The sequence below is a fragment of the Gymnoscopelus microlampas genome, assembly GCF_963454915.1.
Source record: "Gymnoscopelus microlampas genome assembly, chromosome: 9".
Taxonomy (NCBI): Eukaryota; Metazoa; Chordata; class Actinopteri; order Myctophiformes; family Myctophidae; genus Gymnoscopelus; species Gymnoscopelus microlampas.
Genome location: NC_139946.1, coordinates 10,607,305 through 10,751,483, shown reverse-complemented (window position 1 = coordinate 10,751,483; position 144,179 = coordinate 10,607,305). Strand labels below are relative to the sequence as shown.

At 40.9% G+C, this 144,179-nt stretch overlaps 5 protein-coding genes, 1 long non-coding RNA gene and 1 pseudogene across 9 annotated transcripts in view; 1 reads left to right on the top strand and 6 right to left on the bottom strand.

Moving 5' to 3' along the window:
- yjefn3 (YjeF N-terminal domain containing 3) overlaps nt 1-26,921 on the bottom strand; it is a 75,596-nt gene extending 48,675 nt beyond the window's left edge. The window contains exons 1-2 of one of the 2 annotated variants that reach the window (XM_084066302.1): nt 26,804-26,921; nt 18,264-18,345 (exon numbers count right to left, since the gene is read on the bottom strand). In XM_084066302.1, the coding sequence (XP_083922428.1) occupies nt 18,264-18,322 (59 nt within the window). In that variant the 5' untranslated portion in view covers nt 18,323-18,345; nt 26,804-26,921. Of the gene's footprint in view, nt 1-18,263; nt 18,729-26,803 lie in introns of those variants that run through there. The other variant, XM_084066301.1, reaches the window with a different exon arrangement.
- Nucleotides 26,922-35,645: 8,724 nt separating this feature from the next.
- LOC311051393 lies at nt 35,646-41,932 on the bottom strand (annotated as a pseudogene). Its single transcript has 10 exons — nt 41,885-41,932; nt 40,547-40,672; nt 40,046-40,363; nt 39,109-39,309; nt 38,406-38,564; nt 38,058-38,303; nt 37,370-37,510; nt 37,110-37,220; nt 36,618-36,684; nt 35,646-36,579 (listed from the first exon to the last, which is right to left on the bottom strand). The product of its transcript is annotated as an uncharacterized misc_RNA (transcript).
- A 10,121-nt stretch (nt 41,933-52,053) lies between these two features.
- Nucleotides 52,054-53,073, bottom strand: LOC311052654. Its single transcript, XR_014601538.1, has 3 exons — nt 52,983-53,073; nt 52,719-52,836; nt 52,054-52,498 (listed from the first exon to the last, which is right to left on the bottom strand). It is a non-coding gene; the product is annotated as an uncharacterized lncRNA (long non-coding RNA).
- Nucleotides 53,074-54,129: 1,056 nt separating this feature from the next.
- On the bottom strand, nt 54,130-59,275 carry LOC311051392 (inactive Rho GTPase-activating protein 11B-like; the record flags this gene model as incomplete). The annotated part of the gene is made up of 5 exons (XM_084065955.1): nt 54,130-54,322; nt 55,183-55,439; nt 55,905-56,001; nt 56,458-56,525; nt 59,198-59,275. The coding sequence occupies 5 exons, from the start codon at nt 59,273-59,275 to the stop codon at nt 54,130-54,132; spliced, it is 693 nt and encodes a 230-aa protein (XP_083922081.1).
- A 2,611-nt stretch (nt 59,276-61,886) lies between these two features.
- On the bottom strand, nt 61,887-102,622 carry gatad2ab (GATA zinc finger domain containing 2Ab). Of its 2 annotated transcripts, XM_084067273.1 has the most exons (11): nt 102,436-102,622; nt 79,024-79,332; nt 70,969-71,092; nt 69,929-70,060; nt 69,504-69,575; nt 69,072-69,188; nt 68,642-68,842; nt 67,600-67,843; nt 66,578-67,017; nt 65,893-66,127; nt 61,887-64,749 (listed from the first exon to the last, which is right to left on the bottom strand). In XM_084067273.1, exons 1-11 carry the CDS (start codon nt 102,600-102,602, stop codon nt 64,616-64,618), a joined length of 2,175 nt encoding a protein of 724 aa, XP_083923399.1. In that variant the 5' UTR covers nt 102,603-102,622; the 3' UTR covers nt 61,887-64,615. The 2 variants fall into 2 exon arrangements, with proteins under 2 accessions (XP_083923399.1, XP_083923400.1); XM_084067274.1 differs by lacking the exon at nt 102,436-102,622 and having other exon boundaries at nt 79,024-79,325.
- Nucleotides 102,623-106,710: 4,088 nt separating this feature from the next.
- LOC311052077 (MAU2 chromatid cohesion factor homolog) lies at nt 106,711-117,160 on the bottom strand. Its single transcript, XM_084066882.1, has 18 exons — nt 116,892-117,160; nt 115,530-115,613; nt 115,310-115,405; nt 114,795-114,889; nt 113,399-113,426; nt 113,049-113,204; nt 112,589-112,735; nt 112,102-112,192; nt 111,840-111,943; nt 111,488-111,565; nt 111,195-111,260; nt 110,987-111,070; nt 109,878-109,927; nt 109,238-109,315; nt 108,924-109,035; nt 108,542-108,632; nt 108,171-108,298; nt 106,711-108,064 (listed from the first exon to the last, which is right to left on the bottom strand). The coding sequence occupies exons 1-18, from the start codon at nt 117,123-117,125 to the stop codon at nt 107,990-107,992; spliced, it is 1,797 nt and encodes a 598-aa protein (XP_083923008.1). The 5' UTR covers nt 117,126-117,160; the 3' UTR covers nt 106,711-107,989.
- A 1,486-nt stretch (nt 117,161-118,646) lies between these two features.
- LOC311052310 (mitochondrial coenzyme A transporter SLC25A42-like) lies at nt 118,647-126,987 on the top strand. The gene is made up of 8 exons (XM_084067203.1): nt 118,647-119,006; nt 119,580-119,729; nt 122,941-123,052; nt 123,281-123,306; nt 123,988-124,154; nt 124,418-124,534; nt 124,984-125,135; nt 125,306-126,987. The coding sequence occupies exons 2-8, from the start codon at nt 119,607-119,609 to the stop codon at nt 125,629-125,631; spliced, it is 1,023 nt and encodes a 340-aa protein (XP_083923329.1). The 5' UTR covers nt 118,647-119,006; nt 119,580-119,606; the 3' UTR covers nt 125,632-126,987.
- Nucleotides 126,988-144,179: the final 17,192 nt, after the last annotated feature.

Below are 144,179 nucleotides of genomic sequence, written 5' to 3'. Positions count from 1 at the left end.
GAAAGAGAGAGAGGGAGAAAAGTGTCATGCCAGTAACTTGTGAGATACTGTATCCAGTGTTTTGTGTCTGGTATGACACACCAATAACATTGCTACCCGTGATTTATACTTGGTTGCGTGATAAGACTATTTCTGGTGTGCGACTGATAAGACTATTTCTGGTGTGCGACAACATGTATAAATCCGGATAGAGAGACGGTCAAAAAGTTTGGGATGGAGACTGTGAAGAATTCATTTAAGGGGACGCATTTAATCAGCCTTTACAAGTAACCTTGTAAAGCTCTTGTAAAAGCCTCAGGACTGTCTACAAAAAATGATATTGAAATGCCAATGAGCTGTGCAACACCTCAGCACCACTTTCCAATGACAAGCGTTTGTTTGTTGAAGATGTGGTTAACCTTAACTTCAGGCTACCACCGACCTTTACACACATTGCTTTTCCTCCCCCTAACAGAGCACTGCGTGTATTCACAGAAGCAGCCTGATAACTTTAGCTATAATGTATGCACATGGCATTTCCCATGCAATAATGTCAAAACCTTAAATACTCAGACAGCCAGGTGTGTGTCGAGTGTGTGTGTGTGTGTGTGTGTGTGTGTGTGTGTGTGTGTGTGTGTGTGTGTGTGTGTGTGTGTGTGTGTGTGTGTGTGTATATATAAGTATTTTCCAAAAATAGCAAGCTCACAAGCTCACACGCGTCACATTCAGCACATTGTGAGCTTGTAGATGGGCTATTTCCGAAATGCCAAAAATAAAATAGGGCTAAGTGTTTAAAATCTTCCTCATTTTGCAGGGGACACCCTGGAACCCCCTCAAGGACCCCAGGGGGGCCTCGGACCCCACTTTGAGAACCATAGAGAATGGACGTTTAATTGACCAAGGCTTTAATGCAAGCATTTTTAATACAAAGTTTGTATCCAATACTCATTGAAAGTAACAAGTCTCTGAAGATATCAAAAGTGTTATCCATCACTATCCAGGTGCAATGCGATGCGAAAATGCGGACTAGCCAACACCAAGTCTGGACTCCTGGATCGCTGCCCTCCACACCCTCCTGTCTAGCATCAGGGTCTTGAGCTCTGTAGTGTTGTTAGCTCCACTGTCGTGCCGCAGTGTGTCTACAAAAACCCACCTCTTCAGGAAACACTACCCTTCCTCTTTGCCTGGCTTACTTGTTGTCAATTAGTTGTACGAGCTCTTGTCTTATTGGATCTTGTTTATTCGAAACACTTATTTGTTTTAGCTCTTGCTCATTTGATTTTCCTATTTGTCTCATCTGTTTAAAGGACAACTTTGTTTTTTTACAACCAAGGTTTATATTTTAGCTTGTAATTAAAGTAAATAAAAGATGAGTGTTATTTTTTTTCATTTACTGCTTTCTATAGTTTTGGCAATTTTCGCGATATTTTTTACAGTGGGCGGGGGCATTCTGTCCGGTGGCTAAATATGCCTTTTTTTACACAATAAAAAAGGTCCTGTGGTCTATGATGGCCAGATGTGAGTTATTGGAGGCTAGAAGAGCTACTGTAAATAATAATAAAGAAAACGCCGGGTTATTATGTAAAGAAATACATATTTAGCCACCGGACAGAATGCCCCCGCCCACTGTAAAAAATATCACGAAAATTGCTAAAACTATAGAAAGCAGTACATTTTAAAATTTTAACACTCATATTTTATTTACTTTAATTACAATCTAAAACATAAACATTGGTTGTAAAAAACTAAAGTTGTCCTTTAAGAAAGTAGGTAGCGCTAGGTATACTCTTAATTGCTTGTTTTAGAAGAGAATGCACTTAATACTGGTGATCTTAGTAGTTTCCTTGCCTACCTATGTTGAATTGCTTTGGATAAAAGCGTCTGCTAAATGACTGTAATGTAATGTAAGTGGTGCACCTCTTCCCCTTCCTGGCTGTGCCTTGGATTTGCTCCCAAAGTGTCAGTTTGATTGCCACCGGTTCAGGGTGGGCAGTGCCCAGCCAGCCTCGTCCTTCTCTCTCTGCCTAGTCTTCCTCTGGACCAGCGTGTACCCCAAAGTCTCCTCCCTGCCACTGATGGCAAGTCTCAGGGCATGGTCCAACGCTACAACAGGAAGGGGACCAGGGTGTCACCCTGTAGTACGCCCGTGAAGATCTCCAACTCTTTAGTGTTCTCTCTCGATTGTGACCTTGACCCTTGACCTCTTTTTTTGTGACACTTTTTTTTTTTTTTTTATATATTCAAGGGAAGAGACATTACATTGTATCGCTATGCATGGAACAGTTCTCACAAAGTCCCACAATAACTTACAGAAGTGTATCTTTTCAGACCTCTTCAAACCAAAACATAATCTCTAGTCTACAGGGTAGCCTACTGATCATAAACTTCAACTTTCAAGAAAATCTTGAATCCATCCATTTTCGTACATTTCTTGCATCTGATGGTGTGAAACGGTGCATTTGACATATTATGTCAGGTCAGTTTTTCGCAGAGAAATACACAGAAAACATACACAGAGATAGGCCATTTGTTTTGCCACACTACATATTGATCTCTCCTCAGAACAATGTCAGAACAATGGGATTTAGGTTGAAAAATCGGCAACGTTTTCCTTTAAGCTCTTTCTATTTGTCCATTTGTGCAACACTGACATTATGGTTAGGGTAGCACTACTTTCTGTTGAAAAGCTGTTATTTTTGGCTAGTGAAACGTTGCAAGGACACTTTGCTGCCGGAATAAATAAATCAGACTTTAATGTTACTGGACATGTACTATCCAGAGACCGGTGCGCAGCAGAGAGGCTGATGGATGTAGTCATAGCGACAGGAGGAGGAAGCAGAAGCCAGATTTCTACAGTACCAGAGATAGCTTCTGGCAGTCAATCGATCAGTTCACTCAAGGTTAAGGGAAGTCGGTGTCCACACACACACACACACACACACACACACACACACACACGCACACACAGCTGCGTAGAGTAAGTAATCCATTTCAACTTGTGGAGGAGAGGAACATCAAACCTGACGTTTGATGCGCTGGCACGCCCTCCCGTTAGTCAATTTTAATATAAGGATAGGATGAGAAAACAAAGATTTATGGCTTCTTCACTGTGAATTAGGGGCTATTGTGTTGTTAAATCAATGAACAGGAATAACAAACTGATAACATATTGTTTTACTATATAAAAATTATCCCTCGCCATTTTCAACTGCCCCCGCAGTCATTTCATCCTGGCGCTGGGCCTGTTGCCGCTACTCATGACCTATAGGCCACATGGCTGGCTCCTTATAGTACTTGTGCTTATTTATTCCGCCCTCTTCTGCTCTGTGTCTGACCCTTACACTGTCCATGGTGTTGACTGGTACATTTCAGAGCAAGGTCAAATATTGATTCATATATTGTGAAGCCCACACGGAGGATGACACTGAATTTGAAGCCCATAGATATCACCATTGTTATTATTATTATTATTATAGAGGACATGAATTATGACCTTTATCTGCTTGACCCAGTACACTCGTGGTGAATCACATACAGTACTGTAAGCATAATTGATACCCGTGATACGATGACCATCAACTAAGAACTACTAATAGAACATGCATCTCATATCATTGAGATGCATGTTCTATTCCTAACCATTCTGTTCTTGTCCTTGTCCATGTCTTCTGGTCACATCATGTGTCCACTGTCCAATACTGTGTATATAGATTTCCCTATGTGTGTATTAAACTTCAGAGCTTGCTGTGTGATACTGCCTGGTGTCATCTTGTTCTCCGCACACGGACTCAGCTGAAACATCACTCACCACCCATAGTTAGAGGGAGACACTTAACTCTTTCACTGCCAAGGACGACTTTTACAACTTTTTCGTTTTCAGTGGTTTGCCACCAGTTGGCGCTGTTCTCTAACACACGAGTGACCATTTTCATCCTCAAGTCACACAGATCCAGGAGATCACGTGATCGAAATATCCCCACCACCATTCCCTACCTGGTTAGCGTATTTGGGGGAAACGGCTGTAACTTTTTTTCTTTTTCTCTTCCTGCATTTTTGACGAGATGAGCTATATTCAATGGCCTGTAACAAGCGACCGGGGGGTCGCAATGACGTTTTTTTTTCCCTTGCGGAAGCACAGTGAAACTCTCCGCGATTACCAACCATCAGGGGATCGATCATAGCCTCGCGTAGCCAGACTATATCACTGCGTGGCTATGAGTCTGGTGCCTCTATGAGGACGTTTTTTTTCCAAGGGGGCGTGATCAAAACAATGGCTCTGGACGCAATTGATTAGACCTACAACTAACTACCAATCACAGTCTCCCATATTTGAATACTGGGCCCTGATTGGTCACCCCAGACTTCTGGAGCAGGAAATGGATTCACAATGGAGCGGTGCCAGACCCAAATCGCTGAGGGCAATTTTTTTTTGCACAGGCAGATTCGTCTGGTCCCAGGCTAGATCAATCATACTAAAGATAAATGTTCTGTGACTACTTGAAAAGGTAAGAAAATCGCTGGCACTGGGTGATTTATTTATTAATTTATTCTGGCAGTTAAGTGACCATATGGTTGGTCAACCGAAATCACAACAATAGATACCACCAAGGCAATTGGGAAGCTTTGCAAGAGAAGTAATAGGTGCTCATTAGTCACTGACAAACAAAACTGTTCACTCGTTCTCTCTGTCTGGACACATTTGACTCGCGTTGTTCATATTCACAGTGCGTTGATGGCTTGTTAACAACCGTCATTGATATTGAATAGACCAAAAAGGTGTTAGCTTGAATCCTACAATGGCATTTTTTACCTGATGAGAAGAGTCCATGTAATGTTTATGTTGTTTCAGCTAAGCTATTTGTGCTAAGTAATAACACGACAACAACGTTGCACATGTCATCTGGGTGAGAGTGCTATGGAAAATGATATCCAAAGAGGATCTCCGCTGTGTGTGTGTGTGTGTGTGTGTGTGTGTGTGTGTGTGTGTGTGTGTGTGTGTGTGTGTGTGTGGACGCGGCTTCTCAATAAAAGTCCTCAACTCCTTAATAACTTTGTGAGCCAGCTTGTGCTGCCATTGCCACAGCAGCTTCTGATCCCAATCCCACAGCCTGCGGGTACACCGTAACCATGACAACAGATCCCATAGCCCAAACTCAGAATCTCCGGTGTTTACACATAAATGCTAATAAACAGCTTGCATTTTGAGGAAAGTGAAAAACAGGCGTCGAGGTTGTCTGCATATGCTAATGGTCAATGGCCGTGAGTTCAGATCAGTTCAGCCAATCTATTTTTCTTTTAAATGTGGCTTGTCTGCCCACCGAACATGTTTTCCGTTGTGTGACAACATATAAACTAAGCTTTCTAAACTGATTCTTTGTCTATTTTGGTTACTTTCATTTCACCTCTACCTCTTTCTTCTTTCTACAGCTTTTTCTATATCCCCTTTTCTGTCCAACCATCATCACCACCTCTCTTCTACTCCTTGCCAGCTAGTGCGTGATTGTTTGTCTTTTCCAAAATAAGTGGGTTGATTGGAATCCTAACTAAGTGACTAGATTGTGTTGTGTCTCTTGTCTCTCTGTCTGTCTTACCACATCACCATCACTCCAGCCTCATTGGCCAGTGGGGGTCTCTGACCTCAGAAACTGTCAATCAAAGCATCCAGGAGATTAGAATTCCCCCGCACTACCACATTTAATTCCTTGGTATGGGTTTAAATGAGTCTGTACTGTGGCAATGTGAATATATCTCTGCAGACACATTAGCATAGAAAACAAATAACTTTTATCCACTTTAATCTACCTGTGAAAAGAGCATAGCGGCATTTAACAGTGACGCCATACAACCAGAGTGATCTTGGGAATAAGAATGCGATATGAAAGACAGGGCATTCATTTACATAATCATTCATTGTTCTGTTGCATAATTCAACAATGGTATTCCTTGGACAGGAACCAAACAGACAATCAGTGCTCAGTGGAGCAAGAGAGTGAACCCAATTACCAGGGAAAGCCTTTCTGTTTTGCACTTGCACAGACACCCACAAACACAGTAACAAACAAATGATAATGCCCAAGGGTACACACCCTGCCTCATATAAACCCCCTTGCAAATTACATGCACAAATGGGCATTCATGCATGCACAAGCATTGTAGGCAGGCAATTAAATAAACTTAAATACATGCACCTATAGCATCTAGTGTAATTTCCCATAGATATTATAGAGCATGCACCTATATATGGACCTGTATATGGATCAAGTCTGGCACAAATGGCCACAGCCTAAATGAGGAGTTGTGTCATGATCCAAGAAATCCATGGAAAAAAACCTTTTGATTGTAAGACCTAGGGTTCAAGAGGTATAGGCCACAACGCGAAGCACGCGGTTATAGCGCCACCATGAGGCCGATTTGCAAGGATTGTTGTACTGTTGCTTTCATCAGCATAATACGCGAAATGAGAGCAAATTCAAATCAGTGATGAACCCCTACATATTAAAATCCTCAGTGTTAATGCATCCATTTGTAATTCTAAGAATGTACAAATGTATCCAAATGGACCCGTAAGGGTACACTCACTTGACACAGTCAAATTAACAGGAGGATTTTACTGTGTACTAAGGTTAAACAAGCAGAAGTACAGCATATCTACAGTCATTACACTTGAGTGGGTTGATATTCCTAGTTCCCCGGGTAACAGACCTATATGTTTGGTTTCCATGGTGACTCATCTTGACAGTTGACAAAAGAGTAATAGAAGCTCACATATCACCCTTTCTTACTATCCACTACTTCCCAGCATCCTCTGCATTTCTCTGCCCCCACATACGTTTTTCATTTTCGTACAGAGCAGATGTGCTGAGAGGAGAGGCCGGCGTTCCCATTCTGTCAACCTTCACATTTCATTTGAGCCTCAGGTCCTCATGACCCCTGTGTATGAGTCATGTTTTGTGGCAATCCTAATACAGCACCAGGGTACCCAAGAAAATAAAAGAAAAAAGGGAAAAAAACTTTTTTTATCAGGTCACCAATTTTCTAGGATGTTTCAAAAGTCAACTTTGTTTACAATTGAAGCTGTACAGTATGTCAAAGCCAGCATGGAGATCATACTTTAGTTTTTCTTGCAATAAATGCCACATTATTAACACAACATCCAATCTACCCCAAATTGGAATGGCATGTTGAGGGGCACTCTATAGAGCGCACCTCCAAAAGTGATTTCACTATGGCACATAGGGGGCACTACAAATGAGAAAAGTTGATCAATATGTCATAAAAACGTTATATCCCCCTGCAGCTTCCTCGGGTCCTGAGGGCCACAACCCACAACTTACACAGCCCTGGGTAGGCCACCCAGCCTGGCGGAGATATACGCTCCGTGGAACACCCCTTTATAGTTTGTAAAGCATAAAAATATCCCCCAATTATTTTACTTTTAAGGTTTATAAGAGTTTGCTGTGCATTCAGCCTCACTGCTCAGTCAATTCTGTCACACATGCACGCACACACACACACACACACACAAACACACACATATAAGGTGTATGTCTGTGGTAGAGTCACAACGGTGCAAGATGCAGTCACAAAACTTTACAGGTAGTTGAGATGAGAAAAGGGTTTCCAACTATCAAAAAAATTTCCAGTAAAGGTTCACCATACTCCACTGTCATTTCACCATACACACTGATCTAGCATTATGGCTGATGTGATAGCATGGCAAGACGGTCTATAGTTGTAGTTATTTGTGTTACTGTAATTTTTATATATTGTTCACCTTAATTGTTGGGTCTTGTGTAATCTTGGTTACTGTCGGTGTTAGTATTGTTATTGTGTAGTTGTCTGATGATTGTCACAATTTCTAAAAGGAAAATACCTTTAATCTTTTTTTTTTTTTAAAGTTGCACAATAACGATGTAATTGGCAGAAGATTACGCTACAGATTTTGGTGATCCCTTGGCCTTTCCTCTAGTACCACTCTTCAGCCAACATTTTCAGTTGGGTGTAAAGAGTAGCATGGGGCTGTTAGTGGCACTGGCGCCTCTACTCTATGCGCCCTATTTTTGGAAAACAGGCAATAGGCTCTATGCACAGCAGCCTTATTGGAAAGAAATTGGGCCTCTTCCTTACTTCCTTCACAGGTCTTATCAATTATTATACTAATTAAAGCTCTGTTTCATTTAGTGAAACACAGTGGTTCTCAAACTATTTAATTTCAAGGACCCCCATAACCCCATTAGTGTACAAATGGAACCAAATGGAATTGGTTCCATTTGTACACTCTGAGTTACACGCCTCTTATTTGGAACCCCCTCATGGAACCATGAGGGTACCTGGACCATACTGTGTTTCCAGTGAGCCAACTTGCACAATATCAGCACCCTGACTCTGTTTGACCAGAAAAGTGCCAAGGTGGATTGGATTTTAGGCTGAATATATTATCATCAGTGAAGTGTCGCAGGGGGATTCTATCATCATGACCAATCAAATAAATGCTTTTCATTACCTTTATGTAGTTGGAGTAATGTATGTTCAGGATCTAAGCCCACACCTGCTAACAATATCTCATGTGATAACATTTCCTCCCCTCCTAACCTTATTAATCTCACCTAATAACTCCTCTCCCACTCATCTTTCTTTCTTTCTTTCTTTTTCCTTTATTTATTCAGGGAACCCCATTGAGATCAAGCTCTCTTTTTCAAGGACGCCCTGATAACAAACATTTGAATCACATTACAATGTCACAATGAATTTAACAATAAAGCAAAAAAGAAAAGCAAAAGCATAAAACAACACATCTGAGGCTGACACTAATCTATCTGATATCTCTTACCCATCACCTGACATCATTCTATCTGCTCATCACTTCATTCATTTTCCCCATCCCTTCACTCTCTCTCCATTTCACTGTATTCAAGTCATCACCACATAAAGCTTTTAATTTTAAATAAATAAAAAACTTGAATCAATGTCAATGAATCATTGTTTGAAGGTGTGGTCTTTACAAGTGAAGTATTGCACTGTGCTCAGTGCAACTGTGTACTGGTAAGTGTCATGGAAGAAAAGCCTCTGAAACATAATTTCTCCCAAGAGCAAACAGATGTCTTTGCGCAGGAGGCGCAGAATTGTCAACAACAAATCTACGGCACCTCTAACAGACAGCCAAGAGTAAGATGTTGCAATAAAATTGTTGCAACAAATTTGTTCTCATATTACATTACAGTCATTTAGCAGACGCTTTTATCCAAAGCGACTTACAGTAAGTGCATTCAACATAGGTAGGCAAGGAAACCACTAATCAACAGAAGTATTAAGTGCATTCTCTTCTAAAACAAGCCGCCAAAAGTATACCTAGCGCTAAGGTAAAAGTGCTATATATCAGCTACCTATTTTCTTAAACAGATGAGACAAAAAGGAAAATCCAATGAGCAAGAGCTAAAACAAATAAGTGTATCGAATAAACAAGATCCAATAAGACAAGAGCTCGTACAACTAATTGACATAATTCACCACTTCAGACTCCACCTCAGCTCTTATCCAATCCAATCCACTTTATTGATATAGCACATTTTACAACTCAAGGTTACTAAAGTGCTGCACAGAAAATCTAAAAAAGGTAAATAGGCTAAAACATAAAAACACAGTAAAATAAGAAACAAAAATAAACAACAACAACAAGAGACTTGAGGCAAGATCGACGGTGGGGCCCAGTTTGATATGGGAGGGGAGCTCATTCCATAATTTGGGGGCTACTACTGAAAAGACTCGTTCACCTCTGGTCTTTAAACTGTCATTGGGACGATAAGTTTCAACTGATCTGCAGACCGCAATGACCTTGGGGGAGTATAGACTTCTATAAGTTCCGAGAAATACAGAGATGCCAGACCATTCAGTGATTTAAAAACAAACAATACAATCTTAAGATCAATTCTGAAACAAACAGGGAACACTTAACTCTCCCCGTACCCCTTCCTGTCACCTTCTGTTTGATTGATGCTAGCGACTGACCTTGATATGACAATTTTTGTTTAAGCTTGTTTTTCTTGACCACCATGTTAAAAAATATATATTTACATAGCAACATGCTACAGTATGTTTATCATTTACCTGGTATCCTATATAGTTTCATATTATTTTGACAGTATATTGTTTAGATGATGCTAGATTCCTGGCTTACCTGCAATCCTAGTTTACTGAGGCACTACTGTCTCTGCATTTTATGTATGTGATTACCTTGCTTATTGTAAGTCGCTCTGGATAAGAGCGTCTGGTAAATGCCTAAATTGTAAATGCAGTGATAATGTCTGGCACATGGTCCAATGAGAATGGCGGGTAGTGCAAATTGTGATCCTTGTTGACACCAAAATTGCATTGCGATTCTTATTTGTAATGGACACAGGCCCTACTGTGCCTCTCCTCCTACACACGGCAAGTCTTGCAAATACCAAACACATGCAGGCAGGGAAGAACACACCACATTGTCCGTCCACTGCACACCCTCACCCGCAAAAATAGGTCCCTCAGTCTTGCTTTTTGTTTGTTTGTTTGTTTGTTAAAGGAACCTTCAAAGGACGTAAGAGTCCAGAGAGGATCCTTCCATTATAGATGTATTCCTCTTTCCTTCTCTATACTAAACAGAATGGAGAATGAAGAGAGCCCGGTGAGTTGAAGAGGGAGTGGGTTGTAAAGGAAGTGGTGTGCTAACAATGGAACAGAGAATGGTGAAGATGAATAGAGAGGAGAGAGTAGGTACAGTATATTCTCTGAAGTTCATCTCAATCACATTCATTTTCTGAGGATGTGAAGTGCAGTGTACACAAAAGCTAGCCTGGTTCCATACCATAGACCCCGCCCACTCTCTGAGTGGACTGCCTCTTGGTCTGGTGTTGTAATTGTGAACCTAGGATTTCTCCGGTACAAAATGTACCGGAGAAATGAGAGTCGGAGGTGGGGGTGGGGATCCCTTAGGATTGGTTTAGGGAAATACTTGTCCCCTCCCCCTTGTAATCGCCTACACTGGAGCCAATGTCAGACTGAAGCTCCACACAGCTTCAGTCTGATAATCAGGCTACACAAAAGCTGCTGGTTTATTCACTAAATAACTTAATAATAAATACAAAATAAAAAATACATAAAAACAGCAACAGCCAGGGTTCAACAGTCTTCAGTTCACACACACACACACACACACACACACACACACACACACACACACACACACAGAAACATGCATGCACGCACGCACACACACACATGCTCGTCTTCATCATTATCCAGGTCTCTGTGAAGCACACACAAATAACTTAATAATAAATACAAAATAAAAAATACATAAAAAACAGCAACAGCCAGGGTTCAACACTCTTCATTTCACACACACACACACACACACACACACACACACACACACACACACACAGCTGTGGTGGTTTGTTTGGGGGCGGGGGGAGTGCAACATCAACACAAAGCCATCCAACTGAATAAAATGGTGAGGAAGGCTAGCTAGTAGTAGTTGGAGTTAAAATGGACAGCCTAGAGGTGGTTACAGAGGGAAGGATGAGGAGGAAGCTAGACACTATCCTGATGAACTCCTCTTCTCCCCTCTATGACGTGCAAGTAGGGATGAGGCTAATACCCCACGGCACACCACAAAGCAACTTGGTCAGTCCTTTGTGTCAGTAGCCATCAGGCTCCACAACCCAAGCTTGACCCGGATACAGCATGTTCCTTTCTTTGGATTACTGACTCTGGGATCCTTGCAGACTACTGGGATGTACAGAACAGTACAGAACCACCACCACAGAAGTGAAATGAATCAGCAATTACATCAGCAAAGCGGGAGATTTTGTCATCATTCTCTCAGACGCACAAACACAACACACAGGGTTAATACTAATGAATTAATCAATCAACCAAAATATCAAATTACATTTTTGTAATCATATTCTTTTTTCTTTTATTTTCTTTTTTTTTTGTATTATGTCAAATATATGTATATGTGCTATTTATAAATGAAAGGTTATTCTTGACTACTGGGTAAACACGTTGTTTTGTTTGTTAATCATCTTGATTCAGAGTTATGGGAAAGCAAAACTAGTCTTGAGAAGCTCTTCTAAAATGTACCACGCCTAGTATAAATATTGCAAATCTACAACATCACGACTGGGAATATAATGAGGATATAACTCTCTATACAATGGTCTCTAATCCTTTCTCAAATTGGCCTCAAGAAACAAAGCACGGACAAGCTCCTTGTGGAAGGCTAATTTAATCATGAGTCAGCAGAGCTGTGTCAGAGTGAGAATAAAAACAAGAGCTATCAAAGACTACCATGCAATAAAGAGTAAAGCTCGCAGCTCAGCAGAAAGACAGCCAAAAAAACTAGGGCCACTGCCTTGGATAACTACATGTACAGTACGTGTGTGTGTGTGTGTGTGTGTGTGTGTGTGTGTGTGTGTGTGTGTGTGTGTGTGTGTGTGTGTGTGTGTGTGTGTGTGTGTGTGTGTGTGTGTGTGTGTGTGTGTGTGTGTGTGTGTGTGTGTGTTCCATCGGCTCTCTTATTGGAACCCACCCATACACACGTAATGTGCCTGCATGTGTGCTTTTACGCATGGGCGTGTTATCACTGTTTGTCTGTATCCTCCTCATCACATCCATGTAAAGCGGCATAAAATAATATAAAAGATGTCGAGCTGAGAGCCCATAATTCAATTGAGCCCACCTCACTTCAGACTCTTTGCCCCTCTGTCACCCACACACACACACACCCACTCCAAACATGGCAAATTAAGAGCTCTCATGGCTAATCGGACTTTGATAGCGGAGTAACTGTGAGGATCGAACCATTGCCTGGGAACAAATCTTCTCTGTGTTCGTGTTCACTCTCCGCCCTTCTCCTTTTCTGCTTTCATCATTATAGATGGCCTATATACAAGTGTCTCTGCTGTCACACGGCTAAATGGAGGTGCCAGAGTGGGAAGGGTGGCAGGGATCTGGGTTGAAGGAGGCAAGCCAGAGGAATAGCAATAAGCCAAGGGTATTACAGCCAGGGAAGGACAAGAAGTTAGGGCAGCCGTGGGGACAGACTGCCAAAAGAATGGATGATGAACAGACAGACAATGGATGATGAACAGACAGACCGACAAACAGAGAGTCAGATGGTCAGACAGAGAGGCAAGCAGAAACATTTATGAGACAGACAATAGACAAAGACAACAGACAAAAACAACAGACGGAAAGAGCCAATGGTAGGCAGAAAGGAGTTGTGTATGAAGGGGTGATGGTGGGTGGAGAACAGAAACTGTGCCAGAGACGACGGAGGGAGTGAGGGGAAAAGCCAGGAAATGAGATAAAGACATGAGAATGGCATGTCGCTTAGGTTAATTCAATTTAACATGCTAGATATAATCAATCCCTGGAAAAATACCATTCTCTTATATAAAGCCTTGTTTCTTTTTTGTATAGGGTATGTTGTGGCTCCGCCTGATGTCCTATAATGGTATCCTTTTATTTTGTTTGTTCATAAAGTATATGCTTTTGTAAGTTAATGTGTGATTTTAACCCATGTCTAGACACCAAATGTCCATCTTGGGACAGTAAAGAGTTGCATTTCCAATGTTCTGCAGGAATGGTTAGTCGGGGGTAAGAAACCGATACAAGACAAAAATACGTTATTGTGAGATAGGAAAAGTCCAAACAGATGAAACGCAGTAACGCTCACCTGTAGTGATGCAGTGCCAGCCAACAAAGAAGTATAACAATATATAAAAGTAGCCACAACCTCATAGCTCCAATGCAATCATTTATTAGGACATTAATGAAAGAAGAGGGAAAAAAGGGAAGAAATACGTTTCAGCAGCTACTGTAAGTTGCCTTCATCTCACATCTACATTGTGAGTTGGGACAAATCTCTGGTCAAACTGTATTAACAGCTGGTTGACTAAAGAGCACTGACCTTTAGCTCAGAAGTACTGCTGACATTTATGGCTATCTACTTTCCGTTCACAAATTCAGACACTACAGCTAGTGTGGCTGAACAATGACTGCACTTAAAATACTAGAGGCTATCTGCATTGTATGCTCCATAATGCCACACAGAGTTCAGCATTGGGGTTTGGAAAGTACCCCATAATGCTAACTGCTAATAATAATTTCAAATTTTCCTCTTTTTTCATTTGTAGCCCCACTAGGGAGCATGGGGCTCTAAGGATGACAATGTCACCTTAAATACAGCTAGGCATAAAAAGGCAAAGAAAAAATAATAGAAGAAAAGAAGTCAAAGTGCAATTATAGTTGTTCTTGCTCAACTACTCAGACAAGTCGTATACTATCAGCAATAAGTGTAAATAAATATATTCGTCAGAATTATTGCAGAACATTTACATTGACTCAGCCACCACTTACCAAGATGTCATTACTTGTTTTGTGTTCAACACTAACATGTTCCCAGAACATTATTTGGAGTCCCAGACCCCAAGGTTTTTACAAACCCACTCTGAAGAGAGCTTGTGGATGACTAGAATATTACTTGAATGTTCTAGTGTCCCCTGGGCACTTTACACTGACCCTGAATGTATTGATGGCCCAAAGTCCTTTACTATGCATGTTTCTTTATTTCCTTTCTTCCTACATTCAATTCACAACCCTAGATTTCACCATTTTGTACTCACAACTTTAATCTCACCATTTTGCATAGCAATATATTGTCAAAAGGTTTTTTTTATTTTTATAAAAGCAAATGGAGAACATTCAGGCCGAATTTAAAAGTTGTCAGAGTTGGCGCAAGTTTGTTCCAATTGTGTCATATAATAACTAAATGCTGCACCATGTTTTGCTTTAACTCTGGGAACAGTATGTAGGCCGGGTCTGTGTGATTTAATGTGTTTTAAATCAATTCAATTCAGCCCCACATCTAGCATGTTTTATTACACTGCTCTGGGTAAGAGCCCCAGAATGAGATGAGAGAAAAGAGATAGAGACAGTGAGAGATCAAATCTGATCCATTTGTGGTTTCTCCATGGCACAGGAAGAAATACTCTGACCTACAGTACCTGTTACTGCAGCTAGAGAACTCAATTCTTTCAACACTTTCTTTTTTGTCTCCGCCAGGCCAAAGGCATGGCCGAAACTATGTTTTCGCCCCTGTCTGTCTGTCCGTCGGCCTTTCATAGCGCCAACAGGAGGCCGATATTTGCAACCATTTTTTTTTATCACTCCTACAGATTCTGTCCAAATATCACGGAAATCGGTACACTTTATCTGTATAGTTATTTGATCAAGACGGATCTGTATGTTTTTTCATATTCCATCCTATTTATACATCAAGAAGGTCTACAAGCTCACAATGCGTCAGATACGCCATTTTCAATATATTTGAAATACGGCTTAAGTGGTTAATTCATAATGTACCTTATTAGGTACAATATTTGTCTTTGAAATGTAGGTGAGCGAAAGTCTTAAGTATCTAAAAATACTAACTCAAAGAATTTACTTAAGTACAGTACTCCAGTAAATGTACTTTGTTACTGTCCACCACTGGAAATGGCATCTACTTAAAATCACCAAAACAAGGACATTTCCCTACAAACATACAGTACATTGTATTGTGGCCAAAGTTACCAATGGAGGGTGGCGGGTCAGAACACGAGCGGGGTGGATACAGTATATCGTAAACAAGACTCAAACCCGTAATGTCAAACGTACAGTACAGTTGGTCCAACCTTCCATTTATACTGTCCAATCGATCCAATGTACTTATCATTTATTCACAAGCTCTTGTTAATGCTTTTCATTGGTTCAATATTTATAAAAACCAACAGACAGACCATTTTCACTGCAACATTTTTGAAGAAACATTTTCTTCAAGCAATGTTTGAAGAAAGAAGAAAACAGCAAGTATAGCCGATCTACAAGCTCACAACACATCCCGATGCAACGCATCGTGATGTGTTGGGAAATATGGAGATACAAGGTTTCCAACTTTCCACCCCACAGCAAGGTTTCCACCCCTGGCCACAGCAACGATGTGTCCGTGCATGCTAATGGAGAGCAAGAGCTGTGCTATATTTGGAGTGAAATACATGATGTGATCTGTGAACCTATTGTTGTCATAAGTACACAGACTGCGTGTGAGCATGCAACTTCAGCCAGCCATGGGGGATGTCCCATTTATGGAGGATGAATTACAATAACTTATAACATTCTGTTTCCTTAAGCCATATGCATTACCCAGAGGTTCTGTATAATCCAATCAAGTCATTATGGAAATTTTCAATGTGGATGACTTAGGTGATTTAATCTCATGTTTATTATCACAATTTCATTGTACATAAATAAGTGTGCTTTATATGATCCGTTACTATTACTGAGCAAGATTAGATATGATCTCATCTAATCTTTCCAGGTTCACATATTGCCAAGCCTTGTTGCCAAGCCTTGCTTACAGTAAACCAGCCGGATGGAAAGATGAAAGTTGACTGACATTTAACAGAGATGAGCATGTACTATTATGTTACAGTAACCGTGGAAAATGTATATGTACTGTAACTGTATATATATTTAAATATATGCTGTATTTTACAAATATTTGCATTTTTAATGTCAAATGTATACACATTTTCCACATTTAACCTGAAAGTGTGTACTGCAAAGGCAATGAAATAAAGGGGCTTAGGGAATTGTTTACCTATTGAAAGATCCAAACAAATAATACAAAGTTATGGTGTGGTCCAACACTATCTATAAATTCACAGAATCTCTGTCTGTCTGTATATTCTGTGGTATGTCTGTCTGCCTGACTCTCCCGGACATACCCTGGGTACCATCCTAACAAATGACTTAAAAGTTGGTGAGTATGGAAGCATGTACAATGGAACTCCATTCACGTATGCTCATGTATGTCAGCAACATGACGTCAGCAGTTTCTGACGACATAAGGGATCCCCCCATCTCCATATTTAGTCGATCGGTCGTATGGTAGTGCATGGGTATCGCACTGGGTACTCAGAGAACGGGTACAACAGGTTCTCAACAAGGACAACTGCATTGCATAAACAGGTGGGGCATGCATTCCCAACTTTCCAGAGTAGGCTGATGCCCGTGGGTACTGCACTGGGTACTCTAACAACGGGCACAGAGAGTACTTTGATAACGGGTACAATGGGTGTTGTATAACCGTGTGGGACATACATTCCCAACTTGCATCATTCCCCACTTACATCATTCTGGACTTGTGTGGTCCCCGAGTAGTTTCACCGGTCTGGAAATTAAAATGCAAGATACAGAGGACCACAATCCTGCCAGCATCCGTACATTATGCCTGGATGATGATGAGTGAGTTCAGCTCGCACTATGTGCATGGTGTGTACTCTGTGTGCATTGGTGTTTGTACCTGTGTCCAAGAGAGAGAAGTGCACCTTTTCGTATAGTACGCAATCTACGCATACTGTACATGCCAAACACCCAGTGAAATTATCTCTCTCTCTCTCTCTGTCTGTCTCTCTCCCTCTCTCTCTCTCTCTCTGGCACGGTGAAATCCGGAGATTCATTCATTTATTATTGATCTTGCCGTCTGTCTCTCTGAAAATAACATCTAATGCTGTAGGTCTCCTAAGACAGGTTCCCGGCGGAACAAACCTCTGATGAAGCCTCCAATATACAGTGCAACACTCACACACAATGTCTGCAGCAGCCGTCAACCTGGGTCCTGATAACATCAAATTACACTTCAAATAACATAGACGAATCATATATGTAATTAAAATCTCTCTTCGCAGAGAAAAGACCACAGAAAGACACTGAAAGCATGGATAAGAATCCCAACAATTACTTAGGGTCAATTATGCCCATATCATCTCCATCACCATAATAACAGAAAGCACCATCATCATCGCCACTCACATGGTGTCTGGCGTTTTATTATAACCACCTGATTTTAAACCACTTTCTGCCCCCTCTTTCATAACTCTTTTTCTGTGTCTCTCTCTGGCTCTCGCTCCCTCGCTCTCTCTCTACACAAATACTCAGATGCAATCAGATACATGGAGAGTGGAGCGGATAATGCACATTGAGTTGCATCCTACAGGTCACAGAACAGAACAGAACAGAACAGAACAGAACAGAACAGAACAGAACAGAACAGAACAGAACAGAACAGCACAGAGAAGACCAACTCAAAGCAGGGCAGAGGATAACAGAACAACCTGATTGAATATAGACCAACAAGAGGTCTGAGTGCAACAGCACAGTACAACACATCAGAATTCAACAGTTTCAAACTGTGAGTTTACCTGAGGTAACGCAGCGGTTCAGCAGTCTCTGCTTCTGCTTCAGTGGAGCTGTGGTTCATCTTGGTCGTCTGTTTTCAGGGCACTGGATTCAGCAAACGGGAGAAGGATGAGCTGTACTGTCTCTCTGCAAAAACACTCGTTTCCTCTCTGACTGAAGGCACACTGTCTCTGTCTGCTCTAGAATGTACTGTGAATAATAATGACCTTTCTCTCTCTCTCTCTCGCTCTCTCTCTCTCTCTCTCTCTCTCTATTGATGCAAACCCTAGGTGGTGGCTATTGACTGTTTCCCACTCAGAGTTTTTCCTCAATATTTCCCTTTCTCTATCTCTCTCTCCCCGTGGCTCTGGCTCATTCCCTGATAAAACCGTCTGGCTCTGTGTATCAGCAGCCCTCGCCAGGAAAACCAGCCAATTAAGGAGCAGGGAGCCATGGTGCTAGCCAGCTGATTGGCTCAGCCATGATCACAACAACTCAGTCAGCAGGGGTGCGCCCCACTCCTCAAACACTCACACAGACCCAGACATACAGTGCGTGCGTGCGTACACACACACACACACACACACACACACACACACACACACACACACACACACACACACACACACACACACACACACACACACACACACACACACACACACACACACACACACACACACACACACACACACACACACACACACACACACACACACACACACACACCCTTGTTGCTTCAACAAATCACAGAGTAGAAAGACCAAACAGCAACACCTTTGATCGTCAGGAGAGGTAAATGACAGATATTAACACTACAAACAAATCTTGGGCACAAAATACGTGCCCAAGATTTGTTTTTTTATGAAATTATTAAGGATATGCACGGTGCTGTAACATAAATGGGATTGGAATTATTGGAATTTAGTAAGAATAATTAGGATCTATATAATGTACTGTACATTGGGAACAGCTGAGGAAAAGATGAAAGGAAAGAAGGCTCCTGCATAATCATGAATGCACAATGAGTCATAAATCCACATCCACACACACTTACGCACACACACACACACACACACACACACTTACGCACACACACACACACACACACGCGCGCGCGCGCGCGCGCACACGCATGCACACACAAAATGATATCACAGGCACAGCTAGATGCTGCCAAGGAATTCTTAAATGAGTCGTGCTGACAAACAATAGCTCACATTCTTCTATAAAGGTCAGTTTCTTATTCAGGTTTTCCCCCTCTACTCTCTCAATCCATATTCCAGGATACTCAGCAGTGTATTCAAGTATGAGTAGCCAGAATCAAAGGTTCCATCATGACAACTCATTACAATTCTCTGTTTTGTATTTATGGCAGCAGGGTAATGGCTTAATGCACACCACGGCATCGCTGATAATATTAACATATTTTGCATTATTTCTAACCATTGCTGGGCTGTGTGAACCAACATGTTTGGTAGCTGAATTCCTATATTATGGACAGACAATCAGACGTATTGCACATAAAGACAAAGCATACAGTTAAGTACTGTTGGTCCAATATGCCACCTAGAGGTCGTACAGAATCATTGCCACTGACAGCTAGTGAATGTAAAACTGGTCCTACACAAGAGAAATTGAAAGATTCTGAATGGAAACCATTTACTATTAAGAGATACAAACAAAGGCTCAGTTTGATGTAAGTTGATTTAAAATAGTAAAGTTAACATCAAAATAACATTCAACTTAACTAGTAAGACAGTTACCTTTATTACTTAAAAAACTAAGAGTGCATTTACAAATCATTAGCTAATTAAGCGTTAATTAGGAAGATAAGTAGGCCTGAACAATGGCACCCACAAACCAGAAATAACGTTGAATTACAAATCTGACATATTTAGCAAGCACTTAAAGGACGACTTCACCGATTTTCAACCTGTCTTCATATAATTGGTCCTCACTAATACTCATGATAAAATGGTACCATTTTTTCTACTTGGTCTGTGTCTTATAGGAGGGCTGTGGACAATCCAGAAACCCGTCTACCAGTGACATCATCGTTAGGCATGATTTTTTTGTTTTGTTTTTATTAACACGAGAACAATGGCTTCTTTTATTGCATTGCAACTTTCCAGGAATAGAAAGCCTGCAGTTTCTATTAGCGTGGATTCCCCATTGATGATGTCACTGGTAGACGGGACTCTGAACTGTCCACAGCCCTCCTCTGAGACACAGACCGAGTAGAAAAAAAGTGTACCATTTTATCATGAGTATTAGTGAGGACCAATTATATGAAGATACGCTGAAAATCGGTGAAGTCGTCCTTTAACATTTTACCACGTGGCCCCTAGGGGCTGAGCCATCTCAGACAGACTCAGCTGTGAGCATGTCTGTCTAGTCGGGGCTAATTTCTGGACCGATTAGTGCCACATTTCCTTGTGCATGCTGCCACTGCCAGTAGGCAAAGGAAGGAACTTCTTTTAAATGTTTTTGTTTTTATGTATACACAGTATATATTTAACTTTTTTTTTACTTAAATCTTATGCATGGCAATCAATTGCAGTCATACCGGGCTCCAAATATGGAGACGACTGACATCATAGATCACTGAGGTTATGGACTGGTCACATGAAGTCATTCCATTATTAAAGTCTTGTTTATAGACGTTTTGCAGACTCATGAGAGAGCTCTTTGTGTGTGTACTGTACAGTGTCTGTGACTCTGTGTTTATATTCGGGAGTGTCACAGCCGGTTTGACCGCAGGATCTTCTCCAATTCTAAGGAACTTTCCCTGAAATGTATAATTTTCTTTCTTTTCAACAGCAGGAATCAAACTCACTTTTGGTTTAAGGGGCATAGTTTCTGCATGGGGCATAACAAGTCTGCTCTCGAGGTAGGAATAACCCCCCTTTAGACAATGTTTCCAGAACTAGGACTTATTTGACAAGAAACCTTAACACATGCACGTACCATGTTTAGATGGACAAACAGAAGATTAAAAGGGACATTTTAAAATGTGTCTTAAAATGTACCAAAACAATAACCTATGACCACCAATGTATGACCAGTAAGGAGGAATCAGAGAAAATGTGTGTTCCTACAGTAGGCCATTGATTTAGTCCTGTTAAGCCACGATAAGCTGTTTCTTTACAACACGTTTCTATGGAGAGGAAACACTCCAGGTTTCTATCGAGAGGAAACCATAGAAACCTGTGGTTTGCCTTTGGATTAGGCCCATTAGGGTTTTTGTGGCAGTAGATAGTTGACCAGTAAGGTGTGAGAGAAAATGTTTTATAATTTCCCACCCGGAAAACAGCAGCTGCAAATCATGCAACTTAATTGCGTTTTATCCCTTTGACAGATACAAATATGTTCATGTACAGTACAGTATATGCATTTTTCCAATCGCTACTTTGCATTGGAGGACACGAGATAGAAATGAGGAATTGTGTCAAAAGATATCTGAATCCTGGGTAGTGCAGGGGAACATTTCTTGCCCTTCACCACGGATACTAGGGATCTTAATCCTCTGTGGTGCATCCGGCTTGGCCGGGCGCTTCATTGAACACAATTGAGCATGTCTGTGGGTGGAAAGCCAGCAGGGGAGAGTGATTTCTGTTGCTGCACTAGCACCTACCTACAGTGTGGTCAGGGTAACTGTTCAGCAGAGAGAAGAACTAGGTTGTGTTTCTCAGCATGCATAAAGCCCTACTGGCGAAACTCCTCACTGTCAGGTGAAAACCGCACACATTCATGTGTATCAGAGGATTGCAGTTTGTTCATAAGGAAAAATAAACCTTTTATAAACCTTGATAAACCTTTTTTCAAAGTATTGTGGTGTGGTTAAATTAATCTGCTCAGAAGGTACAGTACAATATGTCCATTTATGCAACAAGCCATGCCTACTAATACTTTTGGCCAATCAACATGATTCATTGGACCACAACCAAACTTTCCACCAAAGTGGAACAAATCTGTTCATAACGGCTTGAGATATCCTGCAAACAGACAGATGGACCAACAGATTGGAGCAAAAACATGACATCCTTGGCAGAGGCAATAAATGTTTGAAGTGTACTTCTATTATTCAATATTGTACATCTCCTGGAGGGGACAAATGTGAATATAAATTGTGTGTAATATACAAATTACATTTCATTTAAGTTTAGGACACTAATAAAAAACAAGCAATCATTCACACTGCAGGCAAGCACTGAATGTGCTGTATTACATTTCGCTAAGTAGGATATGTATAAATTATGGAAGCGCATAATGGATAACCTAGCAATGGAGATTATTCAAATATCACAGTCACGCAACAGTAAATAAACACTTTTTTAAAAAAATCTCAAGCCTGACTATTGCAAATTTATGAGTTACTTAAACCTTTCTTCACAGCTCTTGAACTGCAGTCGAAAGGCAACACAAACAAAATACAGGAATAAAGAAATTCAAGAACCCTGCAGTCCCTAGGTAAAAGTTCCTTGAGTTCCTTGAAGTTTTTAGTTGAAAAGGCACTTGCAGTGAGATTGTTACCTGGTAAATGCCCAGAGAACTCAGTGGTTTTGGAGAAAGCTATGGCTTTTTGCTGGCAAACTCATTTGTGTGTCGTGTGAAAAAGGAATAGGTCATTAATTTTTGGCTGAACCATCCCTTTAACTTGGCAGGACCCACTCTTTCTCTTGACATTGAGCAACACCCAATATCTTGTATTCCTAAAACTCATGAATTATTTCCACTTCTGTGGCAGGCGCGCCTGCCAGGTTTTGTAAAAATCACAGTGATGGGGGACTGGTTATGTAAAGGCCTTTACAGACAGGGTGCGATTTTTCGCACGGAATAAACGGACAATATAATTTTTTAAAAGAACACATGGTTCTCTATGACCTCATGCACACCGGCTCCGAATTTGGCGTGCCGATTTTTTTCAATCGAACCCAGTTTGATTTGTGCGTCTTTTCGCATGCAGTTAAAACTGCTGGTTAAATCGTACCCTGTCTGCAAAGGCCTTAACTGGGGAACATACAGTAGGACCCTAGGATCATAGGACCCTTTGTCAGAACTGGGGAACATAGGGCCCTGGAAACATAGGGATGACCCCATTGCGGTCAACCCCCATACTGTTTTAGCCTAGAAAAGATAAAGTAACATGTGCCTCCTCCAATACAGTTACAAACCATGCCCAGTTCTCCTCTCTGCTGAAAAGAAACTTCAACCAAACAGTATAGGGCTAGTGCAGCAAAAGAGACATGATCACATGATCCCTCACCACTTCCCACCCACAAACACTACCAATTGTGTGGGTTGGTATGCCCGGGCAAGCCGGGGGCACCACTGCTGGGTAATTTATCCGGTGTAACAGCCCAAAGTTTATCCCCGGCCAAACCATATCCAGGTTTAAAGTGGGCTAGTCCAGTTTATACCCCGGGGTATAAAATAGGCTAGCCCCAAATATACCCCTATAGCCCAAACCATACCACCCTTGTGTTCATTATTTTAGTAACACGTTAAACACAATCTCTAGTCTACATTATACCCCTTGTGTTTTTCATAAATAAATCTGTATTAATATGTCGTGAGTACTGTACTAGAGGGGTATTACTTTACTTGAAATCCAGTATATTATTAATTCCAGTTACATTCCAGCTACTGTACCTTATTTAGTCTGGACTAAAGGGTTATTACATGATAGTATATTATACTTGATAGTATATCATAATTATATTACAGTACTCTGGACATTGAAATACAGATGTATTTATGAAAAACACGAGGGGGGGGTCTGGACTAGAGAGATGTAACCTATTAATGCATTGCTTAAATAATTATGAAGTGTAGAAAAATTATTAAAAACACAAGGAGGTATAACCTGGTAGTAATTCAGCACATTATTCACTCGAATGACCTTATTCATGAAACACACAAGGAGGTATAAACTGGACAGGAGAGATATCTGGTTTAAACCTAAAATATATATTTTGATGGGGTACCTCTGGACATTGAAACACAGATCTATTTATGACAAAAAACAAGGGGGGAATGATATGGACAAGAAATCTAGTGTATTATTCACCTAAGTCAACAAAAAGGGTTGGAGTGGGGAAGCTGGATATGTTCTGATCTGGACTAAAGGGGTATTGCTTAACTCTAAATCCAGTATATTATTAATTCCAGTACTGCACCTTATTTATGAAGAACACAAGGGGGTATAGTCTGGGTTATAGAGATTTGACTTAATAATGCATTACTAAAATAATTATGATGTAAACATAATTAATGAAAAACACAAGGGGGGTATAGTTTAGGCTAGAGGGGTATATTTTGGGCTAGCCTGTTTATACCCCAGGTATAAACTGGACTAGCCCAGAAGAATATACCCTTATAAAACATATAAAACGTATAAAACAGGCTAGCCCACTTTAACCCCGGGTATAGTTTGGCCGAGGCGTATACTTTGGGCTGTTACACCTGGTCTCTGCAGTGGAGTGTTTTATGTTTATGCCACCCAGATGATTTTTTTTTTTACCTCTTTTTTTTAACATCCCTTACATTTATTACATAGTGTCCTTACTGTCCTATATTTCCCAGTTCAACAAAACATGCCCCCATCACTTCTGATATTTACATCACTTGACAACAAGGCGGGTGCATGCCACAGCGAGCCCCTAGGTGAGCGAGTGCCCGTGCTGAGCTGTTCGGCATAGTTAATGGGTACAAACAGCTGACCCATTAATTGTATGAATTAGCAAGTTTCATGATTACATAATTATGCAACCTAGAATCATGATTTTCAATTACTTTCAATTAGCCTAAAGGGCCGCCAACAACAAGCACTATCTATAACTTTAACATGAATGTATAGTATTAAAAATCGCTCCAAGTCAAGTGGATGGCAGAGTCCACACCACTACGATAATGGTGACATGGTGTCATTATAGTAGGCCCTTAGTTATGCAGCCCTATTTAAACCATGAGGAGTAATAGTGTTAAGAAAATAAATCCAGTTGTCTTCCCTTCTCAGTAACAATTATGCCCATCCCCTGTCTCCTCAGGAGACCTACCTGTACCTTCTCAATGCCTAAACCATAGACAAATGTGTACAATAAACATTGTAATCCATTCATAGCAACATTGTGCTTCCGTGACAAACAGAATAATTAATCAGTCCATGGAGGCCTCAAACAGGTTTGTGTTTGTTTTGAAGTAGGTGGCAGTGAAGGGTGCTTATGACCTATTTATTCTTTTAAATCTAAGAGAACTGTAAATAATACAGTAGTCTATATCTTTTGAGATCATTTAGAGTATGCAGTTGTAAGATAAAATGAGGTTCATTTTTATCTAGTTACATTACTGTGAAGAATATTTTATCTGCACTTTCTTGAAATAATTTCTCTAGTAGAATAGATTTTATTCAGTTTAGAAACACTCTTCAGTTTACAGGCCTGGTTGTTGGGGATATTATTTTATGAAGGCAGAAGGAGGCAGCTGTCGGCTCTTAATAGTTTATTTTGATCTGTTGGTTCTATACTGTATAGATCAGTGTACAAATAATCACCATCACCGATGATTAATTGCAAGCAATCCAATGATGATGATTAATTGCAAGCAATCCAATCATCCAAGAAATCGAATCACACACTCCATCTCCCATACATGCTGATAAATATAAATGTGACGTGTGCGCACAGAGAAATAGAACACTATGTTCAACACAAACATCCTCAGAATTTGAGGCTTGAGCATGTCTAAATATTGAACATACACGTGCATTTATGTGTATAGGTAAAAAACCTCACAAACATTATAGCCATCAATTCATGTTCCACACAAAGTGGTATATTTGAGCTACACAAGAGTCATCCGGTCCACCCTACTCTGCACTTTTAACAGAATGAATCATTCACACTCCCTAAACGTAAAAGTTTATGAAATGTGTCTACCCATATCACCTTGCAGTCAAGCTGTCGTGACGAGGGTTCTGCTGCTTTTCACCTACCTCCTTCCCAATGTGTCTTTATGCACATGGGGCAATGATGGCACATTAGGTTTTGATCTGATGTGCAGCAGCAAGTGATCAAAGTACATCCAAACCTATTGTCATGATGACATTACAATAAATACATATTGGAAGATAAAATAAAAAAATACTGCCTGAAATCAGGAAGAGAATGGCAACACTACTGTAGTGTGTACTGTTAAACCTGTTCCTGCTCATTTTATAGAAGCTTAATTTTATGATAGACATGAAGGAAGTCCCAAGGAGGGTGGCAAACAGTAGATATTCTGTCACTGAGAACACATGCATGCCCACTGGATTCATAATCTTGAAACTTTTACTCCTTGTGGCTTAATGTGACATTTTGCATCCCTATTCTGGGTCAAACATTTGGCGAAAATAGATGCTACGCGTTGTGAGCTTGTAGATTGTTTATTTTTGGTGAAGAAATTTGGTGTAGATAGAAAAAACAACTGGCCCAAGTATAGACCCCTAGGGGAGCCCACTCGATAGGGTTTAAGAGATTAAATGTTGAATTTTGTTCAACTGATGTCTAATGAGTCTTACCATGCACAGAGTCCTGAATTTGATTCCTGGAAGCGATGCCTCGGGCTCAGCCAGGTGCACCAACAAACACAGTTGGTGTGGTTTGGATGGGAAGCCATGGAATTCTGTCCTTGTCAGAGTGTCTGTTCTCCTGGTGAAACTCCTCGCTGTCAGGAGAAAAGTGATTCCTCAGGCCCACAGTGATTCCCCAGACCTACAGTGCAAACAAAATGGATGGTTACTTATGTGTAAATTGTGACAGTGGCATGTGGAAAATAGTGCTTCTTTGATGGATACTGAATGATGATGTAATTGATGGGTGTGAACGCTAATTCACAGCTGATTGAGAACACCTGAATGAACTTAATAAGTCTTGTGCTTGTGTGAATTGTATGCCACAAACCCTGATGAAAACGTTGGCTATTAAAGTCGAGCTAAAATGAAAAATGTGTTATTAACCCCTTTAGATCACATTAGATCATATTGTACACTTTAACAATATATGCATTATATGGCAATTTCTTTTATCCTTTTTTCGTGTATTTTTGAAGTCCCTGTCTATAATGCATAAACATACTTTATGCATGCATTATAATCTGCTTATTCAGACTCCATCAGGGTGGCATGAGCGCCTGACGTCCTCTAGTGGGACCTGTACAGAATTGGCAGGTTCGCCATTGGCACCGTTCTCTTCACGGCAGCGGGGTGTGTTGGCCCGTTCTCCTCACAGATGAGAGCACATGTGACAGGCATGATAAAAAGTCTGGAGAACCCATCGGCTGCCTGTAAAATCATCCAGTATGGCTGGTTTGGTAGTGGGTCAGCGGTGGTCTGAGAAGGCATATCCTTGTTATGTTACAACGAGCATGAAACAGGTCTTAATTCATATTCCATGAGGGGTGATCCTAGGCCTAGAGTGTGTGGGGGCTTTGGTGTGGCGTTTCCATAATGTTCTCTATTGTCTTCATTGTGAAAGTGCATGCCAGTCCATGCTTTATTTTGTATACAGGACATTACTGTTGCAAGGCTTTCTTTCACAAGGTACTATGTCTTTGTGACAGGTGCGTAGGAGGTGAAGCACACAATGGAAGAACAATAAAGGCACCCGCACACTGCCCGACTTACACAGCACAAGAGAACGTTTTGGGTCACCAAGGCCTTCTTCAAGGGGGTGGAACGATGACAGTATTGTGCTAGAATTACTTTTGAAGCATTTCAAGCATCACAAACTATAGGCATTTAACCAACTGAACCCTAGTGTCCCTATTTTGGGTGAACATTCGCTGAAAAAAGCAGATCTATAAGTTGTTGCAATATGTTGCCCAAAATAATCATATTTGAACTGGGGACCCCCCGCCCTAACAAGCACTTGGAATCGTAGGAGTTGAGGCATTACATTTAGTCTGATTAAGTTCCACAGATAAATATTTGAAAATAGCCGATCTACAAGCTCACAACGTAAGGCGTTGTGCACTTGTAGATCAGCTATTTTCTTTTTTTACTTTTTGCCTCTTTGACCAAAGTTTTATCAGTTTTTATAGTCGTTTGTTGATTACTTTTGATGTAGTAATCGTCTTTTTTCATTTCATTTATTTTTCTTTCAGGTATTAAAAAGGTCTTAAAAGTCCTTAAATTGTCACTTTACTGTCATGTGCCGACCCACAGGTTGAGAACCACTATAGTAGAGGGGGGTAAGTGGTAAGTGGTTTGTCTTTTATATGCCCGTCTGACATAAAATAAAAAAGTTAAATAAAAATGCCACCTCTATTGAATAGAAAAGGGTTTTTTTTCTTACTGGGAGACTCAAATTATTCTATGCCATCATTATAAGCCCTTTTACTAATGAATGCACAGCAATTAAATGGAGAAATTGATTGCCTGTGTGAGTTATCTCCGTATCAGAAAATCCTCCGGAGGGCAGCAGTGGTCTTTAGGAGGTAGAGCAGCAACTTCAATCCCTGACTCCCCCTGTGTTAGTGTTGAAGTGTCCTTGAGCAAGGCACTAAATCTAAACTACTCAAGGTCCATTTAGATTAATCATAAAATATATTTTTTAATTGTCATTTGTATTACTGTAAATTATTCCATTTTATTACAAAATACAACGATAATGCACAGATTGAGCATTGAGTAGTAGAACAATGGTTCCCAAACTGGGGGTCAGGACCCCCTTATGTATTTTGGGGGTCCCCAGATGATAAGCTTCATGTGCAACATTATTTTCTCATTCAACAGTAAACAAACCAACATACAATATAAGTGTATACAGGGTATTTGCACATTTATAAAGTAACAATTTAAGAACTTTTAAGACCTTTTTAATACCGTACAGTGCAAGGCGTTGTGAGCTTGTAGATCGGCTATTTTCATAATATTTATCTGTGGAACCGAGTAAAAAAATAAAATAAACAAAAGTCAAACTAAACAAAGTTCAAATATGATTATGTTGGGGGGTCCCCAGTTCAAATATGATTTGGGGGGGGGTTCCCCAGTTCAAATATGATTATTTTGGGGGGTTACGGTCTGAAAAGTTTGGGAACCCTTAGACATACACACTTTGTCCTTCAACGGTCCAGTGACAGGGGTTTGTACAATCATGTTTCTTCCAGCTCAGGAATGTTGCTAGCCCCTTTCGGGACCCTGTTTACCTTTTTTGTATTTGGGAAGGCGGTATCCAGGGTCCCTTGACGCTCAAAGCACCCTCTCTTAAAGTCGCGAGTACCACTGTCTCGTCTCGGGCTAATAGCTCGTCGCTTGGAAGTTGCAGAGATTTCTCAAAGGTACCAAAAAGAGCAATACTAAACCGCGGTTAATCTGCATTAATGCGCTCGGATCGGCGCGTTGTGATTGTCATGCAAGCATGTAGGAGCTCGCCAATCAGAGGCAGTACCGTAGGACCATAGAGGTATGCGTAGGACGCACAACTTGTCAGTCACCGCGGGGAGGCGGGCCATGGGAAGTGGAGCATTGTTTGAGAGAGGAAATTAAGCTTTACTAAATGATTAAAAATGTTAAACGGCAGCGCCGATCCGAGCGCATTAATGCAGATTAACCGCGGTTTAGTATTGCTCTTTTTGGTACCTTTGAGAAATCTCTGCAACTTCCAAGCGACGAGCTATTAGCCCGAGACGAGACAGTGGTACTCGCGACTTTAAGAGAGGGTGCTTTGAGCGTCAAGGGACCCTGGATACCGCCTTCCCAAATAGACAGGTTTCCTGTTAGTAAACATTGAGAGGAATATGACCGCGCAGCTGCGGGGGGAAGCCTATGGGTGCGTTTGGAAATTACGCACCGGAGCACACTCGCCTATTAGTTTGTATTGGCCAGTGCGCTCACTGCCGCTCAGGGCTGTATTTTCGAACGCGCCTTCCACCCCCAGGCATGCGCAGATTGCGCATTCTGCTCTGTGATGACGTCGCTCGGAAACCCGTCTATACAAAAAAGGTAAACAGGGTCCCGAAAGGGGCTATACCCTACTACTACATGGGTCCTCCAGATAGGATAGAAAACCAGCAGTACTAGTGGTCCACTTTGGCAGATTTCTTAAAAACTCAACATAAAAAAAAGAGTATGCTGTGATCATCATTGTTCAGCAACTAGTCTTACTCACAGTTTGTAATGTAAACGTCGAGTAAAAATGACATGCTAACAAATTAACCCCGGTTGCTAAACAAACCCATATGCTAATGTTATCCAACCCAACATAACCGTTGGATCCGTTGATTCAGAGTCTTGACACAACGTCAACGTTAGCTCTGGTCCCCTAACACGACATGACAAAATGACACATTTAAGTAAACGACAACTGTGTTCCAGTCACTCACCTTGTTGGAAGATTTAGACTTGGTCCGTTTGGTTAATTTCTTCCAATTGACATTAATACCATAGACGGTGTGGAGCTGCTGTGCTGTGTAGCGAGCGACTTGGACAGGTTTCCAAGAGCATGCAGCTTTGGCCTTAATCCCGATGTGTGCAGGGTTCTCCACCTTCATCCACTAGGACCCCTGGGTCCCCAGACCACACCTTTGAGAACCTTTTTTGCTCTAAAGATATGATAAAAATATTATTGTAATTTAAATCCTATATTATACAACTGTAGAATTGAAGAAACTTCGAGAATTAATTATTTTTGCACAAACATATCACACTTAAGAACTCAAAGGCCACCCTAAGAGTGCTCTCTAGTATGCGTAGATTTCTTCTTAACTTAAGAACAAATCACAGCTAAGAAAACATTTGTGAATGCCAAAATCTCTTAAAAAACTTCTTAAGTGGGTCTAAGAACAAATTTGTTCGTAAGTACGGTTCATGAATCGGGCCCAATGAGCTGTAACCTACAGCAATGGTTACCATTGCCAGGCCCCCCTAAAATAATCACATTTGAACTGGGGACCACCAACCCCAACAAGCACTTGAAATTGTAGTCATTACATTTAGTTTGACTCAGTTCCACAGATAACTATTGTGAAAATAGTCGATCTACACGCTCGTAGAAAGAAAAAGTCATAAAAGTAATTAAATTGTAACTTTAGAAATGTGCAGACACCCTGTATACACTAACACTTATACTGTATGTTGGTTTGTTTATTGTTTTGTGAGAAAACTGGGGGGTCCCGACCCACAGTTTGGGAACCACTGACCTACAGTACACACAATGCCTTCTGTCTGGTAGGAAAATATAGTAATGAATAGTTGTTTAATGATATGCCAAAATATGTCTTAACTGTTCAACCTTTTTGCCCTCTGAACTTGGGAAAACTGGGACATACTACAGTACATGATTGACCCTAAATCTGAGTAGTAGGTCTCACTGTATACGTTTTTGCTATTGATAAATTATAAATGATTATGCTATTGATAAATAAATATATATATATATATATATATATATATATATATATATATATATATATATATATATATATATATATATATATATATATATATATATATATATATATATATACACACACACACACACACACACACACACACACACACACACACACACACACACACACACACTACACTTAAGAAAGAAGGGAAATTCCCAAATGTTCATGCTTGAAACAGTTGTCATTATAGCTAAGCTGTTATTATCTTCTCGTGTTTTTAAAAGGTATTCAATGTCTTTGCCTTTGAACCAGGTAGCCAAAACCCTGCTCCATCACGTCTGATGGAGTGTCGTGTCCGCGATGCCAGCATCCAGCAAGGTGTCACTCTGTAAAAGAAGGAGGGCATGTGCAACAGAGCTGACTGCAGCTTCCTGTTCTGCACAGACTGCCTGTGTGAACTCCACCCGTCCAGAGAGTGCGACAGCAGATCCGCCGGTTGAAGCAAAAAGGACAGACTCCTTCCAGGAAGCGCTCAGAGCAAGAAGAGTGTCAGGAGGCTTTAAACATTCAGATGATGATGATAATGATGGTAATCATAAAAGAAAACACAATGATGATAGTGATGATATGTTTCTGAAGTGGTGAAGAAGGTTTAATGATTTATTCCCCCCCCCCCCCCCCCCACACACACACACACACACACACACACACACACACACACACACACAAATACCATACCATGTTAATATGAATGTATAATATGAACTCCATGCTGTAAATTGTAAATAGTTTTAAGGTTGACATAATTATATTCTTAATAAGAATAACAATATGCTGTACATTGTAAATAGTTAGAAACAAACCCTTTAGTATAGAAGATAGGTATTTATGTAAATACATAAATGTAGCCTGTACATAATTGATTTCAGTTGTCTTTGATTTTTATAAAACTATTGAATCTACCTTTGTGGAGGCTCACATAATATTGTTGAATTCTTTACTTTCATAGTCCTCATTGTTTCACTGAATATTTAAAAAAAATCTAATGGCAACTCAGGTGTTCATTTTGGCATTTGTATTATTTTATACATTTGACACATCTTATCACATCATCTTTGACACACTCTTATATTTTGGCACCTAAATACAAACACATGCACACATTTGATTTAGCAAATTGCCTGAGAGGGAGGGTAAGAGACACTAGAGAGATGCACAGGAAGGCAAGACTCACTTTTCTACAATTTATTCATAAGTCTACAATCATCACAACTAAGAGATGTCCTTCAGGTTCCAGTGGAGATTGAAGCTGTTTGCAGAACAACATGGGCAAAGATTCCATGTCCTGGACCTGGAACAGGGCTCAAGAGTCAAATGCTCCTACAATCTGCATTTTGTAATCACATACATTAGGTAGAAAACTTCCCAAGGTTATCAAGAGTTGATCGATTTATCAGTGACAATTATTTTTAGTCTGCAAGTGTTGCTTTGGAGGCTGTTTGTTCAAAAGCAGATCGCTGATATGACTCTGAACCTTGCTTTCCTCAACCATGTTTGGCTTAAGTGAGTTTGTCTGATGGTGTGAACTTTTACAAACAATAACTTAACATGTCAAAGAGGAGATCCGAGCACTCAAAAAAGTGGAGGAGAGGATATGGAGTTAAAATGCCAACATGTGTGCTCGGATCTGTTCTCTTTAAGCCTGCATTCCTCCTGATCCTAGAAGCACCTTCAGCATGCTTTTTTAGACATTTAATCTCCTTTGTGCACACGGTTGGATTCTGTGTTTTTTCTCAACATGTCACTTAATGAATCTAAATAATATTGAGGCCATTTATGTACTCTGTATTTGCAGTAGAAGTTGTACCAGGGCGCCATTGCAGCAGCAACATTTAGTGACCCCTTTGTGATGGAATTTGCGTCTTTTACTTTTAGACCCACACAAGATGAAGCATCTGAATAGAGGAGTCATCGTTGTACTGGTCAAAATTTGCAGTGAAAAGCAAGTGTCAAAACTGATGATTTATGTTCAGGATTTGTTGAAGGAATATTTAGGAGATATGTACAAATATAGAGGCATGATCTACTGATGATCATGATGTCATCTTTCTAACAACTTGATTTGAAAATTGTGTTTTTCAATGTATTTTTGTATTATTCAAAAGAAAACACTCTTTCCGATCATTCAGTGAGATTTGAAGAACAGGAATTAGATACAAATATTAAGCTTTGTAACTAACATCAACATGTACAGTAGCACTGACTTCTGTACTGTTTGTTATGATAATAGTTATTGTAACTACAAGGTGGTGTATTTTGGACACCAGGTGGCAGTGTACTACCACTACGCATGGGATTGCCCACATAAGAAAATGTTTACATTTAGGAATGGTTTTGGTGAAAAGATAAAGGAACTGTACACTGAATGTGGTCATTAAGACACCTAAATTCCCCTGAGGAGCAGTCTGCTGTCTTGCCTTCAAACTTTGCACTAAAACCAATGGGGTTTCTTGCAGATTATGGCAGATATTCTATTAAGGCCCTTGAAATCCTGAAAGTATATCTATGCCAATATTTGGTCTTTCAAGGTTTCTGTCAGTTCTAATTTAGTGCTGCTACATGCTCAACAGAGCTGCATCCATCCTTGGAGGAGTGTGAGTTCAACCACCACTGATTCTCAACCTTTTTCATTTCAAGGACCTCCAGTTTTATATGCATTTGGCCGCAGACCCCCATTGATACAGTTTGTCATCTCTGGGACCCCAATCTATACATTCCATTCATGCACTTTAGTAAGGGTTCATTTATTGGAACCCTGGTGGGCTCAGAACCCAACGTTGAGAACCAGTGTTAGCCTACTACTATACAGTACAGTGGTATAGACAGTTTACCACAAATTTGGTTCCCCACTGCCGTCTATTCCAAAGCTTTTCACACTTTTTGTGCCCAACACAACACCAACAGACAAGTCAAAATCTCAAGGCACACCTGTATTCATAGCAAAAATAGCCGATCTACAAGCTCAGTATGGCACAATATGAAATTGTAGATCTTTTGTCTGGGAAAAAATATCATATAGCTTATATAGAGCATATAAAGAAATGCCTTAATAAGGAGGCCAGGTTGAAAGTGGTTAAAATATTCTTTGTGGGTATATAATTTGCCTCTGTATTGGGAAATGGGTGCGCACAAAATAATTATAAAAAAATATATAGTTGTATATTATACTGTATATTTGAAATAATGTGTGTGTCAAACAATCCCAAGGCACACCAAGAGGAACCACTTGTCTATTCAATTCATTTCTTATACAAATGAAAAAAGTACATTAGTAAACCGGGTGGTTTCATGGGCGTGTGAATTATACCTAGTGCCACAACTTTCTTTTAATTTTCAACATAACCATTACCACACTACTGAAAAGAGATTAGAACCAACAATTCTCATGGTTCAAACGGATCATTTTATTATATAAATATTTACATGGATCTATACTGTACAAACATTTACACATAAATATTTACATATTTACACACACACACACACACACACTATAACAGTAATATATATGCACACACACACACACACACACACTCTCAAAAACAAAACTGTTAGGGATTATTGATTCCTAACAGTTATTATCAAAACTGTTATCGATTTATATATATATATATATATATAACTCAGAGTGATAGAATTGACCCAAGTCGTAGTCTGTCATAACTTGATAAATAGTCAACAAAACAAAAAACAAAACAATGGGGGAATAAAAATAAAGATAAGTAAAAACAACAACAGCATTGCTTATGGAATATATAAGCATGGGTCTTCTGACACATTTTTTTTTTTTTTTTTCATTGTGAAATATTTTAATATGTTATCTGAGATAGAAGACTGTGGGATCAATCTCTCTGTACAGTGGAAATGAACATGGAGTGTGTCTGACAGTCCCAGTCAGACTCATCCTCTTCACAGTGGACATGAACGACCATGATCAGAAAAAGAAACCAGACAAACAAACACTAGAATCAGGGTTCCATGTTGTCCATCATGGCCAACAGGTCATCTCCTTTGTTGCTGGTAGTGACCTCCTCTTGCAGCACTCCCTGGTCTGAAAACTCTCCAGCAATTCGAGCCAGCTCAGTGGTGGCCTGCTCATCCTGCATGGCTTGGATATTTATGACTTCATATAGGGGCTCATCACGTCCATTCAACGCTCCCACTTCCTCTCCAGTAGGAAACAGGTTTATACGAAAGCCTGTCTCAGCACTTTGCACATTTCCAGCATTCATGCCTCCCATCAAACGTGCCAAAAAGTTGAGCTCTTCTTTGGCCAGCAGGTTAGGGGTGTCATTTGTCTTGTTGGAAGGGCTCTTAGTCTCAGATGTGTGTGTCTCTTCCAGATATGTCGCAGAGTACATGTTTGTTCCAAGTCCAATAACTCTGTTGCCATGTAGTTCAAAAGAACCCTCTCTGATGGGGCTCGTGTAGCTGCCTCCTGTGGGGAACAGGCTTCGCTTCACTTCTTTCCCCTTACTATCAAACGTCCTGATTAGTCCTGGGACTTCCATCCTATGGGGCACTGGACCTGAAGTTGACAGGGCAAAGCGTCCATTGGGATTCTGTATTTTATGCCTGAGGAAATGTGACACGCGAACATGCATGTCTTGAAAGAATATATGAGCAGTGTTTGCCTTAGAAGTTGGAATTCAGCTTCAGGTAAAGGTGTGTACACCTCAATGATCTTCCGATGGGTCTCGTCCACTTGGTTCAAAACCATGGGAGTGTCTTTAACAAACTCCCTGATGATGTCTATGTGGTTGTAAGAAATGAGCAGCAAGTCTTTGGGCCTTGGACAAAGGAAGATCTGATACTTGAAGGCCATCACCATTAGTTCATAAAGCTTATCCATGCTGGCTGGGCTGAGCCTCATGATTGAGGCGTGTGCTAGCCGTGTTAACACTGTTACAGCAGGGGAGCAGCCAGGCTCTTCACAATACAGGACTGCAGCTCAGAAAGCAGAGTGACGTTCAGCAGCTTGCTCTCAGCAAACTTAGTCTTGACGGCCTAGTGGAGAGGGAAAACTAGCATTAGTTTTAATATATGTAAACATCCCTATCTCACTCCATTATATTATACTACATTATACTAACCCTAACCCTAGTGGAGAGGGAACATTTATATTAGTATTCACTATTCATCTATGCAAACACTAAGCCAAGGTAAACACATACTGTACAACACATCACATGCAGAGAGACAGTGTAGTGTCTCAGTAATCTAGGATCATAGGAAAACTAAGAACCTAGCATCAGTCTGAATAATATAATATCAAAACGTAAATAATCTGTACATTGAAACTATAGGATGCCAGATAAACACATGAACCTAGCATCTGTCTAAATAACTTCTAAATAAGCATTAGTATTCATCTATTCAAACATCCACATCTTACTCCATCAACTTCTGAATACTTTTGTTTGCCCACTCACCTGGAACTTTGTTTCCCCCTCGTCGCAAAGAACAACATTCTTTGCCAGGTGCTGCATTATTGGCTTCAGGTGAGCCTCGTCATACCTGGTGTAATGCCGCTCTGTAGGAGTCTGCAACACATGAAAAACAATCATTAGGATCATCATATGAGGTGCAATACTGCTCTGGAGGGGGAACAAAAACTAGAATCAAAGACAAAATGTAAAGCTAGCCATTTGTACTAATAAGCCAACATATACATTGATTCTATAGAACTCACCCATGGCAGGCCACCCTGCAGCAGCTGAGAGAGGCACAGTGAAGCAGCAGCAATCTCAGAGGGCCGGTAGTGAACCATGTCGTAGTCGAGGAGTGTCAACTCCATGAGATACATGGCCAGCATGTGTCTCTCCACAGTACACTAGAACAAACAAACAACACTATTAAAAGCCTGCTTGCATATACAATTCAAAATACCCTTCTACATGCTTTATTTTAACCACCATTTGACCAGTCACCACCTATGTTCATTTTTAGACTATGTTCACACCGTCAGCCCAAATCTGATAATTGTCCAAACCAGATTGGAAATCAGAGTTGTTTCATCAAGTCTGAACAGCATAAAACCTCATGGAAATCTAATCAGAGTTGAACCACATTCCTAGGTGGATTGAAATGTCATTCAAATCTGTTTTCTAAATGTGTGTTTCAGTCTGAACACTGACACTGCGAACGACCTTGGAGCTCGTGGGAAATAGACGATCCACAAGCTTACATGTCAAATTGTGCCATGTAGATCTGCTATTTTATACACAAATCCAAACTAACCACTTGCAAATAACAGTGTTGACAGTCAGTCCTAAAGATCAGATTTTGCCTGCAGTCTGGACAAAGCCTTGGTGCAGAGAGTCAAGTCTGATCACTACACCTTGTATGTTAGTTAGTGAACCATGTGAACAGTGACTCACGTTTGCAGCCTTGGATGCTCTCCTGAGGAAGTGCAAGGGCAGCGGAAACCCCAGCTCATAGTTGAGGTACCTCAGCATTACACGCTCCATCTGTTTAATCTGAGTGGTTGTGAAGGCGTTGTCTGTGATGTCGGCAAAGTCCTGGATCCCTGGGGCACCTACTTGTCTCAACTCCTCGTACTTTGAGGCCACCAGCATGGCAGTGACACCAACAAGCTGGAGCTTCTTTGGTGAAACTGACCGAACCTGTAATACATCACAACAGCTCATTAGAAAAAGGAAAGGAAAAGAAAAGAAAGAAAGACAAGAGCAGATCAAATGGCAAACTCATTTGTAAGTTGCCCTTACTTGCAGAAAACGATCCAAGATGGCAACTGTGAGATAGAGTGTCTCCTGCCGCAGATACAAACTTAAATGAACCTGGATCAGCCAGTCGATTAGCTTAGCTCGCATCTGTGCCGTTATGTCGTAGCCCTTCAAGAACCCAGGTCGCACAGCCTGCTTTACCTGTAAAGACAAAAGACTTCATTACATTGCTGCATGACACCAGGTCACATCTAGGCCTGTCACAATTATTACATAATCGCAATTATTTTGCATTATCGCCATAATATCTTTCATGTTCAAAAATGTTCAAAAATAGTGTAAATAGGTCTACAAGCTCACAATGCGTCGCACCGCGTTGTAAGCTTGTAGATTGGGTATTGTTTTACATTTATTTTACACATTTTCAGTATAAAATTACGAAATGTGGCCTATTATGGCCATAGCACATTATTTATTTTAATCATTGGTAGAGGTACTTGTCAGTCATTTCTTTGCATATTTAAGTTACAGTATTTGTCAAATCTGCCCAGTGCATTTTTTGTTTACATGGCCTAAAAGCCAAATAGAAATTACATTTTTATGTTCCAATGTTCAATGGAAAAACATAATTAAATCGTTATTCACAATTATTTGTATGACAATTAATCGTCAAGTAAAGTGATGATTGTATGACAACCCTAGTCACATCATGTAGTAAAGAAAACATGCCTCTGGCATCACATACCTCTAGATCCATTAGATGTGCATATATGTCTTTGACATATTCAGAACATAGGAGGGACATCTGTGAGTCTCCTGCATCAATGTCCTCTACTGTGAGGAGCGGGTCAGGGAAGGCCTCCTTCATGGAAACATCTGCAGCTTGTTCTGGACCAGTGGAGGGAGACACTTGAGGAGGTGCCTGAACTCTGGCAACTCCAGCCCTCTGAGAAGGAGAAAAGAATACAAATACATTCAAAACACATTCTTCTTTGAAGTCAAACTGTAGGTAATTTGTTTCTTGTACATAGTTTAAATCAATGGTTCTGAATATCGGGTCCAGAGACCACCAGGGGTCCAAATGTAACTCAGTAACTCTGAGTGTATGAGTGTACATCGTCACTGTCGGGTGGAAACCATGAATGTCCATAACTGTTACTTTTGAGGAAATGGAAAAAAGAACCAATTCCAATGCAATGTAGTTATTATTTAGTCACAAGCTCTTGTTAATACTGGTCATTGGTTCAAAATGTATAAACCCCCACACGCACTTAACCTATTTAGACTTGGAAAGCCTATACACTGTTATGCCTTTCAATCTGGGGAAGCATCTGTCATTTAAGATGTTGCTATGTATATAGCAACATTATTTTAGTTTTAGGTTTTTTTTTTATAAAAAAAAAAAAAAAAAAACTATAAAGAATTGAGGTTTTTCAGAAGGTTAGCATTTAGAGGCTGTTTAAAAAAAGAAAATCTTCCTCAGGGCTAAATGGATTTGACTATCTTCAAAAATAGCAAATCTACATGCTCGTGTCGTGACTAGTCGAGTAGCTACTTTTGAATGACACGACAACGTAGGGTATTCACTTATATAAAAACATAAAAAGTTGAAATATGGAGAGAATGTTTCCACCCAACAACGATGATATGCAATGCTACTGTGCAGACTAGCAAAAACTTACTCGGGATTCCAGGATGGATGCTCTCCACAACTTCCTATCCCCCATCAGGAGCTCTGCAGTGTTGTTAGCTCTGCTGCCACGCTGCAGTGTGTCTACATAGGTGGTGCGCCTCTCTACCCTCCTAGCTGTGCCTTGCAGGTGTCTGCCACAGTGCCCAGCCACTGTTCTCTCCCTGACCTTGTCTGCGACTCTCGGGAGGCCTCTGCAGAGGTCCACATTTCTGATGTGGTCCACGTTCACCAATGGTACATCAGGGATCCTCTGTAGGATTCTTGTGTAGACAGCATCCAGGGCCTTGTCCTGTTGTACTGTCTTGAACTGAGAGTGTACAAAGGGAACCTTACATTAGAGGTATACAAATTAAATGTAAACAACGTCATTGTCTAAATTAACAGTCAGTTTAAATTAACAAAAGGATTTCAGTGTAGGGATCTGGAAAAAAAGTATCAAATTGGGGACTGTGAAATTGTAAAGGTTGAGAATCAGGAGTTTAAATATTACCTTGGTGTTAGAAGCCTTGTTGGCAAAGTTGGAAAGGTCTCCAAGAGCAGCTCTCTTTGGAGCACCGTTGGTCTTCCTCTTCCCCATGTATGCAGCTGGGTTCTGCACGTTCATCCACTGTTGAAACTGTAACATTCAAAAACAGAAACAAAAAACGTTACAAAAAGCGATGTTAGAAATGCACTTGAGGTTTAAAAGATTCATCAAAAACAAATGCACAACCAAAACTGGATCAAATGAACACCCAAAAGAGAAAAAGACTCGATCTCAATTCATGTCGCTTGCCGACCAGAACAGACATTAAAAACAACGTGTTTAGTTAAAAAGAAACACACTTCACCAACGTTCACAACATTCAAAAGTCACTCAACAACCAACGTGTAAAAGCCGTTGAACCAGCAAACAGCAACCAAAACAGACATTCAAGCTGACAAAGCGTCCGTTATAAGCTTGGAAGATCAGTTCTGCGAGCGACACCAACACCATAACGTCAACGTTTAGCCTAACGGGAGAATAACAGGCTTAACTCTAGTTATTTTTCACATTTTACTCACCATAACGCTGAACTCACCGAAGATACGATAAAACCGTTCAATTCTGAATTTAGTTAAAAAGCAACGATCAAACTATAGGTACTTTACGTTTAGAAGGTTCAAAACACTTCACCAACGTTCACAACATTCAAAATTCTCTCAACAACCAACGTTTTAAAGCCGTTGAACCAGCAAACATCACCAAACAGCAACCAAAACAGCACAGACACAACCAAATAACGTTACTTAAATAAGCCAGAAACACCACAAAACAAAAGACTGAAACTCAATGCACATCGCTTGTCGACCAGCAGAGAACAGATCTTCAAGCTGACAAAGCGTCGGTTATAAGCTTGGAAGATAAGTTCGGCGAGCGACACCAACACCATAACGTTAACGTTTAGCTAGCCCTGAAACATGACTGTCATACAAGCGTCATGTGAACCATGGCTAACGTTTAGCCTAACGGGAGAACAAGCTTAACTGTAGTTGTTTTTCATAACTGTTCAGTAACATTCAAAAACAGAAACCGCACAAGCAAAACCACAAACGACACCAAAAAGACTCGCTTGCCGACCAGAACAGATATTAAAGCTGGCAAAGCGTCGGTTCGGCGAGCGACGACAGCGAAGCTCCATCTTGTTGACGTTAAACCGGGCACGAACAGGATGGATGGAGGCTCGCTGTCGTCGCTCACCGAACCGACGCCTTGTCAGCTTTAATATCTGTTAAACCTGCCATGCTAACGGCCCGGGAGAACGTTACAACAAGCTAACTGTAGTTATTTTAAAATTAGTTTACTCACCGCATCGCTGGATTCCCTCTTGGACACGACGAAAACAGCGTTTTCCATGTTGTGATGATAATGTAATAATGTGTAATAATGATAACAACAATTCACCGAAGTAAAAAGTTAGTAACTACTGCAGTAGCGAGTCAAACAGACAGTTAACCGTTAGTCTTAACTAAACTACAGCAGTAGCGAGTCGAATGCTCTCCGTTGTGACAGTAAACACCGACTGACGCTTTGCCGCCGGTGCTTCCCATATTAACGTTCTCAAACGCCCGCGCCTCCTCCTATTGGCCGGCCGCCCGCGGAATGCACGCCGCTCATTGGTTGTTGAAGGATGCACATTGCGTCATTCGAAGTTGAGTGTAGCTTGTGGGGAAAATAGCCAATCTACAAGCTCACAAAGCGCAGCATCAGCATCATGTCATGAGCTTGTAGATCAGCTACCCACCCGCACACGGGAAAACCGTGGCATTTTAGAGGTTTTAACTTTATTTAACAATGTTATACACACAATACAGTAGGTTTAAACGTCAAAAATAAAATACAAACAAGAATTTATATTATATTAAATTAATATTATAAAACTACTAAATTGAAATGAGTTTTTGGCAACTTTATGAATACAATTCGGTCATTGATGTGACATCAGTTGATAAGTACCGCTCTGTGCATTATGGGAAACGTCAGAGCTTGCATTTTGAAAATAAACATTGCGTCAACGGCAGATCTACAAACTCACAGCTCGTTGCAGGCGCGACGCACTGCGAGTTTGTAGATCTTCTCTCGTCTGTTCTCGCGGCACGTGAGAGGGCGGTTACCGTTTTGACTGGCCAATCACAGCGGGTCTTCAGCTGTGACTGTGACGTATGACAGCAGGTGTCTGAGATGATCTCGTGATGCTCTAACGTCTATTTTTCAGTCTGTCACATCTTCTCTGAGAGCTGGACGTTTGTTGAGAGAGACCTTCTGATACAAGCAGACAGTTGACTGACTACTAACTTCTAACTTCTAACTTTTTCTTCACTTCAACACCAACGACGTTACTTGAGACCATGGAGACGGTATGTTAACATCTTTATTAATACAATATGGAGGCTGTGAATGTGTTATAATGTTCTTTAGAGCACGTCGTTTAAGACGGTTTGTTTAGAGTCCCTATCTGGTAAAGGCTAATTTAACGTTAGTTAGCATTAGTTAGCCTAGTTAGCATGTTTTCGTTCGATGTCGTATGTTGGCTACCAGTGGTTCTCAAACTTTTTCATGTGAAGGAAGGACCCCCAAATTCACACTTATTAGCCTGCGGACCCCCATTTGAAAAGATGTGCCAGGGAGCCCCATAAGAGAAGTTTTTTTACGGCTCTAGCAGTGATTCTCAACCGTTTTAATTTCAAGGACCCCCAGTTTGAAATGCATCATTAGGCTACGGTCCTACGGACGGACCCCATGTAATGACATTTATATCTCTGGGATCCCAATTTATATTGTAAAATCAATGTTAATTTAACTCTGAGAGTGTACAAATGGAGCCGTTAGGGTCCATTTGGTTCAATTTGTACACTGTCTGAGGTTACAGAACCTTAAGGGTTCATTTGGTTACTATCTATCATTTAGCTGGGGACCCCCTGGAACTCCCTCAAGGACCCCTGGCCCTGGGTGTCCCCGGACCCCACTTTGAGAACCACTGGACTATCTATAGGATTCATTTACTTTGCACTTTTTTCGAGTCGCTGTGCCCGTGGATACATTATGAGCATCTGCTAAATGCCTTCATGTTCATGTACGTACATTGTAATAATGGGAGTCGTTTTATATTGTCCTGCATCTTTCAAACGAGTTGCTGTTCGTTCCATAGGCCTATATTACTCGGTGTTAATGTAACTCTGATATTGTACGGTATTTTCATAAACGTAGCTTTTTATATGCGTTTTGGGGGGTTCGTCCACACGCAAACGCGTTTTTGCTCCATGTAAACGCATCTTTTGGAAAACTCCTGCCACAGTGTAGATTTTTTTTAAACTCCGGCTATGTGTTCCCGTGTGGACACGGTAAACGGAGTTTTTGCATGGGTCGTGACAGACTTAGCCGTTGTCGTGTGGACAGAGAGATTTTTTTAAACAGGGCCGTGTAGACGCGGAGGTTTTCAAAAACGAAAACGAAATATCTACGTTTATGAAAATACCCGTGTACGTGTGGACGAAGCCGCAAATGGACTGGTTCAAATATTATGTACCCAAATGTTAACGGTTACATTCGCTTACAAACGGCCATTTAACACTGAGGATGTTACTGTTTAAATCAGTGCTTCTCAAACTTTCTTTTTGTCAACGACCCCCAAATAAATGTCTTTGGCTACGGACCCCCCATCTGAAAATGTTTTGTGACAAGGAGGGATCCTCAATTCCCCATACAAGATTTGTGTTGTTAAAATAGTTTTTTTTAAATAGTTGATCTACATGCTCACCACGCGTTGCACCGTGACACATTGTGAGCTTGTACATCGGCTATTTTAATAAGCTGATGTAATGTATATAGGGTTAAAGTGGTTAAACTGATTTTGATACTATATTGTGCTGGGGACCATAAACAGTATAATCATTCACTAAATGAACACTGAGGATTTTACTGTGTAAATATGAAATGAATAACTGTATTATCTTCCATCCATACATCTTCAACCACTTATCTGGAGTCTGGTTGAGGGGGCAACAGCTCCAGCAGCAGAGAGTTCCAGACTTTCCTTCCCCTACTAGCAACATTAGCCACTTCATCCTGGGGTTTCCTAAGGCGTTCCAAGGCCAGCGTGGGGATATCTAGTTCTCGGCCTCCTCCCAGTGGGACGTTCCCATAGGAGCACCCTAGGGAGAGAGGAAGCGTCTGTACGAGATGCCTGAACCTTTTCCACGTTAAGGAGCAGTGGCTCCTGGCTAAGTTTCATTTATCAATTTTTCAAATCAATTGTTTAAAAAAAAATATATAGTTGCTGTTGGGCAGAAACCTCATCTCCATATTTTATTTTTTTGTGTTTTTTTGTAAATTAATACCCTACTTGATCATTACACAGAAGTATCTAAAATAGCAGATCCGCAATCGAGCTTGTCGATCTGCTATTTTTGATACTTTTGAATTCTAATATTCAAACAAGTATCAGTTTTAGAGGTTTCCACCCGACAGAGACGATATATGCAATGGCCTTCTATTTCTTGCACTTCAATGTATGAAGGAAATAAGTTTAATTTACAAATGTCTACATTTTCTCCCACAGAATGCTGCAGCTGCCAGCTTCACCTGGACTTCTGTCCTGATCCAGGACCCCAACAACCCCCAGAACACCAGGGTGGTTCTGAAGAGGGTTCGGACCGAGCGCCTTCAAGTAAGTACATCCTTACTACCAGTGGTGGAAAGTAACTAAGTACATTTATTCAAGTAGGCTACTGTACTTGAGCACAATTTAGAGGAATCTTTTTTACTTTACTTGAGTATGTCCATTTTTTAATACTTCTACTCCACCATGTTTCACAGCCAAATAATATTTACTCTACTACAATTATTACATTTTAGTTACTACTTTGTAGATTTAGATTATTACAAAATGTATACATTAACCCTATTCTATATTTTGTACATTGAAAAATAGCCGACTTACAAGCTCACAGTGAGTTTGAGCTTGTAGACTGTCTACAAGTCTATAAGCAGAGACTTGAAGAAAGCATCCACGAGTTTGTCTGTAGAAAGAAACATTAGACAAAAAACGCTATTTAAAAACAATTTCCTGCAGTTACATTTACTGAAGGAAATTAGCTCAAGTTACTAATGTATGCATTTCCTCACACAGGACGCTCCATACAACTGGACGTGCACCGTGGTCGACGACCAGAATCCCAGGGCGATACTGAGGAGGTTGCCAGTGAAGGATGCCTCACCGGGAGAAGCACCCACTCAGCCACAGGTGAGTTGGTTTCCGTGTTTGACCGACGATTCAGACACGGAAACCGACTCCTCTGTTTCTCCTCCCCAACAGGTCACCACCAGGAAGAGGGTTACCGTTGCCAAGAAGAAGCAAGGAACTGGATCTGGTTGGTTCAAGTATGTAGATACATTTTGGTCACTTGTTCTCATGGTTTTGTTATTTTATTTCAATACATTTGTTTTTCTTGACCACAAATGTTTAAGAATGTTATCTAGATACTATAGCATGTTGTATAGACCAGTGGTTACCAAACTGGGGGTCGGGACCCCGATTATCTTAATGTGCAACATTGTTTTCTCACTTAACAGTTAACAAACCAACATGCAGTATAAGTGTATACAGGGTTTCTGCACTTTTCTATTTAATGACGTTTAAGACCTTTCTAATACGAAATTGGCCAAATTGTCAAATATTACTTAAGAAAGAGGCAAGAGGTTCTTGTCAGGGTGGGGTGGGCTGTTCAAATATGATTATTTTGGGGGGGTCGTGGCCTGAAAGGTTTGGGAACCCTTGGTATACACAGATGCTAGGTTCATTGTTTACCTGGAATCCTAGTTTCTTTGAGGCACTACATTGTTCTCTCTGCATTCTTATTTATGTGACCTTGTTGTTTATTGACGGGAGATTCTTACTCTGCTTATTCCCATCTCACACTTTTTGCAGGAGCATGCAAAGCTTCCTCCGGCAGAAACACAGCTCTCAGAACACGGGCAACAACACCAGGCCAGAAGGGATTTGCAAAGGAAGAGGAGACTGCAAAGGAGACTGCGGCCAAGGAGTAGCCTGCAGAGGCAAGAGGCCACTAGCCAGACACCACCTTCTGGTAAGTACACCTTTACTACAGATCTCTACAATAGAGTAATTAATTAATTGATAAATACATCAGTTACATGGTTTAGTCTAGTTAGACCAGTCATCCATCTTTGAAGAAAATTAAAGGGATAGTTACACACCCCATGGAGACTTGAATTCATGGAGATTTAGGAGACTCAAAGTGTCAACTACCGAGACATTAGCATCTTTCCGCCAGTCATCAAATGAGTAGCTTAGGAATGCGACAAAAACAAAAAAATCTTCATGAATTCAAGGCTTCATGGGGTGTGTACTGTGTGAACTATCCCTTTAAGGTTGCATTTTCTTACTATTGATTGGAGTTGGTTTTTGATCTCAAGTCCAAGAGTTGAGCTAAACAAGGCTAAGCTCACATTCAACAAACATTTAACCAACCGTACGTTGTTGACTGGAGTTAGGGGTCTGTACTCCCCCCCCCCCCCCCCTCCTTTTTCCCCTCTGCACTAAATCTCTTTGCCAAAAATAGCCAATCTACAAGTTCCCAACACGACGTGTTGTGAGCATGTACAATTTCTATTTTTGCCGAATGCTTGCCCAGTTGCCCCACACGCTATTTGTTTCTGAATTTAGTTCATGTGGTTAAGCGGCAAGCAGAGACATGGAAAAAAGCATCCATGAGTTTGTCTGTAATTGTGGAATAGTTAAAAACAGTGTTGCCTGTTGAATTAAAGCGATTGACCAGTGATGTGGCATGCGTGTACATTTACCTCCACTTAAAACTATGTCTGAAGTTTATTTAGTTTAATTTATGAAGCAAATCAGCTCAAGTTACAAATCACTACATTTTCTCCAACAGATCGATGAAGATTACATCTCCAGCAGAAGGAGGTGCATCGTCATCGATGCTCCCACCAACCGCAGGATGATCCGGAGGAAGGTGAGTTGGCAAAAGTTCATATAGTAACGTCACCTTAAGTGACATAGTTACTAGTTATATTGTACACAAATTATGTGTTCAAACAATGTGTAAATCACCAAATGTTCTAATTTGTTATTCACTACAACTCAAGTTTAAATAGCAAAATATTTATTTTTATATATAGCTTACTGACGTATACAAGCACCAAAAAGAGCTTAATTTGAACTCCCCCCAAATCATTATGTGATAGCCATGAGTATCATAGTTGGGTATTGTATCTTGTATCTGCACAAGTCTTATGTACAATATGTACATATTGGTAAGCTCCCACCTTGATGAAATGAAAATAAATAAAAACAAGGATACAATGTTGTGAAATAAATGTTGTGTTGCAGTTATCAAATGAATAATTATCTATTTATTTTGTGACTTATATTGTTTGAATACATAATATGTAACTAGTAACTATCTTAGTTATGGCGATGTATGCTTTATTCTTGTGGTTTTGATTAGCAAGATATTTAAGTATTGCATTCGAGAAAGGGCTGGACATTGACACTAACACCTGTGTTTCTTCTCCATGCACAGAGACCATCACGCATCGCCAGATCCGCCACCAAGAGACCTGGACCCGGCCAACGGTGTAGGTAGCCTCCAGAATGTGCCTCCAGAATCTCCAACTACCTACCGTTTCTACGAACCTCAGGACTTTTCAGCCACACTGGCATTGATGGACAGTACCAAAGGACTATTTTACTTGAGTAGTGTACTCAAGAACATTTTTTTTGTTTTAGTTTTTATTTGCCAGCACTTAACTTTCACTCCACTACATTTCAATTAGACATTTTGCAATACCTTTACATTTTTAGGGTTAGGTATTTCAGTTAAGCTCTTATCGGACACCACTGCGAGATGGGTCCTAGTCTTAGACAACCAGTTACCCTTTCCTTTGAGTAGTTTTATTTTACAGTAATGCTTTCAACAGTATAGTCATGTTATCTTGTACAGAAAATGCTTTCATGATCTTTTGTTTGTAAATAGTAGTGTTGTTTTGCAAATTGAGTATTATTAAATATTTTTGTTTGAACATTTATGTAAATAATATTGTTATATTGTACATTGACTATGGTTTGAGCTTTTATTTCTTACATTAAGTGTTTTATTGTTTTATACATCAATGTTTTCTTTAAAATAACATAACAGTTGTAGAGTAAGTTTGTTAAGTTTAGTTGTAGTTTTTTACCTATGTTTTTAAGTAGCAGTTTAAGTTTGTTCTAGCTTGTGTAATAAATAATGCATTTTATATGATAATCATATATCAAGCTTCATCTCTTTATTTTCTTCTCTTTGGCTTTAGTGTTGAAATATAAGCTATGCAAAGCTGTTCATTTCTGTAACTGAAGATTGGCGATATCAAGTGTAGAAAATATCTGTCTGAGATTTAGAAAGGTTTTATTTCAGGCTTGAGGTTTGACTGATGACACAAAACAACTATTAACCATACTGCCTCCATGGGAGTGAAATAGTAGACTAGTGGAATAGACTACATGTTACAAATTAAATTAATATGTTAATGTGAGGTTTTGAAGCAGAAGTGTGAAGGTCAAGATTGATGTCAGTGTCAGCTGACTACCATATACTCCCTTTGACATCCGAATAACTGAAGTGTTAAGATGGTTTATTAAGAAAGAGATAGAATGTGAAGTTGTGTTGACTGTGAAGGAATATAAATATCAAGCAAAGACAGCTTGTGGAAGAAAGTGGCCTAACCAACACTGCCGCCTGGTGGTCATAATGATAAATAATCTAAACGTGTGCTTAAAAGGTTTCCAAAGACATACAATACATCTGTCATCCATTATTATTACTCACAACATAAATAGAAATCACACATATAGGCCTACTGCTATTGTATATAGCACTGATGCCCCCTGCTAACTATTTATGTGAAAATATGCAGTACAAACATACAATAGCAGGCTATGTGAAACATACACTAATGTGTGAGTATGCATGTCTGTCTGGGTACTGGACAGTAGTTTGGGGCCAGTCTATGTCAGTCAGCTATGACGTCATTACTGCGATGGTAGTGCTGTTTTGTAATACTATTCAAAATCTTCAAAGTAACTCAAGTTTTCAAATAATTGTAGTGGAGTAAAACTACAATATTTGCCAGAGGGAGTGAAATCCAGTCCCAACTGAGCGGTGCCAGACCAAATCGACAGGGCAATTCTTATTTTTGCAATTTGAGATTCGTCTGGTTTCCAGGCTAGACACAGACATGATACTGAGTGACCATGGCACTGGTCATGATACTAACATGATAGGACCCCCATAACTCTGAGAGTGTACAAATGGAACCAAATGGACCCGTAAGAGGCCATTTGTAACCCCCTCAGGAACCATGAGGTCCCTGGACCACACTTTTGAGACCAAGTTAACCGATGTAGCAGAGTGTTTCCAGTGAGCCAACATGCACAATATCAGCACCCTGACTCTGTTTGACCAGAATGGGACAGAGTCCTCCTCAATTGTATCGGAAAAGGCCCTATTTCTGTACAATATGGCTGCTGAGTTAACTTAAAGTCTAGACTGGATGTGGAAAGTTGTTGAACACAGACACACAGTGTTCTGACCAACGACACCATGATAAGGTTTTCTTGCCTTATTTATTCTTAATACTTGGTAAGTTAATTATGTGTTAACAAACTTACATTTAACATTTGGACATATGACATAGTCTTTGCAAAGCCTCAGAGTGTTGAGTGGGAGGAGAGCAAAACAATGGTATCTGGACCCAAATCTATTAAAACAATCTAGATAAATAATAAAAAACTTAAATAAAACTCAAGATGGCAACAATTAGCTCTTCTGATCGTTGGTACATGTAATGTCAGAGTATTGTGAGGCCAGTCCATGACATACAGTAAGTTGGCTACTATGATGCAATGAAAGTGAAACATTTAATTCCAGCTGTCTCATATTAAATTAAAATTAAATTAAATTAAATTAAATTAAATTAAATTAAATTAAATTAAATTAAATTAAATTAAATTAATTAACTTGTCTGTCACCTCTAATAAATGTAGATTATGCTGAAACCTTCATATCATAACATGCATTTCTCACTTGTGGTACTACAGTGAATCATAACTTGATGTTTTTAATACAAGAAGTTAAGGCTGGTAGACCCTAGTTAATACTTGCACTACTAAAATAACAGCACAGTGATTGCTTGTATCTTATTATATATTAATTATGTTGGGATATATTAATGTGAATAAATTCACTATGACTCCAAAATATTAGTTCTATATTTAATGAAAGAGAAAACTATATACAACAATACAATAATAGATAATATATATATACACAACAATATATACATACAACTGATTAGAAATGGACTGATTTCTTTTTGGAAAGGAAAATATGACAGCAATAACAATATGTGGGGGAGGGATGGGGAAGGGGAGAAAAAGAAAAAATGTGATACGTGATACGAAATAAAGATATTTATAAGAAAAAATAAATGGACTGATTTATATGACTGTAAATCAGTCAAGACGAGCATGAAGAAGGGTAACCGGAAGAGTGGGCATCTAAACATTGTGGGCACCTCAATGTTAAATTGACTATCTTTTTCCAAAATGTAAAAAATGAAGAATTTGGAAAATGGTCTGAAAGTAATGTGAAGTATACATGATTTGAACATGCACGGTACATCATTATCAGACCTAAAGTCTTCTGGTTTTTGCCCATGTGATTGGCTGGTCACAGGTTTTTTTTGCAATTATAGAAGTATTAGGCCTTAAATGTCAAATGTTGAAGCATGTTCAGATCCTCTATACTTTACATCACTTCAGACCATTTTCCAAAATCTTTATTTTAACATTTAGCAAAAAAAGGCCAATTTAACATTAAGGTGCCCACAATGTTTCAGTACCCACTCTCCCTGTATCCTGGTGCTCGTAATGAGTTGATTCTCTGATGAAACATCGTCATGCACTGAGAGTTGTCCTGTAGCACTAGTTTCTACTGAGGATCGTTCAGCAAGTGTTTGGTAATCCTTCAGACAGAGGCCTTCAGACAGGGCATCATCTTGTTGAGCATCATGGCAGACAGCAGTCTCATTTGACTGAGAGGGTTCAGAGGAGAAGGCGTGGCACGGTCATCGTCGAGTTCCGGGCCCGGCCTGCATGGAGTGGACTGGCCTGACCGAGACGGCCAGTATGAAGTGAGCAGGACTCTGGATATCCAAGGCATCGATCAGTCTGCTGCAGTTCACATTCTCAATCTCATCCCCCGTCTGTCCGGCTACAGAGTTATTATCATTATGGCTGCTGACAACAACAGCGCAGAGGGAGGATTCATCGCCATTTGTAAACGTACTGCAAAAATCACCCATGTCAAATAGTGCACTGTCCATATGCAAAGGGGACAACTGGGCAATTTCAATCTGGTCACATGTGATGTTTAGGTATTTGCCTCTGTCGTGTAGAGACAGCAGACGTCTCTGTGTCTACAGACTGAACTGTACTCTATAGGAGTCTCTGGCGGTGGCATTAATACAGTCTCAGAGGGTTTGGTATGTTTCCTTCCACAGCGGCCGTTGTGGTCCTGTGTGACAGCTCGCAGGTCACCAGCGGGTTGTGTCAAGGCCACCTTGATCTTTAGAAGAGTCGGACCGTTCCGGGGGTGCACTGCGGTGATGGAGGCCTTGCTGCTCTGGAGGCACAGCACAGCGTTTTGGGAAGGAAGGCTGACCCCCAACGGAGGCTTGGACACTATGATGGCAGGCTCAGAGGAGTAGTAGATGCTCTGGAGGATCCTCCGCTGAACTCCTGGGCTCCATCGGACGTCGCGCCGCTCCATGAGGTCCGGAGGGCGCTTATGTCACACTGCGGCATCAGCAGGTTCTCTTCAGACGTACTGAAGTACTTTGAGCCTACAGAGATGAGTGGGACCCCAGCAAAACTTGTTAATATAGCATAAAATCTGTTCAACCACTTTAAATCTAATACATTTGAAAATAGCCGATCTACAAGGTCACAACACGCCGCGATGTGAACCGCTGTGAGCTTGTAGATTGTCTATTATTTATTTTTTTAACTTCAAAAGATGTGAAAAATGTGGAATAGTCGATTGAGTGTTTTATGGATACTCACTCTTGGACTCGCTTCCCTTGCGCAGGAAAGCCGGGCTGAAGACTTAATCTTGTTGGCGCTGAAACTGGAGCCACTGCTCATACTGTTCAGACCAAGGGTGAGCAGAATGGGCAATCTCCTGAATGGCATAAAAATGACAAATGAAAGATGAAGTACAATAGATCCAGAGATTACACTTTTGTTAGTTGTGTTAGTTGTGTAAAAAGAGCCCTGCAGATGTTATACAAGTGCAATATCATGTTAATTCTGTGCATTTTTCAGTACCTGGTGGCTCACACAGCTAGAGCATGCTTTGTGAATCCCAAGGATTCTAGCTTGAATCCAACTTGCAATTCTCGCAAGTCTCTTCTTGCAAGTTCTCTCCTCTCTCTGTAGAAGATGTTCCGTCTCCTTACACTTTCCACTCTAAATAAAGGATATAAATGCCAAAAATAAACCCTAACAGCTCATGCAACCTAAGTAGGCAAGTTCAGTTAAGTCCATCTGGTGTCAAATATATTACATTCTTTCATTTAGAATTTTATAACATTGTAAAATCGAAACAATTAGGATTGAGAAAGTAAATGTGTCATGACTTTGATGTTTTTCAGGCAACCACACTTACGTCTTTAGCTGGCAACAGATTGCTGGCCTCACTGCCCAACGCGGCTGGAACTTTCTTCATGAGGAACAGTGGCAACACACCTATTACACAAACCAGCACAAAAGGTCATTGATTAGTTGATCGACACATACTAATCAAACAACATTTTTTAAATCAAATGCGTTCTCCACCACAGCTTGGTGGAGACAACAGTAACAGGTGATTATCGTTAAATTACAAGCTGTGGCCTTACTGTCCTCGCCCTAGTCTGGGAGGGTTAGCGTCGGAGCTTGGACAGCAGGGGCGCGGCCACTGCGTTGTGATTCAAATCAACAGCCAATAAAGAAAAGGGGGCGCGATCCACATGCAGTGGGTGTTGCATCTAAATAGGATCGACGGGAAGCAATTTCCCCTTGAGAAATTTCGGCCGCCATTGTTGTGTACTGCTGTTTGCCTCTCGTCGGACTTTTTAGACGAGTTGCACAGCTCTCAGACCGGTAAGAGGCGTGTCCGCTCAGATTCAGAGCGTAAGGTACATCCTGCCCACAAATACCAGGGCTCTGGCCCAGAAGTTCCTCGCCGAGCCGGCGAAAACTTCTGGGAACTCAGATTATCCTCGCCCTAATAGCATATACATTCAATAATACGCTGCGACGATCTGCAAGCTCACAACTGTGAGCTTGTAGATCAGCTATTTTTTTGTGACGAGATTTGGTGTAGAGGGAAAAAAGGAGGTGGCCAAGTACAGATCCCTGGGGTACCCTGTTCAATGAAGTATAGGGTTTAAGTGGTTAACTGTCATTCTGTTGTCTAAATTGATGGCATAGATTAGAAACGAACAGTGACGTCTAGAGTCTTACCAAAGTCCTGAGAGTTCTCTATGTAACACTGGATGACTGCTGTCTGCAGCTTGAGGCGTTGTTCTGTGGTGTCCATGTTCTCACTTGCCTCTCCAGAGGGAAGGATGTTGGGAGTCAAGACCACAGACAGGTTAAAGCTGTCCATCAAGTTCTCTGCACTCCTAGGGTAGGCACAAACAACAACACAGAGTACAACAATTACAATCTGAATCCATTTATTTATTGGCTAGGGAATTTGACTTGGTGTATTGATCTCACATGAAAAAAAGAAGCAAAATCTGGAAGAATATGAAGTTATACAAAAGTAAATAATATGCATAAAAGCAACGCTGACAATTGGGTCAGACCAAGTGTGAGCACTGCAGTATAGGCAATGTTAAAAGGGACATATAAATATAAAAATGATATACAAGTCATGTATAGGCCTATCACGATTACAAAGTTAAGTAGACGATTAATTGTCATAAAAATAATTGCGATTAACGATTTAATTGTGTGTGGTTTTGGAATTGAACTTTGGAACATTATGAATAAAAACAATAATTAGGCTTCATAATCAAAAATTGCACAGGGCAGATATGACAAATAACTTAAATAGACAAAGAAACTGACACTAACACATATTACTGTTTTTTAAATTAGTTAAAATAGGAAAATGTTTGAAAATGTATGAACCTTTTTCAACATGGAAATTAATTTGACGATTATTCAAAATAATTGCGATTATCTCAAATAATTGCAATTAGGCGATAAGACAGGCCTAGTCATGTAAGAATGAGTTCAGTTCTATATACATTCGTCTTTATTTGATCTGCCCTCCTTCTTCAAGATCAGAAAACAGTCTGTTCTTGAAGGTCAGACAGACGAAACATCATCAAATAAAGATTCAAATACATATTATGGAGCTGGAATGTGTGGACATAATCATTTTTTATGTGTTTAATATTACATTTTCTATCCATAAGATTAAGCCATGAAATAAAACAATGCATTCATTTAAAAAGCTGGACAACACACTTACCTCTTGGACACACTGTGGAGGAAGTCAAACAAGTAGCTCAGTACGCTGAGGTTTCTGTCAGGCAGTAGGCAAGACAGCAGCAATGTGGCGGCGGTGCGGTCTGCCTGGCTGGTCAGCTGCTGGGCTTTCAGGAAGGCTTCTTGCATCTTTGTGGGCAAGACGGCTTCTGGCAGCTCCCTGAAGAACTGCTTCACCAAGTCGGCCACAAGATGCGGATTTGCCGCGGACAGACACTGCTCGCCTGCATCTAGCTTGACCTGATGAAACAATGCAAACCAGTTGTGTTTATTTATACTTCAACAGTGTCAGTGGGGCAGGGCTGTCACGATAATGGAATTTTACTTGTCATAAAAATATTTGCGCTTCCTTCTTGTAGGCCAGCATTTTGTCCTGGCTAATGTCCTTGTGCCACTGGTGACTGGTGTTTTCATGCATCTTAAATAATTTTGAATGGTGTCTTTCCTTGTTGGGAGACTTTTGTTGGCCGGGAGATGTGTCCTTTGATCATGTTCTTGCTTAACTTTTTTTATCTTTGTATGAATGTTGTATCTGAGCTGTATTTTTGTCTTATTATTTCTTGTTTGTTTATATTTTTGTATTTTGTATGTCATCAAAAAGCAATAAACATATTTTGCAAAAAAAAAAGCTGTTTGGCTTTTAGGCTTTTTAAGCAAAGATTAGGTCGCCAAATGAAAGCAAGGTCAACGTAACCCATCACTTACCCTGAGTGCTTTCCGAGCAGCAATGGAACTCGCCTTTCTGAACAGACCCTCTGTGTCTACGTGCTCCAATAGAATGGTACAGGCATCAACAAGAAACCTGAAAAAGCACACACATGAAAGAAAATTAGCAAAGAAATACAACATTAACTGTTATCATTTGCTGCCTTTTTAAGACCGGGAACGCATCTGTGTCATTTTAGATTTTTTTGCTATAACCATTATTTTATACTTTGGGCTATTAAAAAATAGCAGATATACAAGCTCACTCAGTGCCGCGCTACGAGCTTGTAGATCTGCTTGAACATTTGTGCAAATCTTTGAATATATATATATTTTTAAACACTTTTTTTTAACTAAAATCTTTGCTTCTGGTGGTCCCTGGAAGTTGGAACAACGTATTTCACAAGTGTTCGCTTTAAAAAATATATATTCATTTGCATACATTTTCACGATTTTGCACACATTTTCTGCTACTTTTGAATAGCCAAAGAATTCTAAAATGACACAGATACTTTCCCGGTCTAAATGGGTTAAACAAGATGTCTCCACTTACCTTGGTACGGCTCCATGTTCAGTATTGTACTGAGGTAGGCTCTCCAGTGGTTGTCCAAAAACCTTCACCTAAGCGAGGAAAAATACATTAATACAGATTTTTTTATTTCACAAGACAAATGGACAAATTATATAATCAATCACATTGATTGAATGTGCATTGATCTCAAGCCCTCTCTAACATGTGATCTTTAATCTGGGATGAGTGAGTGTGCTTGGAGTTCTCTAAGATTCGAGAGGTTTTAGACTATGCAGTGAAATGTTCTCTGTGAAGGTAGACTTTCCTTTGCAGAGGCTGTCAGGTCACAAGGTGTAAATGTTTTCTTTTTTAATCAAATGGATAGACAGTTGGGCTAAGTATCCCTCCTCTGGATGTCAGTGGGTGTCATTTTACAAAACAAGTCCTATTAATGTGGAGATTCACATTTTGTTTTTACCAAAACAGTCCATGTGCTTTTAAAAATATGATAGGATAAGGATAGTATATTCTATATAGCCTACTACATTATATAATATAGTAGTAAGGTTCCTGATAGGATAGAAAACCAGCAGTACTAGAGGTCCTGGTAGCTTGGCTCAAAACCAGCAGTACCCTACTATAGCCCCTTTCGGGACCCTGTTTACCTTTTTTGTATTTGGGAAGGCGGTATCCAAGGTCCCTTGACGCTCAAAGCACCCTCTCTTAAAGTCGCGAGTACCACTGTCTCGTCTCGGGCTAATAGCTCGTCGCTTGGAAGTTGCAGAGATTTCTCAAAGGTACCAAAAAGAGCAATACTAACGCGCGGTTAATCTGCATTAATGCGCTCGGATCGGCGCTGCCGTTTAACATTTTTAATCATTTAGTAAAGCTTAATTTCCTCTCTCAAACAATGCTCCACTTCCCATGTCCCGCCTCCCCGCGTTGTGATTGTCATGCAAGCATGTAGGAGCTCGCCAATCAGAGGCAGTACCGTAGGACCATAGAGGTATGCGTAGGACGCGCAACTTGTCAGTCACCGCGGGGAGGCGGGCCATGGGAAGTGGAGCATTGTTTGAGAGAGGAAATTAAGCTTTACTAAATGATTAAAAATGTTAAACGGCAGCGCCGATCCGAGCGCATTAATGCAGATTAACCGCGGTTTAGTATTGCTCTTTGTGGTACCTTTGAGAAATCTCTGCAACTTCCAAGCGACGAGCTATTAGCCCGAGACGAGACAGTGGTACTCGCGACTTTAAGAGAGGGTGCTTTGAGCGTCAAGGGACCCTGGATACCGCCTTCCCAAATACAAAAAAGGTAAACAGGGTCCCGAAAGGGGCTAGAATGTTGCTAAAATAAAGTCATTTTTTGTCATTGCATTCATGCCTTCATTTCATCACAATTCCTAGTTAGGCCCGATGTCAAAATTAATACACAATCACCTGATCACAATTATTAGGCATCATCGTTTCCATGTTGGAAAATATTCCTCCATTTTCAAATATAAAAAAAGCAGAAATAGCAGATCTACAAGCTTTCAGCCCATCACTTCATAAGCTTGTAGATCAGCTATTTACACTATTTGTCTTATAGTGTATCCTGAATAGTTGTTGCTTTTTACCAAGTAACATGAACGTGAAATTACACCAATTCCATCAATTGCTTAAATTCTAAGCACTTAATTAGCCATGAAGCTAACAACACCTGTAGAAAACTCACCTGTTTGGGGATAATTCTCTTGTTTTTGTGTTTTAGCAACTTGTTTCACCTCCCTGGTTAACTCTACTCGACGTCCATGTGGAGTAATGTTAAAGTATGAGTTGCTTAGTTCACTATAAGACTAAGAGTCTTTTTACAAACTTTAACAAACACTGTGTCGTGTGTATGCTGCTGTGTGTGAGTGCGAGAGAGGGGCTGCAGCTCTCCCTGCTGGTAGTCGTGCGCAGAGTGTAGAACAGAGAGGTCCGTCACGCTTTGATCTCGCCGCAAAACGGGCCGCTATGGGCTAGGCTGTAGTTCCAAACATTGGAACTATCATAATCTCATTGAGATAGACAGAGCACTTCCGCATTTCATTCTTACGTTGAGCGATATCTCTATGGTTGAGAGTCTATGCTAGTGTCAGAACTCTCTTCATGGCTCTGGTCGTGCGTAAATGCGCGCAGCGTCCCTCAGGAAGCGAGACGCGCGCACGGTGCACGCACTTTTACGGTCACATGGAGAGTGGGCACTGAGGAGGAAGAGTGGGCCCTGAGGAAGAGTGGGCACTGAGCAGTGATGGTGGAATTTCTCATAATTATGTTTTACTAAAGTAAAAGTATCTATACTGCAATATAGAAATACTCTGTTACAAGTCCGGTAATCAAAATGTACTTGAGTAAAAGTACAAAAGTATGGGCATCAAAATATACTTGAAGTACCAAAAGTAAAGTACCCATTATGCTGAATGTTCCTTTCACAATTATCATAAGTCTAAAATAAATGCATAAATAAATATTTTGAAAATAGCAGATGTACAAGCTCACAACACATCGCGACGCATTATGAGCTTGCAGATCTGCTATTTTCAAAAGATTTCAATACATTTGAAAACTTGTGACATTCTGCATAATGAGTACTTTCTACTTTTGGTACTTTAAAAGAGTATATTTCTACATTGCAGTATTGATACTTTTTTACTTAAGTAAAACATTTGAGTACTTTTTTACACCTCTGGTCTTTGGTGTACTGTACAAACTGTAGCCTACTTACATTCAATTTATTGTAATAATGGAGCGCAACTGACCTGTCCAGAGGATCCAGAATCCAGGAAGTCAACGTCATTCCAGTGGAAGAAGCCAAGACGTTGATTGATTACCCACATGTTCACTCTGTGCCATTTTCACTCAATATCGTCCACACTGGTCTGTGAAAATGTGCTCCTACAGTGGTTCTGTTTCATATGACTTAGTTATGGCTTGGAGATCTCCAAAATTGCAGATACCCAGCGCAGGCCTGTGGTGTATCCATATTTCACTTCATCCATTTCAACCTTATTATTAACCTAACCATTGCTCTACTCATCATGGCACAATGTCCCTCTACTCTACTCACTCGTCTCATCGGTGGGTTTAGGTTTCAGTTCAGAAATAACCTGCTAGTGCCTACCAATGACATAATAAATGAGGATACCAAGCTAATAAACATATATTTAAAACTAGAAAATGTGCTCCTCGGATCACAGGTCTCCACCAGGCGAGGTGGTAAAACTGTTCCTGATTAATTCTGTCTTACCTATTTATATTACATATTGTGATGTCACGTGAAGCTTGACCAATGTTAGGTGTTCACAGGACGGACACACACACACACGGACGGACAAAGTGAAAACATACTCTCCACCATGCCTTCGGCCTGGCGGAGACTTTGGCCTTGGGTCCACTTTCTGACATCTTCTTTAAGAATGCGGCACCAGCTTCATCAACTTGAACATCTTCTAGTTCTTTAAGTGATCTGTAGCGTCTCCTCTTACTGGTGTAATGTGCTTGTTGATGTTGTCTTTAATCTATTGAATACTGTGACCAGTGCCTTCTTTTCCTTTCGATGTTCTTTACAGACTCTTGTACTTTTTCTTCCAGAGAATGTAGCAATCTTTACTGTGTCATGTTGTCAGCATTTGTGGCTCGTCTTCGTTTTTTTGTCATTTAGGGATTCAATTGCTGCTTCTTAGCTTTGGCCTTCTGCTGTCGGCGTTGCGCCTTTGCTTCTTCATGAGGTTTCAGACGATGATTGCCTGCTTCTTCAGTTTGCGTAATGAGAGTTAGTTGCATTGTGCGATCTCAGCTGTGATCTCTGTTTGTACTGGAAAGTACTGTTCCTGAATGATCCTGTCTAAGCTATTGATTACCTCACTTCCAAAGACATAAATAGTCTTTGGAAGTGACACACCTATTTATAGGATTTTATTTCGTCATGCGTCCCTCTAGCCAATCAAAAGCATTGGTGACGACATATTGTCACGTGGAGCTTGACCAATGTTAGCTTGGCTAGGGGGGGGACACACACAGCGGGAGCGGAACGAAAACATACTCTCCACCATGCCTTCGGCCTGGCGGAGACAAAAATAAAATAACAGCCTTTCTCCACCTGGAAAGTTATCTGAAATAGAAGCCATTGTTCTGGGGGAAATGGGGAATTGGTAGGCACCAGGTTTCCACGGCCCTCCTAACTGAGACAGAGCGAGTAAACAGAAATGGTGCCATCTAAAGGCGCATGAGTATTAGTGAGTAGCAATTATATGAAGGTCGTTTGAAAATTGGTGAAGTGGTCAGTTAATCTCCTTTCTATTACTCTGGGATGAAACAGTAATTAATAGGCCTAGCAATTAATCAATAAAACATGCTACAGCTAGCCTGTTGGTTGGTCAATGTAGGCAGCCACAATAGTATGGGAATGTTATGTCCTGTACAGGTGTTACCAATGATACTAATATTAAGACTCTGATCCAGTGTAGCAGAGCCTTTCCATTTAGCCAACAGGCACTATAGCAGCACCCTGACTCTGTTGACCTGAATGGAAAACAACCTTAAATAGTAGCTATAATTAATTGGTAACACTTGTACAGGATGTAACATTACCCTATTTGTCAATATGGCTGCAGTGAAAGTTTTATTGCTGAACAATATTTTGCATATACTGTAGTAAGTGTAGTTCTTTGCAGTGGGAAAGTACAGTATGTGCATTAATTTAGAGCAACCATTGGAATGGAAAAATGTCAAAGCACACCCTATGTTTAAATCTGTAGCAGTTGGAAACAAGGTCCAATTGTCTAATTGTAACCATTAATTTACATTACAACCAATCTGGGAACCCATCTGCAAAAAAAAAAGGGGAAATTCCATGTTTTTCCTTTGCTCTGAATCTGTCTTGAGAGATTAGTTACAACAACTGGATCAACTGTATACGTTACAATAAGATTTGTTGAGCTTGCCCAACGGTCTCGCACTTAAAAATAGTCAGCCTCTGAATTTAAGCCTAAAAGGGCAAGTTACTATATTGGCATTGATATACTGTATAGAGAGACCAAAGGGTCAAAGCATGTCCATTGCCCAACATCTGAACATACCTGTAGGACCGAACAGGATGGCCAGTAAAACTACTGGACAAAAACAACTTGCACTGTTGAGACGTTCTAGACACCAAAGCAGTAGACATTTGATTTTGACATTCTACTGGTTTTCTAACAGTGACATTTTATTTACTTCCATCATCGATGAAAGAGCAATGAGATGAATTCATGAATTGAAAGATAATAAAAAGGGGGCCTTAAATGTATTGTTCATCATCGTCATAACATTAGCCCTGGCTTGCAGAGGTTGATCTTGCATGTGACCGGAAGCTGCGATATCTCCTGTGACTCAGAAACAAAGATCATGTTAGGAAATGTGGGCATGAAGACAAAAGCTATAAAGCAATGCATATGGAGCAGACACAAGTAAGGGGTTAGAATTAGTTTTATTATTATTACTTGATAGAGCAGAAAAAAACCAAAACAAACATTTCTTGTACACTTTCTTTTTCAACAGGGTTGCAATTGCATTTGACAGTGCTGGCACCCCAAGAAAACGGAATGGTGTTCTTGTTGTCAGACAGCAGCAACAGGCAGTAGTCAGAAAAGCACAGGGTTACATTAAGCAGGGCACAGCATTGTAGGATTGCAGACAATATGCAATATACAGATCATCTGGAATATTGCAGATACCACTTTCATAAAGAAAGACTTAACTAGTGCACAGATGGCTGAATTCATCCAATCTCCGTTCACATAAACATATTTCTATTGAGAATGTACACTGCTGCACCATCCTCAATGTAACCCTGGTTTATTGAGAGTTAAACCACAGGACTTGAAAGAATATATACCTACAGTGTATCGTGTCTTAGTACAGAGCCCAATGGGCCGTCCACACCAAGCACTATAACTATAAACACATTGTTTTAAAAATCGCTCTAACTCAAGTGGATGGCAGAGTCCACACCACAACTATAACATCAGTGGTGAATGACATAGTGCTGGGTGTGAATGGCCCTTAATGCTACAAGCACTGCAGACAAGTAGGGCCCCAGTTATTTGTGAAATTGTATCTGTTACAACATAAGGAATGGGACATTGGGAGGAAAAGACTCCAAGTTTCTGGTCATAAAATAATGGGTGATGATCAGCATGATTGTTTGAATGTAAAAGAGATGGAATATAGCTTGGTGCAATTAAAAATAAACTGCAGACACCTTCCATACCGACAATGTCCCCTGTCAGTACAATTAATGGCTGTATCTGAAATTTGGACAATCACACAACTCCAGACGTGTTAGCGGAACAATGCCCGTTTAAGAACTTGATTTACAACACAAATTTTATAATTACCAATTAATTTGACTTTTATTCCTGCTAGGCCATCGCTTTTCTTTGAGAGAAAAAGTCAGTGTAGCGTGAAAGTGGTTGGGAGTACAGCAATTGAACATCCTCTATGACATCTGAACTCATTAAGAAGACAATACTCTGTTCTAAAAAAAAGAAGAAAGGAAGTTCTGTAGGCATAGAGTATGTCACTGCTATATATTAGAGATTTTATTTTCACCACTAGCTTATCCTGTGCTGCTGCTTATAGAACCACAGCTTACATGAAACGGCATAGATAGCTCATTTTAAGGATCTGACAAAAATCATACACACTTCAATGTAAAAGAAAGACTAATAAATCCATGTCATGTGTTGCTATAGGGGTTTTTGCATAACTACATTCTGAAAGCTGTCCAGCTTCTTTTAGACCAATTAAAGGGTGCTTAGGAACAACTGGACACACAAGAAAAACAAAGTCTAAAGTGAAGATCCATTCAAACTTAGGGCATAAGCGTATATCTTAACTAACGTGACCCTATAAATAAACCCAAAGACAGAGTTTGTCTATAGAAGAAAAATAATGCACCACAACCTATGACTAAAAGCAAATCAATGTCATAAAATATGACATTCCTTACACCCTCTCTGTTTAGCATGAATTCATCTTTATATCCAGAGAGGGTTAAAATAAACTAGAAACCTTCTAGTAGAAGGGATTCCATTTGGGCTCCACTAGTTCTTTGGAAGGTTTTTACAATATTCAAGAAGAATACTCCTCCAAACATATGGCCGTGTTTTATTGTGTTTTTTTACATTAGTCAGTGAAACCATAATCTGTATTTTAACTCATCTTAGAAAACTCTTTAAAACTAGGCTAAAACACGTAACCCAGCAGATGTAAAACCACCTCAACAGTAACATTAGCCTTTCAATTCAGGCCTCAACAAGAGGCCACTTCCAAAATATCAGGGAGCACAATATCTCAACACAGTATATGACTTACAGAAGAAAGAAGACAAAAATTCTAACATTCAGCCATACAAAATTACCCGACACACCAAGTCTGCTTCTCTACTTTAACACACCATAGGTTAAAGAGAAGAGGCCATCTGTGTGCGGATAGAGATTTTTTTTTTTTTACAGTCATTTGATTATATTCATTTTTGCAAAGCTGAAGCAGTTCTTAGTATTTCGTGGATGGTCCTCAAAGCTCCACCACAATCCCTGCCATGAGGTCTTAAGTTAAGTTCGGTCCTGCCACCGTTTTGGGCCTGAGTCTAGCCATCTCAGACTGGAGAGGAGTAGGAAGTAAGGCGAATCATTCACGGTGTGTGTGATAGTGACCCTCTACCTGTCTGAACCAGAGACAGGGAAGGGCAGTGACCCTGCAACAACTCTTGGTGCAAACAAAGTTAAACTGACATACCGGGAGGGAAGGAAGGAGTGGCAACACTATTGAGGTCTGAGAATGTACTATATGTGTCCATGTCAAGCCTTCCAGTAACCCTCAGTCCTTAGGACATACAGTAATCCTTGTATCCCAGAGGCCTGAGTTGTCTCAATATGCCTCCATATTGGGAGGAAAGGCTCAGAAGAAGAATAAAAAGAAAGATGGTGGCGGAAAGAGCAAGGGAGAGGTGGAGAGACTTATTTTTTTCTCCTTTTCTTTCTTTCTTTTAATCATTGGTCAAAAAGTCGATCCTCCCCAGCATAGTTTCGGCAGGATGCAGTGTCCGTTAGGTTGATAATGAGAATGACTATTATTGATATTATTAATAATGGGAGGGGTGATGGTTAATGGTGGGAATAAGGAATCAGGTTGTATTATTTCCATGTGTTGGCTGTCTGGGAGATGGAGCGGGAAGGAATCATGTCCAGCAGGTACTCTCGTTGACGCTCCACAGCGGAGGTGGTCTTGTGCGCAGACAGGCTGGGATTCACATAGGCCATGGTCATACCTGACAGAGAGGAAGCACATTAGAGGGTCAATACCTTTCCATTATAAGCTCTCTATTTAACAGTGACAGAGTTTCTTTCTAAAAAAGGCTTTTTCGCAAAGTCCGATATGAAAATACTATATGAACATTAACCCAAAATTCAAAGCCCTGAAACCTTTCACCTGTCTCATTTGTTGGACAGGCTGTTTGCATGATTATAGATAAAAAAAAGCTCCCAAAGATGGGGGGACGATACACCTAGATGTAGTGCTCCAGAGGTCAAGTTTGTTTGTATAGCCGTTAATGACAGTTAAGGTCCTTGTACACCGGGGCGTTTTTTTTTCATGCGAATAATACGTTTTTTTTTAAAAACCTTATCAAGTCAATGCAAGCTTACATGGAGCAAAAAAGCGTCTTTTAATTATTCGGAACGAGTCCGAATTTTGCGTATATTCGCATATTCGCCGGTGTGTAACCGCCTTTACAGTCTGAAATAGGTTTGCAGGCCCAAACTGAAGGAAACAAAACGACACACCCTAACCATAGAGAAGAGTTTACAGAAGAGAACCAAAACAAAGATAACTACCGTACACAAGGCTGAGATAGTGATAGCCTTTGTATAGGTGAGATCACAGCAAACACTCATAAAATGCAATGGCTCCGATTAATAATGTGTTGCCACAGAAAGCTAGTTTCGGACTGCGCAAGAGATTATAGAAGAGCATGTGTTCTAATTATAAAAATTTGATGTGCATTTCTTCCCCGCAAAGGAACCGTATATGGTGTGAAAAAAACCTTAATTGGTGGTACACCACTACAACTGACACACATTACTGTGTAAAGGACGATGGAAAAGAGATGGTGGAGAGAGATGGTGCAGTCAGGTCTCTACTGACTGAAAGATCCATAGAAAGATGTCACCCCAGAATAAAAGCTGAGTTTAGGACATCAAAAACAAAGACATACAATCTCAAACTATAGGGATACTGACGTAAGAAAGAGCAAAGGATTGGTGAACGAGAGGTGACTGGGAAAATTAGAGCAAAGGAAGCCACCTGTGCTGTGACAGGAAGCGACAGACAGCCCCATGAGGGAGACGGAAGGAGTGAACTGGTGGCGGAGTGGAGAGTGTTCTCAGGCTAGCCTGTTCTCACATTTATCTACCTGTGTTCCCGCCGCTCTGCTTCCTCCAGGGAGCCATGTTGCCCTGGTTACTGCTGCTGGTGGCGCTGACCTTTGCCCCCTGCTGCAGCGGGCGTGCTGCGGCATGCTTACCTGGCCTGCTGACCAGCGCGGCCGCTGACACGGCGCTCTGCAGCTGGGAGGAGGAGGAGAAGGAGTGGGCCGTACCACGAGAGCTCACCACAGACTGGATGCTACGGGACAGCTGACCAGGACTCTGGAGGGAGGGAGAGAGAAAGGGACAGGAAATTAAGTTAATTAAATCACAGGAGTTTTTTAATTTAGAGTAGCCAATTATGTTTTACCCCCTTTTTCTCCCCAACCTGCCTGTGAGGAGCCCCCACCAGGAGGACGTAGAACCTACGTCCTACTCCTCCCGCCAAACACTCCCTGCTGACAGGTGCCACCCCAGTCCGTAGGATTACATGCAATGACTAATATCACCTTCCCAACCTGGCTTCCATCCCCCAAACACGGGCCAAATGTGTTTGTATAGACACCCGACAAAGCCTGATGCACCCCGGTGGATTCGAACCCACAACCTCCGTGGTGGTGGGCAGGGACATTACCACTGCGCCACCCGAGCGCTTAAATCACAGGAGGTTTGTCCTCAGAAAAAAATCATTCTGATTGAATTGTTGACTCAAGTATTGAGGGCAGCACTCACCTGTTTGATTGTGGAGTGGTGGCGAGAAACAGGCGTTCCTCTATGCTGCTGCTGCTGCTGCTGCTGCTGGTGCTGCTGCTGCATGGCAGCCCTGACTTGTTTGTACTGCTGGGACACCAGCGCCTGCTGCTCGCTCTTGGACATTGAGGGGGAGGAGGTGGTTTTGGAGACGGAAGGGGATGAAGAGGAGGCAGCCTGTTGAAGGATGCGCTGCTCTATCTCCTGCTCCTGTTGGAGGGCCTTAACAAAGGCTGCCTTCAGCCTATTAGTGTGCTCAGCTTTCAGGGCTTTCTTCTGATTGGACGACATGCACTGGTCACAAAGGATGGCCCCGGCCTTCTCTTGTCGCCAGCGGGAGGTAAAGTCTGTCTTGCACTGAGCGCAGGTGTGTGGCTCTTTGGGGAGACTGCTGGCCAAAGCCGTAGCCAGGCCCACATTACCTGTGTGATGAGAAAATTAAAGCTCATTTGAGAAGCAGCTTAAACTCGGGGTTCTCGGTCTTCAGAGTTACTACAGGGGGGGCTGCCAAATTTTTACTTTACCACTTGAACCCTAGCATCTGTATTCTGGGAGGGACATTTGACGAAAATAGCTTATCTACAAGCTCACAACGCATCACAGTGTGATGCGTTGTGAGCTTGTAGATCGGCTATTTTATGCAAAGGGATTTGGTGTACAGGGACAAAAATAGCTGACCAAGTACAGAGCCAAAGGTAAGGTCTACTAAGTATTGAAGGTTTGCACATAAACATGAATCCAACATATTAATAGAAAAGATAATGTGTAAACAAATAAGCATTAATTTAACACAACACTGTCAAACACATCTATGAAGCCATCTATGAAATCTATGAAAAAGTTGAATCTGTAACACTATTTCACAATGTGTAGTGGGGGTCACTGCTTCATCTCTCTCTCAGCTAAGGGGTCCTTGGCTTGAAAATCCCAAACTGAAGACAGGCCTTTCCAATTACGGTACTACAACCCTGGGATGTTTGTTAGAGTGAAGGGGCTCAACCCACCTCTGCCATGAATCTCCAGCAGTTTCTGTACCACCTCTTCCAGCCCCAACAAGTAGATGAACTCATTATTGGCTGCCGATGGGAGGAAGTTAAACTCTGGGGCAGACGGTTTAGGAGGAGGGATTTCCAGTAGGGTCTTCTCCAGCTGTTTACGCAGAGCCAGTTTGGCAGCTGCTTGTCGGCTGGCTGGCGACTCATTGGAGTTGGACGACAGTGACGAGCCCTTTAGGTTGGTTGGAGAGGCCTGGACATAAAAGCACACATAATGTTTTTCTTATCTGGTTATACAGACAAAAGGAGGGGATTTACAAATTGTACAGGGGGCTTTATTATTGCAAATGCAGTGCAAACAACATAACTACCAGGGAAACAGCGGTTAGGTAAAATAGCTAGTCTACGAAAAGCACCAGAGTTTCCTTTAATTGATTATTAGTAGTAATAGTATTGTTTTAACTCTGCTAGTGGTGTAAACATTTCACCGGATGTTTCCAAGGGTTTCACATGAAAACACTGCAGCTGAGCAAATAACATAAAATGAATGGAGCCTACCCAGACATAGTGGATACAGAAAGCAAGCTGCAGTGCACAGTTGGCATTAGCCAGACCAGTGGTTCTCAACATGTGTATCGGGACCCCCGAATCAACAAACTATACTATACAAACTGGTCAAACATTGGCCAAAAAAAAAGAGGCAAACATTTTGAAAATAGCCGATCTACAAGCTCACAACGCCTCACGTTGTGAGCTTGTAGATCGGCTATTTTCACAATATTTCTCTGTGGAAGCGAGCCAAACTAAATGTAATGCCTCAACTCTTACACTTCCAAGTGCTTGTCAGGGTAGGGTTCCCTGTTCAAAAATGATTATTTAGGGGGGGTTCCCGGTTCAAATATTATTTTTGGGGGTCCCCATTTCAAATGTGATTATTTTGGTGGGTTGCGGCCTGAAAAGGTTGAGAAGAACCACTGAGCCAGACTAATAGTCTTCAGGCTGCTTTAGCAATGAAAATGATGTTCCACAAGGGTACTGGTTGTGTTCTCACCTGGGGGATGTTAACCATGACGTTGGTGTTAGCCACATTAGCCACCCTGATAAGACCCTGCTGGATGATCCTCTGGCCCTGCACCTGGACGTTGGGCACAGAGGCCCTGGGAGCCAACAGCAGGGGCGGAGGGCCAGAGCCACTGTGCTGCTGCTGATGCTGGCGCAGAGTGGCAATCTGCTGAGGTGTCACCGCAATGGGCTGACAAAGAAGCAAAAGCAAGATGAGATAGCAGTGGTAAAAAGGGCAGGGAGATAAACAGTAAGTCAACTTTATCACTTTCTGTAATCAATGAACATTATCCAAAGATGGCATGAAAGGATGAAAATTCAAGTGGAATTGGAACACAAATAAAGAAAATCTGACATTAGTGCCGTTATTACAATTTCCATATAACAATTATCATCAGTCATTATCAGCTGACACCAACCTGTGCCCCTCTGACCAGGGGAGGCATGACAACCTGGTTAATCTGTTTGGACGGGACATGCTGCCCACCCCGCACCAATGGTGGCGGGATCACTGTGCCTGAGCTACGGCCTGACACCTGAAAACATAACATCACATCACATTACTCCCAAAACAATAAACACATCCTCCAAGCTGATGCAACAGAACACTGCAAGGAGCAGAGTTATTACACCTCAATTTCTCTCCTCTTGTTTTATTAATAGGCATATTCAGGTCAGAAAGGAAGACGGGTACCAATGCCTGTGTAGATTAAACCACCACAAAACTTAATCCGTACTTTTACTTGAATGCCACAACTAGAGAATCTACTATTGAATATTGTAACTAAAATGGTCCCGTGTGGGAGAGTTTGCAGGGACAATAAGCAGCTGTAGTGGTAAGTAGGTGTCACCTGGAGGGGTCCTTTGCCTGATGTGATGCTACCTCTTACCAGAGGAGGAGGAGTAGCCACAGAGCCAGTCGACTGGAAAACAAATATGAAGAGTTAACAACTTGTTCATTCTATACACACACACACACACGGGTTGTTCGATGCCAATACATTTCACAGCGGCTCAAACAATCAAACCAAATCAACAGAGTGGGACTTGGGGCAGGTGGTAACCCCGTAAGGCCAAATAACCCCAGTCTTGTCTTCAAATGCGGTAAAAGGACCCGCAGTAACAAATGAAAGTACGACAGGACTCATCTCAGGTTGAGTCACCTTTCAGCTCGTCACGCTCATCCATAGTGCTAATCCAGGTGCTGATCTAGAATCACTCCTTAAAAACGGGTATAATCAAACTCCTAGCCCGTTCTGTGCGTGTTTGCATGTACCTTCTGTACTGTGCTGTCCTTCTGGATCTGGCTCTGTCGTAGTTTCTTCAGCAGCACCAGCTTGGCCTCTTGGAGTCTCAGCTCCTCCTTAAGCTGTTTGATAATGCGCTCCCTCTCCTCAGGACTGCTCTTCTGTGCACACACACACACACACACACACACACACACACACGACAGATAGGATGTTCAGGTTGGCTGGGGGCTGTCCGATTTATCCAAGGTGTCTTTCGGTCTATTTTTATGTATTTCAGACACACATGAAGTTCAGAATCAGAATTAACTGTCACATCACATGATTACAGGTGCAGGAGTGGGTGAAATTATTTTTTTTGCAAGCTCTCAACATTTGCAGTTACAAAGAAGTGTTAGAATAGAGAAAGAAAGATTAGAGAACAAAAGAAGAAAGAAGTTTCAGTGAAACAGATTTTAATTCTTATTGATGGAGCTGGTTGACCTTTTAGTAACAGACTAATAGATCAAAATTCATCAGCAGCCATTGTGTGCCGAATACCAAGGACGCATTCATCCTGATAATAACGTCAGCCCATACACATGTGCACGTAAAGAAGAATGCTAATGTTTAAATAACCTTTAAAATCTCATAAGGAAACAAGCACAATGTTGGGTTAACTCTCAGGTTGAAATCTCAATTATGAGCCTGTGATGAGATAAACGTAAGGTTAACTGTTGCAACTAAGAGATAGATGTTGCCAAAAATGACATTTATCTTGTTTTACATGTTGCCATGTGAAGAAAAGGTTAACAATATTATACCACATAACAAGATGACAAAAAACATCTACTTTCTGTTTGTGTCCGTGTTGTACTGTACTGACACAGTCAATAAAACAGCACCAGTATTTTGAGCACTTAATTTGCGAGTGTGGCAGACATTTTTGTATTTATTCTGATTCTGCATTTTAGAGCACAACACCAATCATAAAATAAGGCTTGGGATAACACTTTTGTGATGTATAAGAGATATGACTGATGTGTGTAGTCGTGTTTAGATTAGTTTTGTGTAAATTCAACGGTCTTACCATAAGTTTATCTGTGTCAGTCTTCATGAAGCAGTGCCCATTCATGAGTGGACTAGAAGGTTCGTTGTCTGACAGCACAATCACATCATCTGGTGACGGGGGCTGCCGTTCTCTTTTTACATCACTGAGGAGAAACAAACCAAAATCATTACTACTATTATCACCAGCTTCATTTTGAGTTAATCTTCACCATCCCTCTCAACGTGCAACTAAATGCGACTTCAAAGTTGTATACACGTGTGCTACTCCCATGCAGCAACTTGTAGTTTTGTACTTTGTCCAGTAGATGGCGTTAGATAAATATTTCTGCATGATCGTGGGACAGATGCAGAATGGGACACATGAGGAGGGCAGATCTAAAGAGATCAATAGTGCTGTAATGGCGGCGTGGGGAGTGAGAGCCACACTACCGTGCTTCTCCCCCTTATCTTCAGAAAAGGGCAACACAGACAGCCCTCCCACTCCCTCTCCTCCGCTACAGATAGCAAGATCATAGTCACGAACTGCGTTCACGACAAGGCCAAAGGGGAGTTGCTCTTTAAACGGGAGTAGTAAAGACGAGTACAAATCCTTGATAAAATCAAGACTGGTAGCTTTCCAGTGTTGTTTCCTACAGTTTGAGGAGACTATATGCATCATTACTATGTGTAGAGGTGGTGTGTAGGTTCTATAGTGGTGGTGAAATGACAGAAATTAGTTCACCTCTGTAAGCGTTCTTGTCAAAAGTAGAGTCCCATGGTGGAGAGATGGGTTAGGTAGGCTATGGTAGCATTTTTTTGTCATTTGAGAGAGGTACAAGATAAGCTAAAGCTGCATACAAGTTTTGTTGGGTTCAGGGGGTTCATGGCTTTATGTATGTTGGGTTCAGTGGGTTCATGACTACATGTATGTTGGGAGTTGTTATGTATGCGTGCATTTAGTAACATGGAGCCGTTATGTAATTGTCCAGGGCCTGTAAAGCCAGGGGCGTCAGAACTCTGCTTAAGGCCTAGTCTACCACCCAGGCAGGGCCTCCACCCCTCCCCTTCCAGAAAAGGACCTAGGGCCTAGTGAGATCGGCTCAGCCTGGGCCTCGGCTCTTCCCTCCCTCCCGGCGGCTGACACCAGAGTCACAGAGCAGAGTGGAGCAGGAGTCCGCAGGACACACTGGAGAGGGTGACAGGGTGGGGGAGGGGAATACATGGCCAGGAGCCAACCTATTGTGTACACATTCACTCGTTCACCCACTGAGTCAGTCACCACTTTGCACCCCCCTCCCTTCCCGCCTCTCTCACTCTTTCACCTTTTATTCCCTAACTTGCTCACTCAATTCTTCACCCTCCTCCTTCACCACCACCATAAGCACCGTCCTCCTCGCTCACTCATCTTTGCTATACTCTCCTCCTACATATACACAAACACATACGCACACACACACACACCGTTATGTGACTTGTGAAGAGGATAGAATAGGGAAAACAAACAAAAGGTTGGACTCTACTAGCATGCTGGAATCAGTAAATTATGACGACACCAGCGATACTTATCCGATGTTAGTTTACATAATAATTCATATGATGCCAAACAACAATTTCAACATAAAAGTTCAAGCTATAGTAAGGACAAATCCCAATAAACTTTGGCACAATGTTGTTTTCCATACTTCTTTAAAATGGCATTTATCTACGACACACCACATTTAAGCTACAACTTCCTAGACAGAATGTCCCTGACGCTCAGTTGCTCATTCAAATGTAGATGTTGACAGAATACTGAGATCAGAGAAATGTGCCTGCTAAACCACTTAAAATGCTTTAAACTAATACTCACTAGATTTGCAGTATTTAGGGATTCTTCAGCTATGAGCAGCTGACAACAAACTATTAAAAATGATACATTTCATTGATCAGTGGGAAGTACTTTGACAGGCACACAGACATCAGCAAGCATAATGCTCCCTGATACTGATCATGGGCGGACAACAGGGTTTTCAGGACAGTTTAAAATAAAGCTATAAGAGAAAATGTTGCAGTCACTCTGGGTATGAGGGTTACAAAATGTATTGGCCACCCATACCAGAAACAATGGCACAGTTAGAAGCTACAGTACAATCAGGCTATAATTCTTTAACAAAGAGGATAAACTAACCACATCTGACCTGAGCCTAGATGTCCCAGCAACGCTTAATAAACTTGACTTTTTTTCTCCTAAACTGAGAGGCACTAGCCTTCCATTGAGATGTGGTGTGTTCTACTGCTCAGCTGACAGCAGCTTATACAAGCATCACAACAACACGCACCAGTGTGGTTATGTAAGGTCCAGTGTTTCTGCATGCCTCAACTTCCAAGTTCAAAGCATCACATAGACTATACAGTAATGATGAATCAGATATGTATACAATGGCTACTCCATTCAAGACACAGTGCAGACATTCTTCTCAAAGACACCGGCGAAGAGGGACTGCTTAGACTTCGGCCAATATTTGATAATATCGTGTTTGATTTAGGCCGCATTATTGGTCATACAAATCATACATTTCCTGCTAGAATTTGGTGCATCTGATCAAATGACCCCATCCCAATTTACCAGGAATTCTCTGTATCATAACAGCAGTGTTGTAGTGCTACTTTTAGAAGTGGGGGAGCACCCCTATAACACACACATGCACGCTCACATGCATTCATGCGGACACACATTTGGTGCACGTGCGCAATGCGCACACACTATAAAAACATGCAGACGTAATATGAAAACATTGTGACAGCGCAACTTGACCAATATGAAAACATTACATTGCCTATGTTATGAATAGCATTAAACATCAATAAATATGAATTACAAAAATATACATGTGAGCCTATATGCATGGCATCAAGTGCATGGCAAAGGGTGTATTATTTCCTAGCAAAAGCCTACATTTGTGTGGGATGTGATTCATATGAATAGTTTCTAGTAGTTACAACTACATTTTCTATAATGTATCTGACACTTGCTCCAGTCTAATTTCCCACTCTACAATCACCAGCAGTAGGCTACTCAAGATGAACGTCGGATGTTTTTTCTAGTGATTGATAAGGCTACAATACAGCAGGATATTATTACATGTCTTCCATGCACAGCCATATGAACACTCAATGCATTTTCGTGAAGAGATTATCTCGGCAGCATTGTAAATGTTATCGTGTGATCCCGTACCAACCACGATGCACCTGTCAATTTGTGTGTCCCATCCATAGCCTATATGCGTTCATTGAAGGAAGTTTACATGTTTTTGCTCCTGCTATTAATGTCATCCCATTCCCATCACGCACAGAATGTTGTCCGAGTGAATATCATGGAAAAGTGGAGATATTTGACTAAATACATGTTTTCTGCTAGAACTTTTAGTTAAAATAGTTGACCCAAAGTCGTGCAATTAATAATGGAAGAGTAGCCTATCCTACACAAGGAGCACTGAAACCCCTTGACGAAAATGCATTGTGTTTTCTGTGTATCATGTATGTATCTAATAAATGCAATGTATGGAATTAAGCTGCAACTCTACTGACGAATGGTAAGACAGAATGTAGGATGTTTATTCTGATGGTTTTATTTTACAAGGCCACTAAAACTGCAGAATGAATTAACAGCTGAATGGGGTTTGACCAGAGCGAAATTCATTTACTTTCACAAGGCTATCAGACGCTGACAAGATCGTCAGTCAGATGAGGGGATTCCTTGTTTTGCAACCTTGTAGCATTACACTTACCTTGGACCGTTCATTTAGCTCTCAACAAGACTTTTTTCATAACTAAAATACAAGGACACAGTTTTGTTGTGTGCAAAGCCTGACTCGAGTTTTAGGATCCCATCTCCAGGAGAGATGGGATCACTTTTGTTCACTTTTAGAGAATCTAAAAGATTGATTAAGAGATTGAGATTATTGTGAGTGTTTTTTTATCATGACAAACGATAACGAATATTGTCCCATCCCTAGGTTACGCTTAAGAAAACTATGCCTATTATAAAGAAGTTGAGTAGAAGATACGATGCTACAATAACCATCTACAGTGTACACTATTCTACTGTGCAGTTCCATGAAGAACGAGAGCGGTTTGTGGAAAAAATAGACTTGAGGTGGAAAAAAGGATTCAGTTCCAGTGTTGCCATGTCTGCTTATTATAAGCGACTTTGGGCTTGTTTTTCTGTAAAGTCTCTTGCAAATATTGGCAGTTGCGGGTTGCGTTTTTTGGGCTTGTTTTCAAAATGTAGTTGCTTATTTGGGCTTCCAACTTTTTTTAAAGTTTAAAACGGTGGTTCTCAAACAGTTTCATGTCAAGGACCACTTAAATTAATATGCATTTGTCCACAAACTAAAACATATGTTGTGCCAGGGACCCCCCATTTTGTATTAAAGTGTTTAAAAAATATTGCATATATTTGTCCCCCCGCCGATTTTTTGAAAATAGCAGATCTACAAGCTCACAACGCGTCCCATCCTGAGCTTGTAGATCTGCTATTTTCAAATAATAATACAGTAAGTAGTGCTCATGTGGCCTAATCGCTTCTTTTGGGCTTGTTTTTGTAGACAACAGTGATCAGTTCCACGAGCCCATCTCACTCGATGTCCAGTGTGCATGCATACAGAGCACTCATTGATTAACTTGTTGCCATTTTAACTGCCAGGGGCAGCTTGTGGTTGTTTCGGCTAATGTTGTATGGGAGTTACTGTCTGGGGTCAAGTTATCTCCTTTGGCAAAATTACACTTAAGCAGCAATCCGTAAGCTTTATGTCCTACCCGGGATTCAAACCCGGGCCGCCCGCGTGAGAGACCAATTATCTCTGAGGCAATCCCCACTTGGCCTGGGTAGACAGTACTACTTGTAAAACAATAGGTGCCCTACCCAACACCAGGGTCTACATTTCTCAATGGAAGTAGTGGAGTAGGGATAGATGTACTAGGTATTGTATTAACATACTCTACGATACAGATTGGTTAAATTAAAATTGCATTAATTAAAATCAAAATTGTATTAATTAAAATAAGTTCCGGATTGTGGCTTTAACAATCTTTATAAATACTTCATGTCTAAGAACAAAACAGCTTCACAAGAACAATGTTCGCTTCAGGTTCGCTACATGAGTCGATAAAAAGACAGACTGTTGATAGTTTCTCTGTACCGACAGCAAAAGTAGTAAACAGATTTTTTTAAACTTTTATTTTTTCTCTATTTCTTTTAGCTCTTTTTTTCTTCCGCTGCAAATTTATGAGACGTTCCAGAACTAACACATTTTACTGTTTTAACTCTAAGCCGCTAATAATTTTAACTTCAATTAACACTTAAAAGAATGAAGGAAGTTCTAAACAATTGACACACAAGACAAACATTTGACCTAACTATTATCATTATTTTTTACCATGTTGTCAGTTTAAAGCCCTGTCTAAACAGCAAGTGTCTGAGATACATTTTTTACTTACGTAAGTGCTGTGTAATTAAAGTTTAAAAATAAGAAGAAGAATCGTGTGAGAGAATTGTGATCTCAATTCTTAGGAAGAAAATTATGATTCAAATTTTAGCAAGAATCATGCAGCCCTATTGTAGAGTTTGACTTTGACAGGTGGACAACACAGTGACACATTATTTTACCTTCATTATGTGTATCACTGTCAATGCAAAATATGTGAACAATCATCACATTATATTTGATAAATTCAAGTATTATTTCTCGGCCCTGGCCTAAAAAAAAAGAAAATATTTTGTGTCCGCATGGAGAACCCGTCGACACTCGACAGTCAGTCGTTTGGCCAACAACATCCCTGGTAAGAGTTAGTAAGCACGACATGCCAAAGGTTACACAGGAGCAAAGGTCACACTTGGGCGAACTTGTGATATATCAACACTGAAATCAAACGGATCCACACTTGTTTGAGTCATCTCCCTCCTTCCATCACCACAGTATGTGTATAAATCATCACTCTCCCAAACAGTGGTGTAAAGTAACTAAGTCCATTTACTCAAGTTCTGTACAATTATTTTTACTTTACTGGAGTATTTCCAATTTTCAGTACTTTTACTTCTACTCCAGTACGTCTCAAAGGCAAATATTGTACTTTTTACTCCACTACAATTATTTGAAAACTTTAGTTACTAGTTACTTTGTAGATTTTGATTATTATTACAAAACATACATTAACCACTTCAGCCCTATAGATACAGTACATTTCGGCCATTTGAAAATAGCCGATCTACAAGCTCACAATGCGTCGCGAAATAAATCAAAGGAAACGGTAAACAATAGTTACAGAAAATGGCAGCTTGTGGGTCATGCTTCTAAAGGCTTTGTTCGGACTGAAGGCAAATCCCATTGATTTCTGATGAATGTGATGTTTATACACGGTTATAAAATGTGATCTTTATAGGACCTACTGTCCACACTGTTATTAAATGTGATCTTTAGGACCTAAAGCCCACACTGTTATTAAATATGATCTTTAGGACCTACAGCCCACAATGTTATTAAATGTGATCTTTAGGACCTACAGCCCACAATGTTATTAAATGTGATCTTTAGGACCTACTGTCCACACTGTTATACATTTGAAAACTTGTGAAACGGGACATTCTGCCTAATGAGTACTTTCTACTTTTGGTACCAATACTTTTGTACTTTTACTCAAGTACATTTTGAATTCCGGACTTTTACTTGTAACAGAGTATTTCTACATTGCAGTGTTGATACTTTTACTTAAGTGAAACATGTGAGTACTTTTTCCACCACTGCTTCCAAACACGTCACATGACATCACACATTTTTCTGTGTGGTCATGTGTCACACCCACCGATCTTGCCTGCCCCTCCCTCCTCCAACTGCTCCTTACAGCATGGAAACCATGGCAACAGCTAGTTGGAACCAGTTTGTGACATATAGCCTTCATTTTGTGTGAGGCCAAGTTCAGGTGCTGCTGAGAAAATGAAACTCAGGCCTCTGGGGCCAAACTTCTCAAAATGGGGCAGTGACAACTACCACCAACCACACAATGACTTCCTGTACAACTCCTCCATCAGACCACTAGCAAAACTAGGCATTGAAACACCAGTAGCATTATCCTAATGCTAGTGGTGTTTCGAGAGCCAGACAGATATTTTCACGACATCGGTATCAGCAAGTATGCAGCCGATGTGTCCCGATTTTTTTTGTCACTTTCAATCTGGCCTCCCTGATTTGAGCATGCAAGCTTTCAACGCAATAACGAGACGCATTAAGAGCATGTAGATCTGCATTTTTTTATATATTTGAAGGGGGCATAAGTGGTTAAATAAAATAGGTTTGCTTGTTTTTCATCAAATTGTTTTGTTTATTATTTTATTCATTCATTTCTTTTATCACAAACATCACACAAATGCTTCACATCTGTTGTAAACTTACTTAGCCTACTACCTGACGTTTTTCTGCATACCATTCAGAAATCTTCCCAGTACCCAAAAACCCACAATTCAACTTCATTGGAGCCCAACCAAATGGCTTTGCTACAGCATTCAGTTGCCTTCAACAAGCTCAAGGACTTATTATCTCCACCAGGCCAAAGGTGGAGATATTGTTTTTGCCCTGTGTGCGTTTGTGTGTGTATAATTTATGTTTGGGGTGGCCCAAAAAACATTTTGGGGGGATGGGAACACCACAGTGTTAGGCTATACAGTTGCTCAATTGTCTTCAGATTTGTACTCACAGACTCCTCAATATTAAGAGAAAATGTTTCTCTACTGTCTTCACAGTGAATGTGTGTCAAGAAAGACGTCCATGTTGGTATATTATATATATTATATATATTTGAAGGAAAACAAATGACAGACCATGGTCATTTAAAATGTAAAAAGTGATAGTCTTGCACTGTTCTCCCCTGCCATATAATTAGTAAGATGCATAATATTGGAGGCAAAAGTTGCATTTAATTGCTGATCTAGGATCAGTGACAATACCCCAAATGTAATAGTGACCAATATTAATAAAACACTCAAATCACTGTTCAACAATTGGTCTGGAAGGCCAACAACTAGGCAGAAAAACTGAAGATGAACTCCTGGAGGGAATCTCACCTCTTGGTTTTGCTCATGTCAACAGGCTCTTCTCTGGTCTGTACTTCCACCTTGATAGTGGCCTTCACCTCCCCCGTCTTCAGGATACTAGCTGCTACCTTAGCAGCCTCCTCACTCTTCACCATCACTCCCCCAGTTTCAGAGCCATCCAACGACAGGGGATCTGCTGTCGAGTCGCCTTTCTCCAGCTTCACCCTCTTATTGTCCATTTCCTCCATGGACCCGGCAGGGTCCACATGGTCCCTCTCCAGAGCCCGCTTCTGGCTGCGCGTCTGACGCACCGCCTCCTCCGACATGGCTGTGCTCTCCCTGTAATAAGGCAAGAGGGAAATGGCGGGTTAAGGATCCATAAACATGTTAACATATATAACATACAGCACACAGTAAGGTACAGGACCTGTGTCACACCACACACTAAATCTAGGTATAAGGTCACTGCTGCAGAAAATATACAAGATGCAAAAGGTTTTTGTTCACTGGCCACAATCACTATTGAACACCCAACTTGATGTTTTAAGTCCAAAAGCATCTGTAAATAATGTTCAGTAACACAGACGGTGGCTTTCAGGGCAGATAAACTACACAAGACAAAGCTTTACAAGATTTTGTCCGGTGGCACTTACGTTAGTTTCCTACATTTGCATAATTATTCATGAAAAAACAGGCATAAACACCAGGCAACACTATACAACACACACCGTTTCGTTAAATGAGTAGGTCCAACATTAAGAGGGACAACCCAGTGGTGTATAGGCTTCTCCTAGCTCCCTAGATGCTGACCTAAATCCCACTCATTACAGTAATAGCACAGGATGGAGAGACCCACTTAACTTGTTGGGAAACCTATTACACAGCAGAAAGATAGAGCCAAGAAAGTGCAAACATGCCGACCAAAATACACCAATGCAGGATTCATACAGGGAAAGTAAACAGGCACCTCTGTATTAGGACACCGACATAAATACTGTGAGTATACGTTTAAATCTAAGTTTAGAGCTGTATGTCCTTGGTTGGTGGGGGTGATGGAAGGGGGGTGTGCACGTCACCTTATGAACTTGCAGTGTTTTTATTAGCATTTTCTTTTTTTATTTGATAAATAAAACTCAATACAACTCATTTTGTATCAGTTCCTGCACCTTTAAGAACCAACAAATGCATGGAGACAGTTATGGAAGTCTAAACGAGGATTTGGGCTCAACGAGCCCAAATCCTCATACGTATAGAGTCCATCTCTAACCGAGATGGACTCATATGTGCCTGCGTGCATGTGCGTTCGCCGTTCACACATCCCATCTCACACACACATGCACGTGTCGTGCACGCCACACACCATCTTGTATTTCTGATTTAGAGAGCTGACTCAAGGTCTTTTTAGTCCACACTGTGACGTCACCACAGCTCCACATGACCCTTCCCAAGATTCCATGGGAGACACAAAGCACTTCCCTGAAAACCGGTTTAAACCGGTCTGCGGTTGAGCGAAGGCTGGGGCAGGTTTAACCCCTGGAGAGACAGACTGGCAGAAGGGGACGGAAGAAAGAAGAGGGGAAGGCCACAGCCACTTCAAACATAGGGGGGGAGGGGGCAAAGGAGCGAAGGGGGAGAAAAAGAGCCGTTGCTGGACATTCCAAAACATACCTTAAGCATCACTGACATGACTAACTTCTGCCAGGTCAAGACCTGACATCACAAGAGGTTTGAAAACATCTGTACTGCCATTCATGGGGCTCCAAATGATCACTCACTATCAAGATACAATCCATACAACAAAAACAAACATAAAGCTTGTTCTCCACCTCAGCATCTGTAGTACGGCTGCACTATGAACTAATCATCATCCACGCATTCATTTAGCTTATGCCAAGATAATTTTTCCAGAGGTCTTTGTAGGATTTGTAATGTTGTGGCAAATCCAAAATGTAACAGACGTAACACAACCACTAAAACCATAGCAAATCCAAAATGTAACTGACGTAACACAACCAAAACACCTAGACTTGGAGTATATGTGTCGAGCTGGGTCAGGTGTTACAGTGAGGAAGCCCAGTGAGTGTGCAGAGCCCCAGAGACACTCGGTGTGGTACATAACAAGGACAGACGTGCCCTGCTGTACCATCCCTGAGCACAAAGGCCATCTATCCGAGAAGGATGACAGCGTGTGCGTGCGTGTGCGTGTGTGTGTGTGTGTGTGTGATGCATATGCGTAGATGATCCCCTGCATTGCACACAAAGCTCCTACTCGTTAGTTAGAAACCAGTTTGCACACTACTTTGGACTGCAAGAGTGGTGAGTGCGGAATGCTCTGGTTCTATGTCATTACGGTGAGCACCACCAGCCTTAACAGTGATGTGTGTAGCTTGTAGGGTTGACTAGTGTTAGTTACTACAACAGTTGTGCCAATTGACAATGACATTGACAAACTCAGAAGATCGTAAAACGCCCCGTAGATTCATTCCATGCAGTTTAATAGAACCAACATTTCACGTGGTACACTGGTTTGATGAGGGTTTAACCTATCTCACTTAAACAACAATAATGTCTACACACTGGTTAGGTGCTCTGCACACTGGTTAGATGCTCCTCTTTACATTCAACATTTCGGTCAAATTGATCTTCAGAATAAAAAAAAAAGAATCATATTCATGAAGACGGTCAATTTGATCGAACTAACCCAGTGGTCAACAACAAGCCCCGCAGCAATAATTTCTGGCCCAGCAGATAATTTTGAGATTTGTTTTTGTTTTGTTTTTCAATTTACAATATCGGACTGAACCCCCACCTGAAGAATGAATTCCTTTTGGCCACCAGTATTTTTACTGGTACTTTTAGCCACACATGTGTCAGGCTAAAAGGTATTGGTTCTCTTTAAACTCAAATATATCATTTAAAAAATAAACATTCAAGCCATATTTTTTGTTCTCGATTCTATAATCCTGCATGCAGCTATAGACATACGGTAGCCGTCTTGTGATTACTAAAACGATTATTAAATAAATCGATTTTAATCCATTTAATCGATTAATCGTTGCAGGGCCTATAGGGAATGTCTGTTCTCCATCTCTTTGTGCTGTGTTTATCCTCTTCAAATAGCACAGCATGTTTACAAGTTATGCCAGTGACAAAGGATGATCAATAGCACTCGTGCAGTGGTCTTGTGCCATGAATTTGCGCACCATGGAAATCAAATCAATAGCACGTTCCCATAGGGAAAATACGACGATATATCGCAGTATTGATTTTTTTCCCCAACCCCTCCCCTAGTGCCAATCTGATTGCATACTGGTGGCGACTTCAGATTATTGCCCAACCCTGGTTAATATTCCTGATGCAACATACCAGAGCTGCAATGGGTGCCAGTTTCTCTCCTGAGAACACCTCGAGTAATCATCTCTAAGACGCAATTTCTTGTTTAGAGGAGCTACCTGTGCTTGTGTGCGTGTCTCCAGGCTCATGGCTACTGGTGTCCCAGGAGAGATGGCTGGTATCATGAAGATCCAACATTCAATGTGCTGTATGCCCTGCTGCTAAGCAACAGTAGGGAAGAAACCAAATAGAACGAGTGTGTGCGCCGTGTGAGTGTACTCAAAGGGAAAGACAGGGATGCATGCATCCGTCCTAAATTGGTCCATCACTCTCCATCTCACTTGGCCTTCCGTGAGGCACCAGCGCATTGGCGCCCATTTTCTACGATTTCTAGTCATTGCCAAGGTCTGTGCAACATGATTGACCAAGACCTGCTGTACAAAATGGGACCATTCATAACCTCAGGGCTACTGTACATGTGAGAGGCTAACATTGAGCACTACATGACAAGTGGAGATGAGAAGCATGTAGGAGACCCAGCTGGAGAAGATATAATGGTTACATGGGAGCCTATCCAAGCCTGGCCACAGTGACACTTGAGAGGGATGGATGGCAGAAAAAAACCCAACATGGCATCAATACTTCAAGCTGTCAGTGGCTGAGAGATAAGTGTAGGAGAGCTCAGAGTATAGATGATGGCAGGAGACTGAGGAGAGACAAGCAGGAAAAAACACAGGTCCAGAGAACTCACATGCAAAACACAGGTCTAGAGCGCTCAAAGTGAAAACATGTTATGATAAAAGAGTGGGACGTTTTCTCTTCGCCTAAAAATAGTCCTGAGACGTGAAGTCTATGATTGTTGGATCACTGGCACTGTTGCTAACAAGTGAGAAAGACTTGTTTTACTCAGTAGGCAAGGCCTTCAGTTATACTGAAACCTGTACCTGTCCAGACAGAAAGACCAGGTAGCCTACTTTGAAAGCAAACCAGGATTTGTGCTGTGTGCAATGCAGTCAACTTAGAATGGATCCCAAATCACTCGTAGCTAGTCTAGTGGCATTCCTGACTGCACCAATGTAGCTTCAACTCCATCCATCCAGCCTGTGAAGGATCTAGTGAGACTGACACACCAATCTCACCAATATGTATGGCCTGTCCATCAGCACCTCCACTGGGAGAAGGGCTAAAAGGACCACAGAGGTTGGGATTTCAGCAGTTCAGGAGTGAGAGTTGTTCTACAATCAGTTCTGCATTTGAGATTATAATGAAAAAGATGGCGGACGGGGCACGTGATCCTGTGATCCTGGATCAGCAAGCTGTGCTCAACAAGGCTTGACCGGCCGTGAGCCCACTCTACTATCCATTTCAGACCAACAAGCTTGTCACATTACAACTCTCTGATTCATGCTACACAGCCCATCATCTCATGTGAGAGCAAGGCGACAATCATCTCCATTTCACATGAAGGTAGGTGTGCCACTTGTCAGGTTAGTGAAGAGGTGGCGCACAGCATGTGGCAAACTGCATTAGGAGAGTTGCATTGCTACACTGTAAAATCCTGAGTGTTAATTTACCTTTGCAACTCATGTATCTAAATGGACCAGTAGGGAGTTATAAATGGATAAATTAACACCGAGGATTTTACCATGTACAACTAATATATACTCTTCAACTAACCTTGGCACTGAATGTGAAACACAATAGCCTACACACTTCTCATCTTACTAGATAGCATTAGCTCGACGAGTCCACATCTACGCAACAGCCATTATCAGACATTTACATCCACACATTTGCGTAATGCTGGAGTTACAAGATATAATTCATTGAAGATACATCACTGCTTTACATGGAGAGAAATGCAGAGAAAAGAGAACACTATCTTGAGATTACTGGTCTTTGCGTGTTCTCTCCAGAGACTACAGAGGAGGACTAGATACATGTCCTCTCCTTTTGCTCAGAATAATAAGACCTGAGGGCAGAACAGTTCTAGAGCTTGAAAGAGTGGGTGGGGGGCATAGGGAACAGAAACAGAGATTGGCCAGAGAGAGAGAGAAAGTAAGAGGGTTACATGTAAGAGAGAAACAAAGGTCTAATGTCCATTACACACATTCACATTCATGCAAAAACACACTATTTTCCTTTAGAATAAGCCTCCACTGTTCCAAATCATAATCATAACAAAAAACATTTCATCTCAGGCTTTCTGTGAATCAATACATCAGCATTCCTTTTTGTGTATCGTACAGGAGGTTCAGAACACTCGGCGTACAGTCAATTTGTGTTCAGCCAGTAACGAATTAGCATGGAGCCTTGCATCTCATTCCGTTAAAGGAAAGGATGAACTTGCCTAAAATGGGATATAAACAATCTGGTGGATTGACATCATGGTGTGTATTCCCAGAGTTTAAATTTAGGTCAACGTGCCAATTTTGCATTTTCAGTCAGACATCAACAGTGAATTGTGATTGAGACAGACATGAATTGAGACAGTAATGATTCATCTGTGTGTAATTATAAACAAAGGACAATGTACTATCGCTAGATAAAGAGAAATTAAGAAATAGGGATGCTCTGATCAGGGGTTTTTGAGAGAGAGAGAGTGTGAGAGAGAGTGTGTGAGAGAGAGTGTGAGAGAGAGAGAGAGTGAGTGAGTGAGTGTGAGTGAGTGAGTGAGTGAGTGAGTCCAGAGCTAATCTTAACACTGCCAGCAGGTCAAAGAAGTACCTCCACTAATTTGTTTTCACGTTTTATGTCCTCATGATTGACTGATTCTGATAACAAATTTCAACTCTTTGGCATTATATCTGCTGAATCGTTCCTAAATTGATTTATATTGTAATTGCATAATTACTTCCTAAGAACAATGATAATTAAGAATAATGCCATAAATATGCATTTGAGAGAAGATGAAGCACCCCCCCCCAAAAAAACGATGTAATATCCATTTCCTGCAGCATTCAAATTACAGCGATTGCCATTGGCATATAGACTAGGTGCAGATTAATCGGCTATCAGCCTTTTCCTGCTCTGAAACTCTCATTACCTGGCAATAGCGGCAGTATCAGGCTTTTGCAGCCCAGGCACCTAGGCTTTGGAAGGCCCTGCCTGAGGGTCTAACGCCAATTTCACACTCCAAATGGTTGTGTACAAAACATCTGAAAAACCCACATCACAACACCTGTTTCAGACCACAGCGCAATTCTGGTTGATCAATTTATCTCGCTGCAGAGCGGCAGTTGACAAGTGTAACTTTCCTCAACTTTGACGCAAAGCAGTTTTTTTTGGCTCCTGCTGTAGCAGGGAATGCAGCGGTCATTCTTCTCCATAGACAAAGCTCGCCACTTTCTCATAATGCGTAAGCGGAATACTGCTGGTAGTGTGAATGCAGCATGGTTGCAAAGGTTAATTGAACTAATCGATTTAATTTGATTAGTTCAATTAAGAGAATTGATACGTTAATAAAATAGTCAATTAATAATCAATCCTTATTTGGGCATGTCATAGGCAAAACGTTTTAAAGAATGTAAAAAAAAAAATACTGAAAATAGTAAATAATGAAAATAGCTACAAACTCAACTTTGGCTTGTAGATCCACTATTTTTGCATGACACCGTTGTGTGACGAAGTACACTTTGTTTAAAAAAACACTTACGTGGAAAATAATCTACTTAAGCGAATAATCAAATCCACTGAGGGCTATTTGACTGATGACTCAAAATCTTCGACTAGGCGGCAGCCCTACTGAAGTCACATCAGAGACTGTACTAAACATGGCTGAAAACATGGATTTAGAAGTAACTATGCTGAAGTAAGTATGATATTGCTAAAACTAGTCTGGTGGCCTTATTCAAACCATAAGTACAATTCAACACACAAAAACGGTATGTGCAAAAATGACAATGCTTACAGAGCGAGTACAAATAAAATTTCATTTCGAAGAGGAACACATTTTCAGTAAAGTTAGTCACCGTTTTTCAGCTGAAGATACATTTTTGTTATGCTTTTTTTGCTGGCCTAATGGACCACTAAAAACAATTATTTGCCAGAGCACTGACAAAACACTATCAGGCCACTGGGCAAATGGCAAGGTCACGCCCTGTATTCCCAACCAGTCAGTCCAGTAGTCTCATCATGGCCATAGTTGTTCATAGAGAAAAGCAGATCAATGGCCGAATCTCATCCCTTCCAGGTAGCGTACTATTACTAGCCTCTCATCTGCTGCACTGTAATGATCTCTCCACTGGGACTGGACCCAGGCTGCCAACACATTAACAGCAATTATATCACACTGAGGCATTTCAACAACATCCGTGGGGTTCAATGAGAGAGGAAACAACATGCTGTCCAATAAAAGCAATAGAGATATGGATTATTGCTGCCTAATAAAAAAACAAGGAGGCGATGACCCTTTTGCTTATGTTGCTAATACGCCCCGGTGTTGACCTCTTGGCTAAACCCGCCAAAATTCCCTTCAGGGGAACAGAACAAAATGATATTAAATAATAACAACAATACGTCCACGTGATTATTTCCTATACATTAAGAAAGGGCTACTCCTCCTGCATTATTCATAGTTGGCACAATGTAATCTCCTACACAAAATACGCACACAGTCAAATGAAGACGACACTCATCTAATTCTCTTCCTTTGGGAGAACATACTACCTATTCCTAATCTGTGTTCACCATGCTGGGAGTGGGGGTGGGGAACCAGCTGACGAGGTGCCATGGTTGGGGGAGGGAACAGGGGGTGGAAAGAGGAGCGTGGATTGGCGAGCCATATCTTACTGTGCCCAACTGTAAAATATTCTTCCTCCTCTTCTCTCTCACTCACTCACCCCCCTCCTTCCCTCTACCCCTCCCTTGCTCACTCATTAACTCTGTCTCTTGGTTCTTTCTCTCTCTCTTTCCTCCTTCTACCCTCACTCACTCATTCACCCCGCTCCCCCCCACCCCCCCCTCAGTTCTTCTTCTGCTGTCCAGGCCAGCCTAGAGACTGTGCCCCTACTGGTTGTGTCCTGAACGCCAAGGGTTAAGCCCCTGCCATTTTAACGCCACTGACAGATCAGACCATTAGGGTGTTACCTAACAAAATGGAAGCATTTAACCCTGAATCTGCCAGTCTGCCTGTGTGTCTATGTGGCTCCACCTGGATTCCCCCTCAGCAACGTGACAACGACAACAGCAGCAAGCCCAGGAAGTGCAAGCCAGGCCATTGCACGTGAGCACACAGGAATGCATAAATACGCACACACACACGCACACACACACACACACACACACACACACACACACAGACGGTCACATAAAACAGGCACATGCACGAGCACACACGCCAACATGCTCGCTCACGCATACTCGTCCACATGAACCAAACTAACCTACAGAAACACAGGGCCTACCTCACACACTGACATTTTAAAACTTAAGAACTTTAGTCGTCATCTTAGTAGATACAGATAAATGAAGTGCAGCCGACAGTTATATTGCACCATCATTTCCATGAACAAATTTAACTGTCCAAGTAGTAGCGTTATATTAAACTTTGGCAGAAGCGCTGGGTTGTATAACTAAGTGGGCCTGATATGACATGAGTCCAAATATTGTCAATCATCTATGCCAGTTACTTCTGTACTGTCTGAGTGGGGAACACAAAACTGTGTTCTCTCTGCATTGACCGTCATTGGATGATGACACAGGTCTCAAAGTCACACTATTATATATAATATAAATGAATGCAAAGGAATTGGATTCTGTCCTGCCAATTCATTTGGGGCAAAGTGAAATGGGTGTATGTAGGAATGTTATTTTACCATTTGAAATTGAAAGAAGACCCCCAGAGCCAGATCGATTGGTCCTCAATGTCGGTGTAACATGAGTGACGAGGACAGTAATGTTCGTTTACCGGGGGGGGGGCGCAAGTATTTGAGCAAACAGCTATTATTTAGCATAATGGTTAGAATCATTTCCATTCATCTGTATAAAAACTGCCTGATGAAATTAATAGCAATATCATATTTCCATCATTATTTCCACATCGATATCTCTTAGCAAAGTTCAACCTGGCATCTCTATTTAGGGCAAAAAATACAAGCATCCATGTGCTTGTATATTTCAGTAAGCTTTGTATAGTTCAGTAATAGGTTTTGTACATTTAAGTTATTTGTCACATCTGCCCTGAGCATGTTTTGTATTCGTATTTCTAAGACAATTAATCGTTCAACTAACTTTTCATGATCTGAGCTCTAGAAATTCTGTTTCAGCTTCACCCAGCTGATGGCTGCTCAGATGATCATGATGAGCGCTTGGGGGAAGCTGTTACGGTAAAGGGTCTTGCTCAAGGACACTTTGACACAGGCTGGGAGGTGAATCGGTGAATCATACAAATCCTAGAACTCAAGTCACAAATCCAGCCCTGACGAAGGCAAGCTTAGCAGCTGTAACTTTGGTTTTGTGTTTTTTATGCCTCAAAAAATAATTACAGCACAGCTACGGCAAATCACAATTGTTCTGTTTATTTTTGTCAATTCAAGGCATTTAACCTATTTGGACTCCTATCCAGCCTAAGGTTCTACCAAAGTTCAACATAACTTTAAATAAACCATCATTATAAACATAGACCTGTCTGTGATCTCTATGACTATATCAAAGTAAGGATCCTGGAAAGATACTGGAAATATAGAAACAAATAGAACTGGGGAACTTCAACAGTCTTCCATCAAATGAAAACAAAATCAAGCTTAAAGGGCAACTTGGAGCATTCTATTGTGAGAAGGTGAAAATGTGCAAGCTCACGAGAAAAGATTTTCACATTTTCACATCTTCCTGGCAACAGAACGATAGGATTCAGGTATGGCCTTTTAAAGATCATAATAAACATTAAATTACAACTTCTGTGTTTTTGACCCTCTAATCTCAAAATCATGGGATAGGCTTTCAAACACAATGTTTGACTTGCCAGAAGTAAAGCAATAGCTAAACCTCTCCAACTATCCTTGACAGGCATAATCTCCCATTTCAGTCAAATTGCTTCCAAATGCCTATCACACAAATCCTCTCTCAAACCAGAACTCCATACCCACAAACAAATTGGTGGGCCAGGACACATGAAGACTCCTATCAGATTACATTTCTTGGAATTGGACAGTAGCAGGAAGTGACCAGAAAAGCAGGGGGGGGGGGGGATCCCAAATGGTGCAAAGGAGAACAGTCTTGATACAGTGTCTTGATACAGTGTATCAAGACAACATAATTGCTGACTGCTGCTGAATAACAACAAATGGGTCAATCCCCTTACATTCAGGGTTGTGGTTAGTTAGAACTTTCATATAAGGCTTTCATAACCAGGATGTTATCTAGGCCATACCATTATGCCCCTGACCTCTTAAAGTATGGAAGAGCCCAATAGAATTCAGTTGAAATTCCACACGGTCTCAATTAGACTGCACACATGATATGACAATACAGACTACCAAGACTGTTGTTGTAGAAAGGATGGACTTGAATATATGCCTGTTTCGCAGTACTCCATGCTCACAGATGGCACTGATAATGCAAGTCAATATAAAAGATTAAAATCTTCCAAAACTAAAAATGGCAAAACTAAGAACCTGAGCCTACACATCCTAGATGAGGTTTTGCACATCAGTACTAAGGAGATGCAAATTGTTCCGTTTAATATTGAACCGTATGGTTCAATTAAATGTAGCATTGTGCAATTCTTAATTAATAATAATAATAATCTCAAATTGATATATCGCTTTTCTAAGTACCCAAAGACGCTTTACAGGGGGGGGGAGGCTAAAGGAAATCAAGGAAAAAACACTAATCAAAGGCTACGACTAAGGAATATAATCAATAAAGACTGTGAAATGGTGAGACAGGGATGTGTGCTGTGCAGTTAGCTGGGGAAAGCTATATTGAAAAGGTGGGTTTTGAGAGCGGTTTTGAAGGTTTGGGGGGTGGGGGCTTCTCTGAGAGTAATAATAATTTAGACCCATTTGATCCTGCGGAGGGAAATTCCGTTTTCAGCTTCACCCAGCTTATTGCTGCCCAAGTGGTCAGACTTGAGCGAAGAGAGGACAGTAGCAGTTAGACCTCCATTGTCTTGCTAAGGGACACCTCAACATATTTTCGGGGACGGGAATCAAACCAGGGACCCAAGCAGCACCTCTACCCATTCAGCCATTCAACCCGATCTACAAGCATCACGACACGTTGTGCGGCAGTAGATCATTTTAGGCGAGCAACACAATCAGTTTAATAAATGAGAATATCATTAGCCTACTGCGTTGATGTGTAACCACGGTGATGTCTGTTGTCCTCTGAACGCACTGTGGCCTGAGCTCATTCAAAAGACTCTTCTTGTAAGCATTGTACGCATAATACTAGCATGTGTGTTAAATATAAGCATAGACTAGTGGTATTAAAGGGATATTTCACTTTCAAAACAACTTTTGGTCATTTTATCATCTACTCAGTGAGCCCCCCAGACAGTTTTTAAGTTGCTTGATTCAGTATTTAGATATTTAATATTCATTTTATCAGACACGCCCCCTTCCTATACAAACCCATTGTAACTTCAAACTACATTTTAACCATGTTAGATTCATCGAAAACACCCGTCCTTGGTTCTGGTGACTCACCCTGCCCTCCTAATGCGTGAGGGGGCCGTGTTTTTCCGATATCTTTTTTCTTTTTTTTCTTTTTTTTTTATAGCATTTTATTTTTTTCATTTTCCTAAAAACAATATTAAAAATAAATGAAAAAAGTAATTGAAAAAACACGGCCCCTCGCATATTAGGGGGGCGGTATGAGTCACCAGAAGCAAGGACGGGTGTTTTTGATGAATCTAACATGGTTAAAATGGAGTTTGAAGTTACAATGGGTTTGTATAAGAAGGGGGCGTGTCTGATAAAATTTATATCAAATATCTAAATACTGAATCGAGCAACTTAAAAACTGTCTGGGGGGCTCACAAAGGCCTGAGTAGATGATAAAATGACAAAAAGTTTTTTTGAAAGTGAAATATCCCTTTAAGACTATAGTGAAAAACCTTGAATATGTGCAATAGGAAAATAGCTGATAGTCCTACTGTACTTTCTGGGCTTCTGGATGGAAAAGATATGCGGCTATCGCTTACGATAGACATCTATGCATCTATCTATATATATATATATTTCAGTCTGAAGCCTTGGCTTATGTGCCAGCGTATTCACACTAATACTAATTACTGTGGTATGTGATTAGTTATTTATTCAATAGTTCTAATACAAATAAGCCTAGCCTCATGACACATATATTATTATTATTATTATTATTAAACTTACCCTCTCAACTGCAAAACTCAAAGCGAAAGGTGAATATATTATCCCCAAGTCAGAGAGAGTAATTAATGTACCTCAAAAGTAATTACTCAATAAATAGGGTACTCACTCAATAACCATTGTCACCTTTTTCTTAGAAGGGTCACCTCATTATAAACCATGTGGTGGACCTGGTCAACAGGTGGCTATTTCCCAAAGGAATACCAAACGAGACCTATACAATGACATTATGGCCAGCAGACTCACAGCTCCATGTTGAAAGCAAGCAGTCTCATTAGCCAAATAATAGTTACACAAAAAGGAAAGCCGTTTGAATACTATTTAGCTGGCTGTTGGACTTCAGGCTATAACAAACATCACGATTTTGGAGAGGGTGTTAATGGTGCTGTGACCAGCAGACTTTGAAGTATGGGCCTCAACACAGATGCACTTCTTTTTGTGGAGTACAGTTACACCCTTTGCAGAGGTTAGACTCTCTTCCAACTGCCTATTTATCCAAACGCACATGTGTACAGAGTGCACACACACCTCCAATTATCTCAAAACTGGTTAGCCTAACTGTAAACATGGTGCCCACATGGTGCACACATTTGAGTCAATATTAAGTCCAAAAGGGGTAAACAAGAAATTGTTCAGTCAGTCAAACACTGGAGGCTTCCGCCCCTCTACACCTGAGAACAACAACAGCCTTAGGGTGGGATCCTGTGACCAGCTCAACTACCAACAGTCCTACTATCCTGCTATTAACTCAGTAGAGCTGGCCTCAAAGCTTTTTATTAGGGTTCATAGTTACAGACCTTGTGTTTTAACATTTGTACATTTATTTATTTCAGGCCAAGGGGGCGGGTGGCCCATGCCCATGTACTGAGATCTGTCTGTCTGTCTGTCTGTCTGCCGTTCTGTCTGTCTGTGTCCCTTTTATGCCCATGTATGGAGATCCCTGATGTCATCAATATGGCATCATAGTACTGATCTCATAGACTGGCCTCAAAGTAATGACAATGGGTACAACAGGTATTGCATAACCAGGCATCGTTCTCAACTGGCATGTTTCCCAGCGGACATCGGCCAAGTAGAGATAATGCCCAGAGCTATGAGTTCTCACCCAGTGAAAATTAGGTCCAACATTGCATGCGAGAAATTTCCCTGGACACAACCCTATGGGTGTTCAGTCAACGCCATTTTCTCCATCTGATAGCACTGGCAAGACGCTACTGTGTATCTGCTCCCTCTGTGGGTGTTCTCAGCTGCCTACTTCAGGGTCAACAGGATATCAGACGGCTCCCACACCACATCAACAAACTGATATTTTATGAACAAAATCAAATGTAGGGTAAGATTTACTGAAAAACCTGTCAACATTTTTTAAGTCAAATTGTTATTACGTCATCTGAAGTAGGCTTAAACTATTTCTGTATTAAGTCTACATACATTGCTGTTCTGCGATGTTGAGCCTAAAAAATAATGAAAATGAACTGAATACATGTGAATGTCATCCACCAACAAAACTGTTTACCAGTGAGACTGTTAAAATTCGGTATGGCCTTTATAATAAAGGCTATTCCACCCACTGCTTCATTCAGAGCAATGAAACTTTCAATTTTGCATCTAATTTGACAATCAGGCAGCTCTATGCTATGACTACAATGCATGTCTCTATCTCAGACATTCTGAGTGGGTGACTGACCAAATTGATCTTATAACGAGGCTTCCCAGTCACAGAAAGCATATCATTCACCAAGAGAATGTCTCATATTTATTAATCTACACAGTGATCCAGTGGCTTTATTCAGCGCCACACAGAAAGCTCACATATCTTCCATGCTGACTCAAGCTTGCAATAGGCTTCATATCTTCCGTTTCAGACAGTTTCAGAATAAGGCCAGATGCATGCCGGCAAATGTAGCCTTGTGATTGATTGGACTAAGTCAACCCTTACAGTCCCGCTGCCATTTCCTGTTAACTGACAAGCCCCGGCACAGGACATTAACAACTAGCAGGCACTCAGCCACAATGTTTTAGTTAAAAAACATTTTTTATTTAGCATTTTAAAAGGTCACTTCCTTCCATCCATAGATACCCTTCTTTTTTGTATTACCCTGCTCACCAGAGAGCTTGCTGTAAGGTCATTTGGTGAGCCTCTCAAACCATCTGTCCAGAAATTCAGTCCCCAACAATGAAATTTGGGGTGTGCGATTGATTATGTGAACAATTACAATGTCTCCATCCCTTTACAGGGAGATCGTTCCATCATAGGCCTGTAAATGACTACTGCATATTCAAATATATATTTGAATATTGAAAACAAATATTTGACTGTAAAACTTAATTTAGAAAATAATAATATGCGTGGCAAGTTCTCATGAGGCCCTAGTGGGCGCCTGTATATTTACAAAGCAGCTGGTCTCGCGACATTGATTGATTGACTTCTTTATTGACCTATTCGCATGTACAAACTTAAGAAACACGTGCATACAATAGTTAAAAAGATAAACACAAAAAAAGCTCAAAGGCTTATTTCCATTGTGGTCCTTTCAAACGTGGTTCAATACACACAGTAATATATATACAAGTGATATATCTATCTAGATGTTACAATTAGGGCATAGTTATGAATAGGTCCTGCTATCATTCAGCCATCTTTTGTGTGAAGATTTAAAATTGTCGTTTGAGACCATGGATTTAAGACATATAGGAAGCCCAGTCCAAATGACAGCTGCTGAGCTGCTGCTGACATCACTGCACCATCAGTCTGAGAAACAGCAAACTACAGCTTCAAGTTATGCCCCTCCCCCACTATCCACAGACACTTCACCGCAGACAAACCCCGACTTGGTAGAATGTTGTACTGAATGTACACAAGTCGTTGGATCACACGTCACTTTAATTGATTCAAAATTATAACACGTAAAGCTGAAATGGGCAATCCATTCGGTAATGATGATTATAAGATTATAAGTAGTGGTGTGCGATATGACAATAAAAAAACATGAACGATTCCAATGTCTCCACGATCTGCCTTTTCAGAGAGATCGTCTACATTGTGATACAGCGAGTGCACATTCTATGAGTTGCAGTTGTATAGCGCAACTTAAACTCCATCGCACGATGGTGTCGTTCGTCAAAAAGAACAGATCTACAAGTGTTGTCAGCTTGAAGATCTGTTCTTTTTGCTCATGCGTCCATCAAGAGGTCCCTCCCCCTTAAAGCTGTCTGCTGTTAGTAGCGCAGCGGCAGTAGCAATCAATCAATGGACAGACAGACACACAGAGGAGTTGGTCCCTAAATAACAGAACAGCTGTAGCACACAGCCTAAACGGTATTTGAGAAAAGTAATAGCTGGAAACAGGCAACTGAGCGTTTGTATGGTAAAAGTAAAACCGTTGAAAATGTGGGTTTCACGAGACTGCTCAAAATAGTTGATCAGTAGTCTTCCTACAAGTTACTCACTCGCAAATATTTTTCCAACACAGCTGTGGCCTACACCGAATGTCACATGATAGAACAGCAGCATAAAAACGAATAGCTTACATATTTATCTGTAGTATGTATCTATCTACAGTATATGTATGTATTCATGTAGATATGTATCTAATAATGTCCATCTACAGTATGTATCTATCCATCTGTCTGTCTATATTATTTTGTGCCATATCACCCATCCCAAAACATAACAAAACTAGAAAAAGTGCTTCTCGGAGCACAGGTCTCCGCCAGGTCAGGTACGTTATTCTGGCCTCCTGGTGGCGCTATATTAGGCCAATGTGAAAATGGTGCCATTTATTCTTAGGTCTTTCACAGCAATCAGACACAGCATTCATGATTTGAGGCATTTTGTTCCAAAAATGTGTTTTGCTAAATTAGACCTCACATTGACGCTATAACAGGCCAATGTGAAAAGGGTGGCATTTCTTCCTCGGTCTAGTGGGAATGTGCGTGTGAAATTTCACGGAAATTGCAAGCTGCATTCATGGTTTGAGGCAGTTTGTTCAAAACGGACCAATCTTGCAAACTTTGGATGGCAACCTTAAGCAATGAGGATGGAATATGGGAAATCGGACAGATCAGGGTTGATCACATGACTATAGAGATACTGTGTACTGATTTGCATGACGTTTGGTTAAAAACTGTAGGAGTAATGTGAAAAAAAAGGTTTTGCACAAATCGGCCTCCTGGTGGCGCTATAACAGGCCCATGTGAAAAATTTGAGGCAGAGGTTCTGAATTGGCATCCAGGGAGTGTGTGTGCACAGTTTTGCAGCGACCGGGCCAACAGTGCCGGAGATTAGCCGCTCACAGACAGAAGGACACACACACGGACGGACAGGGTGCAAAACATACTCTCTCGCCATGCCTTTCGGCCTGGCGGAGACAATTACATTCACTTCTCAATAACCAAAAACTCATAATTATGCTTCAATGCTCTGTCTTATATATTCAAACCAATGAGAATGGGGAAATAGCATGTACAGCCAGTATTCTACTGATAATTTCCATTTTGACATTGGTCTCGAAAGCCGGTTTATTGTGTACCGCCGACCGCCGATATTTTTGCCACACAATTTATAAATAATCTTGATAAATAATTGGGATCTCAATATTGATCAAAATAATCATGATAATCATTTTGGCAATAATCACGCAGCCCTACGTGGTGTGCAACATTTTCAGGTGCAAAAGGCATACACGTGTTGCATTCATCCCATGTGTCAACAGTCACCACCATACCATAAAGGAGGCAGAGGGAATTGTGGGTTGTGGGAATGACTATCCAATGCATATGTCGGCAATTTGTTTTATTAATATTACAATATTCCAGTGGGAAATGGGCTCAACAGGTAGTCTGCAGGATAAACCCTACTTCTGGTGACCCCATGGCAGGGTCCAACATAACGGGTGCCTGATTTCCCGAGGTAAGAAGAAAAACATCTCTAGTCAAGTGAAACCTGTCTATCAGTTACGGGCCCGTCGGGCCGCCATCATCTGCCTTTTCTTAACCTCTCTGCCTGAGCAGGGCTCTACACTGCGACCAAAATAAGTGCGTATGTTAACATTGCACAAGATTGCATTTGTGTGATTGCACTGATCATTAGGCTGGTCTGTCCCTGCTGCATGTTCACCAATAATACACTTGTACTTGTGTATGTTGTAATGTGTATGGTGTAGTGATGTTAACAATCAATTGACTATTGATTATCGATGAATTGCCAATAAAAAAATTACTTGATTAAATCAATTTACCAATTAACTGAGCATTTGGTCGTTCTGCGTATCGGTTCCCAAAGGCGCTCATCTGCGAGAAGTACAACTATCTGCCAAGACCGTTCTGAAAAAAACAGACTCCAAAAGCATTGGCGCTAATAACAGGACCAGTTTTGTCATCCTCCTGTTAATCCTCCAGTCCTCCCAAATCATACTTTGTCACGACAGAGCATAAAAAAATCTTAACTTAAAAACGTTAAGAGGAAAGACCCAAGCACAGGAGAGAGACAAAGAGAAACACAAAGAAGAGGAGACAGAGTACAAGAATAGAACATGGAGAAAACTACAGTAGTTAGAAGTAGGGCTGAACGATATATCATTGGTTATCATATCGTCATCTGTGAACATGCAGGATATCAAAAGGCAACGATATGGACAATATAAATTCTCCCCACTCTTTTTTTGAAGAATGCTTAGTTTTCACTGTTGCAACACTTAAAATATCAAATATGAAATTGGAAAGGTAACAAATATTGTATCGATATTTGCCATAAATCGAGATTTTTTTCCATATCGTTCAGTCCTAGTTAGAACCCCTTAAATTGGAACAAAGTGACAAAGAGAGACAGAGAGAGAGACAGAGAGTGAGACAGACAGAGAGACACATAACTTTATTGATCCTGTGAGGAACATTAAGTGGCCAGAAGCAGCACAGCAGTTAGAACACAGGGCAGATCCAGAGGAAAAAGATGATATTAAGTAACACGAGACCTTAAGTTATCCTCACAAGTACAATCCCAAAGTGTATAAATCTCCCCTATGTGAAGCATAGGGGAAATTCCCCTCTTTTCATTTTGAAAAGTGAATTTCAGGCCACTATATATCCACTGTCCAATAAAGTTTCAGAATTCAATTGAATTGCCTCACATGCAATAGACATGCCTTATGTCTAATCATGCACACACCTGCCGCTATACCAATGTGTTGCCACTTACTCACTTTATGCTTAATCTCATGTATAAATAAACTGTATCTGCTGTGTATATAATATGTAGATATCTTCTTGATCTTTTTATGTTCTCTTTGACCTGCTTATTTGTTTGACATTTTGCTCCGCCCCTCCCCCTCCTCTTTCTTCTCCTCCCTTTCTGGAAATAAACAAAAATGATGGAGCTTACACAAAAACAAATTTGTTTCACCCACTTCTTTACACCTGTAAATCAGTCATGTGACAATAAAGTTGTCATTCTGATGCGCTCATACAGCACATCGGCGCACACACACAAAAATAAATATCTACAAGCAAACATTCAAGCCTCTGAGTCAACAGTACTCCCTAGGCAGTTACTTACCCCTTATATACATTTCTACTTGACCTGCAGGGCAAGTAGGAAAAAACCTTAATGGCGGACCCTGCACAGCAGAGCTGTGACCTGCTGCTCTACGAATTAAAATGCCACAGACAGGACAGTGATGATATATGACAAACAGTCGAAAGTGTGTATTTAGCCTGTAGTTTCATGAGGCCTTGACTTGATAATAACAAGTCTTAATTTATACTTGGTTGGTGACTTGGTGATGATTTCAACAATGGCCACTTTCAGTTAAATGTCACGATAAATATAAAGTAAGCCTTAGCCTGATGATGGTGTAATTTTGCGGCATGAGTCTCAAGTATTGCCACAAGATTAAGCGTAGTTGTGACATTGCAGACAAATCCTTGGTATCTTTACTCTAGGCTTGGGCTCATGGTGGAATACAGACACTCACTGCAGAGATGTTATTATGATAACACTTCATGGTCAGACATGGATGGATGGAAACAATAACAACTACCCCATACTCCTCTGTGGAGACCTTTGGCCTCTGACTGTTAAATCCAGATTTCAGTGTGAAGCATTATAAAAGGTGAAAAGCAGAAACACATCCATGAAATATCTGGCTTCTCTGCCATTAAATTCCAGGTGAACCGGGTTAGGTTTGGCTCCTCAGCATGTGTGAAATCTATATTTCTTTTTTGACTCAACAAGTTTAACATGTTATTTAAAATAGATAAATAAATACATAATTTGGTATAAATCACATTGTATAAAGGAAGCTTGAAAGATGAACATTAAGAATAGAAGCACAAAACACTTTCTGGTTTACAAAAAATGTTTGCCACGTTCCCACACTTGTAGCAAAAGTGAAAGAAATAATGTTCTTAACTGGTGATAGAGAACAGATCCACTAACAAACAGATCAACTAAATGTGGATCTTGCACTTGGCTTGGACTTCTGTATCCAAACTTCATGTATGACTCCAAATTTGGGCAATGTCTCAGAGCGATCACACTCACAGCCCCATTGACTTCCATTACCAAATAAAAGTTCAATGTTTCAAAAAGCATAAACGTATCAGCAAGATTAGCTCCGGGCAGACACCCACAAACCCTATCATACACCGCTGGCCTTTTGCAGAGCCTACAGTAAGTGGATCAAGTCAGTATCAATGCATGTCTGGTCACATCACTGTCTCTCAGGAGGGGTTTTCACAATCCTTATGCAGCTCCAATGCCCATCATGAAATTATGCAAAGCGACATGTGTCCCCTGTCACCCGCATGGGGTGTACAACACTACCTGCTTGGGCTCAATGGAGGGTAGTTTCTTGGCAGATAAGATAGGAACACTGTGGTTAGGGCCAAAATACACCTGAATGTTCTGTGGGTTGTTCTATTATAGTATATTAGATCTACAATAAAACAGTGGCTATTGTAATAATACTTAAAGGCATAGATCAGGGGTCTTCAACAGGGGGTCCAGGACCCCTAGGGGGTCCTCAGAGTTACTACAGGGGGTCCGCACATTCTTTGTGTGATATCTCTTTTTTTTACCTTAACCACTTGAACCCAAGCATCCCTTTTTCTGAGGAGAACTTTAGCCAAAAATAGCAGATCTACAAGCTCACAGCGCCTTTTGGCAAAGAGGTTTAGGTGTAGAGGGAAAAAAGGGCAGACCAAGTACACAAAAAAGTTTCATCTAAAACACAACTGTACACAATATAGAGGGGGTCCCTGCTTCATCTCTCTCAGGGGGTCCTTGGCCTGAAAACGTTGAAGACCCCAGGCCTAGATTAATGAAGAAATTGAGTCATGATTATTATACTAGATTAAAAAAAAGACTTTATTGATCGCAACGATATTTCTAAAACAACTGCTTGCTTATATACACATATTTGGTTATGTTTCAGGAATTGAGTATTAGTTAGTAGTTACTATAGAGCAATTGGTATCACTACCAACAATGATTTTATATTTTTTGGACAATTTAAACCGGGTGGACGCTTAACAGCCCAATGTCTGTGGGTGGATGATAACCGCTGGCCCCGTCTGGGATATGTACGGTGCAAAGTCCTCACTCGCTCATTTACACACTACTGGGAACATAGCCGTCGTCCACCATTACGCCTCCATTAAAAAGGCTTTTCATGGTTGAGCTAATCTGACCAGTTTCTGAGATCAGGGTCTCTCGCCAAGTCGCAGAGCATCTTCTATACAGTCAACGAGTAATACTCGTGTTCGCAATAACTCTGCAACTCGGGTGGATTACAAAAATCCATGAACTTCTGTGGTGCAACTTCGTCATGAGTAACACTTCTTTCCAACTAACCCATAAACAACAAGCTATCTCATGCTAACTTGGCTTGCCATCAACAACCTGTCTAGTCTACTATAAAGCCTGGAGCTAACAACGCTAGGTAGATCAGCAGCCACTGACTGCTGACAGTGGTTAACAGCACAAAGATCATGACAAAAAGCATGAACACATGCGTCTGCGCCGCATGACAACAAACAACATTCAGCCAAGTTGGGATTATCATAAGAGACCAAATTGCGATACACAACAGACAATCAAACCGATGCCATATATATCGATGAGTCGCTGGCTAGAGCGAGCTAGCTCAGTTAGCCGGCTAACGTTCAGTGGTGGAAAAAGTACTCAAGTGTTTTTACTTAAGTAAAAGTAACGATTCTGCAATGTAGAAATACTCTGTTACAAGTAAAAGCCCAGAATTCAAAATGTACTCGAGTGAAGGTACAAAAGGTATTGACATCAACATATACTTAAAGTACCAAAAGTCAAGTATTCATTACGCAGAATGTCCCATTTCACAAGTTGACAAATGTATAAAATGTATTAAAAATCTTTTGAAAATAGCAGATCTACAAGCTCGCATCGCGAAGCATTGTGAGGCTATTTTCAAATTGCTGAAGTGTATATAGGGCTGAAGTAGTTAATGTATGTTTTGTGATCATAATCTAAATCTACAAAGTAACTAGTAACTAAAGTTTCCAAATAAATGTAGTGGGGTAGTATAATATTTGCCTCTATAAGATGCAGTGGAGTAGAAGTAAAAGTACTGAAAATTGGAAATACTCCAGCAAAGTAAAAACAAAAAAAAACTCAAAATTGTACTTAAGTACAGTACTTGAGTAAATGTACTTAGTTACTTTACACCGCTGCTAACGTTAACGACGTTAGCGAGCTAATGTTAACTCCTTGGGACACTCATCTCTCGTCGATAGAATTCTGTTCTGTTCTGGATTCACACACATCATCAGGACTTTACTATAATACTATAATACAACAAGCCGATTGTTTTGGCAACGGTTTGTATATCTAAAAGCAGCTCAACCAAAAGTACATTTCCATCTGAAGTGTTTTGAAGCATCCCCTCTGCAGTGGTGGAAAAAGTACTCAAATGTTTTACTTAAGTAAAAGTACTTTGTTTACTTGAGTAAAAGTACAATAGTATTGGTATCAAAATGTACTTAAAGTACCAAAAGTAAAAGTACTAACATGTTTAAAAATCTATTTTCAAATAGCCTAGGTATAAAATAGGGCTAAAGTGGTTAATGTATGTTTTATAATGTGATCATTTATATCTGCAAAGTAACTAGTAACTAAAGTTGTCAAATAATTGTAGTGGAGTAAAAGTACAATATTTGCCTCTGAGATGTAGTGGAGTAGAAGTAAAAGTATTGGAAATTGGAAATACTCAAGTAAAGTACAAATACCTCAAAATTGTACTCAAGTACAGTACTTAAGTACATTTACTTAGTTACTTTCCACCACTGCCCCTCTGCAAGTTACGTGAGCAAAAGTTTGGAGTTCTATCATTTCTCCAGTACTTTTTGAGGCGGTTTATCCGAAACACAAACCACAACTTAGTGAAGCTTCATTTCTAACGTTACTTCGTTGCGCGACCCCTTCATCAATAATAAGTGTCATTCGATAATTTAAAAAAAAAGACATATTTCCAACTAAAGTTGAGTGTCGACGCGACTCTCACGTACAAACTTTTTTTTTCTAAAGTTGAAAATACGTCATTGTTGTCGAGCGAAAAAGGGTCGCCCGATCATTAAAGTACACGGATTAGCCTTTAATGTTAGCCATTAGCTACGCTGTGCTAGCATCTTGTAGCAGCGCTAACGTCGACAGGGGGGGAAACTTCCCGTCGTCGTGTCTTTAATTAAATCAAAATATCCCAAAGATAAACATTGGTTTTCAAAGGCATTATTGAATGTGTTCACTTACAGCGTGTAGGCGCAGCTTGACCAGGGTTCCCCTGAGTTTTTTCCCCAATTGTTTTGATGTATTATTTTGCTAGCTACACCCGTAATTCGGTGTAAAAATCCCGGGGATCCCCTCTCTGTCTGTCCGCTGCCACTTCGGTTGCCAGATAATGAGCCACTAACACACATGCGGCGTCATGCTGCGTTCAATCCACATCACAACTGGGAAGTTTCCGGTACAACAGGCTCAGTGGCGAATGTTGCGTTCTTTGAACTAGGAATTTTTAGAGGCGGCTCACTCAGTTTTCCACTTTTCCAGTTTCCACCATAGAAATAGAAAAGCGAAGGCAAGGAGATAAGGCATGAAAACATAATCATTATATTACTAAAAATACTTGATATTGTTTACAGCAAATGGTTTCCAAGTGGTCCAAAGCAGAAACAGAAAATGCTTTTCCTCAGTCCTAAACTCACCTAATGGGTGGGTGGGCCGGCTGGTGGACAACATCAACATGCACTGATGTCAGACACAAACAGAAACCATTGCCTAACAACACAGATTTGCGCATCTTTCACATGCTTAGAAGGTGCATCACATCAGTGAACTGACCGCGGATGTCACAAATGTAACATTCACTGATGTCATGGTATAAAACATGCACTGATGTCAGACACAGACAGAAACCATTGCCTAAACAACACAGATTTGCCCATGTGACAGGGCTGTGCATGCTTAGAGGGTGCATCAGTCGGTCAGTGGACCGCAGGTGTCACAAACGTAACATTCACTGATGTCATCATGACGGACAACATGCACTGATGTCAGACACAAACAGAAACTGTTGCCAGACAACGCAGGCCGTTGTCGAGGCGCACAATGTCCCTTTCATGCCTATATATGGAGTTCCGTGTTAGCCATGCCCAAATATGGAGTCCAGGCCAGACTATGACATCCGTACGTTTACTTCAAATGATGACATCAGAGTTCTCCATATATGGGCCCCTGATGGTCGGTGAATAACATGCACTTTTGCCAGAAGACACAAACCGTTGCCTAACAACGCAGGCCATTGTCGAGGCGTGTGTCCCTTTTATGTCACACAACAGAAACCGTTGCCTACACCGATTTGCGCATGTGGTCCCTCCGGGCCCCAGATATGCCCATAGGATATATGTAAAAAAAAAAATATATATATATATATATATATATATAGTTGCAAGCAGTGATACGGGGGCCAAGGAATGCAACAGGAAATGTGAAAATGGAATTATGCAACAAGCCATAGAAACAGAATTGATTGAACATGAGAGAAAGGAGCCTGTACATTTAACAAATGAGCATTATAAACGGCTGAGCAGAGTGCTAAGGGATTGTGGATATTGTATCTCTGTATTGTGTTCGTTATAATTAAATACATACTCTCAAAGTAGCATTTCATGTTATCTTTAAAAAGTATGCATGCATTAATTAATACGGTCATGTTTTGTGTGTGGCAATTTAAATGAAGCCTGCATATGGTAAGGCTCGAACCGGGGACCTTGTGACCTACAGAAAGAGACGCTACCCCCAAAAAGGAACCTATGCAGCTATCAAATGAACATTGGAAACAGCTAAGCAGCATACTAAGGCATTCTGGGTATTGTAGTCTCTTTATTATACAATATTCATTGGCCCCTGGAGGCTTAATTTTTTCACATAGAGAAGCAGAATACCCGACCCCCTTCCAGTGAGTGGTGGATCCACAAGACAGAGAAGTGGCCACGTTACTTCTTCAGGCTGTGGCGCTTTCTGACGAGCTGATGAGCCCTTCTTCTGGGCCTGGCTCCAGAAGATGGCTCCGGGCTTCCTTCGGACCAGGTAATAATAATAATGCATTTTATTTGTAAAGCACTTTTCATTCACAAGGAATCTCAGAGTGCCACATGGAAAAACAAATCATCAGGATGGATACTATTCACAAGGCCACTGAGCTGGTGAAGTGTCCCTGAGCAAGAAACTAACTCCTAACTGCTCCCCCTTGAGCACTCATCATAACCATCTGAGCAGCCATCAGCTGGGTGCAGGGGTGGATTACCGCATGGGCCTACCGGGCCCAGGCCCAGGGGCCCAAGAACTCAGGGCCCCCCGAATTATCGCTGTTAGCTTTGCTTTTTCAACGGGGTTAGTCATTCATGTCAATCACAGAGCCCCAAAAGTCCTACTGAAAAACTGAAGGAATACCCTAAACATTGACATTGACATCACAAGAAAGAAACCATGCACTTCCATTTAGAATGGCTAAAGGTTCAAGGCAAAATGACTGCTGCACTGCTACTCTCTCAACATGGAAGGTTTTACAATCCAAAACCCCATCATTTCGGTACAGTCAGCTGAAACACAATTTAGAGTCATATACATATGCCACCAGACAGGCAACCCAAGGCCGGTTTTCACTTCCCAAGGCAAGCACAAATTATTTTAAGCGCACAGTAGAATACAGAGAAATGGAAACATGGAACTCTTTACCACTGTTAATGTGAAGTGACACAGAAATCACTATTCAAAAAGCTAGTAAAGAGACACCTGGGAAAATATTTTTTGTAGGATGTTCTAGATTGTTTTTAATTAGTCTTACATGTGTTCTAAAGTTTAATGTTTTTATATATTTTTTATTTATATATTTTTTAAAATGTTTTAAATGTATGTAATGTTTTTATATGTGGACCCCAGGAAGACTAGCGGTGCTTTAGGGCACAGCTAATGGGGATCCGAATTAATACACAAAATACATAAACCATCATAATACCTTTTTAGTCCATGTTTATCCTGCCAGTTTATCTATAATACTTTAGAGGGGCATGCAAAAAAACAAGTGCAAAACAGCATTGGAAGCTGTAACATCCTGTTGAGATGCAGCCAGGTGTGTTAATATGGTGTTGGCATTCAGTGTAGCCTATGCACGTGCATGTGCGTCGTAGATCCTCTTGCAGTTGAAAATAGTTATTGTGGTGTTGACTGCAAATCATTGTACCTGGGGGGCCTTTTACAAGTCTGTGTCCAGGGGCCCTTTGTCTCAAAATCTGCCTATGGCTGGGTGAAGCTGAAAACTGAATTTCCCCCACAGGACTAATACGTTAGTAAAATAAAAAATAAATAAAAAAGGCCCTAATTCCATGACAGGACATCCCAGTAACTCCAATGGCACCTTGTGGACCATGGACCCAGGTCCATTTGTACAATCTCAGAGTTAAATTAACACAGATTTTACTTTGTTCCTTTGCACCTATACCTCCTCCAAATAATGTACCTTTGTTGTCAGATCATGTATTGGTCAAATCAAAACAATTAAAAGAATGAGAAGTTTAACATTTTGAAAATATGGATTTCCACAACAATCCTTGTATGTATTGTTTAACCTTTTCAAAGAGGACATAAATAGGCTAATGAACTAATCTAAGAACCCAGGCAAAGTAAATATGGACATTTTGCTTCAAGTTATCTACCAGGTTACCAGGTAACTGGTCAAGAATGCTCACATGCATTAACACAGTCTGGTCAGGTAGTGGGAAGTGAATATAGATTGTAGGCATTATGCAATACCATTACATTTGGCTTTGCCAATGAAACTAAATATTTGATACTACAGCTTATTTTTCTTCTATCAGAATAAAATGATTTGGTAACCAAACTAGACACAGCAACATTGTAGCAATAGATCTTTACAGTTCACCTTGCCGTACACCTTGAGAGGCCATTGATCGAGATTGATGTTGTGAGTCACTTTTTCTTGCAATATATTCTCTACCAATTTATAATTTAGGCCGAGTACACTGTGGTCAAAGACATTGCAAGCTCTCATGGAAATGTCCTTCATGTACTTTTATTTAATAGGCATGGGCAGTAAACACCCAACATATGCATTTCAGAACAAAGCCTAAAAGCTTTGCCTTTTGTTGTCATTGCTGCCTTTGTTTGCCTATTCAGATACTACTGAATAAAATAATCTTTTTGCAAATCCTGCCGGTAAAAGAATCTTCCTAGACTGCGCACCCGGTAAGACACTAAGTTTTAATTGTGCACATAGCCTCTTTGATTTACTTGATGTTGTGTTATTTTTATATTTTGTCCTACAGGCACAAATAGTGCCATGCAATATATTTATTCAGTCAGTTATTTATTTACCGTACTAATATTTCCCTACTGTAGTAAACATGCTCGTTTACAAATTAATGTGTTGGTGCTCAAGAGATGTGTACATCACCCTTTTCTGTATAATCTATCTAGTATAAAAAAATACATGTCATCACATGGTCATCCATATTTCTTTTTTTTATTGAAATGAGGCAAATAACAAAATAACAGCATATTAACAGAAGGTTCACACACCAATGTGTAATTAAAAAATATATATATTGGAAAATTGTTGAAAACAATGTAAGTGATAAAAACATAGTAACTGGATAGAATATGCCAGTATTCAAGCTTAAACTGTGTCCTTACACTTACAGTGTGCCTTAAATACCAATCACTGAGTTTGATTTCTACATAGGATAGCTAAAAATACCTTTCACACTTTACTAAACTGACTTTATAAAATGTCACTGTACAATAAAGGTTTAGCAAGTCGCAAATCTATACATGTAAAGAAAGACATTTAACAAGTTAAGACAAAGTTTTACAAAATAAAATTCACTTTTGTATATCTGAAGATTACTGTAAGCTCCAAAGCTCAAATGTGAATATCTGTAAAACTGAATTTGTTGATAGGAATTCATATACTGTAGAACTCTAAAAATAATTATACATGAGTTGATGTGTATTTAAGGGGCACATTGGCTCTCTCACAGTGGCCATGATATAAAGAATATAAATATAGTAATAGATGACTCAACAGAGACATCATCTGGTTCCTTAAAGAACTGCACGTAATGTACCAGTATTTGTGTGAAAATAAAGTCATCATATTTCCAACATATCGAATTCATGCTGACCATGTGCAAGTCATTATTTAGTAAGGGTGAAATTCTATAGCAAATTGGGTTATCAAAAGTTGTATAGGGCAGTCAACATCAGTAACATCCATGCATGAAGAAAAAACTGCATTCATACAAAGAAAAGCCAACATGTAAAATATTTACCATCAGTTAAAAAAATATCAACATGAATAAATTAATTATATGACGGCTACAATTTCTTCTACTGTCCATCTAACTACACCATTTATTTTCCAATGAAAGGAAAGAAACCCAGTCCAACACAATTCTCAAGATCTGACGCAAAGGAGCCCTTGAATGTGTTGCATGTCCCTCGCCATTCCAATCGACTGTCTGCCCCTGCCCCTTCACAAAATAAGCATTAATGGACAACCGAGACGATGGAATAGGTACAGAACAGTAGTGACAATTCTTTTAGAATAATTCTGAAATGATCAGAAAGCCATCTTGAGAAGCCTGAATATAAAGTGTACGCCTGAACCATGTTAAGATCCTTTGATTGAATCCTTTCAGATATCAGGTCCAGATAGCAGGTTATTAGGCATCCATCTGTGTGGTGTTAAGGTACCAGCTAGGGTCATGCACGAGGCAGAAGTATCCCCTCATAGCAGGCTGGCAAGACTGGTGGTAGGGCCATTCTGGGCTTGGAACTGGACAGGAGGAGGGCCGTCCGTCCACTGTAACACAGTGAAATATACTCATTAAGAAATTCAGCCATCCAGTCAGACTATTGAGTGAAAAAAAAAAGAAAGCTATTCAAATGGAAAGGAAGCAAGTACATACACTGATAAGGTTGTGCTCTGGGAGGCTACAGGCAGCGATGTGGTCTTGCAGCAGCTGCTGAGAAAAGTTCTGGTGCATCTGAGCTGCTTCATGAGCATCCATGTTGTTCCCCAGGGCTTTATTTAAATCTGTGCAGACAAAGCATGGTTAAAATCTGTCCTCATCTAAAGCCATTTTCTCTTACTAGATTCAGTGGTGGAAAACAGGAATTTGTGGCAAAGAAATGCAAGTATAAAAGTATCTGAACGACATTTCCATAAGTGCTGGTAATTAGGATGTTGACAGAGACAAGCCAGTGTTACACAACTGAGAAAGATATACAAAATGAGTAAATTAGAAGTATGTAAGAAAATAAGGGGTCAATAGTCCACCTTTCAGCAGTGCTGAGGACCACAGCTGGACGGACATGTCGGGTATTTTACTGGCCAGCTGCATAGCTGGAACAACCATGTTGTTGCTTTCCTGGATAGAAGACAACATATCTCATCAGGGGGAAAACTTGGTAGGGAACCTCACAGATGCAATAAATCTGCTGTGTGTTGCAAATCGGGAGGCAAAAAGAACAGTATGATCGCAAAGAAATACAGTATTTATCTCAACAGATAATTTAGTTGAAAGGGTTGATTGAAGTCAATAACAGAACTGTTCTATAATTGTTTGACATTTCATCAATTTGTGCCAGAGGTCACCTGAAGCTTATAGCCGAGCCAATTCATGTAAAATCAGTGTACAATGATGTGTATATAGTCTTACTCTGTGGTTCCCCAGAACGTAGAAGATATGACCCAACAGAACCAGAGAACAGGCAGTCAGTCTGTTTAGGTCCTCTGCATTAGACATCTTCAGTGTTTCTCTCAGGAATCGTCTGCAACATAAGAAGGATGCGATACAGAAAAATCCAAGGAAATTGGGTGCATTCAGCATGTTGGCTACATTTTATTTTATACACTATTTATTGATTGCCGTTTTAAATGAAGGAGGATTTAATGTGAACAAATTTAGAGTTATATCGTTGGTTTGCGTGAGAGGAACAATAACACAGGATGTGGTGACTGGTGAGTCCATACTTGGCCTCATTGTAGCGTCCTTGGAAGAATGACAGGAGTCCTCTGATATAGAAGGCCGCAGCACGGAGACAGTGGGAGCTTGGATGGAAAACACAAGACAGGTTCAACTTGCATTGTACATTTCTTAATGTTGTTGACAAAGCATGCATGATAGGCTGTCAACAAATATTCAAAATTCGAACATATAGTCAAATATATAAAAATAAACCAAGATTTGACAGTAAAGAAAATAAGGTCTTGAATAAACCTTTTGAATAAAAATAAATAGAAAATAATCTACCTCACTTGTCATCGCGAGGCCCTGGGCCTCTGTAACCTTACTAAGAAGCAGATCTCGCAAGATCACAGTCATCTGTCTATAATGACTGAGTTAACAGACTAGAAACCAGGAAAGCAAGAAAATGTGCTATGCACATTAACTGGTTGTGCCACTAGGGTGCCTCTTAGGCGTTGCGAGTTAAAATGTTTAACGCATACTGTTGCTGTGGACAGAAGATTGTGCTACTGCATTATGTATGCTAGTCTTAAGTACCTGCCTGCAGAGATCTGAGTGTATCGTGTTGAAAGTATGTCAGAAATAAAGGAAGAAAATTACACACTGATAAATAAAATGTACTTGATATGCTCTTATTAATTTTACCTGACTGGGAAGTTGTGGTCTGGGTTTATTCTCTCTAGAAGACTGTAGAGCTGGAGAACAAATAGGGAAAAGATTTGCACATTAAGTTAGATTCATAGAATATTGTGATAATAACGGCATCAGTTTTACTGTTAACGCCATTTTCTTTGTGGGTAAGTGCCAGAATTGACAACATCCATATGCCCTTTCACCCACACACACTCACCACCATCCCATTCCCTATACACACACCCTTGGCCTCACACATGCTGGCAAACCACAGGAGCCGTCAACCCACCAAGCGCAGGTGAAAATTAACGGTGGCGGGACCGGTAATGCTGTCAGGTTACAAGCCAACTTGACATGTGATTAATTAAGTTCTACAATGCATGTCCAAAATGGCTACGAGATTCAACAATTCTCCAAGTTGTAATCTTAAATGTTTTATGATGAGTTTTGACGTGCTATACAACGACTGGCTTGCTGTGGCGCTTGCGCAACTGTGAGGTCTGTGAATCTACTGTGTGAGTTTACAGTGACAGCTACTGAGGAGACACAGATATCTGAAATAATTCCATGATACCTTTTTGCTGCTGACGAAAACTGAATGTTTTGTCGACATAACATAAAGGTCTCTGACCACTCACTGGTTTAAGACCTGACTTGCTTTTGATTAAATGTGCTATACAAATAAACTTGCCATGCCTAGACTTTAAAAATGAATCAGTGCCTTGATAATGTAATTCACTAAAAATGAAGGTGACACAGAGTTCACTCTTTATTACCTATATCAAGCAAGTTTCAAGCCTCTGCAAGTTGATTTTCATACTGTACTGAAATGAATGGAAACCAATGGCTTCCTGGAAGGTAAGAAAAACATTCAAAATCTAAAAAGAAAAAGATAATGTGCTTTGAAAACATTGTCAGAAGTTATGTAAAGTATACATAACCAACCAATTTAAATGTATTTTGATTTTATTTTACATTTTCATCAGTCTTATATGGTTTTACATAAAATAAAATGTAACTGGAAGAAAATTGCATTTAAATGCATTTACTATATGGTCCATTCACATGTTACTTCTTCATTGTTTTACTTTGTAACTGTGAGTCAGTATTAGCAGACTAACCTCCTGATGTCGGTTTCCTTCTCTGATATAGACACTCGCCAAGTTGGTTACAATAAACGTCCAAAGTTCTTGGTGTGTCGTGAGCTGGAACAATAATATCAATATATGAACACACACATACAAAAAGAATCCTTCATCAAAAATGTCCTACTGTATAAAATAAACTTGGAAATCCCTGTCAGTTGAACAGACCCAACAAGACACTCACCCGTAAAGCTGTGGTAAACTGTGCCTCTGCGTTGTCCATACAGTTTACCGAGATACAATACAGACCCTAGAAAATTGTCGGAGAGGAAGACAAGACATGTCGCTTATGTTGACGATCTTTTTAGTACTTTAGTTCTTTGGATTCATACTGTAGATGCCCCAGTCTTGTGTACCGAGACACTGCTGTTTTTTCAGCCTTATGGTGTGTATAAACATCCTGTCAAATACATGCAACTGCACACATGGACGTGGATATGCTGTCATCTGTGCTAGTGTTAGGTTCAAAGTACTCACTAGCAGCGTGTGAAGCTGGGAAGCATGGTTGGTGAATAAACGGGGAGACTGCTGGCACAACTGACACACTTGGGAGATCTAGAGATGGACAAAAGGTCAGAGATGTTTTCATGTGCTATTCCTGCATTTTTATTCTTTGTAACATGATGGAAGAAAAGCGGTTTGGTTGAAGTCGTAAAGATTCTCAGTACGTATAGGTCCATTTGGTCCAACTCTTCTGGGTTAAGTGAATTAACACATTTTACTGTGTACAGGCTTCACACACTGAAATATGGCCATTCACAGATGGCTACATAATCAACCAAAAAGGGAAAACAAATCTTCCCAAAATGAAGATGGATAATCGTAATACCTCTTGTAATGCTGTAGCCTTGTGACCGGTGACTAGTCGACACATGATGATGTGCTCCAGTAGAATGACTTGGAAGGTCGATAGGATGGGGCTGCAGTCCAACACTAGAACAGCAGGAATGTTGTGATCAAAGCTTATGATGAAGGGTGTCAAATGGAGATCATTTAAGCTCTAAATTAACAGCTCCAATGTTCAAGCCTCTTAAATGATTTTTTTTTTTTGATAGGGAGATAATGACAGAAACAAATTCAATGCAACTCACTTTTTAGTTTCTCAAGCTGCATGAGGGCCTTGTCTGTGTACTTCTGTGCCTTCTCCAAATAGCCAGCTTGCATTGAGTGCATGACCGTCACCTGTAGAATAGTAAAATACATTTAGTAGTGACAGCCATATGGCAGAGTACTGCCTAATTTATATACGGTATATATATACACCGTCGTATGATGGTGTTGCATGCGGAAAATAGCAAATCTACAAGCTCACAAGCCCAAGCGACGCAATGCGTCATGTTGTGAGCTTTGGTTGACACCATCGTATGACTAAGCATAATGCAGGGTTTCTTCTCCAAACTAATAATCCAACTCCTTGTGAAGCAGTAAGTAAAGACACAAAATCCATTCATTCTGTGCACGCAAGCAGTACAGAATAGTAAATAGGGATTACCAGGTATACAAGGGCACACATGAATAGGAAATTGGGATTACCGGGCAGGCATACAAGGACACACATGAATAGGAAGTTCTGATTACCAGGTATACGAGGACACACATGTGCTCCTTAGGGAGCCAGTGGAAGAGGTCTGCTGGGTTGCTGGGCAGGATCTCATCATCGTGGAGTGTAGAGATGGTCTGAATGCACTGCTGCAACTGCTTCAGACATGGCTTCACACTCTTCACCTGAGAACACACACACAGATGACAGGAAATGATCATAACACACTTCCTCCTGCAGGGCCAATAATACTATAGGCCATAATGTTCAAATACGGAATGTAAACAAACATACACAATACTGTGTATGTGTGTGTGTGTTTGTGCGCACGTGCGTATAGAAATATACTGTATATACTGCAAAATAACAAACATCTATTTTCATGTCCTGTTGCATTGCATTTCAGGTCTAAAATGTCGCTATAAGCTGTTTAAATTGTCAATTCGTCCTTAATTCCCTGTCCTTAACAGGACACGTTGTAATGAAACAATTCATCACCTGTCCAGCATCCAGGTAGTGCGAGACCTGTAGGACCAGGAAGAAGACCCTGAGGGACTCCTTCTGGATTGGGTTCCCCTGCCAGTTGTCCACAATGGTTCCACACAATGTGAGCAGAGGGTGCACTTCACCTAGCTTCCTCTCCATCAGGAGCAGCTGAAAAGAAGAACATAGCACTATCATTATTACTTATTAAAAGTGTTTAGTTTAGTTATTATGCTAATGTACTGTGAGAGGTGTAAATGTGGCGCTATCCATGGGCATTCACTGTTAACAATAAACCATTTATTGGCCTAACAGAGCACGCTCAACACTACTTCACTGCCCCAAAAACTTGATAGGTTACTCACCATTCCTTTACTGAGGAGAAACAATGCCCTGTTGAAGCAGAAGAGACATTACGAACTTTATCCATGTAAAACAAATAGTAAGAGTAAGCAACCTTACAGCTACATTAATACCTTGTCCTTGTGATGTATTTGTGAAAATTAAGACAAAGTATCAATCCATCCAGAATTCTGTGATCACAAGAATTAAAAGAAATTCATGCAATCCTGGCTAAAATAATTGGAAGTTTTCCTTTTTACCCAATCTCTGTCAAATGTGGGCACTAAATGTTCAAATCTGAAGAATGCAGCACAAGCAGACATTTATTGATCATCCCATGATGGAAATTCAGGTGTCAAAGCAGAATTGCAGCAGGCATGAAACAGATACAGGTAAGAATAAAGAGATACAGCTAGTATTCAAGAATATAAAATAAGAATAAGGAAGTAGTCAGATTTAAAAAAAATAAGATACAAATTTGTATTTTACCCCATTACGGTTTGTCTACGTCAGTTGCCATAACAGACTTTGCACACAACTTGCAGCATTGCTGCAGAAACACATGTGTTTACTGTTTAGCAGTGGCTAAAATGTCAACCTGGACCTAATTTTCCTATCTTTTCTCTGGCCTAACTCTAACAAAATGTGCAAGTTTAGAGTGCTGACAGGCTCATACTTCAATGCAAAGCAGTCAAGAGAGCAATCATTTTAAATACTGACATGTAGCGTTGCAAAACATGTTTATGGTGATTTTTCATTTTTCATTGAAAATGAAAGCAGCCCAACAGCAACTTATAATGTCAGCAGTGACTGATTTATTCCAAAGTGATATGTCAAACATTGGAAAAAACAGGCTACTATTAGAATCAATTTATACCATAAAACAATTCATTTTACTTTTGTCACGTGATGTACAAATAGGATCCCTTAAACATTTTAGTAATGATGAACAATGTTGGTCAGTCAGACCATCCGTCAGTCTGGAAACGTGGAATGGTGCATTAATAATCACAACATAAAACAAGAGTAAGAGTCTAACTGCCATGCTAGAGGTCATGTTTCTGTAAGTTTCATAGTAATTGGCTTCTTAGATTTTTTATATATATTCTGTGCATGTGAAACGTTTTTACTAAGGGTTGCACACGGCCTAATACATTATTGCGTCAGAGCTAAAAGTGTGTGGCTACTTTTCCTGTGGAACTGGAGGAAAGGCCAGGTCACCAAAACCAGTAGAGCTTATCCACTGTAGAGCATGAAGTCACTCTACAAATTCCACGGCAATCTAGCAGGTAGTTTTAGAGACATCTTGTTTGGGACCAACATGTGGTGGAACTGACGGACAGACAGATCTCACATTGCCTCCTTAGAGCCCTGCCATTAGCAGGGCTAAAACAACAATCAATAATACAAATCAATCACCTGGTGTATTCTGAGCCAACCACTCTGGCATACTCGGCTCCAACCCCAAGCAGGTCACATGCTGATACCAGGTCTTTCTCCAGTGTATGAAGTTGCTGTAATAAGACATGGAGGATTTGAATTCAAATAATGACGATGGATCTGCTCTTTGGTCGTTAGAGTCTTAACTTTCAAATCTAAAAAACCTGCAATTCAACAATTCTTTCAATAAACTTACAGTGAGACTTTGTTGTCAAGAACATCGATTCATTTAAAGTCCACTAAACTTGAGTGGATTGTACCCGTGCAGTGCTTTTCACTGCATGGGTACATGCACACTAAATGAGTAAATCAGGGCTCCAGAATAGGACATTTGGCATTTGCAAGAAATCTGGGAAGTGAAACACTAATAAAACATATTTGTTGATTGCTTTATGAAGGCACAAGGACTAATGCTTAGTCACTCCTACGCTCTGGAAATGTCTTATGTTTCACCTCCCAGAATCTCTTCACATAAATGAATTGTAGTTGCATACCGCTAACTGGAACAGCAGCCTGCAGTGCCAATAAGGTGTTTGTTGTGAAATTTGTATGGCCTTGCGCAGAAGAGGCTTTGCAGAATCCACCAGATTCTGAAAATGAACAAACATTAAATATGAATCTAATCAGTATGTGTAGGAAACACAATCAAAAGTCAAAATGAACAACCCCTTATGTCACCAACTGTGTGTGTGCAATATTTACAGACTGGTTTACCTGTTGACAAAAGAGTTCTGATAGAATACTGGCAGCCTCAAATTTGACATCTTCAAACTGTGGGAGCTGTTGTGATATGAACCACTGCAAAACAGAGACAGACAATACATTAGTTGCATTACATGATATCATTGTCAATACACAAAGGCATTCATTCTACTTCTGTCATCACAACTTTTTCTACAGCTGCTTTAGCCATTACGGCAGTGTTAGTTTAACTGTAAGTGAGAGACAGTATTGTTTTGCAAACAGCTTTACAAAAAAAGCTAGCTGACTGTATTTTGCATCTAGATCAGTGTTGCCAGATTTTGTGGCAGAAATAAGCAACCAGGTCTATGAAAACAGCCCAAAAGAAGCCACATGAACACTTTGAACCACTTTAAATCAGCCATTTGAAAATAGCCGATCTCCAAGCTCACAACGCCAAGAAACATTTGTTTTGAAACATTTTAAATACACAAATCTTGTATGGGGTGCCTGGCACGAAATATTTTCAGATCTGTGGCCAAGTACAAGTTAATTTGGGGGGACCTTTGACATGAAGATAGACATGAAATAGTTTAAGAACCACTGATTTAAACAACATCTAGGAAAGCAGCCCAAATAAGCAACTACACTTTAGAAACAAGCCCAAAAACAGCAACCACCAATATTTACAAGCAACTTTACAGGAAAAAACAAGACCAAAGTCGCTTATAATAAGCAGACATGGCAACACTGATCGAGATTCTCCCTTAAAAAGAGGACCAGTCGTGTAAAAAATGTTCCATCACTGATGTTGTTGTTTTTGTTTGTGGCCTATGTTAGCCCCCTCCATCCTCGCCGTTTCCTAGCTCAGGTCCAGAGCGTTAGCGAGTTCTCTCCAACGCTCTGTTAGGAGCGGGTGCTATTCCCATGGACTGAAAATTCCACTACCGTGCGAGGTCTCCAACTTTAGTAAAAAATAAAGACAACAATTTCCCTAATCATCAAAACAAATGCAGTTGTGTTGTTGAAAGTCTATTCTCCGCGGTGGGAAACGTCAAAGGACCCCACCTTCTCTGTATAATACACGTTTTGGGCAGAAAATAAAATATGTCCAGCAGTCGGAAATTATTTGAATTACTCACCTGCGCCCTCTACAGATCTGGTCAATATAAATTACCATTGACCAGATCTGTAGAGGGCGCACGTGAGTAAATACAAAAATTTCCGTCTGGCGGACACATTTTATTTTCCGTTATGTTTTACTAAAGTTGGAGACCTCGTACGGTAGTGGGATGTTCAGTTCATGGGAATAGCACCCGCTCCTAACAGAGCGTTAGCGAGAACTCGCTAACGCTCTGGACCAGAGCTAGCTGTTTCCCAGAGAGGCTCCCTCACCGCTTTCTCCAGGTGGCTCCTCGCCAGCTCACTGTTCTTGGTGTGATGGTATAGAACCGAGCCCAGCTGGAGGTGCGTCCTGGCCTCGATCCTCTGCGGGGGTTTGAATTGGAACACGGCCTGCAGACAGTGGACACACAGTCGGATCTTGGGCGGACTGGACGTTCGGAAATGCTCTGCGAAACCTAGAAGGGCGAGGTACCAAGGCTCAGGGGCCTCAACATTGGACGCCATTTTCCCCCCCGATATAACAACAAGTTTTCAGCGCTGTGGCGAGCTTCCAGGCCAGGGTTGCCAGACTCCGTACATAAACCCCCCCAACAGAGGTGTCTCCGTTTATTGCAAACTTTCTTACCCAGATTGTTTTTATTATTATATAATTGCATTATTTTAATCTTAAAAATGTATTTTGTAATTGTGTTCTTCTTGTAATGTGATTTGTTTCAAGCAGTGTGCATCTCTTCATCTTGAAAGGATGGGACAACGGAAGGATACATGCAGTGCACTAGCCTTGATACGAGACTTGGATGATCTTCAAAATAGTGTTTGCACTTCATCCCTTTTTAGTCCGGACATCTACATCAGCGTTTAGATTGCAAATATAAAGTGCTTACCCCAATGCCACGGATGTTACAATTATGTACGGACCCCCCGAAGTACCTGTATCTTCTGTATTGTTCAATAAAAAGCATTTTAATCCGATTGGTGGCCATTTTCTCATAGAGTTATAATGTATCAGAGTGCAATACACCTCCCAACTGATAGGGTCGCTTAGATAAAAGCATACGGTAAAAATGGCCACCGATCGGATTAAAATGCTTTTTATTGAACAATACGGAAAACACGGGTATTTCTGAGGAACCGTACATCATTTTAACATCCGTTGCCATGCGGGAAGCACTTTATATGTACAGACCAAAAAGAGAGAAATTGCAAACACTATTTTGAATATGATCCAAGGCTGGCAGTGCACATAATCGACTGACGAGGGTTTTTGAGATTTTTTTAAAGGACTTTCAAATTCAATCATGTCTTAAAGGCAACTGTACATAGAAAAAAGTACAGAAAAATACTTTGACAGCATCAATAACATGTGCCCATTCACGTGTACCGGTATGTGAGAAAACACATCTGGGATTTAAATGATAGTGTATTTAGTTCTAAAATAAATAACTGCTTTGTGCTTTCATCGCCAACCACAATCTGGCAACCTAGGACTGTAGCTGTCCACGCGATAGTTCATAACGACTACATTTGTTCCTGGGCATTGTAGTCCAAAACAGAAGCCTACGTGCTCCTCGTTCTGATCAGTGTTGCCATGTCAGCTTCTTTCAAGCGACTTTGGGCTTCTTTTTCTGTAAAGTAGCAATAGTTGGGGCTTGTTTATTTGGACTTCCATCCTAAATGTTGTTTAAACCAGTGGTTCTCAAACATTTTCGTCACGGACCCACACATTAATATACAATGTATTTAGTTGAAGATGTTTTGTGCTAGGGAGCCTCGTACCAGATTTGTGTTAGAATGTTTAAAGAATCTTCCAAATTTCATTTCAGCTTATAGATCGGCTATTTTCAAATAGCTGATGTGTACAGCACAGGTATGCTCATAGTTTTGATTGATTGATGTACTTTATTTAGTAAGACATGAGAACAACAGTACATGGAAGTACAAATAGTCGCTTCTTTTGGGCTTGTTTTCACAGACCTGATTGCTTATCTCTCTCACAACATCTGGCAACACTGGTGCTGGCGATAAGCCATTGAAAGCCAACCAAAACAAGCTGGAGCTGGTGCTCATAATATCCAGCCAGCCAGCAACTCCGTGCAGAAATGTTGTGTGGTGGGACTGGACGTCTAAATATAGGTCACCTTCCCCGTGGCAGCGCGGTGACATCTGTCATTTTAGATCACCTTCAGGAAAACGTTTAAAAGAAAACCACTTAAACGTGCACGACGTGGTAATATAGCCTATTATATATACGCAACACAGCGTGTTGCCAGACAGACATTAACGAGCCTCCAGAAAGCAAAACAACTATGTCTGCAAACAAAACTGCCGTTGAATGACTGACGACTGATTGTAAACACAGTTTTGTTCCATGCACGGGATCAAGAGGTAAGGATCGTCCAGACAACAAAAGAATCTAATGTTTAGTATAGTGATACAGATACTATAAAGGCCTCTTGTGTGATTATCCTTTCAATGCTGCGCAGTTTGATTTATCTGCTTTAATTAATCACCACCCCGCAGCCCATTCATTTGAGTGCGTTTTTTGAGTTGGGCAATTTGGATTAGCTGTCCCGTTCGTCAACTGAGTATAAATGCTTTACCCTGTTTCGGTAAACTATGCAGAGCAAACAATGGTGTCTTAACCTGTAATGTGATGCCATGTTTACAAGACAGGCTGCCATTAGGGAATCAGAATCAGCTTTATTGTCACAGAAGTAAAAGAGTGGGTATTGTTATTTACATAACAAAACAAGGGGGGGGGGGGGGGTGCAATCAAAAAGAGGCAGGGGGGGGGGGTGCAATCAAAGGTGATCAAACAAAAACAAACAAATGATCTACATATTTCCACACAGGACCTGAGATGGAGGCGTGAGCATAGCAGCAGATGGGAAATAGTTAGTTGAAACATTCTGTCTTCATTCTCTGTTCTGTTCTGTTCTGTTCTATTTTTTTGTGTAGGGGTTCGAGCTGGTTGTGTTTGACTGAATGAGTTCACAGTCAAGGGCACATACATATGATGATATGGCCCACAGTGTGCAGGAGCACCAGAGAGCATTACCAGTACCTCCAGCCACAGTGCTGTCTCTGCCACCCTCCAGTCAAGCAAAAGTGAGTATATTTCTCTCTACCAGTACTCAAATGTTTTACTTAAGGAACATTATCAATACTGCAATGTAAAAAATACTCTGTAAAAGTAAGGTATTCAAAATGTGCTTGCGTAAAAGTACAAAAGTATTGGTATCAAAATGTACTAAAAGCAAAAGTACTTATTATGCAGAAGGTCCCATTTCACAAGTTTTCAAATGTGTAAAATGTATAAAAATCCTTTGAAAATAGCAGATCTACAAGAGCTTGTAGATTGGCTATTTTCAAATTGCCAAAGTATATATACTAGTGGTTTTGTAATAATCAAAATCTACAAGGTAACTAGTAACTTTATCAAATAATTGTAGTGGAGTAAAAGTACAATTTGTCTCTGAGAGGTAGTGGAGTAGAAGTACAAGTTGAAAATGGAAAAATGTCAATATATTTATTTATACAGTTTGTCACTCAATTATTTTTGTATTGCCAGGTATTGTTTGCACAATGCACATGCAATGGATTTGTCTCGGGTCAGGTTGGTGCGTTATGCTGAAGCAACAGTATAAACATTTCAATTCAATAATTTACTCAAAATATAAAGACAAGCACTAGAAACTACATAATGCAATTGTACAATGTGGCGTAGGTCGATAGATAAATACATATTAATTATTGCACATGCTGAAAGTATACACAGAGGGTTAGTAGCCTTATATTGTTGCTGTCGGGCAGAAACCAATTTAATAAATGCATTACTTTATACTCCATTGTATGACAATGTTGCGAATGTTCACCAAGTAGGAAGTCTGTCTGTGGGTTTCATAATATATTAAACGAATGTAAAGTGTAAACGAGTTTGTGATTAATTCATAACTACATAATATGTTGTCTCTGTCGGGTGGAAACCGCATATGTTCAAAACGGTTACTTTTCAGGATTCAAATAAAAAAAATAGCAAAAGTAGCAGATTGACAAGCTCAAAACGCAGCGCTTTGCACATACAAGCTTAGATTATTGGAACTGTCACTCAGTGAAGTACTTCATAATGAGCACCAATAATTAACTGGTCAATCATCAGTTTGTGGAGAAACGGGCAGCTTTGGTTAAAGCAGATTAGAAGGTTTTCTCGAGCACAGTATAGGGTCAAAGCTGACCTTTTAGTTCTCTTAAGGGTGAATGTTTGTACGGGTGAATGTGAATGACGGCAGCAACTAAGGACTCTAGAATATTTCACAACTAATGACATCTAACTACTTAATAATGAGTAAATCTAAAAGTTGCATAAAGGGCAGTAATAGCCTTGAGATTAGATTCAGTACATAACACCTTGGTGCCATTAGATTGTTGGATGTCACTGCCTGTTTGTTTTGGGGGATGGTCATCTTGGCTAGGTGTGTGCGTTCTACTTGTCTCAAACTATGACTAGCACTTAACCCATTTAGACCGGGAACCCCCATACTTAACTATACCTTTCAATCCGGGAACCCCTTTTGGGGTTGTTGTTGCTATGTACAGTATATAGCAACATACATTTTTTGTTATTTTTGAATAAATATTTGAAGTTTTTCAGAAAACTTAAGTCAGGATTTAGAAGGTGTTTTTAGAATCGGCCTCAGGTCTAAATGGGTTAACCCAGCACCCTCTGCTGACGTGTATAACGCTCTGCTAATGTATTGGGCAGCTACCTGAGGTCAATTTGTATTTGTGAGCATATGGCAGGGTGTTGCTGCAAAGGAGTATCCAGTACCTCACTGTACCTCTACTGACACCGATCAATAACACAATAAGCTGCATTACAGCATGTGCAAAAATATAAAATGTAATACAATCCTAAATCATCCCTCCAGTCTTGTCAGCTGTGGAAGAAAACAAAGAAGGCCAGTCATTACTTCCGGCTGTGGTCATGCACAAGCTGACCCCAACAACGATAGTTGCGAAACAACAAATGTTTTTGAAATGTGTGTCAGCCTCTCTTATCAGATAACGGGCCTGTTTATTGGGTCCAACTGGCACAAACCCTTAAGGAAGAAGCCTCAGGTGGGAGATGTGTCATCACTTGTAGCACAAGCAGGGGTGTGTTGCTGTACCTTGGAGCCACGTGCAGATTTTCCAGCTGCTGTGGTTTGTTGAGTGTGGTACACCAGTGATTCTCAACCCTTTTCATTTCAAGGACCCCCAGTTTGATATGCATTAGGCCTCAGACCCCCATTTGATACTGGGACCTCCTCAATATTAATCTAAGTCTGAAACTGTACAAATGGAATCAAATGGACCTGTGGCTGTGAGGGTCCATTTTGTTCCATTTGTACACTTTGAGTTACAAACCTGTAATGATCAATTAACTTAGTTTGTAACTATCAATCATTTAGCCCTGGAACCCCTTCAAGGTCCCCTGCAGGTCCCTGGACCCCACGTTAAGAACCAGTGGTGTATATTACTCCAAATTATGCTGCCCTATAATGAGAAACTTTAGAACTGGCTTTGAACCATAAATTGACATAAGAGCTGATTAATGCAGTTGAATGGGAAGTGGGTTATGTCTACGTGCTAAAACAGGTCAAGTTCCACTGGCAGTAAAATAAATTGCCTGTGGTACTGTCCCCATCTAACACTATACTAAAACACACACTTCAATTTACATTATGGTCTGTGCTGTTTTATTTCTTGTATGTGTGTTAATGCGTTTTGTCTTCTCTGATAAAATATAGAAAAATGGGGCAACTCCTCCACACTGTATATTTAGTCCGCAGTTTAGAAACGATTCTGTGTACTCTAAGGTTTAGAATAGGACTGGCTTGGAGCGTCCGCTGGCCTAGTGGTCCAGGCGCATACCACATATGCTGGTGATCCAGTTTGACAGCGTGCTGCGGGTTCGACTCCCGATCCCGGTGACCTTTGCTGTGTCATCCCCCCATCGCTCTCCCCATTTCCTGTCAGCCTACTGTCCTATAAATAAATGCATAAAAAGCCCCAAAAAAATCTTTAAAAAAAAAGAATAGGGCTGGCTTATGGATGAAGCCAGCCTATCACTTGTCAAAAATGACTTTTTTCACGACTGATTTTCTGACTGATTTTCACGCTAGCAATGCATCATTTACGATAAGAGACACTGTATGTGCAACAGAGTATAAATAAGGCTTAGGGTTAAAATTAGGCTTGTGGTCAGGCCCATGGAATGATCCTAAGTATTAGTAATACAATATGTGTCTGTCCTTGTGCCTTGTGTACGTACAAACAGGACTTTACGCGAAGATGGACAGTGTTGGACACCCTGCTGTGTGGTGCGTTTGCCGGAGCTGTGGCCAAAACCGTCATTGCTCCCCTGGATCGAACCAAGATCATTTTCCAAGGCAAGCACATGTCACTTGTGTGTGTGTATTTTGCTCAGAATTTCGTAATTGTTGAAACTGTAATAGACTAAGTATAACTAACTCATTTACAGTCTTTACAGTATTTGTAATAGGTGGAGTTTGCACTCACTGCTGTGATTGTTTTTGAGTACTTGCTAATCCTCTTAGTAGATGTTTAGCCTGTGGGAAAGTATGTGGTTTAACGCTTTCTCTCTTGTTCTGTCACAGTGTCCACAAAGAGGTTCTCTGCTAAGGTGAGTTTAGATCATTTATACATATAAATACTCTATTTAATCCTGATGTACTAACTAAACAGATGCCAGTACACAAACACAGGCTAATCAATATTAACATTTCTGTCGTATTACTTTTAAAAGTACCAATAATTTAAGTATCAATACGAACTGATAATGTGTCAGTCTATCAATCAATAGTCCAACCAGCCGCGACCCGCGGGCCGGGTTGAGCCCCGCGGGTCGTACCTATAATTCTGTAAAATCATGGTTAGAAAATAATCCCCAAGTGTATTCAAACTGTTTTATTGTTATTATTCTTATTCTTATTAGGAATAAAGACAAAACAAGAGCATGTGATTTTTTTTTTTGCGTGAGAGCGGCTGACCCGCTCACCCGCAGCCCGCATAATTGCCTCTGAAATTCTGACTCGACCCACCCGTGGGTTATGGGTCAACCCGCGCATCACTATAAGACACACACACACGCACGCACACACAATAACAATGAGTCGGCCTTCCAATCAATAGTCCAACCTGCCCAACAAACAGCTATTCACTCACTCACTGACTCACTGTCTTCTGATCATTGGATACCCCCATCAGCCCATTTGATTATTGCGGTCATATTCTGCATACATTTTGACTCTGTCCATGAAAGCTAAGTGACAATCTCCCCTTTCCCCAACTTTATTGTACTTAGGAAGCATTCAGGCTCATCTACTGTTCATACATGAAAGATGGGTTCCTCGGCCTGTGGAGGGGCAACTCTGCCACCATGGTGCGGGTCATCCCCTATGCTGCCATCCAGTTCAGCTCCCATGAAGAGTATAAAAAACTCCTGGGGAGCTACTACGGCTATCAGGGAAAGTGAGTGGTGGTGATAATAATAATAATATTAGTAATAATAATGTGCAAGATTAATATTTATGCACAGTGTTACATTTTTGTCTGTCAACAATTACATTGTTAACATTGTCATAAGTTGTAATAGTTATAAGTGTAATAGTTTTTGTATTTGATTATTAAGATGAATGCTATATAACTGCAAAATCAGTAACTGTGCTATTGTGTGTTGTTATTAGTGTATGAAGGGCACATGTGTTTACATGTTATCTGTGTGCCCATTCCAGAGCTCTGCCACCTTTCCCCCGCTTCCTGGCAGGATCGCTAGCTGGCACCACAGCTGCAATGCTAACGTACCCTTTGGACATGGTGCGAGCCAGGATGGCAGTCACTGCCAGAGAAATGTAGGCACTCAATCAATCACTGTTACTTTCCCAGAAACGACCACTGTTATCTTTTTGTGGAAAACTACAGAACACAGTAAAATCCACAGTGTCAGTTCATACATTTGTATATTGTAGGTCCATTTGACGAAATGGGCTTTTCTTTTAACACAGAATTAAATGAACACTGAGGATTTTACTGTGTACTGTTGGTGTAGAAGGTGATAAGAACACAAAGTCACAATCTGTAAAGAAAGACATGAGTGGGTCACCAGAGATAAAAGAACATTGAACCTTCATCGTCAGCATGGGCCTCTCCAGTTGTCATCTATAGACCCTAATTGAACTTATCTTGAGTAAACACTCACATATATCATGACCAGTAAAAAATACAAATGCAGGGCATGCAATTTACATACACTATAACTACACCAACTCTGGTTAATTCTAAATAATGTATTTCCCCACAGGTACAGTAATATCCTGCATGTATTTGTGCGAATCTCCCAAGAAGAGGGTGTGAAGACCCTTTACAGAGGCTTTGTCCCCACCATCCTCGGAGTGATTCCATACGCAGGCATCACATTTTTCACCTACGAGACCCTGAAAAAACTACACGCAGGTATGTCTGCATTCAGTGTTGGTCAAGTGCCTTGGAATTTTCAATTGTTACTGTAAACGCCCCAGAGAGGATATTATTAAATTGAACGATTGCATATATTGTTTTGTGATTGCCACCGAGTTAAATGTCTTCGTCTGTCATTGTTTCTCCTCTCACCATTCTTTTTTTAGACAAGACAAAGAGATCCCAACCGTACCCACACGAGCGACTGGCTTTTGGAGCATGCGCCGGCCTGATTGGGCAGTCCTCTTCTTACCCATTAGATGTGGTTCGCCGGCGTATGCAGACTGCCGGCGTCACCGGATCGTCCTACGGTACAATTCTGTCCACCATGTCTGAGATAGTGACAAAGGAGGGAGTAATACATGGACTCTACAAAGGCCTGAGTATGAACTGGTTTAAGGGACCCATTGCCGTGGGGGTCAGCTTCACCACGTTTGATCTCACACACAACCTCCTGCACAAATTGCACCAGATGGGCTTCTTCACTCACTGAGCCAGCAGAGGGCACCAGAGGAAAAGAAAACCCATGAGCCCATTGTGTCTTATAGGTATCAGTGGAGGTTGAGTCATACATAGAGGGACGGTCACTGCAGGGGTATTTTTGCTGCACTCTGTTTCGACAGGATACATTGGGCTGGGTATGCATGGACAGTGGGGTCAGGGGTCTATATGTACACACAGACATACAGCTTCTGCTATGTGCATCGACACTACAGCCAGGTTTCACACTAGTTGGTTGTGTGTATGGATGGAAAAACAAAGACTTTCAGACTGGCTTCAGATTGTTAAATGTTCAAAGGCTCTTGACTTAAAACTAAGTTATATTTTTAAATAACACTAATTCAATTGATGAAGAAGAGTAAATTACTTTGTGTGGATTCTGTGGAAGATGGTTCCATGATAGTTCCAGGACAATTTGCGTTGCGTTAACCACTTAAGCCGTTCTTTATACTTCATATACAATGGTGTTGCACAGAATTTGTGAAAATAGCCGGTTTACTAGCTCATAACGCATTGCAGTGCGATGGGTTGAGCTCGTAGATCGGCTATTCTAACTATTTTTGTGTAAATCGGCTATACGTACATGCCCTTAATAGGGACACCAGGTTGCAAGTGGTTAATGAATTAATGCACCTGCCTTTTTAATTTTACTGTATGAGCAGATCAAAAAGTTTCAAGTGGATTTTATGTTTGTATCTTTGTGTTGTCCGTCCCCCCTTTTATTATCATATATTGCTGCTTTTGGTCTTTTTGATTATTTTAATATCCTAGTGACCTCGTTTTTTCAAGCTGTTTTTCAATACGTTAACATATAATCAGTAACCTGATATATCTTTCTGTGAGAAACGGTGATCATGCACTGCTCACATTTGCTTTATTGTACAATGCACAAAGATAAATGAAGGAAAGTGTTTTAATTTTCCATTTGATCAAGGTGCCAAGGAGGAATGAATGAATTGGAATGATTGTTGGGTCAGGGATCTTGTCAGCGGGGCTGCGGAGGTACTGTTGTACAATATGAATCCAACATGTTTGTCTTATGTGTCCACTATTTGAGAAATTAATATGTAGGAGAGTTTGTATATATTGAGATATGGTTTGTATTTCCTACTGTGCTTATATTGTTGTAGAGAGCATATCCATGATATTCATGATGTTGCTTGCTGGCACTGTTCACCTGAAAATCTTGACATGCCAAAGCTCTCACTTCAGCCATTCAAAGTATTAACAATCATGATTTCATCTTTCAATGTAAACCTAAATATCAAAATACATTTCTAATAAGAGATCTATTTGCTTTGTGCTGCTTTAAAGCAAAATGACAATTTGCTGTAATAAAGATGTTTTATCTCTACATTCAACTGAATTAATTTGTCCACTTGAGGGAGCCATGTGATGGCAAAGCGGTACAGCACCACATTATTGCTGTTTGTTCAAATAGAAATGTATTGACTTAAAAGTACAAAGAAAAAGGTTTAATATATATATTTTTTTAAAAGGTTTAATACATATTATATATCCTATCCTACATTAAAATTGGCTAATGGGAGGGCGGCGGACCTCTGACGTCACTCTGACTCAGCCATAGCCATATAAGGAGTTCCCAATGCAGCTACGTTGTCTATAACAATGTGTTGTCATGGCATCAGCTGCAAACAAATCAGTCAGCTCCATATATGGGCAGAAAAGGGGGCATGGGCATATACTGATGACATCAGCGATCTCCATATATGGGCTAAAAAGGGACAAGGACTGACAAATACAGAGATCCGGTTGTCCAGAGCCACAGATTTGACCACTATGACCATATATGGTCATGTGCATGGGACCGACAGACATCAAACTCGGCACGGGCAGTGGCAAGGACTCGAAGGAGTGCGGTGCCTGCCATCGAGTAGATCTCCATATAGCCTATGGGCATAAAAGAGGTAAAGACTGAAGGATACAGATATCTCTATATGGCCATAAAAGGGACACTGGTAGACAGACATAAACAGACATCTCCATATATGACCACAAAAGGGACACAGACAGACAGGAACAACAGACACTCTGACAAGTGTCTGTTGTTCCTGTCGGCAGTGCAATGTATGTGGGCCACATAGTGGCCCGAACCTCTAGTATATATATATTTGCAAACTATTTGACAAAATATATTTTGAGTGAGTGCATGTGTGCACACGTGAAATGTGAATATTTCCAGGGTCCAAAATATAAAAATGAGGAGCTTCATTTATTTCAAATGTGAACTTGAAAATCTTTTGACAAATCAATGACAACTAAAATAACATATGATCAATTGTGATATAGAAATTTGATTTAATTGTTTGAATGCATTTAGCTGAGTTCTACCTGTCTGCCTAGTGTCAGTAGATGGCAGCAGTGAGCAGCTGCTTGGGTCAAGCTCTCTGTGCAAGCAGACCCATTATGCAGGTTAGTTAGGTCTCTGAACACCCCATGCCCTGAACTTGACCTCTGCTAGCTTCTCACTGAGGCAGTTTTACTGCCATTTCCTTCACATTCATTGAACTTTCTATGCACTGTAATGACAATCATTAACTTCATAATTCTACAAATGTGTCGTATTTTTGGTGCATGTTTATTCATTGGTGAATGTTTATTCATTTATTATAATACATACATCACTTTTAGATCATTTTCTTTTACAAAAACGTTATGATCTAATTTTGACATTGTAACAAATTAAGTATTCTCTGTAACTTTCCTGAAAGTATGGGTATTACAGATGCGCTTGTGAAAACCCCAAACTAATAAATATGAGTATATCCCATATACATTAGCTTAATAAAATATAATTCCCACTGAATATTTAAATACATTTAATAAAAAAGTGTTTGGTATACAGGATTCTCACCGAAACAGATGAAATAAGAGAACAAAGCTTATCCTGTTTCTGGATCCATGTCCGTTTCTGCGCATGAACCCTGAGATAAAAAATCAGTAGCAGTGCATGATAGAGTGATGTAACAGAGTATACAAATGCAACAGTATACCCGTACGGGTCCATTTGGTTACATTTGTGCATTCACAGAGTTGTATTACACCCCTCTTTCTCACCAGTGGTGGTGAGAGTGTCAGCCTCTGACTTACTGACTGATGGAAGGATGGAGACACCCTGCCCTCTCTGCCTCCAACTGTCCCTCCGTCCCTCCTCCCCTCTGCCCTTGACCTTGACTATGAATTGTGGGATAGCCTGCCACCCTACAGTGAGCAGCCACCCAGCCTGGTATTGCGACAATCGAAACAATACCATTGGGCAGAGCGATAGCATGGGCGGAGGGCGGGGGCCCAAGAGGAGGAGGAGGAGGAGGGGAAAGATGCTTCTTGAAGGCGCGGTTGCCATAGGTAACCTGGAATTGTGCCAAGAGCAGAGAGTAAGCCATTTGCATGTATTCAAATCTTGCATGAATAATTCACTTTGGAGTCCCTGCTGGAACAGCAGCAGACAATGGCCGTTCGCACACAGACACACACAATCACACAAACAAATGTAGCCGTGTGCAAATACACACACACATGCACGCGTGCGCGCGCACACACACACACACACACACACACACACACACACGCGCGCTCACACACACACACACACACACACACATAAGCAGACACAAATGCACACGCACGCACACACACACACACACACACACACACACACACACACACACACACACACACACACACACACACACACACACACACACACACACACACACACACACACACACACACACACACACACACACACACACACACACACACACACACACACACACACAATCTGCAACCGATTCTGTGTGAGAAAGGTGAAGGAGGTTGTGCTGGGAGGCACACAGGAATAATGACTTGAATCAGGAATGAATGTGATTTGGATGCGTTAAGACAGAAGATGCGTGTCAACGTGATACAATTTTGCATGTGATAGTCCAAGGCTTCTCAAAACACCCTGTCCCGGCTGGCTCAGGGTCCATTTTTCTCAAACACAATAGAACGCCACGTAACCAAGTTTGAGGGGTGACACTGTTCTTTGACTTTGGGCTGATATTGTACTCGGTAAAATCCTTTGGGTCCATTTTGTACACTCTCAGAGTTAAATGAACACTGGGTATTTTACTGTGTAGAGACAGAGCTTGCTACATAGCAAGCTTAACAAAGGAACGCACGCACGCACGCGCACACACACACACACACACACACACACACACACACACACACACACACACACACACACACACACACACACACACACACACACACACACACACACACACACACACACACACACACACACACACACACACACACACACACACACACACACACACAGTGTGTACAGTATATACACAGAATACTGAACATACAGTAGTGTGTATATTCTAAACACACAACACACAACACAACACACATACATAATATGTATGTATGTATGTATGTATGTATGTATGTATGTATGTATGTATGTATGTATGTATGTATGTATGTATGTATGTATGTATGTATGTATGTATGTATGTATGTATGTATGTATACATAGTCTATGGGTTTGTACATAAATATTTGTGCTGGATAGGACCCTGCTGCTGTCATCTTGATGACAAACATGTAAGCTTCAGTACCTGTATCTATGGCAGCTTTCATAAATTCAACAGCATTAAAATGACTTGAGAGACATTATGGCTAACATAAACCTTCCCGTAAAGGTCATCCTGTAAAATGTTCCCAAAATTGAGCGACAACAATATCAAATCACTCACAGATGACAATAAAACTCTTATTCAAGTGTTGCTGTAACTCGGGCACATGTGCATGCCATGTACACAGTCAAATCCTCAATGTTAATTTATCCATTTGTAACCGAGTGTACACAAATGTTACGGATCCATTAGGGTAAATGTTTTGTACACTCTAAGAGTTAGATTAACACAGTTTACAGTGTGTGTATAATACATGCTGATATTTACAAGGGCCTGGGACGTCATCCTCTGTCTCCTGTCTACCCTCCAATCCCATTCTCCCATAGCTCAGTCTTGTTAATTTTTATAAGATCCACCATATTGCCACTTATCAGCTGGCAGTGTAGTAAAAGCTCTGGGGTCAGTGCATTACGGAGCTGCTGGGCCCCACTCTTCCATTAGAGGGAGTGTTCAAGCTGCACTGGGCTTCACTCAATCAAATGCAGGCTCCTAACGGCAGCTTCAAGCGCAGATGAGGGCGGGTGGGCACACACACACACGAGCACGTGCACACACACGCACACGCACACGCACACGCACACGCACACACACACAAATGGAAACTCTCTCACTCCCTGGTTGTGAAACTATACTACGGCACATAAATCTGAGCACATAAATCTGGGCATGTACACGTCTGCAAATGCCTGCATTTGCACACACACACAGACACACACACACACACACACACACACACACACACACACACACACACACACACACACACACACACACACACACACACACACACACAGTCTTAGCCCCATACTTCACTCATTCAAGCCTAGAGGGGTGAAACATTCATTTGCATAGAGTGTAAGCATTAAAAAAAAGAGAGCAAATGTATAGGTGTATGTGGTTGTACCATGGGTGACATTTTCACCGCCTGGCATTTCAACAAACTCAACCGTAAATGAGATGTAGCTCCCGAGTCTGTGGGGGATCAGGTGAAACAGATGATAGGTGACTGGAGGAGATTATAGGAACAGACTAGCACAACTGGGAAGGAAGATCAATTTAACACAGACCCTAAAATAGAATTTTAAATGGAATTTGTGTTTGTGAGAACATGTCATATGCACATATGTGACAGATTGGAACTGAAATGAATATTACAGTCAGCCTGGAAATGAGTGTTAATTTAACCCGAGAGAGAAAAATGCCACACACACATGCACGCGCGCCCACACATCGCCCACACATCACTCACACACACACACACACACACACACACACACACACACACACACACACACACACACACACACACACACACACACACACACACACACACACACACACGATTTAATCCCAAATTGTTATGTACCCATTCATTAACTATATTAATTCCTCAATATCTAAAAAATACATAAATAAAAGACAAGGCCTGGCTGGCACATTATCTGCCAGAACATGGAACTGCCTGTTATCTATCAAATCTGTGTTCTGTTTTGGTGGTCTGACTGGCAAACAAAAAGTTGAGTCATTATTTCGAAAATGAATAAAATATTATGTTTCAATATGCATTTTTTTCCCTGCCAACCATGAACTTTCCTGATAAACTTAAGGTCGACTAGACCAGTGGTTCCCAAACCTTTTAGCTGAAGACCCAAAAGAGTAATTAGATGTTTGCCCTGGACCCAAAATAGCGAAAATAGCAGACAACGGGTTGCTTCTAATTGATAGAATTTCTTTTATTGTTTTACTTATTTATTTCTATTAATTAATTAATATTTTGAAACATAATTTAATTTGTTTTTAATTCATTAAACATTTTGTCTTTTTAAAAACATATATATATATTTTGAAATTTACTCGTGACCCATAAAAATGTGTCCGCGACCCACAAATGGGTCCCGACCCAGTGTTTGGGAAACACTGGACTAGACGGTTGAATTTACTCTGCTTTTACACGCCGAACACGAGAGAGAATTGCACGAAAGCTTCATTCAAGAGCCCTGCTTCTGTGAGTTAGTTATAGAAGCTTTTCTACTTAACTTATTTGATGAGTCCTTGAATCAAGAAACACCTGCACATCGTTGACCTGAAGGGCAAGGAAGAACGCGGAAGTATTGAGGGACCTGCAAGTTGGGCATCTATACCAGTGTTGCCATACTCTGTGACAGAAATAAGCAACCAGGTCTAGGAAAACAAGCCCAAAAGAAGCAACTATAGGCCAAAAACTCTTGCAATAAAATGTGGAATATTTGGAATATGTTTCGAAACATTCTAACAATACAAATGCTTCCTGGCACAAAACATTTTCATGAAAATATTTGAGAACCACTGGTTTGAATAATAATATAATAATTGGAAGCAAGCCTAAATAAGCAACTGCACTTTAGAAGCCCAAAGTCGCTTATAATAAGCGAACATGGCAACCCTGATTTGCACCTGTTTACATCAGTACCTAGACACACACAGCATGCGAGTGACAGCTGCCAGTGCGCATGCGCGTTTTAGCTATGGGTAGGCTACTACTCTGGTACTCTACTATTTTGTTCTGTTTTAAAATAAATAAAAACAACAACAACAACAATGATGCAGTGATGTTCTTGTGTGAGAAGTGGTGATATTTCTTTTATGGCAATCAGTTTTGGAATTCAACATAATAGGCCACAGAACAGAACAGAACATTGTTGCATCCCCCTGTTGTTATATGTGAGCCCTTATTATAAGCATGCTTCAATGAATCTGGGGTCCATTTATAAACATGCATGTAGTCTTCTCATAGAAGTATAGTCAAGGCTGGCGGGGGTGGGGGTGGGGGGAGGCAGAGGCCCTGCCAGACTCTGCATGAGAATGGCTGGGGTCCTGTGAACCTTCTGCTCCCTGTGTCCACATTCAATACCACTGCCGTGGTTAGCATGACAAACTGGGCTCCGAGTTCCTAAAGCCCCGCACCCCCCCCCATGCTTCCATGTCGTGACTCCCCCTGCAAGCCCCGCCTGACAGCCCCCCGTACCCTAAACTTGCTCCTCTGTGCAAACTCTGGACTGAGGTTGCTCTTTTTATTTGGTGTCTGGGGGCCAGTGGGGGGGCCACCAAGTTCAGTGCATGGATGCCAGGGAGATGACCTCTCCACAGAGCACAATGTGCCCGCATATAGTAACACACGCACACGCACACGCACACACACACACACACACACACACACACACACACACACACACACACACACACACACACACACACACACACACACACACACAAATGGAAATTCCACCACAAGAAGAAAGGAGAGACAATTTGAAGTTTTCAATTTCACCATTTTATTTTGGATGATTTAGAGGTTAAGCATCGTCAACTACTCAAGATGGTTCGTTTACCCAACTATATACATGATCTGAAGGTGAAACATCAGTCTAAAGTCATAACACCATTTTTTAAACCAGCAACTCTTTAAATCTGTGTGTTTGTGTGTGTCTTTTGTGCTTGCCAGTATCACTGGGCTATAGCTGTATACCTTTAAACATTTCCACAGTGTACAAATTATAGTGATTGATTGACCAATCATTTTAAATTGAATAAAGTAAACTACATTTTCTATTGAGTTCTTATTTGTTTACCTTTACTTTAACCATAAGGACACCAGAATAGTTATTTCTATTATCAAGGCACCACATGCTTTGAACATTACACAGGATGTTATTTTGTTAAGTGGTATACTCTTGCAGCGTCATCTAAAATCTCTGTTGTGGGATAGCTCTCATCATAAACAACACACATTTAACTGCAGAGAGCTCTAGGTGTGTCCTTCCCACCAGTAGAATATATTAAAATTATGAGGGACAATTAATATGATGGCTCTTAAAAATAGAAATGGTGAAGAAATTATACCATAGAATATTTCATGTAAAATTAAATCAATGCACTTATGTATTAAAGTTATCTTGTGTGTTAACGTTTAATTCAACAGAAGTTGGAAGTGTGATGAACTGAAATTAAATTAAATTAAATGCCTGTTTAATTTCTCAAATCTGTGAAAAAATACTTGCACTAAATCGTGACAATAACACATTCACACTTTGTAAAAAGAAAAAAACATATTATTGTGATTAATGAAATGCATTTTGAGCAAAATAGTTTTTACTCATTACAGCCAATAACAGGATCTGGTTATTGTAGCAGAAACATACTTGATGTACTTGGATAATTTGTTGCTCTATTTCCCTGCTTTATTAATTAAATATCTATGTTCATATGCATCTTTTCGTCCTGACTGTTGGGCTCAAACAATCAGTCATGTGAGCAAGTTTGGCCAATCATTAACAGGGTGTAGAAAATGTTTGTTCCAAACAAGCATTCATTATTCACACTAAACAAGAAAAATGTTGTGAAAAGGCTCATTTTTAACATCACCATGTAACTGTCAAAAAGGCGTAGAAATGCAATATGTTGCAGATGTTTTGGTAATTATTTATAATAGCTTTTATGTTCATATACAATTATTTTGCATATAATATAATTCTTGCAAAACATTTATACATTTTACTAGTTATTTTTTAATATTTTTACAAAGATTGAAAGGAAAATTAAATGAAATCCTTCATGAAAAGCAAATCCTTAATTTCCACTCCACCCATGGATAAAATATTGCTACATTCTTGATTTACAACAACAACATCCAATAAACAGTCTTTCCTATAATGTTTAGACTAATGGGCATGACACAAACCGGCTTTGTTCACATCTGTTGTTCTGAAAGGCCTTTGTGCTGTAACTACTGGGGATGTTAGGGACTCCTATCTACAAATAAACAACCAGCCAGCCCATTACCAATTAAAGGACAATTAGCTGACCCCTGGGGCTTTGCTTAGGTCAACAATGGGCTGCTTTTACAACTGTTTTTGTCAGGGAAGGCTCATAGTAAAACTCTCTGACAGTGTACAATGTAACCAAGTGGACCTGTACACATACACGTACGTAGTAGGTACATATACACATAAATAACAAAGCAACAAATGGATAATGTGGCCTTGGTATGAGGGACATTCAAGTTGTTGAGAGAAAGACAGTGTATATTGTAGATGTAGGCGAGTCTCATGGTAAATACATGAAAGATATTATGAACATGCCGAAATATTTGATGCATTTATTTTGGTTAATCCAATACAGTACATACATATTTATTACTTACTTACTTAATACATATTTCCTTTCAAGTAAGCTGTGTGTGGGAATCAGCAAAATATCACAGTGAAAATAAATGTGACATGATCCAACCGCAAATAATTGTACTGTGACATTATATAACGCTATATTTTCTCAGAACATCCCGAGAGTATGTTTCACATACACAACAAGTTACATGCCTTTCCACATGTCTTCACAATAACCATCAGAACGGTGCAGCCCTTGGTAAGTTGCCATCGGCGGGCACACACTGTACACAGTCTGTATGTGAGCTGATCCGTAACTCCATCTATAGGTGTTATGCTATCATTCCCACCATTAAAGAGGTTTTCCACCATCTGAGCAGATCACTTCAGGGATGCCTGGACAGATCACAATGACCCCTGCCTCGCCTCACAGGACACAGACAATGAGCCAGCTCTGATGGCACTGTGCTTTACTGTACACAGGCTAGAGAAATGTGTGTGTGTGTGTGTGTGTGTGTGTGTGTGTGTGTGTGTGTGTGTGTGTGTGTGTGCGTGCGTGCGTGCGTGCGTGCGTGGGTGTGTGTGTGTGTGTGTGTGTGTGTGTGTGTGTGTGTGTGTGTGTGTGTATGTATGTATGTATGTATGTGTGACAATGTTTTTACATGTTGATAATCAAGGTTAAAGTTTTTGTTTCTATTGTTACATCTTGTGTATGGGTACATAAGAGTTACATTATTTTGTTAGATTCTTTGAACATCCATGTCTGTGTATGGATGTGCAGTATGTGTGTGTACTTGCATGCGTGCGTGCGTGCATGTCTATGATATCATCTGTCTGTTTGTGTATGTGTGTGGGTGTGGGCGTGGGGGGGTGCAGGGTGGTCACTCCTGTAATCTCCAGTGTGGTGAGAAAGCGTCCAGCCCGTAAGGCTTGGCTTTCTCCCTGGTGAGAGTGGGGGAATCTGGCACGGCCAGTAAGCATGTATATCAGGCCATCTCACGGCTGGCTGGACACTCCCTGGGTGGCCCAACATGGTCAATACAACACTGGTGACTGGACACACAGAATGGGATAATCTCCTGCTTTCTTTCAGGGCCAGGGTGTGGGCACACACACAGCACACACACACACACACACACACACACACACACACACACACACACACACACACACACACACACACACACACACACACACACACACACACACACACACACACACACACACACACACACACACACACTCTCTCTCTCTCTCTCTCTCTCTCTCTCAGACCCACACTTCCTTTAATGCTGGCCTGACCATGGCGGGGTTGCTTGGCCCTAATTCCAGGTCAGGCCCAGTCAGGGGGAGACCGAGGGTTGTGGAACCCAGAGCGAGGGTACAGCCGGGGGGGACAGAGGGGAGACAGGAGGGAACAGGGAGCCCATTTCAGCCAGAGCACTGGAGCGCACTGGGGGCAGTGGGGCATCGCCTCTACCGGCTGCTGGGGGAAAACAATAGGAGGTGTGATCGCCCACAAAACATAGGAGCACACTGTATGTGTGTGTGTGTGTGTGTGTGTGTGTGTGTGTGTGTGTGTGTGTGTGTGTGTGTGTGTGTGTGTGTGTGTGTGTGTGTGTGTGTGTGTGTGTGTATCATTGTTCAGAGTTTTCTTCAGCTCCAGCAACTCGCTCGAACACCCCTGGTGTGCACGCACACAGGGACCTAATTGACACCACAGATTTAGGCCACGAGGTTTAACTGTTTCCCTTCCAGCTCTTTGGCCATTTGTTGGGGGATAATCACAAGTGAATAGGCCCCTCTAGGTTCTTCTATCACATCTTCGGTGGCACTTGTGTGCTCTGCAATGCTCTTGACTGTGTTGTAACCCTGGTAGTAACATAGCAGTCCTTACTGTTAGCATATTTTGGTTTATACAGTAGCATGTCATCGCTATCAGGCGGAAAACTTGTACGTCCAAAACCATTACTCAGGAAATGGAAAAAAGAACCTGTGTTCCAATGGATTGAATGTAGTTATTATTTAGTCACAGCTCTTAATACTTTTCATTGGTTAGATATTTATAAAACCCACAGTCAGACGTTCAACAGGCTATTTTTGGCAAAGAGATCTGGTGTAGACAGAAAGAAAGTGGTCCAAATACAGAGACAACTCAAGTCTACTCTAGAGGGTTTAAGTGAATAAAATAAGACAGATAAAAACTAGAAAAAGTGCTCCTCGGAGCACAGGTCTCCGCCAAGTGAGGTACGTTATTGTGGCCTCCTGGTGGCGCTATAATAGACCAATGTGAAAGTTGTGTCATTTATTCCTAGGCCTTTCACAGCAAGTGGACACTGCATTCATGATTTGGGGCATTTTGTTCCAAAAATGTGTTTTGCTAAATTAGACCTGCTGGTGGCACTATAACAGGCCATTGTGTAAAGGGTGGCATTTCTTCCTCTGCCTAGTGGGAATGTGCGTGTGAAATTTCACGGAAATTGCAAGCTGCGTGCATAATTTGAGGCCTTTTGTTCAAAACGGACCAATCCTGCAAACTTTGGAAGCTAACCGTAGCCAATTAGGATGGAATATGGGAAATCGGACAAATTCATGTTGATCACATGACTGTAGAGATGCTGTGTACCGATTTGCATGATGTTTGGATCAAATCTGTAGGAGTAATGTCAAAAAATGGATTTTGCACAAATCGGCCTCCTGGTGGCGCTATAACAGGCCCATGTGAAAAATGTGGGGCAGAGGTTCTGAATTGGCATCCAGGGAGTGTGTGTGCACAGTTTCGCAGCGACCGGGCCAACGGTGCCGGAGATTAGCTGCTAACGGACAGATGGACACACACACACGCGGACGGACGGACGGACGGACGGACAGGGGGTAAAACATACTCTCTCGCCATGCCTTTCGGCCTGGCGGAGACAATAAGGAGATACAAGGTTTCTGCCCGACAGCGAAGATATGCTGGATTCACCTAATACTATCTCATAGAGAGGGAAATAAATGAACCATGGAAGCTTTCAAATTCCAAAATATTTCCATTTTATTAAATTGAAGATGAACATAAATAGAAAATGTGCAACATTCATCAACTAATTTAATTCTTCAGTGCAATAAACTAGTTAATGATAACATGAAATAGGAACACACAATGCGTATACAGTACTGTATAATGTCCCAACATTAAAAAAGTGGGAAAGAAGAAAAAATAAGCTGTGGAGTAATTCCTGTCAAAGAATGTGCAGTCAAACACTTAAATGTAAATTGCTGGGTGAAAAGAAAGCCCTCCTGGGGCCTCATCCAATTTCCTACAAAATATTGGTCTCAAATATAATAATTCATATCTAATGAAACTAGTTCTGAAAAATATTACTTGGCAGCTTTAATTTTACACTTCAGACAGCTGAAATTGATACTAAACTTACCTTTGGCAAGGAGCTCCCACTTACCTGTATATTACACGCATGTGCTCGCGCACGTGCACATGCACACGCGCACACACGCGCACACACACGCACACACACACACACACACACACACACACACACACACACACACACACACACACACACACACACACACACACACACACACACACACACACACACACACACACACACACACACACACACACACACTGGATGCCTGATCAACAAATTCTAATAGTGTGATCTTCTAATGTTCTCTTCTTCCAGTCAAAGATTCTTTTGGTCCTGGTCACTGACGGTGTGCATCATTTGGCAGATTTTGGGTCTTTTTTCCATGGCAGTAGTAACATGGCCCATATCTGTGGAGATATAAGCAAGGGGAACATTAGCCAAATCCGCACCACTGAATAGAAAATGATCAGCAAAGTCCAAGTCATAAATGCTGTCAATATGAAAGCATTCATAGTAAATTTACCCATCTGTGACTGAACGTTACAGATGGGTAACTGAGCGTAACTGAGCGTGTACAAATGTAACCAAATGGACCCTTGGGGTCCATTTGGTTACATTTGTACACGCTCAGAGTTCAATTTACACACAGGATTTTACAGTGTTGGAAAATGAAACGAGAACTCCAAAATGTTGGGCTTATTTCTGGAATATCATCATCCTACCCCTTATTTACGTCACAAACTGAAAACAATGGTAGGATCTTGACAGAGGGGAGGTAGGACTGCAGATAGGGTTGCCAAATACCTCAAATTCAAACAAGGGACACCCAGGGGCGTCTCTTATTTTTCTTGGAATTAAGAAGAAAAAGATAACTCTCACTGTATGTACAGTTTTTGTATATTATGTTAACCACTTGAACTCTAGCATGCATATTCTGGAGGGAACATTATCCAAAAATAGCCGATCTACAAGCTCACAATGTGTCGCAACTTTGATGATGGAGAGGGCCACTATATTTCCACACTCACTCCAGAGTGCCACATTGCATATAGCCTAATGTACAGAAACCTCTTATCTCCGTATTTTAAGTTTTTTTGTAAATGAATGCCGCACTTCGCCATTCTATGTCACATTGAAGAAGCACTGCACTGCGCCGCATTTGAGCTTGTAGATCGGCTATTTTTGCTATTTTTTAATTGGAATCCTGATTTTCTTTTTGCTTTTTTTTATTGGAATCCTGAAAAGTAACCTTTTTATTTAATTCCAAATGCATTCAGTTATACTTATGTTAACTTTATTAACTTAAATACAAATACATTCGACATAAAAAGACAAGAGTATTTGAATTTTAATACTAGTCATTAAGCTACTTTAATGTAGACTGAGGTAATTAAAGCGAGTCATGTTTGCATGTTTGGAATTGTAACAGCTGAAATCAATAATATATCAGTATTCCGACATTAACCTGCGGACCGCATTAAGTGAAGGTGGGGGCCACATGTGGCCCCCGGGCCGCCAGTTGCCCATGTATGGTGTACTGTAGACAGTCTAGAATCTTAATCTTAAGCAGAAATATAGCATATATGAGCTGTTTGAACTTGTACGATGTGTGTCATTGATTGATTCCCAAAAATAAGGAACAAATGATGTCCCATACCAGTTCAATAAAGGGACACGTGTTTTAGTTTCCCAATAAGGGTTGTTTTCCATATTTCAAGGGACGGTTGGCAACCCTATAACTGCAGAGAGGGAGGCCAGTAGACTGACGACCACAACTAAGCTGAGGAAGGCCTTATCAGTGTGTAGATCACACTGCACATGCGCTCTCCACACACAACACAGCCGTTTGTGCCACTGGCTCCCCAGACACGCTGAAATGTTTGTATTTGTGTGTGTGTGTGTGTGTGTGTGTGTGTGTGTGTGTGTGTGTGTGTGTGTGTGTGTGTGTGTGTGTGTGTGTGTGTGTGCGCATGTGTGTGTGTGTGTGTGTGTGTGTGTGTGTGTGTGCGTGTGCATGCATGCGTGCGCATGTGTGCGTCTATCAGCTGTCTGTATCAGTGGTGTGCATGACCCCTATGCAAGCAGACAGTCATGGGTCAGGGGTCAGATTAGGGCCTGTCTGGGTTTGCCGGCTGACCCCAGTGCCTGCAGCGCACACACATAAACACTCGCGCATACACGCGCGCACGTACGGGGGATGGGAAGTCCCCTACCAGACTAATATCACCTTGGGGATTAGGATCCCAGACACAAATACATTGACCCCCAAACACACGCACACGCACACGCACACACACACACACACACACACACACACACACACACACACACACACACACACACACACACACTGTCACAGACGTGGCTTCTGCTTGGTCATAAAATGAGGCTGGGGCTGCATTGCATGACGCAGAGGAGCAGCAGAGATGCTGAGTGTGAGAGGAGGACCATCTAATTATCCTCCAGTCCTGAGAGGAGAGGAGATGAGACTGGAGGAGGTCCTGCGGTACATTACAGCATCACCACGCTGAGCGCTAAGGACACTGGAGGCACTACAGTAACGCTAGCTACTGGCTGTCGTATGTCCAAGACTAGTAAAAAGTTACTTTTCAGAAAATAATAATAATAATAACCTGTTTTCCAAAGGATCAAATGCAGTTATTATATTATAGTTAGTCACATTCTCTTGTTAATATTTTTTCATTGGTTCAATATTTATAACATTTCCTTTACTTCTTTTTTGTTGTTGTTCAAAGATTGCTAAAATATCAGATGTACAAGCTCGTAGAGCAACACTATGCAATGACGTCAATGCTGCTCTGATCGTTTTTGTTTTTGTTCTCTTGTTTGATCTCCTTTCCACCTTGCCCCCCGCCCTTCTTCTTCTTTCCTTTCTTTTTTCTATGGAAATAACGATACGATGGGAACTATGCACGAAAACGAAAATCACCCACTGTTTTACTTCTGTAAACCTGTGATGTGACAATAAAGCTGAATCTGATTCTGATAGCACACAAGATCTATCATCAAAATATGTTGGGATTCAGCAGTGGACTGGTTAACAACATTGGCTGCAATATTTAAGTTGCCGATGTTCACTTATACTAGGAAGTAGGAAATATAGGCCACGTTATGAGAATTGTACTTCTGAACATGTAGCATTTTGGTATACAGCACAAAATGATTCAAGAATCCAATTTCAATGAATGTGATAGTTTGCAATAGCAGAGTGCAGGATTTAGGTTTTTTCATTTTTCATCCACTATCTTATTCTTCCTTCCACCTGCACATAGACTTATTTTGGACGTGCGAATACATTTCCCTTTTTTCTTTTTTAAGAAACCTATTTCTGCAAGCCTATTTTTTTTGTTTGTAAGTATGGCACAGCACAGTGCACTGTATCAAGCCAGAGTGCAGATAATTGAAAACAGATATGGCCCCACACACAACATGAACACACCAGACACTGGTGAGGATCTCAGGTTAAAATCACAATCAAAGAGATGTGGGACCGTCGGATCTCAGCACAGAGTAAAACAGAAAAAGGTCAAAGCCGCAGGAGCCAGTGAGCTGCACACTTCCAGGGCATTGGAAACCTCCCAAATAAGCCAGAGTGTTAAGCCCGCTAATCCCCTGTATTATTACAACATCTGTGAGGTCTAGAGAGGCTCTGCCAGTGATTAGTGAGACAGATGTAAACAATAACCTTCCTGAAGGAAGTGGTGGAGAGGAGAGGAGAGGAAAGGAGAGGAGAGGATATAACTGGAAGACTTAAGGAAGGACAATGTAAACCAGGGCATATGGGAGTGTGGGAGCGCCAGGGGTGCGGGGGGGGGGGGGGGGGGGGTGAAACAAGTAGACAGCAGAGACACAAGGGAGAGAAAGTTGAAATGTAGGGATGGAGGTATTGGCCATATTCAGCCGGCAGCCATTTTGCCGTGACATCACACTCGTCCTACACCCTACGATGGGACTCAATAAAACAGGCGTTTCACACAGATGGGCATGGTTTAGCACTTAGCAGGACGTAGCTGTGCACGTTTCTGAGCAACAAGGCTGGCATGCCGACAGCGAGGCCTTGAGGCTTGCGAGTAACCACGCTGAGCAGCCGATGGCCTTGTGTGTCGACAAGCGCTTCGACAAGCGTCTGAGATACATACCGATAGGGTTGGAATCTATTTTGAAATCGCATACAGCAATTGAATATTGATATGAAACAAATCTTTTGTTCAGAAACGCTGACATTCAATGTAGCTAGCTTAGCTTAGCTTGACAAAAGACAAGACAACACTGTGTTACGCAGGACGTTAGGGGCGGTTCCCAGGTGAAACATTTGGGTTTTAGGGAGTCCCACAGTCTGGAAGCTTGAAGAGGTCAAATTTACAATTACAATTTAGGTTTTAGCAGACGCTCTTTTCCAGAGCAAAAATTGCAAGGTAAACAATCACATACATAGGATGTCGAGCGGGCAGTATAGTGCCTCAAGAAACCGTAATACCAGGTAAACAATGAACTTAGCATCTGTCTAAACAATATGCTATCTCAATAAGAATCTGTACATTGAAACTATAGGATGTCAGGTAAACAATGAACATGGCATCTAAATTATCTAAATCTATCTGAATTACATTCTTAACATTTGCGGTCAAGAAAAACAAACCTAGAAGCAATAGTGTCCAAGATTTGTCTGCATACTGTAGTAACCATATCTTGGTCAGTATAGCTAGCATCAATCGAGAGAGAAGGTGGAAAGAAAATGTGATTCTACAGAATATGTAAGGATCGAGGCTGGGGTGAGATATTGTTGGTGTGTGTGTGTGTGTGTGTGTGTGTGTGTGTGTGTGTGTGTGTGTGTGTGTGTGTGTGTGTGTGTGTGTGTGTGTGTGTGTGTGTGTGGTGTGGGGGGGGGGGGGGGGGGGTGTTACAGAAGGAGACAGGGTGAGTTTGCCAGAGAGACGAGCAGATTGGGAGACGAGCAGACCCTGGGCCAGCCGTGCCCCAACCGGCTGACGAGACACCAGGGAGAGAGACCAGCCTAATTTATGCAGAGTTTAGCTGAGGGGCCGAGGGGTGGGGTGGGGTGGGGTGGGGGGTCTGGAGGAGGGACCCCCTCAAAAGCACAGAGAGCTGGAAGGAGCGGTTATGGGTGCTGCTAGCACAGAGAGAGCAAGAGGGACCATGGGGGGATGGGATTGGGGGGAGAGAGAGAGAGAGAGAGAGAGAGAGAGAGAGACAAGGAGGGGGCTCCCAGCTCAATTCAATGCAGGCTGTCCGTCTGACGTCCCATTAAGGTTTTGGGATTGGGGCTGG

What these genes read in the sequence shown, in the direction of transcription:
- gatad2ab (XM_084067273.1), bottom strand. Translation starts at nt 102,602, where the DNA reads ATGTGTGTTAGTGGCTCATTATCTGGCAACCGAAGTGGCAGCGGACAG. An exon ending in CTGACACAGATAAACTTATG is followed by an intron (nt 70,061 to 70,968) that starts GTAAGACCGTTG and finishes GTGTGTGCACAG; the next exon opens with AAGAGCAGTCCTGAGGAGAG. An exon ending in GCTGGAGATTCATGGCAGAG is followed by an intron (nt 67,018 to 67,599) that starts GTGGGTTGAGCC and finishes CTCATCACACAG; the next exon opens with GTAATGTGGGCCTGGCTACG.
- LOC311052077 (XM_084066882.1), bottom strand. Translation starts at nt 117,125, where the DNA reads ATGGCGTCCAATGTTGAGGCCCCTGAGCCTTGGTACCTCGCCCTTCTA. An exon ending in GTTGGCTCAGAATACACCAG is followed by an intron (nt 113,427 to 114,794) that starts GTGATTGATTTG and finishes CTGCTTCAACAG; the next exon opens with GGCATTGTTTCTCCTCAGTA. An exon ending in GGACGCTACAATGAGGCCAA is followed by an intron (nt 109,036 to 109,237) that starts GTATGGACTCAC and finishes CTTATGTTGCAG; the next exon opens with ACGATTCCTGAGAGAAACAC.
- LOC311052310 (XM_084067203.1), top strand. Translation starts at nt 119,607, where the DNA reads ATGAGTTCACAGTCAAGGGCACATACATATGATGATATGGCCCACAGT. An exon ending in CACCCTCCAGTCAAGCAAAA is followed by an intron (nt 119,730 to 122,940) that starts GTGAGTATATTT and finishes ACGTACAAACAG; the next exon opens with GACTTTACGCGAAGATGGAC. An exon ending in CCTGAAAAAACTACACGCAG is followed by an intron (nt 125,136 to 125,305) that starts GTATGTCTGCAT and finishes TTCTTTTTTTAG; the next exon opens with ACAAGACAAAGAGATCCCAA.